Source organism: Coffea arabica, chromosome 8e (genome assembly GCF_036785885.1).
Source record: "Coffea arabica cultivar ET-39 chromosome 8e, Coffea Arabica ET-39 HiFi, whole genome shotgun sequence".
Classification (NCBI taxonomy): domain Eukaryota; kingdom Viridiplantae; phylum Streptophyta; class Magnoliopsida; order Gentianales; family Rubiaceae; genus Coffea; species Coffea arabica.
In genome coordinates, this window is record NC_092324.1 from 49,399,540 (window position 1) to 49,540,734 (window position 141,195).

Below are 141,195 nucleotides of genomic sequence, written 5' to 3' on the forward strand. Positions count from 1 at the left end.
AACCCTGAGTCTTAGTTCTCTCCAAACTCTCGACTATCACGTTCTCTCTGCGGGCATCCTGCCTCAGCTAAGTAAGATTTCCCAAGATCTTTCGGTATAATACATTTCTCCTCCACCAACTCCTATTCACGAATCTCCCTTGGCCATATTCCTCTTGAGTTCCATTATACTTCCATAACACTTGTGCGTTTGCAGGTCTGCAGACCGCTGGTACCCATACCAACTTACCGGGCCTTCTGTAGAGATACTTCCACGATTGCTTTGTTCCGGTAATCTCATACTGCTACTCCAAGTTCTTCTTTATCAGCATCTTTTCAGTCTTTCTTTTTGTTCTTACCTAAAGTTATACACTGCACCAGGGGTCCTTATTCTTACCGACTCGCTGTATCGGAACCCATTTGCGGCCACCTTTAGCAACTGTCTCAGTTTCCATACCCAGGTATTTCCATGATTGCTTTGATCGGGTACCTTATTTTCTTGATCCAAGTTCTTCATTTCTTTAATGATTTTCTCAAGTTTATATTGCTTGGGACCTTCAATTCATTTTGCTCAACTTGGGTCCTGCAAAAAGGATTGTTTTTCTTCTTCTTACATCTTATGTTGCTCTTCAAATTTGTTCGGTCATTCTACTGTTTCATCAAGTTTGTCTCAAACTACTGCTCCTCCCCGTTTGTATTCTAGCGGTTTTTCATTACTCTCCGGCTTTAACTCTAGATTGGACTGGTGGTCTGTCCGATTCGCGGTTCAACCGATGGAACCGGTCGATTCGATCCGATTCTGAAAACATTGTTTTGAGCTAGGACGGTGAGTGCATGATAACGGCGGTGTTTGGCTCCCCCACCCCTCCTTCCCTTCTTCATTTTTTTAATGATTTCTCAAATTTGTATTGATTGGGAGCTTCAATTCATTTGGTTCAACTTGGGGACTGCAAAAAGAATTGTTTTTCTTCTTCTTACATGTTATGTTGCTCTTCAAATTTGTTCGGTCATTCTACTCCAAGTTCTTCTTTATCAGCATCTTTTCAGTCTTTCTTTTTGCTCTTACCTAAAGTTACACATTGCACCAGGGATTCTCGTTCTTACCGACTCGCTGTATTGGAACCTATTTGCGGACAACCTTAGCAACTGTCTCAGTTTCCATACCCAGGTATTTCCATGATTGCTTTGATCGGGTACCTTATTTTCTCGATCCAAGTTCTTCATTTCTTTAATGATTTTCTCAAGTTTATATTGCTTGGGACCTTCAATTCATTTTGTTAACCTTGAGGCCTGCAAAAAGGATTGCTTTTCTTCTTCTTACCTTTTATTTTGCGCTTAAATGATCTTCTGTCCTTCAATCATTTCATCAAGTTTCTCTCAAGAGTACTGCTTCCTGCTGGTTGGTTTCCAGGAAACCATTTTTGATCTAAAACTAATCAAACACTGCCTCAAAATCTCTAAATATTCCTCCCCATATTTCTCGATCACCTTGAATCATTACGCATTCAATTTAATCAAGATCTTCTTATGTATCAAGACATAATTTAGACCGCAGGAGTAAGTGGCTCTACTGACTTGATCTCATTATCTGTTCTTTGCTCAACGGAGGGAAGACCAGTCGGCTGAGGCGTAAAAATAGTTGATGACTGAGCCTAACATAGTATAGTATCAAAGAGAGTAGGATAACAATGGCCTGAAATTTCCGTGTATCTGGGATTTTCCTGATATTTCCATGTCTTTGGAATTTCCTGAAACACAAAACTTTTGTTATCCTTATTCTTCGGCTTATACGTCAATTTTTGCTTATACGTTAATCAGTATATTTTCTACTCTTTTTTTTTTTCTTGCTCCCTTAAGTCACACACTGTCAGTGGCTCTTTATTCGGACCCTCAAATACAGTTGTCATCGTTTTGCATTATGAGGTCCTTAGCTCCTGAAATATTTCTGCAATTATGTGGTCATTTTGTATAGAAAGAAAGCTAAAAAAGGCCCTAGTTTTGATGCCCTGGGTGAAATTCGGTTTGGGTGTCATGTCAATGAATCTTAAACTTTCAATTTTGCTGTAGGATGGTTTCTCATAAAAGGCCAAAGGAGGGTCCTCGGAGTTCTGTTGTTCTTCAATATCGAAAAGCCGTACCCTATGAGGGCAGAACAATATTCAAGGCAAAAAAGATACATATCAGTAGGTTCAGAAAATATGTAAAGCTGGAGCTGTATCTAATCAAAAAATGTGGTGGGGGGCACCGCAAATATCCCGGTGGCGCCGACTACCCAGTCATAACCTACACCAAATATCAGGAAGATCACAATGAGCGTCAGCTGAGGACCGAACCATGGAGGAGGTTTGCTGCATCCGTCTCTTACATACTCATCAAAAGAGAAAAGTGTTGAAGGACTTGCTGATTTCTATGTCTCAAGGCTTCCAATTTTGGCACTGAGATCATAGAAACACTGTTTTGATTTGTGTTCATTATTACAAGTGATCGTGTGGAACTCTTTTGTCAAATTCTGAATTTGATCTCAGTTGCTGAGGACTTGTCCTTTCTCTTTTCGTTGGTTTGAAAATCCATGGATATGATAATCTTATTTTTATAAATTTTTTTTGTTTTTTGTGTTTTGGTATGATCTTATTCATATTTTGACCACCTTTTGAAGCCCAAGGCATGGACTAAGCAGTTGTAGGGTCGGAAAAGGCAAATCTTGTAGTTGTGTTGGAGACTAGAAACAAGCATGGATGATGATGAAGAAAATGATAGTGATGAGAAAAAGGCTAAGCTCGCTGCCTAGGAGTAGTAACTAATACCCAATCAATGTGCTTAACGGGATATCCATTGCTTATATTAACCTAATATCATTGTTTAAGTACTTAAGTATATCTAAGTCTAACTAGGCATTTTAGACCTCTGGCCTCGCTTAATCAAAACTCAAATCATATTCATCGTTTTATTACTGTCGAATTCTTACCAAACACTACTGCTTCTGGTCCATGGTGGTCACGATCGAACACGTCTCATTAATTTTTTTTTTTCTTTTTCTGTTCGGTGGTCCCTTTAAAGTTCAAGTAGGCCAAGTCAACCGAGAGAACTTCCTCTGACAGTATTTCATGGTTATACTATTTGAATAGCATACGGTCTGGAAGGCAATAACCTATCTGTTGGACTTCAAACGCAAAATTATGATAGTAAAAGATAAGACTTTGTATGCAAACTTTCTTGCTGGTTTCAATAAAATCTCTTATCATTTTGCTCAAATAGCCCCCCCCAAAAAAAAAGTTTATACATTTGATGGGTCAAATGATAGACTGCATGTCGTTTGTTGAAAAAAAAAAAAAAATGATAGACTGCATGTGATTACAAAAAAATCTTGCGGTGTGAATTGTAGAAGTGGTGGACTAGATTTAATCACAAGAATTGCGGCTGTACTGTGGTATCCAATCTGAAGTACAAGCAAAAACATCTGGATCAGAAGCAACACGTGGATGGCAATGTTTGCTTGATATTATTTTGTTATCAACCATCGAAATTCCTCGTCCCGTATGCACGTACAATCTTGACTTTTTAAATGCCAAGTTATACGCGCACTCGGGCCCTCGTGTATGCATTTTCCATTTAAAGTTTTGTTTTTGTGGGGGGTATTGATTAAACAGTCCTTGTAGTTCTGTATCATTCCATTGTGTAAAATCAGTAACTACAATTTCAGGTGGGATAATATCATATAGCGCTAGCATAGCAATTTAGCCTCCCCCCCCCCCCCGGCGGCCACAAAAAAGCACTATAATCTTAGGGTCAATTCCATTACTTACACCTTAAGATTAATATATCCGTGCAACAACAAAGTCCACAGAAAATATTTAAGTAACACAGATAAGTAAAGGGAAAAGAACAAAAAAGAGATCCTTGTTCTCTCGTGTACGAAAATGGTACCCTTTGTAAATGCATCATGAAAGATACGCGCTTTTCGTTCTTCTTAATCCTTCCAATGAAACATCTTTTTTTTTTTTGTTTATCTTTTTCAGTGTAAGTGGTATCACTCGTATCCGAAACTTTTCACTTATGCTTACTTCTCTTAATCACTGAGTTGTATAAGATAGTAAAAAACTCCTCCACCTCCACTTCCTCTTCCAACGATGAAGCTACAGTCATTTCACCTCAGTCACTTCATCCTCCACATCTTTTCTCCTCTTCTTCCTCCTCTCCCCACCACAACCGTGATCAGCTGCCCTCTTCCTTTTCTTCTTGTCTTACATTATTACTGATTTTTTACGAGAGCTCTCGAGAAAATTATTACTTATAGTTTCTCTCTGGATGAATAGACTGTGGAATATTTGCCTTAGTCTGTAGCTTTAATGCTGGAAAAATGAAGAGCGAGCGCGTAACTTTTGTCTGGTGTAACAGTGATGATAGGTGATGGCGAATTTCAACCGTTCGATTGGGGGACCGTTGAATGATGTCATGATAAATTGATAGTGCGGTCAGGATTGAATTGGGAATCCGCATATCACGATTTAATTTTGTAAAGCAGTCGCCACGCGCTTTTTCTTGCTTAACACTCACGTTTTCTAACAGTATTGGAAACTTCTGGATTTACATTTTGGTCCCTCGGAATTCTCAGTTATTCCATTTGGATCGTTCACTTCTTTTCCCATCCCTCCCTCGAAACATTAATCTAACAATATTCATTTATTTCCAAGTCAAAATGTAAGCCACTAGTTCCAGAAGAAAAGAACCGTGGGAGACTCGTCCTCGCCTTCTAGCTCTGACTCTTTGGCCTTTAGATTGTGGACGTATTTAAATTGTTTCTCGTTTAAGGTAGCGGTGACAATATATTAGTAATTAGAATCACAGATTTGGAAAGTGAATTTCGTTTGGTTATTCTGTTTGGCCTCATTAGATACTTAAATTTGACCTAACCAATCATGTATAAATACATATTAATAATTATTACTCTTCTTTGCATTTATACACTTTTCTTAATTAATCTCACACCTAAATTTCTCCCAACCTAAAATGTACATATACATGCCAAAATTATTGCACCTCCTTTATATTTATACACTCACTTTCTCTAATTAATCTTACCTTTCTACAAATCTAATACCTGGAATATATTTTAACAAAAGTGCTCAATGAATATCCACAAACTTCTAGATTATTTTTACATTATTATTAAATCTGATATTAGTGCTTGGGAGTTACGTAGTCTTGTACTATGAATATCTTCGCTCATACCTTCGAAACCAGGCGGTTGCCAGGGGAAGACTTCAGAAGAAGTCCAAGGGTGGGCTTAGGACTTCTTTTTAGTCGTCACTCCGGCATCCGCATTCTGTATAACTCCACCGGGGGGGAGGACTTAAAAGCCCAGCCTTGGACTTAAATGTCCATTTTTTGGACTGTTTTTACGTCTTCACTGGGTAACCGCTTTCTTCGTAACACCACGGAAGGAGGACTTCGTTTTAGCAATGGCATTCCGCCACAGGTGGGTAAAAGACTTCGTAACAATTCCTCCGTCGAGTATAAGACCATTTATACACCCGGAAATTTCCTCGGTTGCTTTTAAGTCTAAGGCTGGGTGTAAGACTACACGTAACATTTAGACACCAAAAGATTTCCTCCGTGGCAGAACTTCGGATTGAGAATTCTTTTTTGTTTTTCTTTTGTGACAAATATTGGAGTCTGGAGATCTATAACCAGTAGACCAATTCGATTTCCAAATGTTAGAAGCCCACTACCGGTCCAAACAACAAACCCACATGATTCTGCCGCTAAGCTTGCATTTCTTGAATTGATCCTGGTCTCTACAAAACACAAGAGCAACTGCCTTTGGAAAATCCATGTGCCACCCACCCCTACTGGGTTACTTTTTTTTTTTTTTTTTGGAGATGATAATTATTGTATAATTTATTTATCCTAAATTACAGGGAAAAGGAAGTCTAAAGAAGTTTTGTGTTAGAGGTTAGTAGGTACACAGACTTTACTAAACCAAGAGAGTATTTTGGCATAACTTTTAGATTTTTTTTTGCTGTAAGTGAGATTAGAACTTCCACCTACAGCTCAAGCAGGGTTTTAAGACCCACATTGGTGCCCCTGCAGGGTTACTTGCGAGCCCTAATATTTACTCTTCCTATTTCTGGTGGAAACAAACTTAAAGTCATTAATTTGTCTCATAGGTTCACTAAATTTCATAAATTTGTCTTCTGTATACAGAATTTTTCCTCTCATAATTAATGTCGGGTCTGAGGCAGATTTAGTCCATCAGAGTCTGCAACTCTTCCCACATCTTTGAAGGCCTAGCGTGAAGGCAAAATCTTATCAAGGTAAACGTCCATCTACATGGCAGACAAAATCTTGACGTGAAATATTTCGACTCAAATCAAACGTCTTGACAATTGAACTAAACGTCAGCTAGAGAAGAGCTACAATTATGATTAAGCGGACGGCTGGGTGTCAATGAGTACGATTGGACTTCCACAACCTTTTCTCTCATTATTGGACTTCAGATTTTCACCCCTGGGCTCTGCCAAATGGCACTACTGATTACTCTCAAGGTTTTGGAGTTTATCACTTGCTGCCACTTGTAACGTCTGTCCCCTGTCCATTATTGGGCTACTGATTAATGGACTTCAGCCTCGAGCGCGAAGTACCTAGTCAGCTTCCCTGTTCCTGAATTGGGAAATAGGTTCCCAAAAGATGTTGGCCTATATGTTTTCCACCAGAAGAGAAACACAAACACTAGGCAGGCCCAATAGCATCAATTCCTCAACTGACTCAGCGCTACAACAGTCGATGTCCATAGCAATGCGCCTTGTTAAGTTCCTTTTGGACTAATTCGAAATTGGTCCATGCATCTGTTGCTGGGATAAAAAGGGAAAAAAAAAATTACTTTATTCAATTTTCTTTTTTTTTTTCTCGACAGATAGTAACGTTCATCTTCCTTGTCACGTATAAAATCAAATTTTACCAAAGGTAGGACTAATAGTGAAATTTGTGATAGTATCAAATGTAATCGTCGTAAACAGATAAGAGTGGTAGTCGTTAGTTAGTTTAATTAGTATCGCGGGTTTGGCTTCCGCCAACCTTGAAGAGAGCCGCTTACTCTAAGCTCTATTTTTCTATATCAATAAATAATTTAAAGAAAAAAAAAAAGGAGGAGTAGAGGTTTCATACCCTATACCCTAATTAATACATGAGCAGTATACTTGAGGTTAAGGTAGAGTTTCAGATAAAGTCATGATTTTAGCCTACTGAAATAAATAAGGTGGTAGAGTTTTGGACAAAAAAAATAAATAAATAAGGTGGTATACACATGCTTTGGCATCTTCATACTTAAAACTGACGCTGGCTGAAATATGTGCTTAAGTCAAAATTCAACAAAATTAATTTGTACCAAACCCACTTTTGCTTTTACTCTCCTAAGAAATTAGAAATACAGTAAAAGCAAGAATAGAAATCACAGCTCATTGAAATGGTCCCACAAAGTCTGGTTTTCTTCCTTGCGTGAGTGCGAATTGTGACTATCCGTGACACAGCAAATAGTGAAGTGGAGTGAAGCAACTTACGCTGGTCCAGTTTGGATTTGGAGGGGTCAAGACTTAAGACCCCAAGAGAAAGTAGCATGCCGTGATTGACCAAGTGGTATACTTAGTTGTGGGACTCATGTGAATGGTTAAATTTAATTTGTCTCTAATTACATTTTTACTCTTATGTTAAAAAAAATTATTAAGAAAAGAAAAAAGGGTTATGCTACGCGTACAATGTATGCACTCGGGTTGGAAAAAATGCTGAGTTCAGCAAAAGTTAACTACTCTACAAGACTACAAGATTCAAGACAGAGCATGCAATATGCATACAAAACCAATTCTTTTGGAAGGCGTTGGCATGCAACAATTTTACCTTATCGAAACAAGCCACCGAAACCATGCAATTAATAATACAAATTGTGAAAAACTACTTTCGTTCTCTGAGCTTACGGCAGGCATGAATTGATTGATAGCAGTTTAGAGAATAATAAAGATATGTCAATGTGATGACAATAAAGTATGCAAATTCTAATATGGAAAAGGTGATGCAGACTTTGGTTTAGTAGTAAGTTTTGTGGTATCGTGGACAACAAGATTCAAATAGGAAAGGTTTAGTCGGTAAACTTGTGGCGTGGGTGAGTGGAGCACAGTAGAAAAGTTTAATGGGCTGTCGCTTCCACCCACTTACTTCAGTTGGTACACCAATAGGAACCAGAGGAAATAGAGAATTATTTTCTCAGTTTATACTACTAATGAGTTTTGCGGGATGAGAACTTGGTCAATATTATTCTAGCTAGGTTTACGGTAAATTGAAATGTTGAAACTAATTGCAATGTTCACTTGTTAATGTAAGATATTTTATTTTCCTTTTTTTTTGTCCCTTCTAGTCTAGTTGTTTTACAGGTTTTAAGTTCTTTAAAACTAATGCTCCATCAAAGTGCGAGCATTTTCCTCTTTTTGGTTGGAGTCAAATTTTCTTTCTTTTTACCAAAGTAAAGGGGTCACACTGAAAATTTTCGTGAACTGATCGTAATTTCCAGTTGCTTCACAGTTTTAGATCAAATATTCGTTCCAATTTTGATGTCTTCAAATTGGTAATTTTGAATATTCGTTCCACTTTTAATGTCATAGGAATAAGCACGAGATGACCAGAATAGGACATTTTGCAGAAGCATATCGTATGAACTAAACGTTTGATACTTATGTTTCATTGATTGCTTCTTCTTTTTTTTTTTAAAAAAAAAATAATAATAATAAGGAAGGGTGAAAATTAAAAAGCAAGGAGTGAGATTGAGAATTTGAACACAGGATTTATTAAATTAAGGCATCCTTTACTACTAATCCTTTTTTTTTTTTTTTTTGACAAATCCTTGACTACTAATTGGTTACCTTAACTTTTGATGATAAAAGTAAAAGGACATTAAAGGTCGGTGGAACCGAGGAAGGTGTTAGTTGTACTACTGCAAGATCATGGAAAGCAAAGCAATTAATAATAGTAGTAGTGCTACTACTACTACTACAAGATCATTGAAAGCAATTAATAGTAGTAGTAGTAGACATCTTCTTCGACTTGTTCTACTTGAAAATGACGAAAATGACTGTCTACCATGATAATGACCCATTCTTACTTGCATTCAACATTTTAATACTTTTTGCTGAATTCAACATTTTTACAATTGCAGTACAAATATTGTACGCGTAGCATAAACTCCTTTTCTTTTCTTCTTAATAAATTTTTTTAACATATATAGGACTGAATATGTAATTGGAGATAAATTAAATTTAACCATTCACACGAGACCTACAACTGTGTCTTAGGGTCTTTTAACTCTTAATCCCTTCTTCAAATTGGATCAGCGTAACTTGCGTCACGCTGCCCAAAGCCAGGGAATATGATGTCAATGAGCTGTGATTTCTATTCTTGCTTTTACCAAAACATAAGGTTTAGCATTATTCATTTCTTTCTGAGGAGAGAAAAAGCAAAAGTGAGTTTGGTACGAATTAATTTTGTAGAATTCTCGCTTATGTTTCAGCGTCAGCGTCAGTTTTCAACATAAGTAGATAACGTCCCAACAGAATTCAGCCAAAACTTTCGTCGTCCTCTCACGTGCCCGGCATGTGGATTAGAAGCATTCAGTCCTTCGCGCCTTGCGCGTTAGCTTCTCACCTGGCCTCGCTGCCAGTATCCCATGTGCTTCTGCTGCGTTCTCTCTTCCCGCTGCCTTCTCTCTGCAGCTGCTCTCTCTCTCTTACTTCTGTCTTCGTCGTCCTCGCGTGACCTTTAGTTCTCGTTTGTTTAGCGCCTTGCACTGGCTTCTCCTCTCTTCTCGTTGTCGTTCTCTCTATTTCTCTTTTCCTCTTCCTCTAGGGTTAGATACATTCTCAGACTTTGTTTCCTCCTCCGCCGCCGCATCGTCTCCCTCTCCTCTCCTCTTCTATATCGGCTCGTTCTCTACCGTTTCTTCTTCTGTTTTCTTATTTTTTAGTTTTCCCGTCTTTTTCTTTTTTCGTCTTTGCATCCGTTCACTCCTCCTCCTCCTTCTCCACCGCCACACCGTCTCCTTCTCCTTATCCGTTCTTTCTATTTCTCTTCTCTCCTCTAGGGTTAGATACAACTTCAGAGTCTGTCTCTGTATTTCTTGTCTCCTCCTCCGCCGGCACACCGTCTCCGTGTCCTCTTCTATCGACTTCTTCTCTACCCAACATCAGAGATCTATTTTGCTCCACCAGCCCTAGGATTCCCCCCCCTTCGCCTTCCTCCGCTTTTTTCAACCGTTTTTTCTTCTGTTTTTTCCCTTTTTTTTCCTTTTTCCGCTTTTTCATCCGTTCACTCCTCCTCCTCCTCCACCGCTACACCGGCTCTCTCTCCTTTATCGGCTCCTTCTATTCTACGCCCAGGATTATGGGTTTCCCTTCTCCCACCAGTCCTGGGATTTCTCTTTTGCCTCCCTCCTGTTCAGGTTCATTCTCGCCGGATCCCGTCTCAGCCATTGGGAGCACTTTGAAATCCGCTGCAAGCTCGTCGCTATCCTCGGCATCTCTTACTGCATTATTTTGAAGTATTTGCTTCTGTGAAACGTTGAAGAAAAAATTAAAAATATGTTGACTACAACTCGATTTCAAATTATATGTAATTGGATTTTTTTATTTGTTATTTGTAATATATTAAAAATTAATTGCTTCCTGATTATTTTGTCATGCCTTGAGTAGATTGAGGCAATTTTCAGCAACAACAAGATGTACAATACAGAGATGATTGTTGTGATGGCGAGTCGAAGTTCAAATTACTGCTTGTAAGATTTTTCTCCAAATATATTTTTTTATCTGGTTTTCTTTTAATTTGCAGAATTAGGTAACATTTTCCCAACGTATATCTACAAGCTCATTACTCATTTCTTTTTTCTTTCTCTAATTTCTGTCATCATAAGAAAAGGATTATTATAACAATGACTGACAAACCGTCCTTGCTTAGAGGAAACAGAGAAATGAAACAGTTAAAGCAAAAAAAAAGAAAGAGAAAAGGTTGAAAAAATTATACACTTTTTTATTCTATGCTGACTTATGATGTACTTCCTGCGCCTAAGTGTACCAACCTGAGACTAAGTGTATCAACATGAATTGATATAGTTGATGAACATGTTCTGTTATTCAATCAAAGCAGCTTTTAAATGTGATTGGATATACCTTTCCAGCAAAATGAAGTTCTTTCATGTCAAGAATTGAATGAGATTGAAACAGGTAGACCTTGATAATTGTCTACTACATGAGGGTTTATATGTGTAGGTATGTTTTTGAATGTCATCCGAAACCTGGAGGTGGAAGGGACATTGTCTACTTCGTGAATTAAATTGGATTTCATCTTATTTAAGTGTTGCATATATATTTATCCACAACAAAGAGATTATTGTTTACCAGTTATTTATTGGAAGTTGGCAACTTTGGCCTTTATGTGTTTTTCAGGTTTTGTTAAGAAGGAAAATCAATGCCAAGAATCATTACTGGTGGACCTATCTTTTCTTGATTTATTATATGTTGAATGATTGAGTTGGATCTATTACAATTATCTATTGATTGAATACCTTTAGCTTTTTGCCAGGATCTGTGTCAAAACTGATTTTAATTTGTAGCTATGGTACATTTGCTACTTGAGGTTGTGATGGTTATGTCTATGTGTGGGATGGAAGCAATTAAAAAAGCTATATCAGTTATATTTCCTTAACTGAATTTGAAATGTCTTCCGCTCCATGATGACAATGTTCACTCTTGTTCAATGTACAGTGCTTAAAATGCCTAATAAGCATCGCAGTCTTGTCATTCAACAGAGAAACCATAGATAGTGTGTACAGACTATGAATTCATTCGTTATTTATATCCTGTAAATTTCTTTTTTCAGAGAAAAAAAATTTAATTAAATTTTTCAAAAAAGATTAATGGTCCCTCTATCCACTTTGATAACAAAATTAATTAATTTTTCCTAAATTGTTGGGTTGCAATCACTTGTTTGTGCCAAGTTCTAAATAATTATATAGAGTGTGTACAGACTAGGAATTCATTGGCTAAGCAGTAGGAATTCACTGGCTAAATTTATACTCTATGATTTACATTGTAGGTTCAACAAGCCTTTGCAGACTTGGAGAGGTGATTTTCCATTTGAAAAGATTGTCTATCCTTAGTTCTAGCTTTATTTTATTATTGCTAACTGTTAACTAAAATTTTCTTTTGATTTTTTTTGGGTTTCCAATGGCTTCCTTGAAGATCTGTAATTTTCCTTCATTCTTGGCTATTATTCCTTTCCTTGCATGCTGCTTATTAATTTTTTTCTGTGCTGCCTTTGAACTTTAGATGGTATAAAAATTGTTGAAAGGTTTTCTTTTGAGGAATGTTTGTTTGGCTAAATAATATATTGTTGCTGGGAATTGACCAGAACTATCAAATGAATCTCTTTTTAACATTTTCTTCTAAAAATTTTCTTGATGAGAGCTAAAAAGTTTGTCAGTTCGAAACTAACTGATCTTTCAGCAAAGTTGTTGTTTTAGTATGCACGATTAGGATTGATCATTAGATATTAGCAAAAGTAACTTATTTGATGCAGTATTGATAGGTCAAATCCTTGCATGTGTTATTATATGTAAAACATCTAACAATGGAAGCATATTTGTTTTGCTGCCTAAGATATACGGTCATGTTGACATCTTGCATAGCACGTATTCAGGTTGAGTTACTGGGTCAAATGAATGTTTAAGTTTCACAGTTTGAGGTACCTCCTCTTATATGCTCTGTGTGACGCCCCGAAAATTAGGGTTTTCATTATGGATCTTTTTGTTGGACGAGTGGAGGAGCGCAGCTTTTAAACTTGGAAAAGAAGAAAAAATTTTTGGAAATGTGAAGGGGACCAAATCCGGCCGGAAATTCGGCCAGTTTCTGGCCGGATAGCTGGCCGGATTGCCCAGCCGTTTTGAAAAAAAATTTGATCAGCCACTGCCTTGAATCCGGCCAAGAATCCGGCCGGAAATCCGGCCAGATTCCGGCCGGATTCTGACGTGGCACAGCCGGTCAGAAGCTTTGACCAGCTGTTTGCTCCCTTTTTATTCCACTTTTACAACCAAAATATCTCATTTTCTTCCCTGGTTCTTCCGTGAGCTTTGAGAGGAAGAACCTCTTCAATTTTCTAGTTTCAATTTCTACCAAAATCTTGCGATTTCACCGATGGTTTTGGAAGATATTTCACACAAGGGCTCACTAGGGTGGTTTAAAGCTTTTGATGGCTTGCTTTTGGATGGGAAGCTCTAAGTGGATAGTTTTCTTGAATTTGAGGTAAGTGAGATAAACAAGTTTCCTTTGGTTCTAATATTGGTTAATTTAGGGTTTGTGATGTTTAATTGTGTTGTATTGTGGAGTATTATATGGGTTGAAAGAATTTATGGTGAATTTTTGATTTATTGGGCATTTTTCTGAATTTATATGAAGGCCATGATTTGTGTTGGATTGATGGATTGTTATGGTGTTAAATGGACTCTTGATACGTTAATTGCGGTTGATTGCGGAAAATTTCCGCTTATGGTATGAATTTCCGGTTCTAGGGTTTCAATTGGGGGTTTTTCTAATAGTTGGCTTTAAGCTTCTAATTAGTTTTGATTAAAGGGTTTTGTGGCCCTAATTAAGTGTAGTTACTAGTCTATAAATTGTATGTGACAATGGGATTGAATTGAGATAAATTTGGTATTGAATGGTAGGTTGGAAATGTGTAAAATTAAGGGGTAATGCTGTCCCATTTTTGAAGGGTATTTGATTGATTTGAATTGATTGATCTTGATTCATATTATGGAAATTCTTGTGATTTGGAAGTTGGAATGACGAAACTCCATGTTAGTGATATTTCCGGATTTTATTCAAGTGGTTTCACCTTTGATTTGCCATGTATAGGCGTAGTAGAAATTATTTAATGCTAAGATGGGATTACTAGCTCTTAATTACAAGTGGTGATGGTTATTGCAAGGATTGGTTTTATGGTATTATTTCTGCCTCATGTGATAAGTAGTGGTTAATGATAGATTGATGTTTTGTTAGTGTGATAAATAAAGTGTGGTATGCTCGTTTGGGTGCCAAAAGAATTTCAGCTAGAAGACATGAATTCCAGCTTAGGGGTAGTACTCTGCCCTGTTTTTACATCGTACATTTGACCATGTTAGAGACTGAATCAACTTTTGCTCAAAACATGAAACTTGTAGATATATGAGTTGACTACTCGCCTGCAAAATTTCAGATTGATTGGAGTACTGTGGCTTGTGAATTGACCGAAATACCCATGACTGCCCCGTAACCCCTGTTTTATGACAGTTTTCGTTCTTTCTCCTAGATTTCGATATTTGACCCTGAAATTGTACATTTTGACTTTGGAAGTCTTCATAAGAAATGTTGGCATATGTCTTAGCTGCGTAACTCCATAAGATTTGTTTCGATCGGATAAGTGTAGCTTTACTTATGATTAAAATGCCAAAAGGTGGCAGGACTTTGTTAAGTTTAGAATTCCTTTTCTTTGACATGCTATTTGTAATTTAGGGCTCCGACTTGAGCAAGTCAATGATGTATGCTGGAAAAGGTTTGTGTGCCGTGGTTGGTGAGTGAACCTCAACTATTTCTCCAAAAGTTATTTTTGCAATAATTCTTGCATTGATTACATGATGGCATCTCATTGTGTATGTGTGTGTGCCATAACATTTTGGCTCCAATGAGTTCGTGGGAACATCTTGTGCTTAAAACCAATGTCTCCGCTACTGTTTATGCATTTTTGGAGCACGATGGCTCCTTGTTCCTGTTTATTTGATTACTTGCTCTAAGGGAGCGTTGGATATTTAAGTACAAGGATTTTCACTGGCTCTAAGAGCATTATACGCACATCTGATCGTTACTTCATAATAGCATCTAAATACATTATTGTTAAGTTATTTGATTACCCGTTTTACTGTTCATTCGCTAAGCTTCTAGCTCACCCCCAAATATTTTCTTCTCCCCACAGGAATCAAGACAAAGGAAGTGTTTGTATTGCGTTACCTGTATGACCAGATGGCATGTAACTCGTATAGTTTAGATTTGGATTCTTTTGTGTAATTGTTGGGTTAGGGTGACTGTTTGAAATTGGAATGGATGGATTATCTCATGTATGGATTGAATTTGGATTTTCTTTTGTGTAATCATTCATATTGGGATTGTATGGAACGTTTAGAATTGCTTGGATGTGTAATAGTCTAGATTTGGACTTCCTCTTGTATAATCATTGGGTTCATGGATCAGAGTGGCGCAGTGGAAGCGTGGACGCTTCACTTTTGATATGTAAATGTTGGAATACTTGATTTAGATTTGAGATTTTATCTTGTATTTGTTTGAGGACTATAGTGATCGACTGAGTCCCGGCGAGAGCTGGGCAGGCGGCCCATTGACCCCTCTGGTTCGCCTTAGGGGAAAATGGGGTCGTTACAATTGGTATCAGAGCTTAGGCTTTAGATCTCTGTAGCGTATCCTAGAGTGAAAGATTAGGATGCCTGACTGTGAATATTATGTGAACGAGGATCTATCGTATCCTAGGGGTTAAAGAAATTGATTATTTGGGATTTTTTTTTTTACTTGGGATTTATATGGAAGGAAAATATGGGATGAGAGAATTGTAGTGAAAGATTAGACGAATTTGGATTATCCGTATACTTCGAAGTGTGGAAAGAGTTGAGGTACTTGTTAGTACGGGCTATGGAGGATAAGAGACCGAGATTCGATATTCAAACTCCCTGTATGATGATTTTGAACCAAGATAAAAAGGTCCCAAAGAAATAAAATGTATTGTTCCGCCCACATACCTTTTAAAGGAATTATGCTTTGGATTTGTAAAGAAAAACTAGGATGTACTAGTTTTATTTACAAGCGATGATTGGAAATAAGATATATATGCTTTAAGTATGTATCATTTGCCGATTATAGTAAAAATGTGAATTTTACTTGAATAACTGATGAGTTGTTGAATTTTGTGTATGGTGGGTGGATACGGTTAAAATTTTATCAACTAAGTTTTCTCCTTGATTGTATACCGGCATATTCTCGCACTTGAATTTGTCTATGCTTGCCATGAAAAACAAATATATCTTGAGTTTTCAAAAGAATGGCGAGCTATTGTAATTATAATGAAAATCTTGACCTTGATAAGTTTCGGGCTATTTATATACTTTACTTATGGTTTAAAATTCTTGACTTTCAAGAAGGGTAAACCTATCTTTAAGTGTACGGATTGAGGAAACTTTGAGATATAGAGTAATTGCATTCAAGAGCACGAAGTTAGTGTGAAGTGACTTGGTTGTTATTTGACACGTAAGTTAGACAGCTGTACTTGTTTCTTGGGTTTGAATTTGGACCTTGAGACTTTACTATAGAACCTCAGATTGGTTATTCTTGAAGATGATGGTATTTTGCTAGTCGCTTGTTTATTCCAGATTTTGAACTTTGAACTTCGAAAGGATAACCTTTGGTTTCAACTGGTGTTATGGATTGATTGGATATCGTAAGGGTAGGTGATTTGATTGAAATTAGCAATAATTGGACCCTTTGGTTTAACTATAGCTTAGGAAGGGTGGTGCACATCGTGAGACTTTTGTATCTTGCTTACATATGCTTTTATCTTTCGTGATACTTAATTGCCTATATGCAATATGTAACGCATTGGCTTTAATTTTGTGACTTTTAGCTCGTGCTATAACTTTTGATACTTGTAAAGAATCATGTCCTGATTCAAATAAATTTTTATACCTTGTATATGTCTTGTCCTGTGTATATGTCTTGTATAATTTTTAGCTCGTGCTTAAATATGCCTTGTCCTTTGAGTATATACTTCTATTATGGAAAACGGGATCGTGACCGAAGGCTTAGACAACCCTGTGCTAGTGAGACAAAGTGAATAGGTCCCTAGTACTGAAAATGAATCGAGAGTAAACCCGAAGATCAGATCTACCAGTGTATTAAGGATTAACCTAGTCGGAAACTTGGTGAGATTTTCTTGTGCGCACCATATATGATGATTGGTTCTGTGACCATAATTCAATTTTAGGAAGTTTGAACTCTCCAGTAGTATTTTGTTGGTTTGGTGAGAAATCTGTAACTGCCTGAGACCGATTAGATTGAGCTTACGTGCAACTTGAACCTGTTTAGGCTAAGGTGCCTTACGTATCCGTATTTGTGCTCGTACTCCCTGAACCTGCAATATTTGATCCTGCTTTTGAACTTTTCGTACTCGTGCACTATGAACTTGAAGTAATTGGCTCTGCTTTTGAACTTATTTGGTTGAACTCTGCTTTGACCCTACTCTTGAACTTATTCGTGCTCATGTGATTGTAGACCGGCTACTACTCTTCTGTAGCGGTTGAACTGAACCTCTCTGGTGGGGCATTGCCTGTTGTGTTGTCCAGCACCGCCATTCTTCTGGCGAGGCATGCCTGTTGTGTTGTCCAGCACCACCAGGGATGGAATTTTGACTGAGGCTCTCTGGCGAAGTTTAGCCGTTGTGCTAACTTGTTGTGTTGTCCAGCACCGCCAGGGACAAATACTTGAACTGAGGTTCTCTGGTGAAGTTTAGCCGTTGTGCTAGCTTGTTGTGTTGTCCAGCACCACCAGGGCCAACTTACTGAACTGAAATTCTTTGGTGAAGCGTAGCCGTTATGCTAGCTTGTTGTGTTGTCCAGCACCACCAGGAATGAATTTTCGATCTAAAGCTTTGCTATATCCTGAATTTCTTCCAAATATCTGGGACTTTACGTCCGGCATCAAGCCTTTTACCTGTTTTATCTGGATACGCGATTAACTCCCTACTGGACCGTGACTATTTGATAAGTTGGATTGGCGTGAGATTGTACTTGAATTTGATAAGTGATTATTTGATAAGCCATGCTTTACTGGATCATGAAAAGACGATAAGTGAGATTAGAATGAGTCCTAGTATTTGACTGACCTTGGGGAAAAACTAAGGGGACCGGATGAATACAAGTTGGATTAGATTGAATTCTAATGCTTGATTGGTTTCTGCGCGATATCTTGATCGGATGTATATGAGTTGAAATGTCGAGGACGACATTCTTTTAAGGAGGGGAGATTGTGACGCCCCGAAAATTAGGGTTTTCATTTTATGGATCTTTTTGTTGGACGAGTGGAGGAGCGCAGCTTTTAAACTTGGAAAAGAAGAAAAAATTTTTGGAAATGTGAAGGGGACCAAATCCGGCCGGATTGCCCAGCCGTTTTGAAAAAAAATTTGATCAGCCACTGCCTTGAATCCGGCCAAGAATCCGGCCGGAAATCCGGCCAGATTCCGGCCTGATTCTGACGTGGCACAGCCGGTCAGAAGCTTTGACCGGCTGTTTGCTCCCTTTTTATTCCACTTTTACAACCAAAATATCTCATTTTCTTCCCTGGTTCTTCCGTGAGCTTTGAGAGGAAGAACCTCTTCAATTTTCTAGTTTCAATTTCTACCAAAATCTTGTGATTTCACCGATGGTTTTGGAAGATATTTCACACAAGGGCTCACTAGGGTGGTTTAAAGCTTTTGATGGTTTGCTTTTGGATGGGAAGTTCTAAGTGGATAGTTTTCTTGAATTTGAGGTAAGTGAGATAAACAAGTTTCCTTTGGTTCTAATATTGGTTAATTTAGGGTTTGTGATGTTTAATTGTGTTGTATTGTGGAGTATTATATGGGTTGAAAGAATTTATGGTGAATTTTTGATTTATTGGGCATTTTTCTGAATTTATATGAAGGCCATGATTTGTGTTGGATTGATGGATTGTTATGGTGTTAAATGGACTCTTGATACGTTAATTGCGGTTGATTGCGGAAAATTTCCGCTTATGGTATGAATTTCCGGTTCTAGGGTTTCAATTGGGGGTTTTTCTAATAGTTGGCTTTAAGCTTCTAATTAGTTTTGATTAAAGGGTTTTGTGGCCCTAATTAAGTGTAGTTACTAGTCTATAAATTGTATGTGACAATGGGATTGAATTGAGATAAATTTGGTATTGAATGGTAGGTTGGAAATGTGTAAAATTAAGGGGTAATGCTGTCCCATTTTTGAAGGGTATTTGATTGATTTGAATTGATTGATCTTGATTCATATTATGGAAATTCTTGTGATTTGGAAGTTGGAATGACGAAACTCCATGTTAGTGATATTTCCGGATTTTATTCAAGTGGTTTCACCTTTGATTTGCCATGTATAGGCGTAGTAGAAATTATTTAATGCTAAGATGGGATTACTAGCTCTTAATTACAAGTGGTGATGGTTATTGCAAGGATTGGTTTTATGGTATTATTTCTGCCTCATGTGATAAGTAGTGGTTAATGATAGATTGATGTTTTGTTAGTGTGATAAATAAAGTGTGGTATGCTCGTTTGGGTGCCAAAAGAATTTCAGCTAGAAGACATGAATTCCAGCTTAGGGGTAGTACTCTGCCCTATTTTTACATCGTACATTTGACCATGTTAGAGACTGAATCAACTTTTGCTCAAAACATGAAACTTGTAGATATATGAGTTGACTACTCGCCTGCAAAATTTCAGATTGATTGGAGTACTGTGGCTTGTGAATTGACCGAAATACCCATGACTGCCCCGTAACCCCTGTTTTATGACAGTTTTCGTTCTTTCTCCTAGATTTCGATATTTGACCCTGAAATTGTACATTTTGACTTTGGAAGTCTCCATAAGAAATGTTGGCATATGTCTTAGCTGCGTAACTCCATAAGATTTGTTTCGATCGGATAAGTGTAGCTTTACTTATGATTAAAATGCCAAAAGGTGGCAGGACTTTGTTAAGTTTAGAATTCCTTTTCTTTGACATGCTATTTGTAATTTAGGGCTCCGACTTGAGCAAGTCAATGATGTATGCTGGAAAAGGTTTGTGTGCCGTGGTTGGTGAGTGAACCTCAACTATTTCTCCAAAAGTTATTTTTGCAATAATTCTTGCATTGATTACATGATGGCATCTCATTGTGTATGTGTGTGTGCCATAACATTTTGGCTCCAATGAGTTCGTGGGAAAATCTTGTGCTTAAAACCAATGTCTCCGCTACTGTTTATGCATTTTTGGAGCACGATGGCTCCTTGTTCCTGTTTATTTGATTACTTGCTCTAAGGGAGCGTTGGATATATTTAAGTACAAGGATTTTCACTGGCTCTAAGAGCATTATACGCACATCTGATCGTTACTTCATAATAGCTTCTAAATACATTATTGTTAAGTTATTTGATTACCCGTTTTACTGTTCATTCGCTGAGCTTCTAGCTCACCCCCAAATGTTTTCTTCTCCCCACAGGAATCAAGACAAAGGAAGTGTTTGTATTGTGTTACCTGTATGACCAGATGGCATGTAACTCGTATAGTTTAGATTTGGATTCTTTTGTGTAATTGTTGGTTTAGGGTGACTGTTTGAAATTGGAATGGATGGATTATCTCATGTATGGATTGAATTTGGATTTTATTTTGTGTAATCATTCATATTGGGATTGTATGGAACGTTTAGAATTGCTTGGATGTGTAATAGTCTAGATTTGGACTTCCTCTTGTATAATCATTGGGTTCATGGATCAGAGTGGCGCAGTGGAAGCGTGGACGCTTCGCTTTTGATATGTAAATGTTGGAATACTTGATTTAGATTTGAGATTTTATCTTGTATTTGTTTGAGGACTATAGTGATCGACTGAGTCCCGGCGAGAGCTGGGCAGGCGGCCCGTTGACCCCTCTGGTTCGCCTTAGGGGAAAATGGGGTCGTTACACTCTGACCCAAGGGCTAATCATGATATTTTATCTGTTTACCTGCAGGGGCCGTGGATATCTTGTTCCAGATGATGTCTACAAGGTTATAGTACTGTTTACTATGATTGTTAGGTGTAAGTTTCACAATACAATTGGATAAATGTTTGAGTTCTGGTGATATTCTTTTATTTACTCATGAGGTGATCTAAACTGCACCCCCCCCCAAAAGTTAATTAAGATGGAGATTGAGCAAACTTCATGTATGTTACCTTCTATTTTATATACAATCTCCAGTTTCTCTTAGAATGGTGAAGATTTATATGCATATGGCAAACCTGTTACCTTTGAAGTACTCTGATGCTCAACTGATTTGTGTTTTTTAATGATCTGAACAGTGTGTGTTTCGATGATTTGACACTCAACCGATTTGTGTCTTAATGATCTCACACTTTGACACTCAACTGATTTGACATATTATCTAAATCTCCAGTTTCTGAACACTTATCATGATCTGTGTTTTAATGATCTGAGGGTTCGGAGCCAACTTGCATTTGATGTGCTCTGACTAATTTTTACCTAGAGTTTACTTGTGCTTTATGGGCTCTGCCTAATTTTTCCCTTTTCAATTGTAATTTGTAGAGTTTTGATCAGAAGAGGAGTGGAAGATTCAGACTGGATGGCTTCATATCACTCTGTATATTTGTACAGTCTGCGCGGTAGGTGGAATCTTAATTTCTTATACGGTGTATTTTGATTGACCAGTTAGAGTTATTAGCTTCATGAAAATGTCAGAAAAGTACCTTGCTGAAGGTATTAAAAAATGTTGTGCTCATAAATCATTTATCATTGATGTAGTCAATTGCTTGTAAATCCCTTGCTTACTTTAAGCTGTGAGGGCTGGATCCCGAAATTTGTATCTGTTTGTGAACTGCTTTAGAGACCATTAGACTATGAATCTAGGCTGTTTTTCTTTCTTATTTCTGATTATTTGATTGTCTAAACCAGCAAAACCTATCCATTCACTATATACAGTGTGTACATACTAGGAATTCATTGGTTATTTCTTTTTGTTTTAGGTTTTGACAAATGCTATTTTATATCCTGTAAATGATGTTCTTCTATGTTTGGTTCTTTCTGCAAGATGTTACTTTTACTTCGGTGTGTTGTGTACCAAGGCATCTTCATAAGTTACTTGAGTAAGGGCTGTTTTAAATGATTACACTTATTCTTCTTGAATGATTTTGAATGCTTTTGACTGAATAAATAATGTGTACAGACTAGGAATTCATTGGTTATTTGTGCTTATGCATTTTATGATTATGTTTCTGATTTTTTGCTGCAGAATGCTGAACTGAGTGCTCATGTGGCTAAGCGGTAAAAAGGAAGGAATCTGCTGTCCTGTGTTAGGCATGTATGTCGTTGGATTATGAGTGCAGTTTCGTTGGATGTTTTTTAGTTAATGTGTATTATGTAATTGTAGTTGTTGGAGGACTCAAGCACAGAAATTATGTAATAGCTAGGTTGTTACTATTGTTTATCGCTTCAAGCTTTGATAATGGACTTATCAAGCTTTAATAATGAATGTACTTCGGTTACCTCAGTTTGATGTTAAGCTTTGATAGTAGATGTTTGAACGGAATGTACTTATTAGCCTTTGATGTTTAGCAATAAAGTTGATGCTAACTTTGGTTACAAAGAAACACGTTGCTGCTTTTTATCCATTTTGTCTACAGGCCTGAATAGCATTTTGGATGGTGCATTTTTTTATCCAGTGTGATGGTTGCAATCTTAAGCATTTCAATAAACCATCAAAGCAGAAAAATTAGCTCTTCAGGCTTTTTTGATGGGTGTAATATTCCTATGTAACTAGGCTTTTGCCTCCAACTGAACCTCCCTCCCCCCCTCTCAAACAACAAAAAAAGAAAAAGAACCAAAAATAAAGTGAGAAACGAAGGAAGCAGGGAACCACTTGATTAATGCTCCTTATGTTGATAAATAATTTGTAAAACTCGTTTTCTATCATTTCATTATTCTGATCTTATTTGTTGATAAGATGATATTTTGCATAGAGGTTTGCTTGTCATTTAATCTTAGTAGTTGCAATTTCTCGTCTAAACACCTTGTTGCTCGATAAAAATCTCCGAAAAGAACAAAATATAAATTATTTCCCTTGTTCTGATTATTTCTTTTCTTAACATTAGTCCTCAAAATATTTTTATTAATAAAAGTATCATAAATTGGTACCATAATAACACAGGCATAACCTTTTATACAGTGACTATGTTACATTAGAAGATATTGAGTATGCTAGGGTAGTGGCGCAGTCATGATCAAATACATAAAAATACAATAATTTGAGAAATATAAATTTAAGCTTAAAACTTACAAGCCAATAACTAGCATTCAAATACTTTTAATAATAGGCCTAAATAAAATACAAAAAATGTTAGGACTTAAGAAATACTGCAATTCTATACCACCTATTCATGCCACTCAAAATCAAAATGGAAGCTAACAAAATGTATGATAAAAAAAAGAAAAATATTTGATGGAATGACAATATTAAAATTAATTTATAATTTTTTAAAGTCTGTTATTATTTACCTCTCACTACTAAATAAGAATAATTGATAACAAAATTAATAGTTTAGATGTAATAGACATAGAAAAAAATTGAAAGAAAAATAAAAATTCTTAATTTGGAAAATTATTAAAGAGTCATGCCTTGAAAACAAACTACAGAGATTTAAATGTTGGTCTGTTAATTATAATCATAAACAAGAGGAACTTCTGGGGTGCTCTTTCTTTCCTTACTCTGTATTATATACTACATTGGCTCCATTTTTTTCATCAGAAATGGTTTTCTGAAAAATGCAAGTTGCCAGTTGCCATTCACCAAAGGCTTTGTGAGAAACATCCAAGAAATATCAACAAAACTTCATACTTGTAAAATACCTATACTAAAAAATATATTTTTCTACATAAATTATTATTTTGATTAGTTCAAAACTGGGCAGGGCATTTTATATTTCTATCGCGCAAAGCGCGTTCATGCCTCCTAGTAAGTATGAAGATGCCAACGTGAAGACAAAATCTTACCCAGGTGACTCTTGGCCAATGATGGTAAGTGCAGAAGTAGCCTGAATCAAACAAAGGAAGGGACGTGCATTTAAGTCAAAGCGCAAGTGTCTGAATGTCGAGGTACACAAGTTCGAAAGGCAATTAGAATATAAAAGTCCGCTTTATCACTTTTAGCGTTCTAAGGGGGACGAACGTCACTGAAATCATGCAATTAATAATACAAATTGTGAAAAACTACCATGGCATGACCATGAATTGATAGCTAGTTAGAGAATAAAGATACGTCAATGTGTGAAAACAATGTTAATACGTCAACCTTTTTTTTTTCCTTTGAAAAGTCTTTTCCTCCCTTTCTTCCTTTTTGTCTATATAAGCACCAGGTCTGATCTCCTAACTTCAAGCAATTCAATATCTCTGTACTCTCTCCCTCAACCCAGTAAGTTCCCAATATCTTTTCGTACAATACATTTCTGATTTCTCCGCCATCAATCCTTATTCCTAACTTCAATTTTTCTCGTGCATTTGCAGGTTTTCGTACTCCGTTGCTGAATTCACTTCCACGCTTGCTTTGTCCAGGTTTTCGTACTCCGTTGCTTGATTCTTGTGGAATATTTCCGCTCCGCTGTTTCTTTTGCTGTTTATTACCTTTGATTCTTTTGTAGCAGTCTCACGTCCACGCAAAGTGGTTCATCTTAAGGTGGGGCCCTTGATCTTTATTACCCAAGAAATCAAACTAAGAATTAAAATCCCATCTTTTTTTCACCATATAATGCGATTTTGATAATCAAAATGCCACCACGTTAGCACTTGTCTCACAGAAAATTTTGTTTCGTCCAAAACCCCAAGAATGAGAATTCATAAATTTTCCCGAGTCCTAGCGTTTGGATCGTTCACTTTTGGCTGTAGATCGACTTTCTTGATCAAAGCAATAAGGATTTCGTAAAGTGATACAGCCAAAATTTAACGTGGTGGACAATTGAATTATTGGGAGAATATCTGTCTCACATGAAATGTTTATATGCAAGTAATATTTGGCCTAGCTCAAAAGAAATTTAGCGAAGAGGAGATAAAAAAATAAATAAAAGTCTATCAGGCTCCAAAAGAACTGGGGCTCATTTTACTGACTTGTCTTCTTTGCATTGAAACATCTCCTCTCTTAAATTGTTTCTGTTTTGACTTTTAAGGTGGTGGGTCGTGAAACCACATGAAATTTCGTGTATTTATCTTGTTACATATGGCCTAATTAGATGTTTCATGCTAGTATCACTGAGTAGAATTTTATGTAGGCTTATGTACGAAGTCATTTTATGTAGGCTTATGTTTCATCGATTTGAACAAATCTCCTCAAAATGGTTTCCTTCATGGCAGTAGTTAGCTAGCTATAGTAAGATACAAAATGGGTATGGTACGAGATATCCTACGCATGCATATTGTACGAAAGTTTTTTTCAAGAATATGAGTAAAAGTTCGGTGTAAAGATACGTGTTTGGCCAAATTACGCATATTAATTTGTACGTGAATAGTACAAATATATTTGGAAATTATGAAACTAAAAGTACTGTTAAATTTATATATTTTTTCAAAGATTATGCTACATTTATATCAATGATAACTCTTATCCTTGTGTATAAGACGTTAAATTTATTAAAATTGTTACTTGTATCTGTACAAAATTTATGGAATTATGTCACATGCCGTTGTTACTTTGTATGTAACTAGGAAGATAATCATTGTCCTTACTCTAAACTAAAATTTTTTTAAAAAATTAATGTATAATTTGTGAAGTATAATAAATAAAAAATTTATTACGTTTTTTATATAGTTAACTGAAAAGTATAAATCATTTTTCAGAATTTTTTTAAAATATATGAAATATAAAATTTTTTTCAATTGTATGCATGAATGGGTGTTCTATTGAGAATAATCCGAGTATTTAGGACATCAAACCCAATTTTGAGGTAAAATATATATATATTTTTTCTTTAACCAGCGGTGCGAATTCAACTTCCAAATGTTTAAAGCCCTCTTTCCAGTCATCCCCGGACCAAACAGTAAGCCCATAACTCCGCATCTGCGCTTGTAGCTTTTTCAATGATCATCACAAAGCCCAATAGTCACAGACCCTGGTCGTTTCTGATAATTCCATGCTCACCCTCACCAGCCCGGTTAACTTGCAAATTTCCAAACCCAGCAAGGAAAAACTCTTTGTTGCCAAGGGCCCAATAATGAGACCCAAACCATTGGCATTGATTGATTACGAAATTTCTTCCAAGATTTTTTTTTTTTTTGATACGAGGTGGTGTTCTCATGTTATGTTTTCCGGTGGAGATTTGTAGTTCTCAGCCACTTCCCCGTTTTGCAGAGAAAATTGCTGAATGCTTTAGCTAGTCAGCCTATTTCCAATTTGACCTTCATTAGCTGCAAATGGCTGCAGTTGCACGTCACGCAACAATCGACTTAGTTACAGCTTTTTGTTTTCAATTCTATCAGCCCCCACCAACCCACTTTACCTTGATGCAAGTTAAAGCTTCATTGCAATTTCTTGTTAATGCCCCTACATGAATCTTAACAGGAAAACAGGATAGTTAACTTCAGGGCAGTTGACTATTTTCATCATCATAGATGGAAATTAATTTGCAGCCAAAGCTATAGCAGGCTTTGCAGCTCCTGGTTTCAATGCTCCAATTAGAGGATCACAAGCCACAGTTTTGCAGCGCCTGTACTCAAAATCTTGCTCGAAACTATAATGAAATATTCTTGTCGTCGACAGATCACAGAAGCATAATCTACCACAAGCCCAATTTCCCAAATATGGCTTTCAGTTGCAGAGTTGTCCTCTGCTCTTCAAAGTTTTCTCCTCGAGCAAACCGCTGATTGCCTTAAAAATTCTGCTAAACATGCATCCAAGAGTGCCTACCAAAAACCAGCTACAAGAATGCAAAACAAGCATTAAGGCAATTGTCTCACATAAGCTGATCTTCTTGTTTAAACATCATTCAAAGGTCTCAAATTTTTACAATCAATAATGCAAAGCAGGATGCTACAAATTTTACCACTTCAGGGTTGATCTCGCTCTTCTGCTATAATCAAAGCAATAAACTTTATAGCAGAGGGACACCAATGTAGTCGAAATTCTTGACCTCCAAATGTTGCTGTGAACTGTGTCGAGGATGCATCTGAGTGGGGATGTTCATAACAATCACCATTTCTACGGTTCTACCATATTTATCAACTAGTTTTTTATCCATCAGTGGAAATCCGTATGCAAATTCTTTTTCTTCCTTTTTAATAATTACTAATACAAAGCTTCTGTAATCATGTACACCCATTGGCAAATACATAACAAAGAAAGAGGCGAGAAAAAGCACCACAACTACAAGGAGCTAATAAAATTACACCAGGAATGAAGCTATTTCCTCTAGTCTGGACTTGATCCTCTGCAAGGTGCCTTCAATAGCAATATCAAACGCATCCTTCTTGCTCCTCAAACCGAGTGAGCTCTCATGCTTTCTATACATAACTCTTGGCATCATATCCAAAACCTTTTCTCTCATTCTCCTAACTTCAGCTCTTGGTATACTCATCAGCACATCCAAAACGCTCAACCCTTTATATACTACCTCTTCCTTTGGTATAAAAACAGAGAACTCCTCATATTTCTCCTCAGGCAAATGCCATTGGTACTGCTTTTTGGAAGACAAATCCTCAAAAAACACAGGTATACAACCAGCAAGAATCCCATCAAAAGTTGACCTCCTAGTTGGTGTATCACCTGGAGGCTGCAAACAAAAAGTAGCCTGCAACATTGGCTTCATAACCCTCAACGGATCATGCTCACAGACCCCATTTGAACAATCGACAAAATCACATAATTTAGTGTACCTTGTACCATTCACACTCATGCCAGTACTATTTTCACATTCAAGCCTAATACTCCTCCTAACATTGGGATTTGCCGAAATTCCACCCCCACCAGCAAACAACATTAAACTAGTTCTCCTAGTCCTCCTCAACCTGTTAACCCAAGACTCAAAAAATGCCAAATTTGGAGGATGAAATGAAGTGGGGTACGGAATTGCCCTTTCTTGCCAAGGGTATGCCCTGGCCTCAAAAGTCAATACTGTGACATTATAAAATTCAGGCAATTCAAGAAATGATGTACCAAAAATTGGTGGATCAGCAGATAGAGGTTGGATAAGGTCCCATGCTGGCCTAGCCATGACCAAAAAATGGTCGTGACCGAAGTTTTTATTCCATATGTTTGGTGAATCTTGATGTACTAGGTACTGATACAAATCTAGGCCATGTAGAAAGCTGGAATTGACCTCTGGACCATAAAGGTATTTCAGGCTATCAATGCCTCCATAGTATGGGAGGTAGATGGCATTGGCTTGATTTGGATCAGAGGTAAGACAAGGGTACTCTAACATGCGACGGTGGAAAATGAGTTCAAGCATGAAAGGATCTGTTCTGTACCAGCTGTGGGAGCTGTTGTGAGTTTTTTGGCCTAAGCCATGGTTGGAGAGGTAAGGGCAGAAGTTGTCGAAAAGAGGGTATTCGGAGCAGTTTTTTAAGAGGTCAACATTAAATTGGGGTGGGAGGTGGCGGATGTGGATCCATTTGTCGGTGCAGTCTGATTCAGGATCTGTGTCTTGGGATTGAGAGATGGTGGTGGAGCTTAGGAGGAAGAGGAGGAGAATGAGGGAAAAAGTAGGAAGAGGAGGTGGTGGTGGCGGCATGGTTGGCTGGGGTGGTTATGGGAAGAGAGGGGTGGCGGAGAAAGAAAGTGGGGAGAGGGATAAGTAAGAAAGATTGGATCTTTGGCTCCATGGGATTTTGACCAGGGAGGACACAGTTGTGGTTACGTGTCCTTTTGTGAAGGCGGGCAAAGTTTTTGGTTTGTTCTCTTTCTCAGACTGTTTGTTTACAGGCTGACGCAGGAAACTAGAAATGAGATTTTGACTTTTTCTCTCTGTTCTTGATGGCCATCTTTAACACTCTTTAAGTCATGGATTCATCATTATCAAAAAAAAAAAAGTCATGGATTCAGAGGAGGAGGAGTGTTTGGGGAGGACGCGAAGCAGGAATGCTATTCGGTTTCAAGATGAAATGAAACAACCGCCTGAGCCAGAAAAGGTATACGTTTTTGAAGTTAATTTGAGTTTAAATTTGAATGACATCTGTCTATCAACTACTCTCAAACTAGATAAATATCTGAATTTTAGCCAATATTCAATGCTAGAAATAAGCAATAGGCATTTTACATGATTACGTGCAATTTTTGGGGCGCTTGCACAGAGTTTAATTTTTTTTTTTTTTTTTTTTTTTTTGTCGACGAAGTGGGTGTCCGGATCAATTCCGTAATGGCGGCCCGACTAATCCCACTCCGGCCCAGCCCGACGCCCCAATCAGACCTAGCACGTTAGATGCACAGCGGAACTGATGTTGCTGCGGAGGTTCGACCCCAGGACCTGACGATCCCGATGAAGAGGCGCCAACCACCAGCCCATTCAACGTGGGGGCGTTTAATTTTTTTGTTCTTTGGGGTACTTTTCGACTAATTGAATCTCATTACTCTTTAACTTGTTATCAATGCTACAAGATTACAAGAATCTATAATAATGAAAGTAGTGCAAATAAATAATAATTCAAACTAACGCACAATTGGTGAAAATTGCACCTCAATATTACAGTACTATAAATTAATTCACGTAAAATGGGAGAAGAAAGACTTTGTGCTAATAAGAGAATAAACCAAAAAGATAAAATGGTCTGAAGTGGTAGGCAATAACTAATAAGATGATGAGTTCTACTTTGGCATATGTTGCTTTCATGCCAGAAGAAGAAAGCATTTAATAGGAACAATGCAACTATCTCTCAGAAAATGGGAAAGTGGCAACCAACAACCAGAAAAGGAACGTCGGTGGAGGTAGGATGAGAGTAATACTACTCCTAGCATTTGGACTGCTCTGGCGATCAACTAGCAAGGTGGGCTTGATCAAAGTGCTTCACATGGGCTGGGTTAGATTTACATAAAACAGGGTCAATGATATCCCACTCAAATGAATAAAATTTCAGTATTTTGGCGGCTAATTTCATATCCAGAACTGACATACTGCAAGCCTATATATACATATATATATATATATATATATATATGAGAAGTGTAAATTGCCCTTGTTGCCTTCTTCATTGCTCATCTAAAGAAAAACATCCCAAGAATCAAGAATCATGTCCAGGAAAACTCTTCCACTGGAGCCAGGATTTAACAATATGTTGAAGGCCACCGGTATATTTCAATTTTCATCTCTACTATTATTCCTTTCCCCAGTTTTCCAAAAATCCAATCACTAATTTCGTTCGTTTTCTTCCTTGCAATTCAACCAAAAAAAAATGGCAGCTCTGTTTGGAAGCAAGAAGGCATCATCATCAACACCAAGGCCGTTCAAGAACTACTACAATCAATGGTTCAACACCCTCAAGAACTCCCTCCTCCCTCATCTCCGCCGTGCGATGCTCTCAGCCTCCTCCCCTACTCTCCTCGCCACCCACGTAGACGCCATGCACCACCACTTCCAAGCCTACTATGAAGAGCTTGATCTCTGCTGTTCATCTTCCATCAACACCCTTCCCGAGCTCCTTTTCCCAGAATGGCGTAACTCCCTCGAGAAGCCCTTCCTCTGGCTCGGTGATCTCCACCCTTATCTCTTCACGAACCTCCTCAGATCATTTCTCGATGATGAAGAAACAGAAAGAGGAGTAGGAAGAGGGAGTGAAGAAGATGACGACAAAACTGTGGTGGATCTTCCCCTGTTTCGGGAGTTTCTTGGTCATGATGATCATCAGCTGCAGCCATGCAGCGGTTTGATGCCATGGGACGGTCCATCCAAGAGTATTTCGATGAGGGTTGATCAGATTGAATGCGGGCTGAGGCTAATGGTGCCGCCTCTGGTGGTGCGTGCAAGAAACGCGCAATCAGCGTTCGTCGAGAGAGTGGGATTTGAATGGAGGAAATATGAAGGGAGGAAGGAGGATGTGGAGATGGCGGTCGGAGAGGCTATGATGGCGGCGATGGAGGAGTTGGTTAACGTTTTCTTGGATGCTAATAGGCTGAGGAAAAGTGTTCTTGCTGATATCCTGAATGCTACCAATGTTTATCAGGCGGCTCAGTTTTTTGAAGGATTAGCCCGATTTCTTGTTGGGTTTCATGATCAGCAATTGCTTCGGGAATTTGAGAAACACAAGGTGGCAATGAATTAAGGAATTCATTCGATTCCGATGTCCTTCTTGAAGCAAAAAAACAATGATGTGATGGGCTGCCTGAGTTTCTTGCATAATTTGGACGGTCTTTCAGGGTCCTCTGTTTGTTTGCATAATTTGCGTTTCTGGGAATGGCATTGTTTCGTCAAATTGGGAATTTGGTTTACAGTTCTTCGAGGGAAAGGTTGGAAGTTGTTGTAATCTTAATTAGACAATCTAGAATTTTATTCTGCACCCAAAAAAAAAAAAGAAAAATTACAGAATGTTGATCTCAGAGTCTGTACTTCTGGCCATATTGATGAATTCAATTTCCTTTAACGTGATTTGTTCATTGATAACCGTACTGATTTCTAGCGTAATTTGATGCAAATGTTTCCATAGGTCTACTGACTGGCCCTATTCATTTCAATCCAGGTCTGCTTGTATTGGTTTTGATACAAGCGTTGAGTTTCCGTGTCTACAAGATGGATTGGTTTCATCAGGTTGATTTTGTTAATTGCAATCCTCAAATGGAATGGAAAGGGCGACAATTTGTTGTTATCTGCATATTCGAGTCTCAATTTCATTCTTAAGGTTGCACTTGTACGGGTGACCATTTTGATGGTTTTTAGTTTCCTTCTGTCCTGAATGATAATATAAACTGGTCTCCGCTAAAAGATGTCCTTTCATTTTCTTCTTTCTTCTTCTGCCTGAGGAAAATGTTAGGAGAGCCTTTATAGTTCTGCCCCATAAATTTTAGGGTTAATTCCACTTTGTCCCCCCAAACTTTGGACGATTACCCACTTAAGTCCCTAAACTTCAAAATGGGACACTTAAGTTCCTAAACTTATAAATACCTCCCACTTAAGGAAAATTATTAACAAATCCTGAATGCCGTTGGTAGTCGAAGTGTCCCATTTTATAAGGGTTTAGGGATTTAAGTGTCCCATTTTATAAGTTCAGGGACTTAAGTGGGAGGTATTTATAAGTTTAGGGACTTAAGTGTCCCATTTTGAAGTTTAGGGACTTAAGTGGATAATCGTCCAAAGTTTGGGGGGATAAAGTGGAATTAACCCTAAATTTTAGGAGCTTATGGTAATGGCTATCTCTTATGGTGCCAATCAGCCAATGGTAAGTGAAGCTATCCATGAAGTCATTGAGGCCTCTGTCTGTGGAAATCTTTTCCGTCAACTTGCATTGGACTTAGACCAAAACTTGCAATATACTAACCCTTCAATCCTACCCCAAAACTTTAAATCCGTCAATGCTGCTAGCCCAAGCCTTTTGAATCCTTTATTGCTTGCACGAGATGACTCTGTCTGACTCACGCACGATGGAGCTCCTTTCTTCTTTATTAGCTTTTGGATAGCAAGCCCAATCCAACTAACATTAGAATAACGCCCTTTTGTCAACGGGCTGTCTTCGTTAATATTTGAGTGGCCATACTTATCTGAATCTACGACAACGAATAGGAAGAAAAAGGGAACCATTTCAATTTTTGACACAGAAACAGCGGATTTCGCATTTCAAGATTAATTGCAGCATGCCTTTTCTTTTCTTTCTATTTTCCTCCTGGCTAGATAGAAAAGTTTGATCTAGATAGTTTCTGGGACTAAGGTTTACTTTAGCCACAATGTCACAGGGAAAAAAAATCTGGGAAATTGATCAAGTTGCGGAACTATGGCTATAGAACAAGTAAAGATTCTTTCGTAAAATGAGCTCTCTGTCGCATAGGGCTTGTCCAGTGTGTCTTATCCCTCCGTATGGTTGGCGGGCTATTGCATGAAACGGGGTTTATCCAGTGCACACTTTCGGGTAGCGACTGCAAAATTCCCTGGTCAACAAATTAAAAAAAAAAAAAAAAAGAGCTGTCTGGAAGTTTCTGCATTTCTGAATTAAGTCCCAAACTTGATGGCATCACTTCTGTCAATTTCAAGTTGTAGACACGAATTAATTTGGAGAAGCTAATCAGATAGACCAGCATATGGTCTTATAATACTAACCTTCTATTGTTTTGCATGGGGACAAATGAGGAACTTGTACAATTGTTGCATGGAAACACAGCCACGAACATGCAAATGCAAGTTGCAAGAGGAAGAGACACAAAGTCCAGGTCCAGATCATTAAGTTCAGAAAAACACTAATAAACTCTTATATAGATTTAATCCCACTTGTTGTGGCTATGTCAGTGACAATTTTCTATGCATTTAACAGTAGTCCAGGTATGAGTAAAGATCAGATTACGAGGGATTACACTAATGGCAAATATTTGGAGTTTTGTCATGAACCTTATCCAAAACTGTCATAAATGGAAAACATCAGAGGAATATCTGAGAAATTATACTTTACTAACTCCCAGATTCTCTCTAGCTATAAGATTAAGTAGCATCTTTAGCTGCTTTACTCTACCGGCTGGCGGAGGTCAAACAGCTTCAAGAAACAACTCTAAAACAGCCATTATACTCTTAATTGTAGGAAAATTGGATGATTAATGCGTCTGTTATGTTTGCCAAATCTACGATATAAATGAAACTCTACTCTCCCTATTCCCTCCGGAGTAAGTAGATCAGAAGGAATGGAAAGCACGGTGTTAGTATAGGAAAAGACAAGATTGGTGAGTGACGTATTCATTGGGTAAATTTAACAGTTGATGGCGGGGTGCCTTTGTTACATCACCTGGTATGAGTATTAGAAAGAGGAAGAGAGAATGATTAGCATGATTAGCAGTTCATTTGAATAAGAGAACGAAAGCAAGGACATTACAGTAGATCATACAAACACAGTAAAATTACTAGTCCCCTTAATTTGTACCAAGATAAGATGATACTCAAATTTAAAGGGCTTATAGCCTTTTTTTTATTTTTTTTTTCAAAAGCTTATAACCTTATATTATCCTCAACTTCTCCATGAATATCCTGTTACCCTCAAAAATCAATCTCAACTGAGACAAAGAACCTAATCCGTCCCACACCTCTTCTTTCATTTTTTTTTTCTTTTGTCTTATGATCCAAGTAAACGTACACACGAAGTATAGAGCAGAAAATTAAAGCAACTTGGATCAATGAGTTCTAGTCATGAGATGCACGTTTAGGGTTTTAATATCGATTTAATGAAGTTCATGGTTTGAAAACAAGCAACAAAAGGCTGTCATTTTATTGCTTTTTGAGTTGCTTTTGCCTGCAAGCAAAGGCATCCACAAATTGTGATTTTTCATCGCCCATGATTTTATATGAAAAGGGACCTGTGGGACTTTTCTATGGCTCCTAAAGTATGCATGGAACTTTTCAAACTAATATTAGTATAACTTTACCTAAACAAGAAATATAGTGGAACATCAAGTTAGGCAACACAAGCGCACCGGTAGCGTGTCCACCTCATTCATGCCAAAAAACTAACTTTGCTTTGTAATTATTGACTCAGTAGTGACACTAGCTACTGTCCTGAAGCTTTTGGTGTTTTCCATGTCAGTATGATTTTGATAGCATTAACTTGAGGGTTCTTGAGATTTTGAGCAAGAAGATAGGGAAGTTAAGAGTTGCAGATTTAAAAAAAAAAATAACCCTTGAATTAATTCTATTATTGCAACTTGCAAACATAAACTATCAGAACTGTGTAAAACTGCAACAGCGTCAGCTGAATGATCCCTCATCCTTTGGTCCTACAAATATTGCAACTTGCAAAATAAATGTCAGGATTGAACGAGATACTAATCCGGAATACTTGCATAAGAATCTCTTCAGGTGATGAGAAGATTTAAAATCAGGACTGCTTCCTGCATTCCGTATTCCATTGATGTCTGCATCTCTGAAATAGATTATATAATTTGGCCGATCTTAGATGTGCTATTACAGGACTAGGTGACACTACGGTTAGGAAATCTTCTTCCCCTCTGACAAATAGTCTTATTGATAGGTGCTGCAAATCTTCTTCCCCTCTGACAAATAGTCTTATTGATAGGTGCTGCAAATCTTCTTCCCCTCTGACTTTCACATTTCATCCCAGTAGCAAATTGTCCACGTTCCTCGAATTCTTTTGCCTCTTCGAGGTGTTCATGCAAGTAATTAAGTCATAGGATTAGAATAAAATTTACTGATCGACACATGATTATCATTAGCTAGGTTACATAATCTTACTGGAGAATCTGCTTAGTGAACCCTATTTAGGACAAGTACCAGGTAATTAAGTCTCCACCAGATGGACCTTTACATTAGCTGACGGCTTATCACAGTGATTGTAAGGAATCTCTATGATAATATATTAACCAAGGTGTTATATATATTGGAATCCCTAGATCCATGCAGACTGATGCAGTTGAATGTGGTATTATTAATCGGAACCTTTTAAAGCTGATTATCATACATAGCTTTGAGCTGTGAGTGTAAGGACTTATATTGGACCAGCTCTGCGAGGTGACTAATTAACAACTATTATTCCCGTCATTTTCTCCCCTCCATCTTCATGATCATGAACCAAGAACATGTTACACGAGAGCTTTATTTAAATCCTTACCCCATTTTTAGTCACATGAGCGTTGGACAAGTAGCAAGGTGGCCGACAACTGCATAACAAAAGAAATAGCTAGCATCAAGAGTTTATTAGAAAACCTCCGTCAAATCCAAGCTATAAACAACATGTCGGCTTTCGACATCTTAAATTTTTTTGGAGCAATACTAAGTGGTGGTTTTCATTAGTTGATCACCACAAGTTGAAAAAGAAAATTTCAGTTCCTTTGGGACAGGAAAGAGACTTTATAAAGGAACACGTAGTTTGATTTTCGGGTCGTGGCCCTGAACCACTTTAAAGTCCTTGTGGTTCAGGTAATTGGATGTCCTCAAGCTTAAAGTTAAACAATTGCTGGACCACCATCAACATGGTCCTCTTTCTTAAATAATGTTATTCAACCACATTAGGTTATTTTTCCCAAAAAACCCAAAAAAAAACAAAAAGCTAAATTCTTGGTTCTGAAAAGAAAGACAAAAGGGTGCAAATCATGCATCTACTGTTGAAGATTACTTGTCTGAAGGAGTATCTAACTGATTACAATCTCTTCACGGAAGTTCTGTCTATATTAATGCTTGATGTCCTAACTTCTGCCCAGAAAGCAATATATATATATATATATATATATATATATTAATTCATGATTGTATGCTGCTACTTACAATTCTCAACTGATTAAGTGTATTAAGACCCATGTTACACTTGCTAATGCAACACTTCACAATTCTCATCTATGTCTATATCGAATGCAAATGGTGAACTGCAGTGAATGGGTGAATTTGTCAATACATTTGTTTGAATTTGACTTTTTTAATATTGATTGTTAGTTTTAACAGAAAAATTAATGGCGATGCTTTAATCCAAATTATGAGAAAGCTAATATATAGACTTTTAAATTATAGGAGATTATGTGGTAAAGCACTAAATCACAGGAGGGTAAAAAAATAATTTATCCTATATATTAATAATAATAATAATAATATAAAAGTGTGTTAAATGTTTCTTGCTTTTTAGATCTACCTATATTGCCTTTAATTAAAATATGATCTACATATATTACCCCTTACTTAAACTATTAGCCATCCTATCACAGCACTAAAACTAATAGTACGATGGTATAGGTTTACTAATGTCCTATTAAAATAGCAATACTGAGCTTAACTGTAATCCTCACAACTAACACTAATCTCCTATTGACACATTACAATATTAGTTCTCACAAATAACGATCCTCATATAGAAGTGCTTTCATATATTCAACAAAAAAAAAATACAAAATAAAATGTGAGCCTTATTAATTGTTAAACCATGATGAATTTCTTTTCACTGGCTGCCAACCACAAAGTGTTTGTGTCCTTCCTTTGCCTCCTTACCAGGGACGTGAGCCTTTTAAGTGCACCCTTGATCTAATTCACTTGGAAGATTGGTCAATTTTTCTATACAAATCAAACGTTGACTGTTAATTAAAACCATTGATCTCAAATGATTAATCTAAACGTCGGACAGATTAAGTGTCAGACTTCGCTCGTGTGGCATTGGATCTGACTCTTACCTAGTGACATATTTGGCAAGCTTTCACTGTCTGCAACTTGTGTGCCTGACTGGAATTAACATCCAAGGAAAAACTTGACTGCTCTCATATATAATAGATCCACGAAAAAGGAATTTTCAACTCTCATATTAATTTATGTTGACTTGAAAAAGTAATTAACCCATTGTTGCAGCTGTAGCCTATTTGGTCCGTCAGAAGCTTCATCAACCCACACTTTCCGGACTTGACACAAATGTGTGGCGAATCAAAGCAAAAGTCCAAATACCAGAATTGCTGGGCACCGCCCAATCTATTAGTTGGTTCAAGAGTTTCAAGGCCATCAGAGCTGATAGCTGCTTCTTCTCGAAGTTCAACAAAAGATGAATAATACCAAGTATAGCTTTCTCGTTAAGAAATGACATTTTGCTTGTAAGAACTTCCTAATGAGATCATGGCTGATGCCTGGGAGTTGTTGGTTGGTTCACTAGATTCTAACTCTAGTCCAGTTTCGTGGATGTCTACTTTTCCCCTTCAAATTCCTGGCATCAACACATGCTGCTAAGGGGCTTTAACTACTTGGAAACTTCTAAATCTTCAAGTCATCGTGGGATTAGCGAGTCTTTGCATTTCTTTTAACAGGTCATTATGCATGGAATCCGTCAGTTATAAATAAATAAACTTGGTAAAATTAACTGATCAATTACGCAAACGGACCAGTCAATGTTTCACAAAGAAAATCTAACATCAGACTACATTTTACTAATCATTTCATTGTCATGAAAAGAACTTTAGCAATACATTACAAGAATTTCTCTCAATAAAGTCGAAGTCGAAATTTCTAAGGCATTTCGAGGTTTGTCCGCATTGAAGGATACATAAAAGCACAGTTAATCAACGGCATATCTGTCACTCCATGTATATGTACGAGTTATGTTACTATCAAACTCAATCGTTGGGATTTTAGAGTTATGCTCGAGGGATCTGACCCTACTGAAAGGATTCATCGTTTGACAAGTCTATATTGCATGACAACGTACAAATAAATTCGATATTTGAATATTACAAATTAGTACCAAGATTCGAGTTGAATTTCTTATGCTCATTCTTAATTAGCTCAAGTAGTTGAAATGCCATTGTCCTTTGAATTTTACTCGAATTTGTAATTGCTCCTCAAATTTTTTATTATCATTTTATACGTGTTGCTTTGTCATCTATGATTATGTCTAAGGGCCTGTTTGATAACATAAAAAAGTGCTGAATCTGAATTGTCTCAGACATTCAGATGTTTTGAGTGTTTGATAAATGAAAATCTATTTGCTGAACTTGTTAAGCAGTGCTGAAAGTGTGTGTATTTTTTTCAGCACAAGAATCCTAACTGAATGCTTAATTCTGATAAGAATCAATAGAATTACTTCAACTACCTTATCTTATCTACCAAATCTACTCTTGTTTGTTAATTATGTTCAAAATTCTTATCTAATTAAACAACCTAATATTCTCTATCTAACGATTTTTAGTTTCTCTTTTCTCCCTTGTTAATGACTTTCACATCTTCTCCATACTCCTCATATAATATATTTCATCTTTTATATTAATTTGATTTGAAAATAAATATTGTCATTTTCATACCTAACAAATTTAAACTAATTAAATCATAGATTCTATTTCTTTTTTGAATGAAAGGATATAAGGACAAAATTGTCAAATTAAACTTATTAAGCATTCAGCTATAAATATTTATCAAACAGTATAAATAGGTTTAGCATTAAAATTCAGACATTCATATATTTTTTTCAGTGCTTAAAATTCAGCAAATTAATTGTTTCAATATTCAGATTTTAGAATTCAGATTCAGTTTTATCAAACGGAACCTAAGTCCTAATCAAGAATCATACATATATCACTTCCCTCAAAAAAAAAAAAAAAAAAAAACGGAGAGAATGTTACAGTGCTAGCATGAATTGTGAGATTACAGTTCATACACTAATTCGATATTTCTTGTGTGAAGCTTCACTAACTGTTAGACCTTGAATTCAAATGGTTTCACCTGTTGCTACTACGTTTCTATTTGAATGACTGGCCCAAGGCTTGGTCATTGAATTATAGACATGATGAATTCAACAATTTCGTGTTTTCCAAGTGACGGAACATTCAACTCAGTAAATTCTTTTGTTCGAAGCAATGGTAATTAATAAAGTCAAATTATGATTTGCAAAAGCCAAAATGATTTTGGTCCTTTTTTAGTAATTTAAAAAAAAAAGTTGCATTTATGATGGCTTTGGAAGTCGACTTGAGCTATACAAATGGCGGGGGTTGGATCTCTCGACCAAACAAGTTCATTACTATCGTCGTCTATTTCACTCATACATTAAGGGGAAAAGGAGAAGCCCAATTGGGCTATGTAATCAGATAGGAGGTTAGAACTTTTAATTTAAATTGTTTGAAGAGTGGGACTGCAAATAAATTGAATGAAACTGTGTGAAGAGTAGGCTGCAAATGTGGAAAAAAGGCAACTCATACATTATGTGGGAAGGAGGAGTTCGATTACACTGCGTGTGCGAAGAGCATGTGGATGTCAATAAATTGAATCGAGTCGAATTTTAATTTAATTAATTCGAATTCAACTCGATTTTACGACTCATAAAAGCTCCTAGTTCCCACGATCAATACGAATGTGAAGTGTACGCGCAAAATAAATAAAAAGATTCTTGGAATCTTGATAATCACGAGAAGGATACTAATCATGTTCGTGCTTTGACGGAAATCACTTGTGAACTCTTTACCTCGAACTCCGACATTTTCTGCGCGTTCTGCGGACTCGGACGTTTTCCTGACGCGGCTGCCAGAAGTCAAGACTTGGCGGTTACAGTCGCCACCACGTCATCTCCGAGTCAGGACTCACTCGTCCTGTGTACTTTACCCGGTCCCACAACAGCAGTTAGTCCACATCCTAAGTGTGGCCACGTCAGTAAGTCAACGTCGTCGTTTAGACATGATTGGCAATTTGGCAAACATTTTGGCGGGCCCGTAAAATTATTAGCTCCGTCTTTGTCTCTCACGGTCGTGACAGCGAAACCTCGTGGATCCGAGGTGGCAACACTGCCCATGCGTACTCTTTTTTTTTTTTTACTGACGGAGTGGATATTCGGGTCAATCCTTACGGGACCCGACTAATCCCACTCCGACCCGGAGAGGAGGCCCCACTCCATTCGAGCACGGTGACAAGAGGGCTCGAACCCTAGTTGCCCAGGTAAATCCACCATACCCTGAAGAGGGGGGAGCGGACCGCTCGAGCTAACCCTTGAAAGCCCATGTGTACTCGTAGACATGAAGAATGCATGCTATATTTCGTACACCTGTACTTCTATTCACTTGGAAATTAACTAGTACTACTATCTTAGCGAGAATATTTCACATTTATTAAAGTGTAAATTACCTTTTTATCTCCGATGATTTGGTGCTTCATCATATAATCACCTATAGTGTATAAACCTATATATACTTCCCTCATGATTTAAATTAAAGTTTCGTCTTAATTTTTCTATTAAAACTAACAGTCAATGATAAAATGTCAAAGTAAAATTAATAAATTCACCGTTTCACTACTTTTTTTTCCTATTTTTATTTTTTATTTTCTTTCTTTCTTTTTTTCGGAAGGAAAGAGATGATTTTGAAAGCCAATACTTTGGCTTACAAATTCTTAATTTTCTCCAAATAAAAAGAGATGGAAGGAAATAAAAAATAAATAGATAAGAAATAAAAAAGATGGAAGGGAAATATAACACAAATAAATAAGAAACAAAAAATACCTAATCTTTTTTTTACTACAAATATCATTATAGGTTGTTCAAACAAATCTTTAATGGTATTTTTTGTTTCTTATTTATCTATTTTTATTTCAATTTCTTCTTTTTAATGTTTGGAGAGAAAAAAAGAAGTAATGAAAGGGTAAATTTGTCAATTATTAGTTTGACTTGAACTTTTTACTATAGACCATTAGTTTTAACAAAAAACTAAATACGCCACTTTATACCAAATCATAAGGGAGTTATATACAGATTTTTAACCCATAGCGGGGTTATGTGATAAAACATCAAATAACATGAGGGTAAAAGGTAATTTACCCTTTATTAAAGAATCTATTTAATAAGTGTCCATTAAATACTCGTAAAGATGTAGTTCAATTGTTCATATTTTAAAAATATAAAATTAAATAAGAAAAGTTTATAATTGCAAGGGAAGGTAATAATTAGGTGTGTATATGGTAAATTATGTGTGATTTAGGTGTTATAACAACTAACAAGAGTCTATTAGGCACTTGTTAGAAAAACTTTTTAAAATTAAAACCTTAGAAAAACCCTTTTAAGTTAAAACCTCAAGAGTTGTTCAAGTAATCATCAGCCACCAAAAGATGGCATTTTATTGTGGTAAGACTAGAAGTTTGATTTTAACCGTCATAAAAAATCTAGGTAACATACGCAAAGCAAGTTACTAATTCATTTCCACGAGTCTTACGGACTGGTTTGTGAAGATTCCCTAATAGTTCAAATGGCTGGAAAAAGTTCAATCAATTACAGAATAATTCAATCAACTTTTAAGAAAAGAAAAAAATCACTTGAAGGAGATTTGCCTGTGTCATGTTTTATGTTCATCCAAATTAGGTTCTGTTGGTTTTTCATGTGAAAATGAAACATGTTATTTTCTTGCCACATCTATGCTAACGGAAAATGATAAAATAATCGTATTTTTTTTCCATGGTTTGTTTTCTTGTCATCTCAATTATGCAAGTCTGCTAAATAATACGACAATTTGTTCATAATTGAACCCGAAATAGTCGCTGGCCTCAATCTTGATGGCAGTATACTGTTCTTACTTCCATTATTGATCAAGGTACCCATCTATATGGATCAACAATTTTCAAGCATTATTGACAACTTGTAGTTTGCCCATTAAAACTTACACAGCGTAAGAATTTAGAATGCAAGTGTGTGGATTTAGGCTTTTTTTTACTTGAAATAAATGCTTGCAGTCAATTACTACACCCAAATGCTTTTCCATGAAAGTAGTTTTTTTTTTTTTTTTAAATCAAGAACAAGAATATCATAAGTGCAGTTATGACTCCCAGCCTTTTCTTCATCAAATCAGCTTCCTCCAAGCTGTTCAAATAAATCAGAATCAGCAACTAAAAGCTTTTACACCTTTTGGGTCATAAAATTCAGAATTAATATCAAACTGACAAATTGGACACGGTGCAAATAGTCATTCTTGAATTGGCTGTGGGAAAACATTTTGGTGAAATCAATTTGAAATGTGTATGCAAATTCCGTGAGCATGATAAAAGCGTGTTTTCAATTGACCCTACGTTTTTCTTTCCCTCACAAGATTTAAAGCATTCTTAGATGCCAAATCTCAAAGGCTTTAGGGTTTTCTATCTTCTCTTATAAACATTTTCTTCATGATTTCCATGAGAAAACAAAGAAACTTTATTTCCATTGTATGCTCCACAGTTCTCTCGTATATGCTCTAGCAATTATTATGTTCGACGCCACATGCAAATCGTGTCAATAATTGATCGTACTTATGCAATATGGAAAAGAGAAACGATAAAGAAAAGGAACATTAATCTTCAACTTGCAGGGACAAGTCAAATCAAAGAAACAAATTAAGCAAACAGGAAAAGAAATAGTGTGAAGAAAATGAAGACATAAATTGATGGAAACTGAAAAGCATCTCAGTTAAGAACTTATTTAGTATTAGCTGAATGTTTGGTTGGCAAACCTTTTCTTTTGTACAGCAGATCAAATATGAAGCAAAAACAACGTCTACCAACCAAGTCATATTTCAAACCAAAAGGAAAACGACATTAACTAATAGGGGTTTATATCTACATGTCTGACTTAATTGCAAAACCTTAGCTCTAGCTGTTAGTTGATATGAACTGCAAATGCAGTACTAATTGCTTATTTGCGGTCCACTTTAGCTTAATATGCACAGTACTATTTCTTAAGGCTTAGATTCTCAAAGTTAGATCTTGGTAATTTATTCATGACTAAAGTTGTAACTGGTCAAATTCTTATTAATTAAACATCTGTTTTTGCATTTAGTTATTCACTCACCCTAATCGTGTACGTTATCTAAACTTATGTAATTGGTTTACAGAATTCTAGTTCATCACATCTATGTTTTTGCATACGTCTTTTCTTTTTTTTTTTTAATCTATTGTTACCGTTCTATATCTACTCCTACTCGTAATTTAGCCTATACTAAAGGGGTGATCCGACGAGGTCATGGGAAATCGACGGGAACTGAACCACTATCGATCTAAGCAAAACCACACTAAGTGACAACTTTTTGATGCAAGACAAGATTTGAACCCTTGACCTCCAATCTCACAATAAATGTAGTGGCCAACTCCTACAAAGGAAGTTGGTTTTTTGCACACGTCTATTCATCAATCCCTTTTTGACTTCTGCTGGCTAGATGATTAATAATTTTACTCAATATTTCATTAAATAATATCTTATATAACACGGGTTTCTCTTACGGTGTATTTAACAAGATGATTAACTTTTGGACTTTCACATGCACCTCTCCTCATTCCACATTGTTCAAGCTAGCGTTCCCTTTAGTTAGTCAAAAGCGAAATGGTGAAGAAGTTAAAAAAAAATCTGAAACCGTCCTGTTTTTGGTGTTATTTAGCAGTGGTCCATACCCTGATATGCAGGAAGATGTAAAATGTCTTGGCAGGCGCCATTTGAAACTTCTCTCGATCGTTTCCCATTTTATACCAAATTATTCTTGTAACTACCACCGCCTTCTTCTTCTTCTTACATATTTGTTTACCCAATGGGAACCTTAATTTAGCCAACGGCGGTTTGACTGGTTCCACCAACCACTGAACTTTCTTCCATTCACATGGCTAGGCTATAAGTTCTAGTTTTTTTCACCTAACATAACATGTTCCTGGCCCCTGGGAATATACCATAACATGGTCCTAGCCCCTAGGAAAAAACTCTGAACTGAAGTGAAGGCCATTCCGATACTAAGATCATCTTCCCGCGGCCCCTTTTTCTTTTGTCCGATAGAGTATAGTATTACTATTCAGTATTCACAATAATGGGATGAATACAATTAAATTACGAACAATTGAGCAATACATAAGTAGCTCACATAATAACACCACGCAAATGATGGGAACAATAAATTACATATATGTTTACAACTCATACAAGAAACCCTAGCACACATAATGGAAGAAAACCTCATATGGTACGTAATTTGAACTCCTAACATTGGCAGGAGTGCACAAAGGTGACTCTTGGCCAACTAGGCTAACTAGCTAGTTTCTTAACTGCTCTTCATTCCCCAGCTTTTTAGAAGGAAAAAAGAAATACCACGCATTCTTTTTGTTCCTTCAAACAAGAAAAGAAGAAAGAAAGAGTTTCAATTGATTGATTTGGTAACAAAAACCCATGCAACTTTGCCACTGCAACCCTCAACTCAACAAAAGCTTTTCTTCTATTGGTCTGTAGGTGCGGGTTAGTTAGTAGACCTTGTACGCGATTATCATAATATATAAGAAGATTCATACGTGATTCCCTAAAAAGAAACCGCCCATGTTTTCCTTTTTATGGCCTAGTTACCTTTCTTCGGAGACCTGACCCCCCCAGTAGTATTAGATTATGTGCGAGTATCATTCATCAATGGCAGTCTTTAAGTCTTTAATTAATCTACCCTTTCGGTGGAAAAAAGTATTAAAGCTCGTACGAGTTTCTTTTTTTTTTACTTTTATAAAAAAATTTATTATAACGATGTGATATACGTGAAATAAAAATATAATTCAGAAATGTATTTATCAAAAATGTAAAATTTTTTTGAGAAAAAATGATTGTCCAAACAAGATCGACACTTGGAAGGAAACAAGGCATCACCTCGGTCACGTGATTGGCACACGTGAATCAAGAGAGCTATTGTAGAAAAAGTAAAAGAATCACTGATTTTACGTGACAGCCCTTACCCGAAAAACACCCAAAAGAAGGAAAAGAAAAATTTTTTAAAAAATGCAGGACTATGCCTGGGTCATCACTTTCACACGTGTCAAATGAAGAAGGTGATTGCCACGTGAGATGTCTAGGGTACATGTGAAGAGTGCCACGTCATCCAGATGAGTGGGCCACAACACTTATGAATACTCTACGCCTATGGATAGACGTATACGCTTTCACAAATCCGTAACCGACGAATCTACTCTTCCTTCTTTAATTGTATATCATACGTATATCAACCAAAAAAAAAATTATTTTTACCTCAATTTGATCTTGTTTGTCAACGTTTTCTTTCACATCAATACCCTGAGTAGATCAAGTAATTGCAAATACAAAATATTCACACAACCAACGACCTTTTACTTTTCTGCTCTTTTACTGGTTGTAGATGTGAAAGCTTTGAAAAATTGGGCAAGAGATATTAACGGACAACTGTAAAATAATTGGGAATGAAAATGAAGCTCACTCGCATCCTCGTATGACGTTACTATTGCACTCAATAGTCATCTAATATAAAAACAACTGAATATGCGGGCAGCCGTCCCAAACAATTTGCGGTCCGGATTCAATTATTAGTACACATTTTAAAAGTATACGATTGAGATCACGACACGTAATTTTGACATAACTGACATGTATAACTTTACATGAATAGTAACGGTTACAACATAACGAATGCATATAATTTTACATGAATAATAGCTAATTATAATGTAACTGCTACAAACGTATACACTTTATATGAATAGTAGCTAATTATGATGTAACCGTTACAAAACTGTACAAATGATTTGTGATGAATTATAACATGTTCAAAAAGTGTTACACAATTTACAAACGGTTGTAATCAAAGTAAAAAAAGATTGAAGAATGAGACCCCGAGAGATTAAAAAAACCAAATTTCCTCCCACAAAACAAAGAAAGAAAAACCACAAAAAAGAATACCCTTGTTTTCTGCTATTATTCTCTAGTAGTGAATAATTTTGATTACCTACAAATAATTAGAGATGAAACACGATAATAACGAACCATTCTAATAATTAGAATTGCTCTTCTAAACAGAATAATTTGCTATAAGTAAGCATTCTGCTTGAATTCCTCACTTCCATTAGAAGATAGATTTACAAAATTCTCACTTCTTTGTTGAGCTTGACATCCTATGGGAGTAAGTACTGGAGCTATTGCTTCATAATTTAATTTTTCCTTCAATTTGTAAGACTTGTTAATTCAACCTAAATGTTTCACGCAAATTTGTAAGCACTTGAAGATTTTCAAGGGATCTAAATGTATCGTTTGAATAATAAGAATCATGTAGTATTAGGGAAAAATGTTAAATTTAATTTAACTAAAATTTTTAGTTATAGATATTCGACAAATTAGTTGATGACACAAAATGTACTTGAGATTGTTTGTTATCTTTCCCTCTTTTGTTAGAATTACGAATTGAGATTAAAGTCATTATACTATCAACTTTTTCTAAGAATCAAATAAAGCCCCTACTGTCTTCTTTGGTCTTATACTCTCATTTTCCTATCCAATAATTAAAAAAAGATAGAAAAAGTAAAAGAAAAGAAGAACCTCACAACATTGTCCTGCTTGCAAAATACGGCAAAAAGTAAATTTTAATTCAACGGTGTGTGAAAAGTGAATGAGTTTTTTAGTTCAAGGGGTGTGAGTAATTAGGGGAAGAAAGGAAGGTGAAATTGGTCAAGGAGAGAGGAAGTGGGGAAAGGAGGGACCGTGTGTTTTGTTTCCTGAATCAACAACCGGAGCAGAAGATTACCTTGTTTGGCACGTCTTTTTGAGTTTTCTTGGGGGCCATCAAACGCTATAAATACCCCAGCCTTTCCGCTTCCATTTTCCTTCCTCTTTCTCTCCTTCTCTCTCAATATCTATCTCCCTACCTCTCCCTCTCTCTCCTCTTCTCTTATTTTCTGTTACACAATTCACGACTCTCCCTTCTTCTACCCCTAGGGTTTTGCTTGTCCCTCTACCTGCCTGCCTGCCCTTTTATTCAAGGTACTACATTCATTTCCCTCCTCTCCTGTTACTTTTTTTTTTTCCAACAAAAGTTGGACTTTTTTTTTAAAATTTTTTGTGATCATTTTGAATCAAACCCATATTTCACATCCTGGTGGCTCCCTCTTCTTGCTAATTTCCAATAAAGATTTCAACTTTGTTGGACCCTCTTTGAACAGGTAAAGGATAAAACTTTTTGCTTCATCTTTTCTTTCTCTCTTTCATTATCATTTTTTTTTATAATGAAAGCATGATTGTATTTTTGGTTACATGAGATAATGCTGTTTGATCAAGCCCAAAAATTTCAGCTTTCTTGGGTTTTCCCCATTTTCTTGGTCATGTTTATTATTCTCACGACAATGACAAATGCAAAGTTGCAAACTTTTTGGCTTTTTCTTGCTGGGATTGTTTTCAAAAACCTTAATTTTCTACGAGATTGGTATGAGAAGTTTCCTGGGTGGCATACTTTTATGAGTCATAGGTCTCTGAGTTTCAAGAAATGCCTATATGGACGTGCGGATTAGTGTTTGATACTTTATGGTTTTGTCGTGCGTTTATATTGATGGTGACAGCACATTTGTTTAGTTGATGCCTGTTGTTTGTATCGTAGATATGATATTTTGTCGGTTGCTCTATGATGTTGAAAATTGATTATTTGTCTAAGAGTTATCTGTGGTGAAACAGAAACAATTTTTAACGTCTTTTGCTGTTATAATCCAGCTGCTTCTTTATCTAGTTATTAAGCCTAATAATAGCATTCAGATTTCATATTTAACCGTCTCTTAAGAGGGTTCAAACGGTGCTTGGAAGTTTATTAGCCCAATATCGTTTTCATGTAGCACTGCATTTGATGAATTGGGAAAGCTTTTCCTGCTTTGTCGGATACCAGTAAATCGTGTTATATTGTTTTAAACTTAGTGGATAGATTAGAATTGCACATGGTCTGTTTTGTACCATTTATATTGATTTTTTTTTTAAATTAAAAAAAAATGGACAACTTTCTTTGCACCCAAAAAAAAAAGGACCATGGTTTTGCCCAGAGTCCTTCCTGTTATCAGGATTTGTCTGGTCTAAGTGATTTTTCATTTGAGAAATTTGATGTGAACAGTTGAGTGCTGTGTCGTTACAAATTAAACCAGTGACCAGTCTAACTATTCTTTTAGTCTCTTGACAAGAGCCTCCAAGTGGCTTCAAGCTTTAGGCCAATCTTACTGTCTACAATCTATGATTTCTTTCTCTCTCTCTCTCATGCGAGGATGGTGAGGTTGTAAGTTGTAGAGTCAGTTTTGATGGTTGAGTTGTCACATCCTTTGAGCTACAGGTGGCAATGCTCGAAATTATTGTGGGTTCTTAAGTTAAAAAAGGATCTTTTTTAACTTTTGTTTTTGAGGCACTGTATCAACATGTTTTAATTAGGATGTTGGATCTGCAAGAGAAATGCATTTACTTTCAAAGCAACGATGGAAAGTTGACTAAAATTTGGAAGAAAAGAAATGGTAGTAATATGTTTTATTGTTGGATCAGTGAGTATATTCATGAATAAGAAATTCTAGTTTGTGATTATTCGTAGGATGCTCACGCCGTTTTGGCAAAAGTACATGGTCCTTGTGTTTCTAAAAGTAGTCTATTCAAGATTGAATTTGGCAAGTGAAAAATAGTTTAAGTATACTCACCAACCCTGGATGAAAAGAACAGACAAATAGAAGGAGAAGGTTTTGTCCTGTAGTTTTGTAAAGTCAGTTGCAACTTTACATGTTTATTGCTTTTCTTTATCTGGAGGATTAACAGTCTTCAACAAATTTTTCCTTTTTTTTTTCATTTAATGGAGAGGAAAGGGAGCAGTAGATAATGATATGGACTTTTTCCCAGAAGCAAAAGGATGAGCGCAGACTTTAAAAACAAGCATATGAAGATGTTTGAATCGCCCATGAATAGTTTGAATTGTGACCATGTCTGTAAAAGATTGTTTATTAGAGTTTATTTTTCCAGGGTGATAGGTAAAAATGATTGATTGAATTTTAAAAAGAGTTACTACCAGTTAATAAATTGTCCAGTTTCATCACCTTAAAGATTGTCAAAATGGGACTTTTTTTTGGGACTTCATTGGGTTTGATGTGAAATTAAGGCAAAACATCTCTTCTGATGGTTTATCTTCCTTTATGTTTCCAACAGTGCAACTTTTTCTTTCTTGTCTTGTTGTGTTTGTTTTGAGGTGAAAGATTATCTTCTCTATGGCTGTTTCTAAATGAAGCTCTAACTTTAAAAAAAATGGCATATACATCGGTATAATGGTTAATCACTTCTGCCCTTTTCTTTCTCCAGTTTTTTGTCTTTTCTTTTCTTAAGTTTTTTTGGGGCCCCGGGTGGTGGGGGGGGGGGGGAAATGGTTGAGGGTGAATGAAGTATAACTTGATGGTTGTGGTTGAATATTATATATTTATGGCTGTCTCTGATGGTCACCTTCTTACTGCTGAGCATCTGTACTCAGATTTGAGCTGGTATATTTGTATATTAAATTTTTTGAGCTGCAACCACAAGCTGACTATATTCATGGTACTAATTAGTAGTAGAACATTTTTCCTTTCAGTTTACAATGGGCAGACTGATTTTCCTTCTTCCTCCTAGAAAATTCCTCATTGCTCCTTTTTGTTTGGTGAGTGTGTGTGTGATATGTTGTTTTAGTTTGGTGTTATTTCTGGAGAGAACTACCTGAAGAGCTTTGTGCTTCATCTTGCCTGATGGACTGTCGAATTATGTTTTTAGTCCGTTCACTTAGTTGCTTGAGACATGCTGGTGTTTGGACACTGGTTTTCCTGTTTGCATACTGGTACATCTTGTCACCTTCAACGCTTCTGTATAGTGCACATACAGTCCTTACCCTATTTTGTGATGATATTACATAAGAAAATTGTTATGTTCTCTGGCAGCAATTCAAACTTGTACTATCTTTTTCATATTTTTGGTAGTCCTTAAGATAGCAGTTGAATTTTATATTTTTTGGTTTCCAGTAGTTTTCACTCTGTCATGGTGCTGCCCTGCTTTGCTGTTTTTTGTATAAGTAATCACATGAATTGCTAGACTAAGCATATTGATCATGTTCCAGGTAAAGGAGGTCAATTTGTTGGTTTTCAACGCTAACAGCAATTTTGTATCTCAAAGTTGTGGATCAAAATGCTTTATTTCCGGATGTAAATGCATTTTAGCCCTGGAAATGAGGTATTATACTTCTTGGTATATGTTTCACTGGAATTAGCTTATAAGTTTGCAATTGTGGAACTGAATGCTTTAGCTTGCTCTTCTACTCTGATGTCTCCTCAGATTTCAGGAAGCCTGTGCTTGATGGACTGCTTACGCAGTAGCAGTGACAAGAAGACATTGAAGCGGTGGTTTTTCATTGATAAGAGAGTTGGATAAAAGGTTACTAATTTTGGTGGTTTAGGATAGTACACTTAATTTCTAGCTGCAAAACCTTGACAGTTTTCTGAATTGACGATGGACTTGAAGTCTTCAAAAGCTTCTCCTGTTCTTACTGATCCTGTTCCCATAGACAAGTCTAGATTGGGTATCCGAGGTGTCTTGCCTTATGCTCAATCAGGACCATCATTCTCAACTAGTGTGCTAGCCATCCCGAGAAGGAAGCCAGGAAAGCTTGATGATGTTCGTTCTAATGGTTGGCTAGATGCCATGAAATCTTCTTCACCCCCTCGGAAAAAGATTATGAAGGATGTTAATGTGGAGGTTGTTTTGGATGATGGTGATGCAGCTTATGATTCCTGGATGGTATGTTAGAGTAATACACAACAAACACATTGATTATCAGTGTATTGCTTACATCACCATACTTATCTTTGCCTTTTCTTTTGTAGAGCAAGTATCCATCAGCGCTCAAGTCCTTTGGAAAAATTATGAATTCTGCAAAGAATAGGAGGATAGTCATATTTTTAGATTATGATGGAACCCTTTCTCCAATTGTGGATGACCCTGATCGTGCTTTTATGTCTGCTGATGTAAGTAACCATTTTACCAATCTTTGAAGGTTGATAGTGCCCTTCATGCATCTCTTTCCATGTTGTGATGGTGACAACCTCATATGTTTCAGATGCGTTCAGCTGTTAAAAGTGTTGCAACGTATTTCCCTACAGCCATTATCAGTGGAAGAAGCCGTGACAAGGTAGGTAGAGGAATTGCTAGTTCCTCTTTAATTGAAGTCTAGCTTCTCTCTCTCTCTCTCTGTTTCTTTTCTTTTTTTATTTGTTTTTTTTTTTTTTGAGGGGGTGGGGGGAGGGGATTGAGGGGCGGTTCTTTTTCTGTTATTTGATTTGGCTATTTTACACATATGCCTGTGGACTGATTGATACCTTTCTTGTCTTCCACCTAATTTCCAGGTTTATGAATTGGTAGGACTAACAGAACTTTATTATGCTGGTAGTCATGGCATGGACATCATGCTCCCAGACAGAGATACAGAGCCCACTAACCACTCTGGTTGTATTAAATCGACTGACCTGCTGGTACTAAGCAAAAGCCTTCTAAACGTCCCAAGCAATCCCATTTCTGGTTCAGTATAAATGTTTGTCATATCTTTTGACCAAACATTTTCAATTTGTTTCAGGACAAGGAGGTTAATCTCTTCCAGCCTGCAAGTGAATTTCTACCCATGATTGATGAGGTGCATAATTGTTTGCCACTCACACATGTTCATTGCACAGTGTACTTGGTTTATTATGATGGTCAAGTAATTCTTTGATCTTTCTTTTTCCAGGTTTTTAGAACCCTTGTCGAGAATACTAAAGATATTAAAGGTGCAAAAGTTGAGAACCACAAGTTCTGCACCTCTGTACATTACCGCAACGTAGATGAGAAGGTTAGTGTTCCAAACTAGCTGCTTGTTTGATCAAGTACTCTCTAAGCGCATCTTCCTGATTGCCTTAAAAGTATTTTCTTGCATTTTGGTTCCAGAGTTGGCCTATCATTGCACAACGGGTGCATGATATCCTCAACAGTTACCCTAGATTACGACTAACTCATGGACGGAAGGTATGGTAGCTACAATTTATTACTTCAAAGGTGGCAAGTATGCCATGTTTCTTTATAGTTGGCAAATGTGATTTTTAATCTCAGAATTTCTATTTTATTCTCATGCTCAAGGTTTTAGAGGTTCGTCCAGTGATTGACTGGGATAAAGGGAAAGCAGTTGAGTTTCTTCTTGAATCTTTGGGTTAGTAGCTCCATCCTGATAGATTTGAGGCCTTCTCATGTCAGCAATTTTGAGTATTCCTTACCTGTTTTCTGAACCAAACATTTTGCAGGGCTTAGTAATAGTCCTGATGTGCTTTCCATCTATATTGGGGATGATAGAACGGATGAAGATGCTTTCAAGGTAAATGCAACATTAATCCTATAATCGCTAACTCAATTAGTTTTTGTGCTCTTGAAAACTATAGTGATCAATTTGACCGCCTGAACTCGTCTAAGCAACTAATTGCCTGCTGTAGGCTTTGCGATCTGAAAGCCGAGGATATGGAATCATAGTATCTGCAGTTCCTAAAGAAACCAACGCTTTCTTTTCACTCAGGGATCCTTCAGAGGTTTGGATTTGGTTTTATCCTGTAATTTCTAATTTCAGTCTCATTATTAGAAATCCAAATCCAGAAACTTAGCTTTGCAAGTCGTGCAGGTGAAAAAGTTCCTCGAGGCTCTTGTGAGAATGAAGGAACAGGGTGATCTATAAATAAAGATCTACATTAGAATGGATTCATGAAGTAGGTTATTCAAAGTCTCTGTCAAGCATCTTAAGAGAAGCTACAGGAACAAGGATTTTATTTAGGTTCTCAGTAATCATTATTTGAATCATTGATTGTCTTGGAATTTTGCCATGCATCCTGTAAAGCTTGAAGTTTTTCCTATTTCGATATTGGTTCTGTTCAGAAACAAAGGGACCATGCCCCTCCTCCAAAGAGTTATTTCTGTTTTGTTTCTTTGGTTGTGAAATCTTATCCTGTTGATTAGAGTGGAAACTTACGCGGATGTTCGGAATCAATACCTAAAGATTTTGTTATTCTTTTCTTAGCTCTCTGTGGCATGTCAATGTGAACTCTCAATCTCTGTTCTGCTCATTTTCTTGTGGACATTTCTCCCCCTTGGTGCAATGCCACACAGTTTCTGGTTGCCCTACATTAGCCTATCTATGGGAGTTTAGGACATCAAAGAGAAGAATTAGCCCTGGTTTGAACTCGAAATGTACAAATGCAATTTTAAGAAACACTCGGTATGTAAGATAAAAAAAAGTAATTGATAAATATGTTTAGAAAATATTTCAAAAACTTTCCAAGAAAATGCGCAATTCAAACGGGGCCTAAAACTTTTTTTTTCCTTCAATTTTTTGCTTAGTATGATGAGTGGACTTAATTTTTTTTTCTTCAAGTTAGTTTGCCCCACTCTCATTCCCCCTAAATTTTGATTATATTCCCTCTAATTTCACAATTGTCCCCCCAAAATTGTTGAAATCTTTTCTAATTGTTCTCTCCATTTTCACAGTAGCGAAACTTAAACTAAAATATATTATATGATGCTTTCTATTAAATGTAAATTGTTTTTGTTGTAAATAAATGCATTTATTAATATTTAACATTTCTTACATATCCATTTCATATGAATTACAAGTCAATCAAACATCTATATGATAATTCGATTGTGTACAAATTATTTGTCAATTGTATATGTTAATAAGAATATACATCCTGTATTCTTATGCATAATTTTGTATCATTGGATGAGTTAAAAACTAATGAATCTCAAGTTGCAGGTTTACTATAACAAATATTTAGTTATTCCAAAAATCTACAAATCGACACCATATAATTCTAAACTAATATTATTGCACCCCTTAAATAAAAATCCTGAGTCCACCATTGGCTATACTAACACATGGTTTATCTTTTTCCAAGAAGTTTGTAAAAATAAGAAAAATTTGGTCTTGCTTTTTTTCTTCCTCAATCGAATGTCCGAAAAACTTTTTATATGCTTATTTCTTTTCCTTTATATTCAACTAAATCAAGATGGTTTCTTCTACTTTCCTTTCTTTCTGAATAAACATCCTTTTCTTCTCCTCCCTCCTCCTTCCCCCTCATTTCCTTCATTCCAAATGGTAGATACTAGTACACTAGAAAGAAAGAAAAGGAAAAATGAAAACATCCATTACACCATAAAATAGCAGCTCTATTTGAGAGCCTTGTTTTTTGCTTAGTTTTTAATAGACAAGTTTTTTTAACAATTTTTTGTCTATAGTAAACCTTTTAAAAATATCCTAAGATTTTTAAAATACACACTCAAAATATTCAAAAATACACAAAGTTTTTTCTTTGTTTCCCTTCTCATTCTTCTTCCTCTTCCTCCTTCTCCGCCTTAATCTATCGTCACCAGCTAGCACGTCGTTGATGCTGTCGACGACTTCTCATTTTTTGTTCCTTTCTCTCTCTCTCCTCCCTTCTTCCCTTACTACCCTCTCCCTCTCTCTTGCTGGTTGCGCAACTAGAGTCATGACTAGTTGGTTGCATGATTGGATTTGGCCAAATGGGGAAGAGACAACAGGGAAAGGGATGGTGGGGGAAGAGAGGGAGGAGGAGGAGCGGGAGAAGAAAGAAGTTAAAGAGAGGGAGGAAAGAAAAGGGAAGAGAAGGAGAGAAGAAGGAAGGGAAGAGAGGGAGGAGGGAAGGAAAAAAATGTAGAGAAGGAGGTGACGGCACTAGTTGTGACACTGGCAAAGAAGGGAGTGGAGCGACGAGAGGGAGGAAGGAGGGAAAAAGAAGAAGAGAAAAAAAAAGTGAGAAAAAAAAAAAGAAAGCATTTAAGCATTCTTTAGATATCCAAATACACAAAATTTTTTCTATAAATTTTATCATAAACTACAGTAAAGTTCTATAAAGACTCGCAAAAAAAATTCATCATTCAAACGGACATAACACTTCAAAAAAGTGACAGGAATGCTAATTACAAATATCTTCAGTTCATATGTGGCAATCCCAAATCTTATTTTAGCTCTATCCAATTCCAATTCATATTAAAACCAACTTGCCTTAGTCAAGTTCGCTGTCAAAATAGATTTAAAATCCTCTCTGGGCTCTAGTCTACTTCCACTCATACTTGCCAGCACTGCCAGATTACAAAACCCAGTAACAGATGTACTTTTCACTTGAAAATTTGTACCCTTCTTCTGGCAATATCATCATTTTCTAAAAGCTCTCCTCGAATGACGTCATCGCCCTTTCTACATATATAAACCCCACACTCCTCCTGATCCACTCTACGCACAGCTCCCTCCCTCTCTCTCTCTCTCACACACACACACCCTCTTGCTGCGTGAAAATGTCGACAGCGGCAGCGTCAGTAGCTTCCTTGTATTCTCCGCTCGCCTCCTTCTCATCTCTCCAGGTCTGCATTTACCTTCCTTTTCCAATTCAATTTCTTGAATTTTGTTCACTGTATAGTTATAAACCAATGATCTAATCGATGACAATTTATCAAAAATTGAACAGGATAATAAATTGAAATTCGCAGTGCAATCTGTAAAACCACCTCTAATATTCAAGCCGAGTCGATCTTTTGCTCTAATCCGAGCTTCCACCGGTTTTTCATCTTCTCTTGACACGGGTATAATATGAAGTTTTATTTATTTATCTTTATTTTTAATTTATTTTTTTTTTGAGAAATGACATTTTTCTTTTTTTGTAATCATGATTAATATATGGAGATAATGCGATTAGGTTTGAGCACTGAATTGGATGCTGTGACAAGTTACAGTGAGATTGTTCCTGATACTGTAATTTTCGATGATTTCGAAAGGTTTTGATTCCCCCACCCATTTTCCTTTGTTTATTCTGCTGTACCCTGATTGTTTTGTTGTTGATTGAAAACTTTCAGCTGGAAATGAATCATAGAAGTTTCAAAAAGAAGTTTTTATACCTTTTGCAGGTTCCCTCCAACAGCTGCTACTGTTAGCTCGTCTCTAATCTTAGGTATCTGCAGCCTTCCTGATACCAAATTCAGGGTAATAATTCCTATCTATCGATCATAATCAAGCCTTCTGCTGAATATTTTAGTTTTATAGATGCTTATATATAGATTACATGCACGTTCATACAAATTCTGTTTATGGCAAGGAAATAGGATTCTCAAAGTATAAGAAGAAAATATAAAAGCTTCTCTTAGCTATCTAGTATCTTCCAAAAGAAAAAGGTAAAATGACCTTATATCTCTGAAGATACGGCTAATATGTGTCTATTGGTGTTTGTTTAGTTACAAGATTGACTTAATTTCTTTGCTGCAGCAAATGGTAAGGACATAGTTTACTTCTTAAATGAAGATGTTAAGGCGGTTCTGAATTGATAAACTTATAGTTGGTAGTCTATCAAATTAAGTAATTTAGGATTGTGCTAGAACTTGCAATTGTTGGTTGCTTTGCATTGTTCTCTTCTTACTAACATAACATTTGTTTATCTATTTAGCCGCCTTATATTTCTGTAACTTTTTTGGTGTAGAGCGCTGTGGATACTGCTTTGGCAGACTCGGAGTGTTATGGATTAGAGAACTCAGATCTTCGGATGTCTTGTTTCGTTAACAAGGTTGGTTCTTTTATCATCATGTCTATGTGGTTCCTATGATTGGTTGATTTGAATTCTTCTAACAATTACACGTCGGAATTGCAGGCTTTGGTAAATGTAGGTAGCGATCTTGCAAAGTTAGTGCCTGGTCGAGTTTCTACAGAAGTTGATGCTCGTCTTGCATATGACACTCATGGCATTGTTCGTAAGGTGAAATCTCTTAAACTTCCTTCATTTTTTCCCCTTCTTTTACGTAAAACATTCTTTAAAATTACTTACAGTTCTTTGGGAAGTTGAATGTTGCATTATGGTCTGTCTCTGCAACTTTGTCCTGTCTTTTTCACTTGCATACTTTGAGATTCACTTGAATTGTACCATACATCGGTCATTTTATATCCTTCTACTATTTAATTAAGTGTAATCTGAAACTTCTAAGATGGATCTGAGGTACGAATTTGCAATTGTCTTATAAATTTGAACTTGACTTAAATAATATACTTTTGTTGCCTCTGCCTGTTCTTATTTGTTTATACAGTGTGAAAATCTGGGTAGTTCTATATGACTGGAACAACATGTAGGAGTTTAACTTTATAGAATTGTGACCCTAGTTGGACTAGAGGTGCCTGGAAAAGTTCTCTTGCCATCTCCATGACTCAAAGTTATGCTTTGTAGTCTGAGCTGAGAACCACTTGCATGCTGTGTTGTGTTTGAAAAGAGATGCTGCCTTGCAGCTGTTGGATCCATCCATAGTTTCTCACCATCAGCAGCAAATCGTTGTTGATATCATTAATGTTTTTGTCATAGGTGATTACCTTAGCAGAGCTGTTTTTAACTAAGCTCATAGTTGCTGCACCAAGTACGATCCATATACTCTGGCAATTCCCCTTAACTTAAAGGCTGTTGTCCATCTTTCAAATGGAGTTGGCCTACTTCTCTTATTGAAAGTGGCAGAGTTAAACAATTTCATATAATATAATGAATAGTTCCAAGAAGTGATAACCCATTATGCTGACAAAAATCTTTTCTCTGGCATGAGTTCAGGTGCATGAGCTTTTAAAAATGTATGATGATTTTCAAGTCCCTCCAGAGCGGTTGTTATTCAAAATCCCTTCTACTTGGCAGGTAAATGGGAAGGACAGAGTGTGGACATTAGTTACAGATAGTTCATCTGTTTTGGGCTTTCATCCTGTTTGACTTTATGCTTGATTTCATTTTCCCTAATTTTTATCTCCTAGGGGATTGAGGCTTCAAGCCTGCTAGAATCTGAGGGTATACAGACACATTTGACATTTGTTTACAGGTATGAGATGGCAACTTCTTTTCTTCAAAAATACCACTATGTGCAATTATTTATGTATTTCTGTCAAATGGCAACAATAGTAGATTTTCCCAGATGATTGCACTCTTTGGTAGTTTTGACTAGGTTATTGGCTGAATTATGTTATTATATGTCCTTATTGTTATCATGCTTTTACTTTCAGAATAGTTCTCTTGGCTGCTGTTCGTTTATCTCTCTTGTGCTGTGAATTTCTGTCTGTGCTTTCACCAAAAAATAAAAATTTTCATCTACATGGACAAAATAACACTTCTGCACTTCAAAGATGTGAACTTTGCATTTTGTTGCTTCTTATGATCCAAAATTCAGCTACATTATCATTGCAGATGTAGCTTTCACCTTGCAGCTACTAGGATCCAGTTCTTTCTTTGAACATTCAATGTGCTTCTACTATATTTCTGCATCTTTCAGTGATGTTCAATTCTCATGTTATGTGTGTTCTTGGATGATTGATAAACTTGTATGCTTAAATTATACAATTGCAGAAGCAAATACGCAAGAAAATGCTAAGTTCGCATACTTAAGCTAAATGTACAGTATTTACTGACCTTTAGTATGTTGTTTTCTTCTCAATACAGTAGCATTGTCATATGATTTGAAATGACTGTTTGCACATAAATTATGGTAATGGGTGCAGCAAAACCTTCTACGTGCACAGGAGATGACACCACATATTCAACTTGCATAACATAGCATCATTCTTTCTAAGTTTCCCAATTATGAATTTGCAACCCTATTCAACCATACATAACTAGATTCTCAATCTTGCCAAAGAAAATCTGTATAAGTTGCAAGAGGATTGCTCTAAAGTCTCACTCTTGGATTGATATAATGTGCATGTCAATATTGTCTTATAATCTAGTATGAAATTCTCCTTTCCTAATCACAATATAAAATTTTGTGTGATGAACTTCTTGTTTGATATTATTTGTGCTTTAAAATAGCTCTGAGAGAATTTTATTGGCCTGCTTATACCCAATGTCTTCTGGCTTTATCTAGTCCCATGGCTGATGAACTGTATGCCTTCCTAATCATGTTTGATTTATTGGCTTTCTCTTATTCTTCTGTCACTTTTTCTCTCATTAATCACTTAGTCATGCATTTCAGCTTTTGTCAAGCAGCAGCTGCAGCCCAAGCTGGTGCATCTGTTATTCAGATATTTGTTGGTCGCCTTAGGGTAATTACTTTCCTCCTGCATTATCATTGTATGAAAATTTCTACACGCAGTAGTAACAAGCTTTACGTTTGCAGGACTGGGCTCGGAACCATAGTGGTGACCCTGAAGTAGAAAGTGCACTTAGAAGAGGAGAAGATCCTGGTTTGGCTTTGGTTAGTTTTAATTGATGGTTATTTTCGCTGGTAGACTTGTCAAAAACAAAGAAGTGTTCTGGGTATGAGTACTTTCTTTTTTACAACTGTTTGCCCTTCCATTAGAAAGGGAGAAAATAAACTTCCTGCAGATGAACATGTCTTCTGAAGTGTCAACCCGACTCGACTACAAAATGTCGAGTATACTTCTAAAATAGTTACAGCTGTTTTAAATTTTTTTCTGGTAAATTTGAACTTTCAAAGAAATGAAGTTATGTTTGGACAATCTGAACCCTTACCCTTTCTGAACTATGAAAAGTTTTAGTTATAGTATATTAACACTGGAGTGCTTTTCACATTTGAGCTTATGTACATCTTTTGTGATTATAGGTGACAAAGGCTTATAATTACATTCACAAAAATGGTTATAAGTCAAAATTGATGGCAGCAGCAATTCGAAACAAACAGGATGTTTTCAACCTTTTAGGGTAAATATGAATCTGTTTACATTTGGGCTGTGGAGCTTCTTTACAAGGCTGATCCAATTTTTAGTTCTCTGGAGCTCAAGTTCTCTTTTCCACATTTTCCAGGGTTGATTATGTTATCACCCCCTTGAAGATATTGCAATCTCTGAAGGATTCAGTGACCCCTCCTGATGAGAAATACTCTCTTGTACGAAGGCTTTCCCCACAATCTGCTGCCGCCTACAATTTTAGCCAGGAGGAGGTATATTTTTAATGCATCATCTGTTATTTCTTGCTTAGTGATTCAATAGAGAGTAGAATTCCATGATAGCCAATTGGTTAACTTCTGATTAATATTACAAAGAAGACAAGGTAAATTATAACAACTCACGTAGTAGGGAGCTCGCTGGTAAATCAGCTAGCTCCATGGCATGGGATATGCTCGCATCAGCCAAAGAAGGTTTCTTGTTTGTAATACTAAGGTAACAATATTAGGACAGTGTAGCAAGAATTTATCTGAAAGGTTTCATGTCATACCTTTTTTTAGTACACTTACAAAAGAAGCTTATCTTCTGAAGTGATTTTTTTCACATGAAATCCACAGAACTTGCTATAAATTTTTCAACAAATTTCCAAAGAAATTCTTCCTTCCGTTTATCTTTCTCAATCAAGTCCCTCCAGCTTACCTGCAACTTAATTATTATATGTTCATTACGTATACTGGGTGAAATAGCAACTTTCATGGATATCTTGTATCGATTTCCAGCTAGTAAAGTGGGACCAGAATGGCTTCGCCTTGGCAATGGGGCCTGCTGCTGTGGGGCTTCTCACTGCTGGAATGAACGGCTATGTTAATCAAGCAAAGCGGGTTGAAGAATTGTTCGGGAAGATCTGGCCTCCTCCCAATGTCTGAATTGGGGTTACAACAAAACCTGTCCTTTGCTTCATATGATGAAAACCACATGCCAAAATTTAGCATAGCTCCTTCCGTTTTCTTGTTCTTTCTGCTTTTCTACTTTAGCATAATGCTGTAATTGAGGACGGACATCTTAGGCTCGGCTCGGGCTTTTTTATTTTTTTCCAATTTAATTTTGGTTTTTCTTGCTTTGCCTGAGCTCCAGTTTTATTATGAACTCTCAGCATTTGCGTCTTCTACGGCCAAGAATAATGACTTCGTAGTCAGCCGTGTCTTGTGTCTTGTGTACCCATCTGACGCTGATGAATATGCCTGAATTACAAGGAGCTGACAATAGTCGGAATTGGTGTCTAACTTGCTTTTGCCCCTTTGGTACTTTTCAACAGGATTAGGTACTTGTGAGTTATGTGATACTGATGATTGACAACAAAAAAGCAGCTAATATAGTTCTTCATTCTGCACTCATTGTCTGTGGCTTGATGGCCAGCTTCAAGACTAGTCATTGAAATATGATGTGCCTCTAGCTACTTCAGCGAAACTACGGGCAACCGTCCGTCCTGATGCCAAAATTCTCAGATGCGCCTATGGTGGCCTACTCTTAAGAATCTTCTAACGAGCATCATCAACCAAAACACCCAACATGAACGCGGACAGATCAAATCGGTCAGTTGCAAAGCCCCTCAAATTGCATTTTCACTGCGAGTACAGTTGCGCAATAGCTGCCATCTGGGCCGAACAAACAATGAATTTTCCTTTGTGAGCACCAACAAGAATTTAGAGTTGCAAGAAGATACAGTGTCACAAGCACAAGGTTTTTAGAATATTCAGCAAAACTCCAAGGTATAATCTTAGGAATAATGTTCTCTTTTAGGGAAATTCCATAGACTATCAATGCCAAAAATGTTCTGCACGACCGGATTTAGTTGTCCTCTAGTTTGAATACTACTAACATTTGCCAGACTTGATATTTCATTACTATTTGTTTAATTAATACAAAATGAGTTACGCTGAATTGTACATCATAAGTTTTCTTTTTCTTTTTTTTTTTAACAACGCAAATGTAATTTATGACTCAAAAAATCGACTTATGTTACTTCTCTTAAGAAGGAGAACTTGTATTAGAATCTCAAAAACCGAGGACGCTGATCCGATTTGATAGATAATGGCATGTGGGAGACGTGTGAAACAATCACATTATTGGTCAAATAATTGAGGATTTGTCTGTGTTTTTTCCATATGGTTTTCGTCTTAAATCACTACACTAATATGATAAGACAAATGGACCAGCAGACAAATTAAGATTCGTCTAGCTGACTAATACTGGGAGAAAAATGAATCTGATTTCCCGGCTGCATGTGGCCGAGCACATGCTCTTCCAGCATTTTGCCATCCCATCCCATCCCATGATGGACGTCCAATTTTCTACCAATTTTCAAGCCGAAGAAGAAGAATTAGAATCACTTGATTCATGTACCTGGGATTTAATACAAAGTTCCTGTGGTATTAGTTTCTGGTTTCTACCCAAATGCAGTCCTGATTTACTTAAATTTACTGTAGCATACGGGTGAGTCTAATTATAGTTGTGGAATTTTAGGATTCTTAAGGTCTAATTATATTTTTTAATGTTTTTTGGAATTTGAGATTTAATTAAGTTGCATGTTTTTTGCCTGCATGAAGATTTTGCCTACATATCTTTGATTACACTACCCTACTTAATTTCCAATCTTGCATGGGGATCTATCCCAACACGCAGGGAAATTTTGGTCTAATACATCTAGTTTTATGATAATAATTGAGGCTATAGCCACCTTTAAATGCAGGTTTGTCTAATGATTTTTTTTCTTTGTTGTTTGGGGGGGGGGGGGGGGGGGAGGGGGGGTTCTCATATGTTGGTTTTTTGTGAAGGAAAGATGAATCAATGATAATAAAAAAAAAGTCTAAAATGCAAGGAAGTTGATATGTGAGTGTATATTTAAAAGGTAATACAAACCAGACTAATTAGAAAGTCGAGAAGGTGAACAACACCGTGCTGTCACCACGTCACCATCTACTAGGACAAATCTACTCCAAAAATTATGCTTAATAGACATGAAAATCAAAATATTATAGCAGGACCAACACAAACGTCACTTCAAGATTTCATTTCCTTTCCTATTTTAACTCCACAGTTCCTTATACCAAAATAGGCAGAAAAATCCCATTGCGATTAGTATGCACTCCCCTTGTCCCCTAAATTAAACTCTTGAACAATTAAATTCTTACCAAATTGCCTCCCATGGAAACAAAAATGGAAAGCAACATTGCTAAAGCAATTATTCGTCTGCAGAACGTATTTTACTCACATGCTACGATTACGCTCATTCAATCAACTCCATATATGTTTTGATTTCCTTAAGAATCATTATGCATTTTTATTCATCTTTTCTCTCTCTAATTGAGTATTGTTTGTTAGGGACTTAGGGTCTTTCACTCTTCCCCTTATTATTCTCATCTCTCTCTCTCTCTCACACACACACACATGCACATATTAATTGATTTATTACTTTATAATTAAATAATGTAGTTTTGCCATAATCTTTTCTTGTATTTTTTTTATTCTATGTGCTCTTGCTTTTTTATTCTATTCGGAAACTTTATTTATTTATTTATTTGCAAATATAACTTGATTTAATTCCAACAAATTTCACTTTAAAATGATTGCTATTATGATGTTATTATAACTCAATACTTTAGTATAAAATATTTTTGATATGCAACATATATTTTCCCTTTGAATTCTACTTATTTATCATGCTTTTAAGTAGTTAATATTATTAAAAACTTTACCATCTTTTCCTCTTTTATACTCATCATATAAGTCTTGACTTTGATCGAGTATTCATAGTATCATATAAGCCTTGGTTTCTATCAAGTATTTATATTCTCTAACAATTAGATGAAAGTAAGTTTAAATTACATCACGTTGTATATTCCATGAATGTTGAAGGGAAAGTAAGACTATTTTCTAAGATCATTTTCATTTTAAACTATTATTTATTTTGAATTAAATTATATTTTGTTTGAAAAAAGAATCTTTGAGTAAAATTATAAAAATAAATAAAAATATAAGAGAACATAGAACTAGTATATGAGAAATTATTAAAGCCAAATCTGAAATATTTACTATTAAAGCCGAAACCAATTTAATAAATTGTGAAAATAATTGATGAATTAAGAGATAGAGATAGAGAAAAAGGAAAGTAAATGAGTAGGAAAAAATATTAATTAGAGAGAGAAAATAATACTCAATGGATCTAAAATTTTTTTATATATAATTATATATATATAAAGTTGATTGATTGAAAGTAATCTTGACATTGAGGAAAATTTGCTGTGGCAATCCTGCCAGCCCAAAAACAACACCCTCTTTTGTGTCCTCTTCCTCTTATTTCCAGCCATGCGGGAACGGGAAAACCAGCAAACCTTAACAACATGTGCCCCTTGTACAAACTCAACAATCATAAATTCCGCTGAACTCCAAATCTGACACACAAGCCACATCTGTCAAACTCATGAACGTATATTATTATTTGCTTTTCCTATATCCACAACGCTTCTCTTATATATGTATTTCACCCTTTCTTACGTGAATTCTGATGAGGTCATGTAACATTCTGAACAAGAGAGAAGAATGGCATCTTCCGGTTGGCATGAACCATCAAATCCCGCCCCATCCCCTTATGCTCCGCTGTTAGGTGATGACGATCAGAGGTCGGGAGCAAAGGCGAAATGCCGACGGCCCACGAAATTCATTCTCTTACTAGTAGCTGGGCTGTTGGCCGTTGGTCTTTTGGTGGCATTGGTGGATAGAGATGGATATGCAAAAAAAATGTCATCATCCATGCCTAATGATGAGGCGACATCTACCTCATCAGGGCTGCAGTCAACGCCGCGGCCGCCGGAGAAGGTTAGGCCGGCGGTAGCCCGTGGGGTGGCGGAAGGAGTGTCGGCCAAGTCAAATGGTCCATTCTTGTTTGCTGGGGAAGGGACTCCATTTTCATGGACTAATCAAATGCTTGCTTGGCAAAGAACTGCATTCCATTTTCAGCCGAGGATGAATTGGATGAATGGTAACAAATTCAGTTGTTGTTTGTTATAGTATTGATTAAAGATGTGCCTTTTTTATATACATATATTTTTGTTTATCTTTTGGGTGAGATTGGATTGCGGATTCATCAATGCAAATTGCTCGTAATTAATATATTTTCTGGATAATGTTTCCATCCATTTCTCTAGTTGGATTGAGCTTCCTTGTTTACGTTCAAATTTGATTATCTCTAATTCTTTTTCTTCCCCTTTTATCTCCTCCTTTGTTCTCTTTCCGGATGTTTGGCTGGCATTGCCTGGACTGGGGGAATCTTTACTTCTACAGATCCTAATGGTAAGCACAACAGTCAATAACCATGCCTGTTCTAAGTTCTAAGTTCTAACACCACCACCCTTTCTTTGAGATTTTTTTTTTTTTTTTGTCGTTTTAGCTGTTGGAAATGAGTTGAGAAATACAGACCGATAAATTGATTTGAAACGCAACGCGTAAAAGTGTTCCTGTTTGGTTTAAATAATCTGATTTCAGTGTGATAGTTCCATGTATTAAGAAATTTTATCATTCCCACAGAAAGCTAGTCGTTCTATGGATCTTCTCTCGATTAAGAAGCCACTAGATAAGTTTAAAGTATCCTACTACATCTACTCTTCTAAATTTTAATCTAGATATCTTGATTTTCTTGTGGTTTTTGTATTGAATTTGGATATAGAAATGGGATAACATGTAAAACTAGAAAAACTTTCTTCGTGGATGCTTTCTGTTAATACAATCTAGTCAAGTCCTTAATTCCCGGAAATATTGAAGATGGTCATTTTAAAGGAGGTAGACATTATAGGAAGCAACTAACACCACATAATTGATTTTGTGTATTCTCATCTGCCTTCTTTGAAGTGCTTTTAGCAATCTTTTATGTTCTCAGCCCTTTTTTACTTTCCAGATTTGATTTTTTTAAAGCTTAGAAAAAAAAAAAAAAAAAAAGAGAGAGATAGAGATAACAAAAAGAGATATGGATTTGGATCCTGATTTTGAACCTTTATAGAAGAGTAAATTTTATATACAATGTATAAGAAAGATTATCTTTCACGAAGTTTCGAGTAAGGCTGCAAACGAGCCAAGCCGAGTTGAGCTTTGAGCTAATCGAGCCGAGCCTCGACTAAATTTTACCAAGCTCGAGCTCGAGCTCGAGCTCGACGAGCCGGCAAATTTCGAGCTCGAGCTCGAGTTCGAGCTCGAAAAAAAATAAAAAATAATTATTTTATTTTAAAAAAAATAAATAAAATAATATTTTTTTCTTAATAAATAATAAAATATTAAGGATATATACGTAATTTTACTATAAAAATAAAAAATAAAAAAAATATATATAATATACGTAATTTTATTATTAAATAAAAAAAAATATATATATATATGCCCAAGCTCGCGAGCCGGCTCGCGAGCTAACGAGCTTAATATTCTGAGCTCGAGCTCGAGCTCGAGTTTGACTCGAGCCGGTTCGAGCTCGATTAATAACGAGCTCGACTCGAGCTTGACTCGAGCCGCTCGCGAGCAGCTCGATTCGTTTGCAGCCCTAGTTTCGAGCCAACTAAGAATAGGGTAAATTGGTAGATAAACCTAAATTCAGTGCAGACATTTGATCTTACTTTTTGTTTTTTAAATACAGAGATAAAGTTCAGGTTATCCAAAATTCATATCAATACACCTTAAAATTAAATCATCCGGGAGTTATTTGAATAACTCTTCGGTGATAATAATGTATTGCAGCCCTATATCCACTAAAAGTTCAAATGGGTGATTACTAAGGAATAAAAACATTAGGATGTAAATTGACCATATTCCAAAAAAATCTTTCTTGCATCATCAACTTTATCTAGAGCTTATCTTTTATCCTTTTTTTTCCCTATTTATTTCTAAGGATTAAGTTTTTATCTGCTGTCCGTGTAATGGATTTTTTTTTTTCTAAACCTAAACAACTTGTTCATGACTTTGAAAAAAAGGAGAACAAATATCATCAAGCTTTTCTCCCCAAGAAAAAAAATGTGGTATACCATTAAAGACCATTGAGAATTTTTACTTTCTTTAGATTCATCTAAAATCTTACTCCCATTTCATAGGTCCATTATTGTACAAGGGATGGTACCATTTGTTCTATCAGTACAACCCAGATGGTGCAGTGTGGGGCAACATTGTGTGGGGCCACGCAGTGTCAACGGACCTGATTCACTGGCGCCATCTGCCAATAGCCATGGTGGCCGATCAATGGTACGATCAAAATGGCGTATGGACCGGGTCTGCAACCATCCTTCCGGACGGTCAACTTGTCATGCTGTACACCGGCTCGACCAACGCAACTGTGCAGGTGCAAAATCTTGCGTACCCTGCCGACCCATCTGATCCTCTCCTCATCGAGTGGGTCAAGTACCCCGGAAACCCGGTTCTCGTCCCACCACCCGGAATCCATTTTAAGGATTTCCGTGACCCCACAACAGCTTGGTACACCTCAGAGGGCAAGTGGCGAATTACCATTGGTTCAAAAGTGAACAAGACTGGAATTTCACTTGTCTATGACACGGTGGATTTCAAATCCTATGAGCTCCTGGATGGGGTCCTCCATGGAGTCCCGGGTACGGGCATGTGGGAATGTGTGGATTTTTACCCGGTTTCAAGAACGGATGAAAATGGGCTGGACACATCCGACGATGGTTCAGCTGTGAAACACGTCGTGAAGGCTAGCTTGGATGATGACAGAAATGATTACTACGCATTAGGCACATATGATGGAGTTCGTGGGAAATGGATTCCTGATGATCCCACGTTAGATGTTGGCATTGGATTAAGATATGATTATGGTAATTTCTATGCATCTAAAACGTTTTATGATCAAGAAAAGAGGAGAAGAGTGCTTTGGGGATGGATTACTGAGACTGATAGCGAAGCTGCTGACATTGCTAAAGGCTGGGCATCCCTTCAGGTGTGTGTGTGCATTCTTTGTTTGGTCAAGGCACTATTTGGAAGGAAAAAAACAGATTAAATTTCTTAACAAGTGAACTGATTAAATTTCTTTTGGTACAATCAATCAACCAACCAATCTTGAGTAAGTTCTCATCGAGACGAGCTCAGAGTGGGATTTCAAAAGCTAATGATTTTGCGGCTCTAAATTTGAAATTCATGCAGTCATTAGGAGATGTAAATGGAGCTGAATAAAAACATTTTGGTAGAATTTTATTCATGATGGTGTGCTGTATACGTTGAACAGGCCATTCCAAGGACAGTATTGTATGATAAGAAAACTGGTACAAACCTGCTGCAATGGCCAGTGGAGGAGGTTGAGAAGTTGAGACTAAATGGCAAGAGTTTCGACGGTGTGGAGGTTAAACCAGGTTCAGTGATACCACTTGATGTGGGCTCTGCAGCACAGGTTAGTAGCAGTACTTGACTTTCTTGGAACTTGTTATTGATACTTCCGACAGGGACATGATTTTGCTGACACAGACCATTTTCTATGTCGTTGGTTTTTGTAGTTGGATGTTGTTGCTGAGTTTGAGATCGATAAAGAGGCTAAGGAGATGGTTAACGGAACCGATGCAGAGTATGTTTGCAGCACAAGCGGCGGTGCTGCTGAGAGGGGCGCATTGGGTCCGTTTGGTTTGTTAGTTCTCGCAGATAATGATCAGTCTGAGCAGACTCCTGTTTACTTCTACATTGCCAAGGGAACAGATGGAAATTTCAAGACATTCTTCTGTTCTGATCTTTCAAGGTTTTCTTTTTTTTTTTCCTTTCATTTTGCCCTGTTTGATCCAATTTTCCATGTCAAGAATTGCACTGTTAGTGAAAATTGGATTGCATTTTTGACTCGTTCAATGAACAATGTTTAAGGTCATCTAAAGCAACCGATGTCAGGAAGGGCGTCTACTGCAGCACCGTCCCGGTCTTGGAAGGAGAAAAACTATCTATGAGGATATTGGTAAGTTATATTATCCTGTCAAGCTTGGCCAGTCCAAACGATGAAGAATGTTTGCTTCAGTGGGCCAAACAAGCCCGATATATCCATTTAATAGTTGTAATATGGATGATGGGCTTTTGATGATGCAGGTTGATCACTCAATTGTGGAGAGCTTTGGGCAAGGTGGAAGGACATGTATTACATCACGGGTATATCCAACAAATTCTGTGTATGAAAATGCGCAGCTTTTCTTGTTCAATAATGCCACCGATGCCAAGGTTAAGGCCTCGATCAGGGCGTGGCACATGAACTCCGCAAACATATATCCCTCCAATGACAGCATGAACAAATTCAACTTTGTTGTTCTTAAAAGTTGTTCCGCCATCTTCATTGTAGCCATATTGTATGGTTTCTTTTTTTAATTTTAAGCTATGTTTTATTTTCTAGATGGCCGTTAAATCCCACTTTCTTGATTATTCCCACTTGCACACAATTTTGTCCTGCTTCTTCTGAACATGAAATCTCCCAGTTGTTAATCATTATTATAAAAGCAACAGCTCAGATGAGCTTTTTCTGACAAAATGAATGGCAAAAATATTTACTTGTACATAGTCAATGTGTATAAGAACGGCAAAATTGTGCATGTTCTGTTTCTTAAAAAGGAAGTAACGCACTAAATTACATTGATACGTACAATTACTCTTGTGGTACTTTTTATTTTTTCTTTTACTTTCTTGAGAGGATCAACAGATGGGAAACCCACCTATCTCCTTGATAATCTGAACCCAAACCCCATCAATCAATGGTAAAGCATCTTAGTAACTAACCTTCAATTCATTGTCTAGTGCAACTGTTTAATTGTTGAAACCAAGATTAAAGTTGAAAAGATACATTTATGCCTAGCCCTATCATCATAGTTACAAGTCACAACATCTACTTATCTTCAAAAAAGTATCTTGAATAAAGTAATTTAGGCAGTTTAATATACTAATCAAAAGGTTGCGTTTATTTAAGAAGTTGTTTTAGAAAGTTTTCTTGCAAAGATGGGAAGGATGATCATTGGGCCAAAGCTTTTGTCTACAAAAGAATCCTTGTGTAATCCATGATTCCAAGCAAACACTGAAGTGCTTCACAATACAAACCTTTTTTTTTTTATGAGTTAATTGAGAAGAAAAAGGGAAAAAAAACTATGAGTACGTATCCCACTCATTTTCATTTTGTGTGGCTTTTATCCTTTGATGGCCAAGAACAAACAAACAATTATAACTAGCACACAAGCCATCATTGTGGGATATACGGTCCGGCCACATTCGAGGTTATTACTCATCATTAGTCATGATGAAGGTGAATCATTTCCTCTATGGCTCCCAAGTCATTACTAGGTCAGAATGTAGGAATCATAAACTAGGACTTGTTTGGCCAGTAATTTTCTAAAGAAAAATTGTTACATTTTGTAAAATATATTTTTTAATCACCTTTTTACCTCACATATATCAAATTGCTACAGGAAAAAGCAATCCAAACAAGGCCTTTTGAATCGAAAAATTTCTCTGTGACCAAATGAAGAGAAAAAGAAATAAAGAAAAGAAGAAGAACATTATTGTCTGGTTAAACCTTAATATCACGGCAACACTGAAAGTCTAACACCCACCCTTAATTTTGCTCTTCAGCTACCGGCTTGTACATGTTAGGAACTATATTTTGATTATAGTAATTGTGTTTGTTACACTGTGATTAGATCCAAATTAGAAGAAGGAAAGCAATCGACTAATCAAGCATGCATGTGGATTTTGACATATAATCTGATAGCGTCTTTACTCGATACTAAACCAAATGCCGTAAAAGAGATTCCCAAAAAAAAAAAGGAAAATTGTACTAATTAATGTACGATTTTGGAAGTGATTGGTGATTCAATGAGTTGGCATTGCGTGGCTTATGATCTTTGGCTTGGCCTTGGATCAACGTTGATGTTTATGAATTTGGTTTTGAAGATTGTCACGTGTTTTGATGGAAATTGATCAACAACAGGCTTCTCTTAAATGTATGTTACATCATTTGAGATTTTATGAACACAAGAAAAACTAAAAATATCATACCAGCAGCGGCCAGCCCAGAATCTTGTTTGATTCTTCCAAGAAACCTCTTTGGTTGAGTACGTGTTGGTTTCACATTTCACAACACATTATTCAGCAACCGCCTATAATTTGGACGGTGTGCTACTTTGATGGATTATTCATTTTATACTTTTTTCATCACTTTGTCTCTTTCATTCAAAAATATAAGTAATAAATTGATTGAGTCCATAAAAATAGCCACTAAATCATGTGCGAGTAGGGATGGCAATGGGGGCGAGTGCCCGCGGGGGGCTCTCGGGGCGGGGGTTGGGGCTGGGGATGGGGCGGGGGCGGGGGGGAATTTTTTCCCCCCGTTTAGAAACGGGGCGGGGGGTGAGGGAGTATACTCCCGCCCCATCCCCCGCCCCGCCACCCGCAAAAATAAAATTATGTATATAATTATATATAATATGTAATTTAATTAGTTATAAACTTATGATAATGATATTATTAGTTAGATGTATTATATAATATATATTAGTGTATGTAATATAATTAATATTATCAATTATACGAATGATTAGACATGTCTACTAATAGAATTTATTAATTAGTTATACTAAATTTACTAATACATTTATACTAAATTTCTAATTACACTTAATAGAATAACACTTTTTTTCTCAAAAAAAAAGCACAAACACAATAATGAATTAGTGATTGTATTTGTACCAAAAGTGAAAACTTAACTATTTTAGTTGTATTTATTTCATCATATTGGATTGTATTCAAATAATTTTTGTTTGATTGTTTTTATGAGTTTCAATTATAAAATTAAAATGAATAATAACTTGATGATGTGTTGATATTTTAGTACTTGATTATTTATTAAAATTTAACTATAATAAAATTTTATTAACCCAATGGGAAAATTTTTATTAACCCCGCGGGTGGAAGCGGGGCGGGGCGGGGGGAGTGGGAGGCGGGGGACGGGGCGGGGGGCGGGGGGCGGGGGGAGTTTGTAGGTAGCGGGGCGGGGGATGGGGGAGGGGTCCCCCGCCCCGTTGCCATCCCTATGTGTGAGTTTTAAGCATTCAACAATTTTGCTTTTGGCAAAAAAAAAAAAAGGTACTGCAAGGTCTGTGTGTGTTTGGAATCCTAATATCTTGCTTGAATTGCAATTTTTTTCTAAAAAATTTATTATATTTTTCTTGAACACATTTTTCGATTGTCCTTTTTTTGTAACATATATCAAATTACTATAGTATATTTTCATACAAAAGTTCCAGAAAGTAACAATTCAAACAGGCTCTAATTTTTTGTAAAAATTATTTTACTTGCACCATTTAAAAAACGTATTTTAACTGTCATTTTACATTCTCAATCATTTTTTTTAATTTTACACTATCATACATGTCAAATCACAAAAAATATTTCAATGTTTATGTGAAATTTTATTTTTTATATAATCTTCTATCCATGGAGAAGATGGAACGTAAAAACAAGGTAGCTCATTAATTCATTAACAATAATAATAACAAAATTTGAATTGAAAATATCAAATCACACCATATCACTTAAGTTCATACTAGCCAGTTGAAGAAATCATTGGGTGCAATGCGATGCTGCCATTATCAAATGATATCAATCATTTGGGTCTGAATTTTAATACTTGCAAATTAGACTTAGTATAGGCCAATATGATTTCTTACCTGCATACGAGTATATTTAATTTCTTACCTTCTGGTGCCCAAGAAATTATTAACATCATTGAAAGACAATAACAGCAGTTTGTACTCTCTTTTTTTTTTTTTTTTTTTGTCTGCAACGATAGATGTCCTATAAGCTAAACTAGCCTAATATAGGGGAAAGGGGGCAAGGGGAGATGGCCAACTAAAACCAGTCACATATTGTGGCAAATTTGAGAGAGGCAGGGGTTGAATCCCTGACCTCCAGCACCACCAAAGATGGTGATGACCACTGGATCAAATGGCAGTGGCAATAACAGCAGTTTGTACTCATTGGCTTGAAAAGTAAATGCATCAAGTTGATGGTTTAACAGTCATTAACCGGTAATTACTACCTAACTAAAACCAAAAGATAGATCGTAACTTGTTTGGACGGGAGATTATTTGCCCAAATTTATTTGCTTATAATTTTCAATACACCTTTTTATCTTTCCAATTATCTTTTTATCTCACATACATCATATCACAAAAAATGGTACAGTAATTATTCCAAATAATCTCCCATCCAAACAGCAATTCATTTGCCGATGGTAACTTTCGAGGCATCGGCAGAGGTCAAATCTGTTGAAACTGTCTCAGAAAAATCACAGATGCCGTTGACTTTGACCGCCAATGATACGCAGGTGACCAAAGCCATAGGCAGTTAAAGACCACGTTAGACTAAACCGCAGGTAATCACTAGTATTAGTAATTAACTACTGAGTTTTATAATCATATTAAAGAATTTTGCAGAAGAGACAAAACCCATATTTGATTGTTTAGTTAATTTGATGGGGTTGCCGGATTGGGTTTTCCCGGTACCGCTGGAGAAAACAGAAAACATCATCGTCAAAGTCGAGCAAAGCCAACTATTCCAGCCAGGGAGCCCATTAATGGCGGATCCACCCGTGTGGGCCCCACACGGCCCAGATGACTGGCAATCATGTGGACCTCTCAGAAAGATTGTTTTATTTATTTATGGAGAGAGAAACTTGTGGTGGGGTAGCCCCCATGGTATCCATCTGCTCCGGTGCTCCCTCCCCCTCCTCCTCGGATGTCTTTTGCCTTCTCATCATTTCTTCTTTTTCTTTGCTTTTTGCTTATTCCATTTTGTGGTGCGTTTTGGCGTTTCAGATTCTTTACTTCTATATGTTGGATGTACAAATCGCAAAGTCTGTTGCTTTTGAATGTCGATTCAAATTGTCGAAACCTCAAAAATTCAAACTATTCGTCTTTTGCATTTTTTTTTTATTTTGAAGGGGTGCGTAAGATTTAAGATAGGTTCAACTTTGTAAATGTAATTCTTGGATCTTTATTTTATTTAAAGTTTTGGATTAATCTTTTTATAGTAACATTTTTGTATAGGTTAACAGTTTAAATATATAATGCAGTGTATACGTTAGTCAATATAACTAAGATTAATTTTTAAGTTTTACATATTGCGAAGTAACTATTATTAAAGGCTTTCTACCCTTGAATAAAAGCTTTATAATCAGCGGAGTAGGTTGGGTTGGGTCAAATAGTAAAATGAAAGAGGTTGTAAGTAGCAGATTTTGAAACTTCAAATGTCATGCAAATTGAATTGGTTTACTGATCAACTTGCAAGCCGGTTTCTAATTGGCTGATTATTTTTAGTTGATTACTTGATTTGGGCTTTAATGGTGCTTAAATTAAGTCTGGCTCAATATACGTACTAGGTAAGAGTTTTTGGGGTGTTTTCTTGGTGCGCTATTCGTTCCTGTAAAGCCAACGAGTGTGAATCATTTTCGAAGCTGTCGGTGTTAGATGTCTAATTGTTTTCATGAAAGAAAAAAGTGGAATAGTCTACTGTTTATGTTTATTTCCTTGTGAATAATTCTTGCTTTTGGATCTTGGATTCAACAAAAAGTTGGAAGATCAAATCGATCAAGTCAACGTACACGAAATTTTTCTACGTCCAATGTTGCAAGATCAAAAGAAAAGATCTAGTACACATCTCACAATAGATTCACTCCTTGTCTTTGACATCTGAGCATATGCAACAACTTTTTTTCCTTGTTTTGTTTTGTCAATCATAGGTGGGCAAGATATGATATTTTAAATAATAATGCCTTCAGCCATTGTTTTAATTTTGTGCTATGGGAGATGACCTGGTCTGAAGTACTAGTTAATCATTTGTGCCAAGAAAGAATAAAAATAAGAATAAGAAAAATCCTATACCAAACATGTATGACTTAAACGACAGAAAAAAAAAATTAAAGGATGATCTCTTAATTTTAATTTTAGAAATTCTCATATCTGTATTTGTCGATTAAGAATGTCGTTGCAGTCTTTTTTGTAAGTAAATTATGAAAAAAAAATTGCACAACTTGATTAATAGTTTAAAAGTAACTTGTAGCTATATAGATTGGCTCCAGGGTGTATAAATATCAAAATATTGAATTATGAATTTCTTCCATATTATTCTCCTTGAAAATTATTTGTGAAACTTTTTTAAAAATAATTCTATAACATTTTTTGGAATGTGATATATATATATATATATATATATGAGATAAAAAAAAGTTAAAAAAAGTGTTTAATGTCTCTAATTTTTTTAGATTCAAATTAAACAAGAAGCAGATAATCATGCCTTAATATTGCCCAGCACAAAAAGAGCGTGTTATTAAATTTAATATATTTGAATATATAACTTGTTACTTATTTTTTGGAATAAATTTTGTCTAAAAAATTCAGTTTCACTTAATTAATTTTGACATTCTATTTTTTGTTATCAAATGCGTCTGAACATATTAATATATGAATCTATTAAGTTTAAGTGTTAAATTGGTTATATTATCAAATAGGACCTCGAGTTTGTCTAATATTTTATTGCTACATTTTACTTCTGAAATTTACAAAATCCATAGAGAATTCTGAAAGTTGATATATCACATTTTAGTCTAGAACCTTCTTAAGTTTTTTTTTTTTTTGCACAAAAACAAAAGAAAAAGGAAAAAAGAAGAAGAAGAAGAAGAAGAACGCCCCCTATCGATCAATAATTCCTCTTTCTTTACTTTGTTTTACTTATTTGTTTTCTTTTCTTCCCTTGCGGTGACAGCGATGAAAGAACAAGCGTGTGTAGAGCAAATTCACGTCCAAATCTGAACTGGTCAATGGCTGGCACAGTGCATTTTCTGTGCGCTCTTTCTCTCTGTTTCAATATTCACTTTCTCTCTCACTCACGCGCCTCAGCCCTTCTCTTCCTCTCCCTCGCATGCATGATAATTAATCCCATGGGCCGATTTGGGCCCGACATACCCCACTCTCTATCCGCCAACCAACCACCCAGCCCCACACAAGACGAAATTGGCAAAATTGTTAGCTTCAATTACATCACATAATATACGAGTTTATTGCCAAAATAACACTCTTGCTAAAAAATATTCCCAATATAATTTACTTTCAAAATTTATTTCCATAATGATATTATTTTTTGCAGTTGTTTGGATGTTATTGTTGCCATCTAGTTATCCTGATTGCCATGCAGGATAACAAGAAAGGAAAGTTCAAATCTAATTTATAGTATCCAACATGAACTAAAAATTTAAATTTTTTAATTATAGAGGTACAAGAAGATTGCATAACTTTTGTAATTTCTTTATAATTATTTAAAATAAATTCTACCATTATTGACCTTGCTATTATTGGTCTTTGATTTTTTAAAAGTGTATCAAACCTATTGCATATATTTTTTCAAAAAATAAATTTTAAAAATACAAAAGTTGCAACAAAAATTGAAAGTAATTAAAAAACTTCAAGGCTATCATATTTGTTTATGTTATCATTCCTACTCCTTAAAAAGACAAGAGAATAATTTTCATTTGCCTTGAGATTATCAACTCAAAAAGCATATTTTTTAGATGTTGTTAATATAAATATTGACTTCTTAGAATTACGTTTGACAAGGGAAAAATAATAAAACAAAAAAATGCGGGAAGATTTAGAAAGAAAATTGGAGAAGATATTAGATGGGAAAGAGAAATGGAATGTGCTTTTATCTCCATCCTGACACATATGCAGCTTAAGTGACAAAAAAAGGATTATAAAGGTAATAAATTTTAAAATTATATTACTTTGGATATATGTTTTGGAAGAAGAGTTATTTTGGCAATAAACTCCATAATATACCACATAATATATGTTTTGAGCAAAGAAAAAAAATACACCACATAGTGTACATTTTATTTTAGGAATTATTGTTTTTCTTTTTCAGTAGTCAAAGGTACTAATTCTGTTTGTATTTACTAAATGTTATAGAAAATACAACAATCTATATAAGTGTACATCGATTATGATAAGAAATATAATAACCAGATATAAACGCATTATATCATAGCTGCGCATGCCCTGCATCCATAAACTATCAATTATAAATTAAAGGATTTATCTAGCATGTGATTGGTTGCGCTGTATCCATTAATTATCAATCATAAATCAAAATATTTAATTAGCATGTGACCGATTAATTATAATAGGAACTTGGTATTAGTTATCGTGTAAGTATATAGATTAAATCTAAATTGTAAAAATACTACTGTCTTTTGATGTAGTTGGTGATGGTCGAATCTCCAAATTTATCATTGAATGTTGTTTGAAACAATTTTTCTTTTTGATAAATACTAAGGATTATTTCATTGATCTTAAAGAATCATTTTATACTTTTTTAACTCGTACGAAATGTTATGCATTTTCAGATACCATGCAATTGTTCAAATACTTAAAATGGATTTATACTAATCAAGACGCAGAAAATAAATTTTCCATATGATTTACAAAATTGTATTGAGACTTGAGAGTCGGCTTCAATGATTGATCTTTCCGAGCAATATGAACCGTGGATAAAACCTCGATCGCCAAGGTGAGTTTCGAGTACTGTGTCACAGGCGACAAAACCCCAAAGGAAGAAAAAGGAGAGAAAAAAGAGAGCCGTTTTGGGTCTCTTTATGACATTTTAACTTATGTGATATCTACTCGCTCCGGAGGCGGAGAACGCTACACTCGAACCCAAAAACGCCCACCAGCCTCACTACTCACTAGTCACTACAGTCTCTTTCTTTCTCCATCTTCTTCCCCTTCTCTTGTCCCTCTGGTAATGTAAACCCCATAAAGCAAACAAATTTTCAGCTATTTTCCCTTTTCAGAGAGTACAACACTCACACCAAAAGGTGAATTCATGGCTTCTTCCAGCTTTCCTGCCTTTTCTTTTATCTGCATTACTACTTGGCTTCTGGTGGGCTTCTGCTCTGCTGAGGATCCCTTTGCTAACTTTGATTTTGTAGTCTCTTACATTACTGCTTCTCCTCTTGGTGTCCCTCAGCAGGTAATGTCTTTTTCTAGATCTCTTTTTCCGTTTCTTTGTAGGCCTTCTCTGTGTATGCTGCATTGTATTGTCCTGATGCTGTAAGCTCGTCAAGCTTGCATGTGTTCAATTTTGTGCCTTTTTTCAGCTTCAAATTTGTGGGTTTGCTTTATATTTTTGTTGGCAATTATGGTCCGGCTTCAGTTTGTTTTCAAATTTTGAATCGTTATGTTCAGATCTAAATAATAACGTGATAAAGATTAAAACTTGGAGCTGGTCTAATTCATTCCTTATTTAAAGCTGAGAACTTTGAAGGTCTTGAACTGCATTGCTGTCGCTTGCAGGTTATTGCTGTGAATGGCAAGTTTCCAGGGCCTACCATTAACGTTACTACTAACGACAATGTTGTTGTCAATGTGAAGAACAAGTTAGATGAAGATCTTCTTATGCATTGGTATGATATTTACTGTTGGTTTTATTTGAATTTTGTATTTTGAGATGTTCCTAAAGATTTCGGATATTGGGGTGGGTGTGTTGACAGGTCTGGTATATTTATGAGGAAGAGCTCATGGCAAGATGGGGTGCTTGGGACTAATTGTCCCATACCTCCAAAGTGGAACTGGACTTACCAGTTTCAGGTTAAGGACCAGATTGGTAGCTTCTTTTACTTCCCTTCCATAAACTTTCAGAGAGCCTCTGGTGGCTTTGGAAGCTTTATCATCAATAACAGGGAAATTATTCCAATTCCTTTTGATACGCCTCATGGTGATATTACAATTGTGATCGGTGATTGGTACATTCGAAACCACACGGTAAGTTTTTTTTTTTAAAATAAAATATCATGTATTTGAGCAATGACTGATATGTAGCTTTTAAAATTACCTTTTTTATGGTTTCTTTTGTACTTGGTTGCAGGCTCTAAGGAGAGATCTTAATTCTGGAAAAGATCTTGGGATTCCTGATGGCGTATTGATTAATGGAAAAGGACCTTATAGATACAATGATTCTCTCGTCCCTGATGGCATTGACTATGAAAAAATTGAAGTCCATCCAGGTTGGTAATGGAACATCTCATTCCTTGTTCTTGGGCTTTAGTGCTATAGTATGAAAAATGTTAATGTCAGATCTGCTTCATATCCTATACATCAAGTGATTCATTTGATTTAACCCTGTTTCGAAACAAGATGCTGCCTGTTGGCAGTTCAATCCACAAGACAGTAGATTTTGTCAGCTTTTCACGGGATAGGACCCGGAATGTTTACTGTTGTTTGTCTTTGTATTTAGTTATTTATATGTTTGACCTGAATTAATTCTGCATTTTTTTGGTTTTGATTCAGAAAATGACATGCAGTGTGTTGGTGTTCTGTATCAGATTGTTGTATATAGTATTGCATGAAGGTTTTTCTGTTGTTTCCACTATGCCCCCGTCTCCATGAGTGGAAACTCTTCCTCCCTCCCACTTTCTCTTGTTATTGGTTGATGGGTGTGCTTTTCATGAGTCTCTGTTAAGTTGCATCCTTGACTATAAATCATAAGATGCACAAGTCAATGAGTGTACATAAACTTTGCTGCTCTAATTCCTCCTTTTTGTCAATCATCCAAATTGTGCAGGAAAAACCTATAGAATTCGTGTAAGCAATGTTGGAATATCAACTAGTTTGAACTTCAGAATTCAAAATCATAACCTACTTCTAGCTGAAACAGAGGGATCATATACAGTGCAGCAGAATTATTCTAGCTTAGACATTCATGTTGGACAATCATACTCTTTTTTAGTAGCCATGGATCAGAATGCAAGTAGCGATTACTACATAGTCGCAAGTGCGAGGATGGTGAATGAATCACAATGGCAAAAAGTCACAGGTGTTGGAATCCTGCACTATACAAATTCGAAAGGAAAGGCATCTGGTCCTCTTCCAGACCCACCGCAAGATCAGTTTGACAAAACCTTCTCGATGAACCAGGCTAGATCTATCAGGTTTGTCTCTCCTTCAAACGCCCAATAGTATATTGCAAAGTGTTCCCCTATGTTCACATTATTGAATAACCAAGTTCTTTGAATCTTTTCTTCTGTAATATGTGATGTTATTTATGAACTCTGGTGTTTAGACTATTTAGAGAATATGGACAAGTCATGGTAATACCAGGATTATTAGGAAATGCCAGTGCTTATGGTGCTTATGAGATGATTGCAGTTAATTTATAATTCATAAATTGTTCCTCTGGATCAGAATTTGCTTGTTTGAACAAAGGATGCTGCTCGGAAGTTTCATAAATAGATGTAGCAACATTAAAATTAGATACCTATATTTAGGAATGTTTAGATACACTTAGCTAGTTTTGCATCTTCCAAGTTTACTTAAAATCTACACAGCATGTGATTAGCTTCTTTAACTCATCTAGAAGAATATGTTGTGGTTAAATCTTGCAGGTGGAATGTGACTGCTAGTGGTGCTCGCCCGAACCCTCAAGGTTCCTTCAGATATGGTTCAATTAATGTGACCGAAGTATATGTACTAAAAAATAAACCACCAGTAACTGTAAACGGCAAACAACGAGCAACACTCAGTGGGGTTTCATTTGTTAATCCTGCGACTCCCATCAGGCTTGCTGACCAATATAAAGTAAAGGGTGTCTACAAACTTGATTTTCCAACCAGGCCACTCACAGGATCCCCTAGGATGGAAACTTCAATTATCAATGGCACTTATAGGGGGTTTATGGAGGTGATACTGCAGAACAATGATACCAAGATGCATACATATCACATGAGTGGCTATAACTTTTTTGTGGTTGGGTAGGATCCTGCCTTGTTGCTGTTGCCCTTGATGATATAAACTTGAGCTTGTTTTTGCTCATCTTCATCTGAATGCTCTTTTCAATCAATTGTAGAATGGATTTTGGTGAGTGGACTGAGAATAGCAGAGGAACATACAACAAGTGGGATGGCATTGCTCGCGTTACAACTCAGGTGCGTGTTGAAGACTGTTGGGTTTAGTTTGTTAAATTTCTCAACGCGAACTTAATGTTATCATTCTGGAGTTCCTTGAATTGGTAAATCATCTACTAAATGTTATGCTTGTTTTAATCAAACCACTTATTTCAGGATTCTCTTATCCTGCTTAGATAACCTCCAAGTTATTCACATCTACAATGTCCCTAATAGTGAGATATTCCCTGTATTGTAATGCAGGTGTCAAGAGAAAGTGACTGATCCAATTAAGATTCACATTTGGCTCCTGCCAATTGTATTTATTAGTCTATGCTGCAATAATGATGCAACTTCCTATTCCTCAGATTTCTCTGTTACTGTCATCTAAATCAAAGTTTTACTTCAATAGTACTCTTTCACGCATGATGTACTGCATATCTGCAATTTCCTGTATACAAAGTTAAGATCTTCCATAAACTGTATGGACTACTCCCAATTTTCAGTTCTCAGCCAAACAAACAGAAAAAAGAAAAAAAAAAAAGAAAGTTAATGAATGCTCTGGACAAATAATTACTGGTTAGAGTAAGGTTTACTTGCTCAGAATTGATTTGCTATGACTATGCATCTAAAATGGTGTTGTCTGTTTAGTTTTTGACTATCAGCCTATTGTGTTTTTGTTGTTCAGGTGTTCCCTGGGGCTTGGACAGCTGTTCTGGTCTCCCTTGATAATGTTGGAGTTTGGAACCTTAGAACAGAGAACCTTGACTCATGGTATCTTGGCCAAGAGACATATGTCCGAGTTGTTAATCCAGAGGCAACGAACAAAACAGAGTTGCCTATCCCAGATAATGCTCTGTTTTGTGGTGCTCTAGGCAAATTGCAAAAGTATGTTAATTTTCTCTCTTTGACATCTTCTGTTGTTCACTTCTTATAGACTAATTCTAACGTGTACCTTATCATCTTCAGGCCACAAGATATATCTTTGGCTACATCGATCATGGTCAATCGGTCAGAGCTATGTTTTACTCTGCTGCTAATGATTTCAATGTTAATCACCATATTCCAATAGAAGTGGTTATTTCTGCTGCATGCGGGAGCCTGGCTTTGCTTAGTGAGGTTTGTGTTGTCAGATTAGGTGTGTAATTGTAGTTTTGTTTATATGAAATTTCATATTTTGACATGTAATTTCTTTGCTTTCCGGTTGTATTAAATGCTCCCGGGATCCTTGTTAATTTATTGGAATTATCATTCTTTTAATATTTGTGATTTATGCAATGTTTACAGTTAATCAAGTTGTAATACAATCTAACAGTCATCGTTTAATCAGCACGAAAGGACTAATATTTCTTTTGTGGAGTTCATTTACATTGTTTACTTAAACGTGAAAAGAACTTAGTTGTTGTTCTCCTATAAATAGCTTGTTCAATTTGGCTTTCGCCTGCACAATATGCATATATTTAATCCTCTCTTTGCTGGGGTACTCTCAAGAATCAGGTTTTCTTGAGACTTGACCTTTATGTTCAGGGATTTGTTCAATATATATTGCAATAGCTGCTGCTTGTGGTTTATCACTACTTGGTTGGTCCCATATTCCAGAGTTTCAAGCACAAGATCAATCCTGACAGTGTAGGACCATTTAAGGAAACCGTGGATTTACAGGTCATGAAGTCCATTGGCTGAGGATGCCAGCCTGGCTGGTGCCTGGTTCTTCTGCTGTCTGATTCTAAATGCACCAGTACCAGTACTAGCATTTTCCTCATTTGGGACCATTTTCCTTCAATTCAGCTAGGATGCCTAACCTCCTCACGCCCCGTCCATGCTGGTTTTCGGTAGGCTTAGACCTTGTACACTTGTTTTGTGGATGATGGCACTCAAAACTTGACGCTTTATTTAAGTGTGCACACTCAATTGAAGCTAGCTGCTATCATGTATAATGCCTTTTGGGACACTGGAAGTCATGCCCCAAAGAAAGCTTGAGGGTGGACCAAAGAAAACCAACAGCCAAAGGTGGTCTACGTGCTATGGCTCTCATCTTATCGTTTTGCGCCTCTGGTATCTTTTTTTATTTCGTTCAATTTTTTTTTCTAGTAGAGAAGGAGACCTCAAAATTCCGAGATTTCAATCAAGTGGCGTGTGGTAATGGTTACATAAATAGTTGCATAAATCAGATATATTTGTAGGAAAAGGTTTTAGTTTCCACTGTACTTTTTGTAAGCTATGGTGGTAGGCTGACTGCTCCTAATTCATTAGTTATGACTCAAATCAAATATTTTATGACGCTAAAATTTGCCATGATCATGCCCATGGGAATGAGCTACGGTGGTCATTCCTTTTTGCTCTTTTAATCATGAAAAAAGAGTTAGGAGAAACCAAAGGAGTAGTAAAAATTCTAGATTATAGTTCTCATGATTGGTGGATTAATTTGTGAGGTTGCTTTATCTAGGGATGACTACTTTCATGTGGATGGATACAAGAAAAGATGCACGATTTCTCAACTGGCCGCTGGAAAAGGGCCAAATTTGGCAGGATATATGGTTGGGATGTTGTATTACCATCAGATATCGTTTTACGCGGATGGCATACTTCCTTGCGTCTGCCAGGGGTACCCATTATAATACTGTAAAGGCAGCCGGAGATAGGAATGCATTTGAACCAGGCGTCAATGACAACCTTATTAAGTCAGACCCCCTGAAAACTCACCACTATGTAGTAATAAAGGGAAGATGACCTGCTCAAAACTCACTAATATGTAGTAACGAAGGGAAAATGACCTGTTTCGCCTCTTACATTTCATAAAAATATTCTTTTTATTATTCACTTTTAAAATGAAGTAAATTCATACTTGATATTTAAAAACTGAAACTATTACATCAGTGAAGTCAATTTTTAATCTGAATCCAACCACCCAACAACCCGATTACAAATTTCGAGAATATAATTGGTAGATTACTTGGTTAACTTAATTTGATATTCACGTGAAATTTAATGAATCCAAAAGGAAAAAATAAAAAATTATAACATAAAAAAGAAGGATTAATCTTTCGTACATTTTTATTGAATACACCAATGGATCTAGATACTTGCCATATTATTTCAATTTAAATTTAAACACCAAACTTTGTATGTGTGGTATACATTTTGATTCGCAAGTGTATATACTAACGATGGAGGAAAAGATTTACCCAAAAAAAAACCTTACTATTCCAAGACAAAGAATGACTTTTTATGTTATAATTTTTTATCTTTTTCCTTTTTTGGTTCAATAAATGTCATGTGGATGTGATGGAATTGGTTGAGTGATTTATCAATTTTATCCCTGAAATTTATTACTAGGTTATTGGACGGTTTGATTCAGATTAAAAGTCGAGTTCAGAGATGTAATAACTTCAATTTTCAAATGTTAGGGAAGAATTTGTTTCGTTTTAAAAGTAAGGGATGAATATAATATTTTTTGTGAAATGTGACGGATGAAACAGGTCATCTTTCCTAAATTTTAAATGAGTGACTCAATTAAACCCATTTAATTAGCTGGTTTAACTAGATTGACTTGTATTATCCATTCATACCTATCTAAAGATATTTTCACATTCAAATGCAACTTTTTCTGGGCGTCAGGTGTATAAATTTGAATTTGTAACCAATCCAATAATTATTTCTTACTAGACATGTTCTCTGTTATTCTCTTTTTCCTTTGTTTTCTTATCTTATTTTCCTCCTCCTAAAATTGAGGTAGACTCTTCAATGGTTGTGTTAATACTTGCAACCCAACATTTTCAATACTTGTGATATGACATTATTTGCAACTTATCATAATCACCATTTTGTGTTATGTAAAATATTGGTTGGTTTTTTAAATCCTTTTTATTTATTTGGGTATAAATATTTATTGGTTAACTTGGTATGTCTTTAATTTTTTATCATAATAAAATGTCAGTATTTTTTGTCAAAAATCCAAAAATAAAAGGTAAGCAAAATTGAAATAGGTCATAAATGGGTAATTGGAATATCCATTTAAGACCATACCTAAGTCATAAGAAGATAATTAGGTATACCCATATCTATTTAAAATCATACCTATATATGGCATGCCTATTTTGATCTATTTATTAAATGAATACAAATAAGTTGATTCAATTATGTCCATTATTCTACTATGAACTGTCTATAGATAAATTCGAACCCAAGACTTTGACACTCTGCCGACCACTCCAATAAACATAACAGCAAAATTGTCACAATTGATATGGAATACAACTATTCCTTAACGCGCTGATGTCATGCCTGGTTTTCAACAAAAGGTATTTTAGTTTTCCTTTTGGATAAGCTCTTTAACCTCAGCCCTCATTCACTAACAAAAAGGAAGTCCTTATTGTTTAAACATCTCTCAATTATGTTAATCTCTGTAAGTTAAAATTTAACTTTAGAGCATAACTTTTAACGCTGTTTCTTGCTGGTGAACAATAAAAATCAATGAACCAAAGAGGGAAAGTAAAAAGATGCGAAAGAACGACACATGAGGTGCTTTTTCCCAATTGCTGTCACCAGTGCTACGTACACAGACTCTCCTTTTAACGAGGACCTGCGTGCCAACTTTTGACAGGTGGGATTAATTAAGGTTGCTCAGGTTGTTCCTGTTTCATGTGCAAAAACATTAGGAAGCAACTTTTTATAAATATTTTCTTTTCAAATTGAAAATAAACCTGGAATCAAGTCTTTCCCATAGAGTTTGAGAGGTTTTGCGGGTCTATACTTCTAGTTCTAATTCTTCATATTATGTACAATGGAAAATACTGCATCTTATTTTTGCTATAAATTTACTTTGCCCCTAATTATATGTAATCAATAGTTCAAATTGTCATGTGACGTTATAATATCATCGAAGTTGGAACCTTAATTATAAAACTCAGAGAATATGTCATTTGGATCTACATTTCCTTGCATTGGCAAGAATTTTGGTGAATACCTATTTCTTAAATTGGTTACGGCTACTGCTTATTGCTTATACGGCGGCGCATCAAAGTGCATAATCGAGGCAAACTCATATCCTATCAGGGTACGACAATCATTTACTCCACCGACGTAAATAGCACAAGTTGGTTCAATTGACAGAGTCGAATCACTTTTCAATAATGGTCAATCAAACTCAACGAAATCTCTTCATACAAAAAAGAAAAAGAAAAAGGGACAATTATTTACTCTGTATGTCATCTAAAGTAATTAATATAGATAAAAATTCACATTATGTAATTGAGAAATTGGACTAGAACAGTGAATTTGGTCTAACTTTTATAATTTGAATGTCAACCATTATCAATTAACGTTTGAATGGCAACTTGAGAAACATAATGCTAAGAGATAGGTAAGTAATGAGCGAACTTTAGATTTTGTGCCTGGAACACAAGTCCACCTTAACTTGGAGCAACACTTACTAGCTAATTAGGAACTTTTCCCTTTCAACTTTCAAACCATTCTCTTTTTCCATTTCTCCTTATACATATGGCATAAGTCTTCTTTTACAGTTTACACACACACATATATAAAGCAAAAAGTAAATTATATGTTAACCTAATGCACCCCATATGAACTGCAGGTCACTTTCTAATAGTTAGCTTGAATAATGTTGCTATTTTCAATCAACTTTGTAATAAATCAATTTCTTTACGGTACGTAGAAGTACTCTATTGGTTTGGACACCATGTTTCATGTGTTGGACCACTCCCATTCAAGATAAGCAAAAAGAGAGAAGGACGGGGAGGGCAAAATGTATATTAGCTGGACATTGGATTAAGATGTTCAAGTACCCAAAATTGGTTACTTTCAAGCGTAAAAAGATGAAATTTCTTGATTTCTTGCAAGCGTAACCTCATTTAGGCTACAAAGACGTAGAAGCTTACTGTGCATACGGTAGAGGGTAGGAATTGGATGCCCATTTCGGTTTCTAGGTCATCTTGAAAATTTCAGTTCTTAAATCATGAGAAGTTCCGTCTTCTATTGAGTCTTATTATGTACTTCCTTCCTTACGTGCAATATGGAGTTTACTTATTTCCACGATTATCTATGGTTAACTTTTAACTGATATTCATACATTCTCGGAGTTGGAGTTAGAGTTAGGCTGGAATAGATTGAATACATGGTTCACAGGTTAGGGCTGCTTTCAAAATTAAATAAGCACTTGTATCAAACATTTACTCGACCAAACTCCATTTTTTCCTCCCCCACAGATACAGGCTTGAATTGAACAAAATTTTTTTAAAAAATAAATAAATTAATAACCCCGTTGCCAGGGATCGAACCCTGGTCGTTCGCATTAATTGAACGATATAATTGATTAAGTTGCAATGAAGTTCATAGTCCAAGTATATAATCTATCTGTTCATTTTATTCTTCTGAGCCGGTAATTAATTTGTTGTTTGTCCAGACGGAGGATTTCAACAAAATACTAATAAACAAGGAAAACTATTATCCAGCTAGCTATTGATTATTTGCTGGTGTGCAACCCAAACATCCTTTTCGAAGGTGTCTACATAAATCTTACTTGACGAAGCTCTCAATCAATTTATTGCACTTATGTGTATTTCACACCTATTGAATTTTTACATTCAACTTACGCAGCATGTCATTCTTAACAATTTACAGGTGTGGCTCTTCAGATTAGTCTATTTACGAACAAGCTTTCCAGAGATGTTCCAACTTCCGGGTCAAGCAAACAAAATATCCAGTTTTATCACTTTGCTTAGCCAATTGTCTTGACTATTAAATCTTTCACTCGCTCCTGCGATCGGACATTTTATGATGGCCTAAAATGCAACTACTGGTTCTACCTGAAATACATCATCAACCTATATTTGTGTAAATCCCATTCACCCTTTTCTCTTAAAAAGAAAAACCCACAAAATAAAACAAAGAGGAGAGACAGAAACAAATATGCAATGATCTTTGTAGTTGTGCAACAATACGAACCCAATAGACGAATTAGCAGTTTACTTTAGCACCAACATGAAGAGTGATAAAAGTCCTTAAAGCAAAAGGTCACTGCAATAATGTTTAAAGAAGCACGATTTCCTACTAACACTTGGCCTACTACATGCTAGCTTGCAGACATATCAACACATTAGTGGAGATCAACGGCAGACAAGTTAAATAGAAACCAAAAGGTTAGACTTGAGTAGTTATCTGGACCTCAATATCTTCTCTACCACTCAAGAGATCCATAACATATCCATGCCATAGCTAGAAGTTTCTGCACAAGAGCCCTGAAAAAGATAGTGCCAAAAGCATAATGTGCTTCGCTTCCTGCTTCTTAATTAGTACGGGGAAACGCCAATGTTAGCTGCGGCAAAGAATTCATCCTTCATTAGGACATCATCTGTCTCCTTAAAAAAATGGCCGGTTGAGAAAGTGAAAGGATGAATGCATTTGAAAATTAATGTGGCATTGTAAAAAGAGCATTAATATTCAACAAAAGATGATGCTTTACCTGTTGGCGCACATTGGTTTTCTAGACAGTTTGATCAGGCATGAGACCAAATTGAATATGAGGAAAGTGAGCCCACTGTGGGAGAAAAGAAACAAATATAAGGACAATGGAAAAGTTAGTAAGCCTAAACGCATCCCCACTTGCAATGTACCCTCCACCCAAAACCCCCTAAAAAAGAAAAAAAGAAAAGAAAAGAAAGAGAACCCTAGTTAAAACTTTTGTCTGCAAAGAAAGAAGGAGAAAAAGAGAAGCTGAAGTTGTCTAGACAGATGGTAGTACATTTTTTGCAGCTGCGCTGAAAGCCTCCCTATGGCTAATATCAGGATTTGTTGCCTTAATGCGTTGGATCTCCTCCCTGTAAGTGTAAAGCAAGCACATCATGACCAATCACACACCAGATGATCAGAAAGAGAGAGAGAGGGTCCTTGGGGAGATTTTTTTTTTTTTCTTTTTCAGATTTGTGATGATAACTCACTTGATGAATCGGTTGTAAGCAGAAGGGATTCTCTGTCTCCTCTCTGGAGCTGAGAAGTCATTTAATTGTGCAACAATGTCAGTATGTGTGTGACTATTTCACCATAATGTATGATTTCACTCCTGCGTCTTCACTATTTCTTTATCTCTATGGATATTCTACCACACGTGTTTTAGGAGGAAGAAAAAAGAATCTCCTAATCAAGTTAATTCTTTTGACAAATCAACTAAACTGTTATTTAGCTGTTGTATATATACTTGGGTAGCAAAAGCAACTCTTAGTGTAAATCCTGAGAATTCTTTGAGTAACAAAGAGGAAAAAAAAAAGAAAAGAAAAAAAGGTGCATTTAACTTCAACCTAAAGGCTGTAAACATTTAAGGAAATTGATCTCACAATCCACTCGAACATAAATTTTACTCTCTAGTCTCCATCAGCTAACTGAGTGCAATTTGCAGTCAAACATGAGAATCTCTTGGAATACCTGAATAAGTGCATGGAATAGTCAAGGACAGTGGACAGCGTTCCTCATATTTAACCAAGTTTTCATCTTATAAAGCTTTCCTCACTCTCCAATGTGTCCAAGCGCCAAGGCATTTTAACCCACCCCCAACAGCATACACACATTTTTACACAAAAAATAGGTATGCACTTTTACATTAAATGAAAAAAGAGTGGAAGAAAATGTTTCTCACGTCTGTTCATAACCGGTGGCCTAGGAAGGTCACTGAATCCCGTCTGAGGAGGTAGAGTGAAGTCACTTGCTGTAGTCTGATTCATCAGAAAGTTGGGAGTCGGGCTTGAGATTTGATCCTGCTATGCATTCATTTCATTAAAATTTTTACCCAACAACAGCACACCACAAATTCCAAGGGGCAAGCACATTTTCAAACATACAATTCTCCAGCTGATTTACCAGAAAGTTAGGGGAAGGAGAGAAGAATGTATGGCCAAAGTGATTATGGAGCTGGTTAGCTGAAGGCAAGAGCAACCCTCTCATGTTCACTGGCAAAAGATTAGTGCAATGGCCGCAGCGGACCGTGACAGTTTGGAACAAACTTGTACATGGAACACTCACCTAATAATAAAAGCACCAAAAAAATTAACAAAACACAAGTTGTAGCAAAGTCAGGGAAGAAGGAAAAAAAAAACTTAATATTACTGATCAAGGAAGTGATGTAGTCAGAAACCCTAAAATTTTCCTTACTGATGGATCAATGGAAAAGGATGGATTGATTAAACTATCAAAAAGGGGAGAAGAAATGCCAGTAGTGAAACAGTATACCGCGAGGACGGTGTCGCATATGTTGCAATGGACATAGCACAGCTGCTCGGAAGAAGCGAGGTGGTCCAATGACAAAGTAGTTGTAGTGGAACTAGTAGAAGAGGAGGACATGGTTGAGAGAGATCACTTTAGCTCTCTATCTTTTAAAATTTATTGGATTGGCTACTGCTGGGGAATTGATTGATTGATTGATGGCTTTGACAGATTAACAACCTCTTCTTGGATCTGCCTCTTTTTTTTTTTTTTTTTCTTTAATCACTGTGTTATGAAACAATGGAGCAAGCACAATAGAAGAAGAAAGAAGCGAAGGAGAGAGACAAAGAAAGACTGTATACTAAGAAAAGAGAGAGAAGTCTCTATTTGATGCAGTGGAGAATCTATATATCCAATCTAGAGACGTATGAGTAATAGTAGTTTGTGATGCTAGTGCGGCCAAAGTGAAAAACCTTTAGTCATCTTTCTCTTCTCTTTCTTGTTTTTGGTCGGTAATGCAATCAAAAAACGCATGTATGCGAATAGCGAAATGCAACTCAGCCCACAAACCCTCGTATGGTAGGATGTGCATAGTAGAATGTGCATAAAAAAACCAAGGGTGAAGAGACTTGGTATTAACTTTAACAGATTGAATTAGCCTAAAAAAGTTATAAATATTAAGCCAACAATGGATAAGATGAGCAAATAATCATCTAGAGATGAACTTACAGAATGTAGTATTAATATACAAACACAATTTGTAAAAGTAACAAATTAATCACTACTTTTTTTTTGTTAAAAAAATGTTTGAATAATTTCAACTCTAATCACCACTACAAGTCAAATCATATTTTAAAATCATAGGTTATATAGCATTACATTGACAACAAGATTCAAACAATCTAACATAATCTCACATTGACAATAAGATTTAAACACACATGTTTTTTAATAAAAAAAAGTGATTCGCTCTTATCAATTAAACTAACGTTTATTGGCAAATTAACCACTATTGATAACTGATGTATCCAGGCATCAGCCCGGGTCGATTCATAGAAGATACATGTGCAATGTAATGCAATCATACATGCATAATTCTGTAATAATTTTGAGAACAAGAAAAGAACATGTGTGGTTGGCATTCCCGATGTGTGTGTGTGTGTGTGTGTGTGTGGGTGTTGTGGGGAAGATAGATGGAGACAATGAAGCGCAGGCGGCAGATGTGGGAGAGAGGAGCCGGAAAGGGACGTTTGCATGGGAGGTATAGCTTTCACTTCCGCACCTGTTGTTTTCAAAGTTAAGATGGGGTGTTCAGATCAGTGATTTAGCTAGCTTTGCAGTTTTGCATAGATGGCTGGATAGATAGATAGAATGCCCTTTTATTTATCTTGCTTTTTGCTACCTAATAAAGAATAGATCAGTAAAGAGTAAAGACTCTCGCTTGTGCCCCCCGGACAAACAAGCCAATGTTTTCTCAATTATGAAATTGTCTTGGTCATCATCCTCCGTGCCCGACTGCGCCTCCTTAGGGTTCCTTTTCTTCAATGAGCAGAGTATCTAGTATATGCTCTCGTGTACTTACCCTTCGTGATTATTAAATTATGAGATATATCTCAGGGGCAGGCATAAAATATTTTTTCTCCAATGATTTGACTACTCATTCCTTCTGTCCTTGCATAGATGCAGGTACGAATTTATGAGTCAGTAAAACCATTTTAACCTTACCTTGTTTGTCCTTTACTAAGTTCTATTGCAGCATTTTGTATGCTTTTTTAGCTAATTTTGCTGGATGATCATGGCTAGATCCATGATCCTGCTCCACATAGATCATGGATAACTGGGATCTTCCTAGTTAGTATGCCCATCTGCAAACCCTAACGCTCTTTTTTTCATCTAGTGTGTTTGTATTGAATTTTCTCTGTAAAGGTTTGACGCTCTTAAAGTTGCTCATTAGATCAATGACAAATGAAACTCTTATGTTGCTGAAAATATTCTGTTCATCTATGAGGAAATAAATTTGATTTGCTAAAGTCTATTTGGTTGTGCATCTTTCTACCACAAATCCCTCAGCTTTTCAAAAAAGTTCATTTTGTGGTAGCAGAACTTTTACATTTGTCTATTTATGTAGTCTCTGACATATTCTATTAGGTTTTAAAGATTGATGAAAATCCTTAAATATTTTCAAGGTGTTATTTGAATCATTAACTTCTATACGATAGCCATTCTGTTGTCTATGCCCTTATCATACATAATAATAACTCAGTCTGGTTGGAATCCGTATGAAGGATATCAATTTGGCGTCACAATTTGATCTTTTAAACTAATTGTTATTTAAGGGCAAAAAACTCAAGTTTGCAAACCAAGAGTTTCTTAGATCTGCACCTAATTTTTTTTTTTAAGAAAGATTCTTTGACAGAAAAAATCCAATGACTTCTGCCTATTTAGCCCTTTTACATGCAATGGATAGAGCTAGACTGTCAAGGACCTGCTCCTCATTTATATGCCGACTCAATTTGATCCTTATGGTCTTCAAAAGTATTATATTTTACGCCGAAAAAAGAAATGTTCGATGAAGGACAGTCTAGAAAACGTACGTGGTGATTAGATCCATGGTATCAAATGTGAAAGGAGACTGCCCGCTGTTTAAAGTGCAGAATTGATTTGATGTACAAAATTTCCTGGCTTTCAGATAAAACAGTGACATTCTTTGGAAAAATAAAGCTTAAGATCTTAAAAGGCTTCAATGCATCTTGAACACTATGCAAGCGGACCACCTTTCACAATTATGAGAAACAAATTCAACAGTGTGTCTCCAAAACCAAACTCAATTGGCAGGAAAAATAGTCAGATATTAATGAAATCCTTGATTCAATTCTCAAACTCTTCCTTTATGGCTTCTCTCTTATAAAGTTTGGACGGGAGTCTCTCTTCAATAAATAAATACACATACACACGCACACACCCACACCCACAATGTGCAAGTTGTTGACCTCATCCTCTCTCTCACACATATATCTAGCACTGGAGGTTGTTCAGCCATATCTTTAAGCAAGCAAAGGAGAAAAGTAAAATACACAGACAAGAATTTGGGCGAGAGGAGTTCATGCTAATTTTTATTTTCCTTTTACAGTTAACTCCTTGGTTGAGCTAAATTACCATACATTTTTTCTCCGTCTCCTTAATTCTTACTGACAGTTCTGTTTTCTTGATCTTCGTATCATTTCTTCCCCTCTCTTTGTTACAAATAGAGTTTGACAGATGATCTTGGCCTAGCTTCCTTCTGTATATTGTCTTAAATTGTGTTTAAAATTGGAGAAAGCTGATGGCGTGATATATATCCTATGATGGTTGAGGCAGAAAGGTGGAAAAAGATTTTGAAGCACGTATAATATTTCGAAGACCAACTTTATTGGCTAACCATGCGTTTTGAATGATGTCAAAGCTCAGGAGGTAAATTGTAATGCATTTATAAATATAAGTTGCTTGTTAACCATGTTCTTTGAACTTTATCTTGAGTAAAAACTACTTAATTTGACTCTTATACTGTCCTAATAGGTGAAAAGCTCAATTGAAGAGAAAATGAACTAAAAACGTGGCGCGAAGATGCAATGAAAGTAGAAAAAGTCAAGAAAAAAGGGATTAACAGGATTGATATATTTTAGTATTTTGGCAATAACTTGAGTTACACAAATTAGATTGAGATGATTCTTAATTCAATTTGAAGCTAAGAGAATTATATACAAATCTTATGAAGACATTAAAATTTGGTTCTCACGTTTTCACAGTCAAAAGTCCAAATTACTGAAGTATAGTTGCCCTGCAATGGTCTTACAACCAAGTCTCAGTATTTTAGACATATTTCAGTGTCCAGACCTCCAAATGACTTGATTCTTGTGGTGTTGGAAAACTTATTCAAAGAGCTACAACTTTTTTATTTTGAGTAAGAACTGATTCGGCCTCATTGATTGTGCTTTTGGGCTTTAATGATACATGTGTGAATCCGTACCGATCCGCGAACGGATCCATGACCGGCACTAGACATCTCAAACAATTTTGCGCCGAACATCTCTAAATTCTTTTGCGCTTTGAGCTTGGCCAATGATCGGTGCTGGATATTGGGCTGGTCTTCATCAAAAAAATGGGGGAAAATGCAAATTTTCAACTCCAATAAAGCCTATTTCTACCCTATTTAGGATACATCTTCAAGAAACTCTAAATAGGGGTTGTTTAGGTTGTTTTTGGGGGAAAAAATATTAGTCTAGCCTAGTTTTAATATCTTTTCATAGTTTATTCTTAAGAGATCAAGATTCAACGGAGGCGAATCAAGGAGCGCACAAGGAGAAGATTGGAGCAAGCAATTGAGAAGTCGTCTTACTCTTTTCCTTATTTTTGTAGCAACTCTTTGAATTCATGGTTATAATTTCGAAATGATATTGAACTAAATTGTTTCTAGGGTTAGGGTTTTTACGAAGGAATTTGATTAATTTTTCTAGTTTAATTTCTTGCCTTTTTCTATGATTTTATGTATCTTGATTTAATTATATGTTTATACTTGGCCACTATAGACACGCTTTTAAGGTTTGTATTGAAGTGAAAAAGGAGATACAACCATGCACTAAATAGATAAACATACTTAACTTAATCACGAGAATAGGTTAGGATTTGTATGACGCACTGATATCACCAAAGTTTTTAAGGGGTTTAGTTGAATATTTGTGATCTCGAAACAGACATAGGATTTAATTAGGCACACTTTAGATATATCGAGAGATAATTTAAATTACAATTGTGTGATGCATTTATGGTTTATTAAAAAATTAACTAGATCATTGATTCAAATTCTGGATTAAAATGTGAAACCCTAGACTCGCGTCTGTTGTTTTCTTACCACTGCTCTATTTGTATTGATTATTATTTTATTGCTTAATTAGAAGATACAACATTTTGAATTTAAATTTTGTTATTTTGTTAGAATAATTAGAATAGAAAATTAATTGGTCCCTATGGATTTGACCCTGGAATACTTCAGGTTAATTATTACTATGATCGGCCCTGTGTACTTGTAGGAATTCATTGATCACTCCGAGTGACTGCAATTCAGGCAATTAATGGTCATTCAAGTGCCAAGTTGAAGGCACCAATCCCTTAGGTTCTCATCATCGTTGTCACAACGCTGCTTAGACATACCTATATTTGTGCATTTATATTAAAATTTGTTCCATAAAACCAACCTAAATGGGGAAATATTCCAAATGTTTATAAGTACATTTGAAACCAGCACAAAGCCAAACTCGTATTAGTCATGACTCGTAAAAGTGCAAAAGGACATAATTAACAAAATGCTTAACTCCTGGCGCCAAATTGCATATTCTTGATTTGATTGTAGCGTACGACAAATGACTTTGCAAGTCTTTAGTGCCTGAATTTCGTTGGATCGTGACCCCACTGTTTCATTTTTGCAATGCATGCCATTTCTTGTGGCAACATGTCGGGCATCGACCCCTTAGCTCGTACAGTATTGGGAAAATGTTGAATCTAAGAAGCCTGCCTGCCTGCTAAGTGCTAAGGACCCTATTGTTTGCTGTAAACTGGGCCTGAGAAGTGAGAGGGGAAGTGAAAAATCTCCTTATATTTGTGCTTATGCAGGGTGTCCATATGCGTAGGCTGGGCACATTTGTGTACGTCCATGCGCGTGACTGACAGACTGAGTGAAAGGGAGACAAGAGGACTGCCGGGCGGATTAGGAACTGCGAGCTGGATACAATATTGTAATTGTAAAAGATCAACGGTGGTTGTGCGTAAATAGCTAATGATCGAACAGTGGAAGAAATGCATGGCTTTTACTCTAGAACTGTGATTTATCAGTTGGAGTTTAACTTGAGTGAAGATGGTGGGTCAATAGCAAAACAGTACCATGACTTCTGCAACCAAAGCCACATGACCGCGCAACCATCACCAAGGCGTGCTTGAGCTACATTTTTTCCCCCTCCCTTTGAGAAAGTTCTTATCTGTATAATAATTGGCAATTTGTCAATACACATAAGTATCCCACCTACAAGACTGGTGCAATATCGTAAAACCAATCATTTGTTGCATTGGTACCCAATCTTGAAGAAGTAGTTATCCACTAAAGTCACTTCAGATACCATTCTTTTAGACCATGATAAATCAATTCTTATAGTTCGTTATTGTTCGAGATGAACTTAAATCCTGTTCATATAATGCATGAATAGAGTTTGAATATTAAGTATTTGATTTGATTTGACTCGTTAAAAACTTTACTTCAGACACCTTTCTTTTTAGACAATAATGGTAAATAGATCCTTTTGGATTTAAGTTCTCAGGGATCAAGATTCAAGGAAATCATACTCAAGTCCAAGATAATGGAGTAACTATTGGAAATATATCTTTGGCTAATTTTGAATATGATACCACATCGATTAATTAAGGGAATGTTATACTTTAAATGGAGGTAAAATCATTTGTTTTGATTGATATATTCACCCCTTGAAGACAAGGTAAGAGGTTTCTCTAAACCTCTACTCAACATACAAGGTTACTAAGTACAAGAGATTATTACATTTGAAACTCTAAGATGTACATGCAATTTCTTTCTCCCAATTTTAACAAGTGAAGAAGTTCCTTTTCACACACAGAAACATTAAAAGCTCTCCCCATTATTAGTAGTGAAAATCAGAAACTACCCATTCAACCAACATAACCAAAATCAATAAATAGTTGAGAACATTGGGTATGCGGGGATGACCTCTTATGCTCTGTAAAGGTTAAAAGATTGAAAATAAATAAATAAATAAATAAATGTTCAAAGAGGAACAAGATTCACGTAGGGGATGGTCGGGTTGAAATTGGTGATAAATTGAAAAAAACTGTAAAAAGAAGTTTTTGATTTTAAAATCTCTCGTATAAAAAACAAATCTTAGTATCCGCCACAAATGGCCCATGGACCTGCGGAACGTAATTTGTGAGGACCTCTCTGTGCAACCTTTAACTCTTGAGTAACTGGCCCAAGATCATTTTTTGCTTGAGCAATCGCAATCCGTGGTCATATATCGTCTCGTACGGCCCATGTACAATTTGATTTGGGCTCAAGTGTTTTAGGTTTGTCCGCTTTTCTTTCCAGGTGAACCTATGGGAAATACACAGCCCAAAAAAAAAAAAAAAAAAAATCCGTGGCGAAATGCCAACCAATTGTCCTCTCAAAATTATATGGTCGAAGTCTCGAAGATAAAGAAAAAAAAAAAAAAGAAAAATGAAGAAAGCAAAACATCCACGTAAGATTTAGAACCATTCAAAGTTCCAAATACTCTCAAATCTTAATGCCCCACCTCTTTTCTTCCATGTCATGAATATTTCGCACTCTCAATTTCGTTTGTAAATCCACAAACAGAAAAATAATAATTCCCTGAAAATGGCACTCTCTTCAAGCTCTTTGCTTCCAATGAAATCATTTACCATCCCTTCACCTTCTTGTGCTTACAGATGCTTCTTTCCTCAGCAATCTGCTCTCAGGCCCTTGAAGGTAATCTGTCAACTTGACCAACAAGGAAAAAATGCCACAGGTTTGTAATATTTCGGTTACCCTTTTCTGTTGATTCACTAAATTAATTAAGTGCATATAGTAATAAAGACTGATAGAATTTCATTCCAGCACAAGACTTGGGTTCATTTTTACCAACACCGTTGATGGTGCAGAACCTAAGTGGAGAAAGCTGGTTTCAACTGCACTGGCTGCGGCTGCTGTTGTGACATTTAGCACCAACCTGTCTGCCTTGGCTGATCTCAACAAATACGAGGCAGAAACTCGTGGCGAGTTTGGGATTGGTTCAGCTGCTCAATTTGGCTCTGCAGACCTCAAGTCAGTTCCTTTTAACATATTCTGATTTTACTTGACAAGTGATGCTTGAAATTGATTTACGAATTCTGGGATTGTTCTGGTTTGCAGAAAAGCGGTCCATGTAAACGAGAACTTCAGGTAACTACTTTATTCATCATGGAACTTGAATTTAGGCTACAAATAAAAAGATGCAAGTCTTGTATGTTGATCTTCTGATAACTGTGTAGTTATCAGAACTGTTAAGCTATGTCATCCCTAATAGTAGGCAAGCTTTCTGATGCTTAAATTGTTATATTGTCTGAGACAGAAGAGCCAATTTCACAGCTGCTGACATGAGGGAATCAAATTTTAGTGGTTCAACTTTCAATGGTGCGTACCTCGAGAAGGCTGTTGCATACAAGGCAAATTTCACAGGTACATGTCCAGACCTTGACCTTGTTTAGAGAATGCCCAATACACACATTCACATAGGCAAATGCCGAACCAGGTTCAGTGTCTAACAATAATCTTATATCTGCGAGATGTGATGCGCCTTAATAAAATAAGAGAAACCTTAAAAGGATTACACAGAGTACCCAACTCGTATATACATAAAGATGTATGCCTAATACATTGTAGCACCCATGCTTCTTCATCAAATGCGACACACCTTCAGAGAATCCTTTTAAGTGATATAGATGGAACTAATCCAATCATACTACCTAATCCGAATTAAAGCATTTTCTTTGTTTTTTTAGAACCTTTTCTTCTTGGTGATTTCCAAGGACATCTACTTGCAGCCATCAGTGCCTGCACAATAATCCTATTCTCCACACCTTCTGAGCCTGAACGCTGTCCTTGACATAATCTGGTGCCTGAACCTTGTCCTCGTGCATCCTCGCTAGGGCCAATCACTTCAGTGATTTCATGTTCTTGAATCCCCGGACTTGTTGGTGCAGCCATAAATCCTAGCACAAAAACCCTATGCTTCCCTTCTTCTGAGCCAATCATCTCAGTAATTTCAAGTTTGTGAATCCCTGATTGACTGTACCTTGATTCTAGAGGTTCCTCCTGATCAGAATCAAATGCAAAATGTGAAACCTGCCTGTCAAGTTTCCCATGACCTGTCAGGGGCGGTGGACAAATTTCAAACGGTTCTTCCTCATCCTCTGAAACACAAGCAACATTGAACTGCCTATCTCCTCCATTTATCCGTTTGAATGCATCTGGAAATTCACGAACAACAGAAACTTTGCGTCTTTTTGGCAACATCGCGGAACACAGCACCAAATTAGTTTGCTTGTCCTTCGGCTCAAGAACAGCTCCATCAACCAGCATAGCTTTCTCTTTCAACCACTGCAATTCTGAGTCTTCAAATTGACCAATAAAACAAGCCTCAAGCCCATCTCCAAATTTTGATTTGGTCTCTTCTGAACGTTCATTTTGGCTGATGATCCTACCATGTTCAAACTCTAGCTCACTTATTGGGATCACGGATTCTAAATTCAACTGTAGAGCTTCTTCCTTATCAGGGAAGGCCTGTGGTTGCTCACCATCAAATTCCAAATCATGAGATAAGAGGCCAAGTTTTATATTAGATTCTGCAACCAACACCTGAGGTTCCTTCTTATCAGGAGAAACCAATGGTGCCTCCTGCCCAAATCCCAAACTACAAGACAGCTGATCGCGTCCTATCTCAGCTCCACTTCTAAAAAGCTCAATGATATTCTCTAACGGTTCAATATTATCCTCTAAATCCGAGGCAGTATCCTTCTTCTGATTTTCACTCCCAGTGGTTTTCTTTGGAAAATCCTTTTCTCCTTTCAGTTGCAAGAAGGCATCAGGAAAATCCCGAACTACCGATACTCTACGCCTTTTAGGTAAAGGATTAGGACTTATCACTGATTCACTCGTCTTGATCATTCGATGATCATAATCTACTCCTTCTACCTTAACATTTTCATTAAACAGCCCATCTGCAACCTTTACTGAGTTTGTAGCATTACAGGTTTCTTGCTCAGATTTATGATCAATCTCCGTACCCAATTGGCAAAACTCCAGCGGAAAATCACGTTTGCAAGACAATTTTCTTTTCTTGAACTTGGGAGATAAAACACAAGAGGATGGAGAAAATTCAATCTTTTGTGAACCATCATCCTTAACTGATGGAACCAATTCCAAATCCTCCATATTCTTGTTGAAAGATCAATGCTTAACGTATTATCAATACCAGTTAGAGGGTTGGTATCAGATTGTAGAGTTGTTAATGAGGGTTCCAAGAATAGGAAGATTGGAATGCAAAAGAACTGTAGGGAAATAAAACAACTGTTTAAATGATGATGAAATTAAAGGGCTATTTTGCAATTCTGACCTGTATTTGGTGGAGAAGGGTTTCGCCTGATGAAATTAATGTCTGGGTGTTCTGAAGTTTGAGATTTCGAGAAATCATGGAATAAGGCGGTGGTGCGGCGAAGGAGGGAACAGGGTTCAAGTAGCGGAGGAGGATTGGGGCTTCGGGGCAAAAGAAGAAAACTGAAAATGATCCATTTTGGCATTTTGGGCCTAACGAAAAAAGGTGGCTTTTCGATTATGAAAATTGCATTGAGTCCATCCATCAATCAATGCATTTTGGGCCAAGGAAAAGATGTAGTGTAAAATAGGACAATTGTCGGGAGAGGAACAATGGAGGAATGATTTGTTTTTCCTTTTTTCTCTACACGTAAGTGGAACAATTTCTTCAATAGTTGATACTTAAAGTTGATAAAAAAAAAAAGAGTGATTAAGCCAGCCGTGATCAGCTTCTATGATGGAAGATCATAAGTTAATAAAATTATTCTGTCATCGAAGAAAATATATTATATTAAAACATTCTTTGACAATGGAATGGATGACCATTGATTCGTTAGTTTATGGTCCAATTCCAATATGAAATTTAAGTGGCTAATTATCTGTATTTATTTGTTCATCCATTACAACTGTTATAAATGGTGAGATTAACATTTTTTTCTAATTTTTACTTAAAAAAAATGTTTTGTCTAACTTTATTTATTTTTTTCACAAAATAATGTCACAATAATGTTCTTTGTTCTTTTTCAACAATAATCGTAATTTGAAGGAAAACTTTGTGGCTCCTTATTATATGACAATCGGGAAGAATGCTGATATACGCAATATTATGCGCTTTATTAAATGAAAACAATTGTGGCAAATTGGACCTTGAAATGAAAATGTTGCATCCATTAAGCCCCTCAATATGGAAATCTTTATTTTTTGGTCCCTCTAATGTGAGAGTTTGCTGCTGTGTTGCTCCTCCTATTTAGAAATGAATTAAAAACAATTTCAGGAATTAGAGTACATTGGATGTGTACAAAAGACTAGCAAAATTGAGAAAACCAAAGGGCTCAATTTTCATGTACAACTGAGATTAATTTGAGCTAATCCTACTTAGCTTAAGTGGAAAGATTTTTTGGTAATCACTCGCGTGCACAATATGTCTATAATTTTGAACATGACACTTTATGAATAATGCCTTGATTGTATACTTGCTTCAAATTTTGGAACAAAATTTTCATTACTCCGGGTTTTCTCTGTTCATTTAACAGGTGCAGATTTAAGTGACACCTTGATGGATCGAATGGTAAGCCCATCAGTATTTCTTAAGCTCCATAGCCATTTCAATGAAAAGACTCAAGTCTTCATTGTATTAATTTCCATTTCAATATGACATTAATATGCTTTCAAGTTTTGAGGTGCTGATTATCCCTGCAGGTTCTTAATGAGGCAAATTTCACCAATGCAATCCTGGCTAGATCAGTTCTCACCCGCAGTGATCTTGGGGGTGCTACTATTGAGGGTGCTGACTTTAGTGATGCAGTGATAGACCTTCCCCAAAAACAGGTATTCTTGATGTTCTCTTGATCATCTGTTAAGTGTCGGAAACCCCTGAACTCATTCCCAGGATTAGTTCGTTATATAAGTTTCATTCTGCAAAAGCTTTGAATGAGGGAAAACTTCTTAATAGAACAGCGTAGCAAAGTTTCACTGAGTCCTGCAATCTACATTTATGATCAATTGAAAAGTTAAAATGGTAAAATTTCTATGTCAAGATTGAGCCCAGAAACTGTATACTTGCTGGTCATTCTTGAAGCCTACCAGCTGGGGACAGTCTACATTTTTTATACGTTTGCCAAATTAGAACTGCCTGTCTGCCTGCTGTTTCATGACATTTTGTGCTTGTTCGTCAACAGACCCTCAATTTCTGAGAGCAATCTGTCAGAATAAATTATTTATATGAAATTATGGAAATAAGATGTGCGAATTCTTCCGTTAGCTTAGTTAAATATACTCATTATTCGTATTTACAAGCTGGAAACCTAAAAAAGAATCTGTTAAGGGGGATACAGTTGCTTTTGTGAAATATCTCAGTCTTTCTAGTTGTGGAATTTAGGCATGTATACTGTTTTTGGCTTGATTTCTCCTTGTGTTTTTCTCTATGCTCGTATGCTATCTTTCTTTGTAACATCTAATTTTATTTACGTTGATTTGGAGGCTCTTTGCAAATATGCAAGTGGCACAAATCCTATAACAGGGATAAGTACCAGAAAAAGTCTAGGTTGTGGAAACAGTCGAAGAAACGCCTACGGTTCCCCTTCTTCACCTCTCCTTAGTGCTCCGCCAAAGAAATTGCTTGACCGTGATGGATATTGTGATCCAACCACCGGCCTTTGTGATGCAAATTAATTAGTCACTCAGAACAAATTTTTGCTGATTCTTGAGCTTATCAAGAATCAACTTTGCCTGAGCATCACTACCCCCCAAGTTTGATGACATTCTAGACACCTCAAAGATTTCACAAGCAGACTTGATACCTTATTGCTAACGTGTTTATGTTTCTTGTGATGAGTTTATTGACTTATTTACTCGTAGTTGGCATTATAATGAGAAACAGCTAGCAATTTTGAGAAGATAAGCATGTGTGAAATATGCATGGCCTTGCAATTGATCAGACATTCTGTAAGTTGCAGGCATAATTATCTCCAAAGCACACTCTTTTGTCATTTCTTATCAGAGTACTGCATGCATCAGAACTTCTTTGAGAATATGCTCAAATTTTCCTTCTCCCAACTCTCATACTTGGACCAAGGAAAAATTCAGAGATTAATTACTCTCAAAACAATAAAATGCATGCATAAATGTAGGACTCATCAATCTGAACACTAATATTTCCATTGGCCTATCGATTCGTAGTTTAGAGCTTTAGATCACTTCAGGTTCATGAGACGAGTTTTGTTTCAATAATATCAATAACAGATGAACATCAGAATATCATGGTATTGAACTAGCTTAACAAGTCGTGGAAGTTACTTTAACATTCATGTTTTACCGTCGAACATGGAGACCAGAACATCAGAAGCATTTACTAGACAAGCTAAACCGTGATAAAAAAAAAAATTCATTGACTTGGGCTGATCAAAGTTTTTTGGTTTTTTTTTTAAGCAATGGGCTGATCATTAAAGTTGAAGAAAGCACTCATCACACAATTGGCGATGTTCAACTAAGAGTCTAAAACAAGCTTTGTAGTTTCTTCATAAGATTGTCCTGTATTGTGTCATTATTGTTTGAGCGTGATCATGCAAATGCTTTTACCTGAGTAGTTGTCACAGCATATTTGCTCTTGCTTTCTTTTGCTTAATTCCAGCGAACAAGAGGTGAAGTCTAAATTGAAAACAAGCGTTGTTAACCAGCCTCCGATGGGTACTTGCTTAACACTCGATAAAAAAAAAAAAGGACATAATAAGTGGATGGATTTAAATAAAAATAACTATAATTCACTTTAGCTTGGTCTTAAAACTGTATAGTAATTGTTCTGCAGATTTTCTGCTTGCGTATGTATTATAAGACATGGTTTCATTTCATCTGAAAACCCTAACCTTTCTGCTGTGCTTTCTTCTCCCGCTTCAGTATGAGATTAATTGCACCAAAGCAGATTGGGGAACTTCCATGTGGAAAATCCCACCATATCTTTTTGCCCAACTTCTGAAGTTCCATTTAACAGTACTCTACCAAACCAAATCATGAAAAATCCTTTTATGTTCATTTAAATTGATCCATAAAAGTATCAGACAATATAGCTGTCACAACATTCCTAGTTCAAATGGCTCGGTACCATGGTTGTACTTTCTTGATGTGGTAGTCATCAATTTGCCATCTCTAGAGTACTGCAAAGCATTATGGTTAAGAAATGTGGTCCCAATCATTTGGAGTTTGATGAATTTGTGAGCTTTGAAAGGCTTAATTATGCCACAGGGCATCAATTGAAGTAATCATTAGGCCTGCAATCCTAATCCTTTTCATATTCCTCCTTATCCCCACCTCAAGGGCTCCTCCTGATTTTTAGTGCTAGAAAACATTGAACGGAAGATAATAACTGTTTCATTCACCTGCATAAATGTGCAAAATGTATTGGCAACCCAAATAAAAAAAAATAAAAAATTGTACTCGTAGGGAATGGATATCAAGTGTTTAGCTTGAGGTTAATTCATTAACAAAAGGCAGCTTCTTCATGTAATATCTTCTAGTGCATCTCCTGGAAGGTTTATGACAATTTCAATTTGCACCTCTTTTGTTTCATAAATTACATCTACATCTCCTAGTTTGTGGTAGTTTGTGGTTTCATGTAGCAAAGGTTGTGAAGGTCAAAATATTTCAAGTAATTAACAACCCGCTTGGACTTCCCCTCTCCATTAGTACTGTTTGATCTTTAGAATATTAAACAAAGGACACTAGCTCACAGGCTCTCGTCAATTGGTGTAGAATAGAAATTTTAAGAAACATTAAGAAAATTTAACAGAATCTAAAAACAAGCAAGAATTAACAACACACCTAGAGAGTTGTTATACACATTATGAAAGAAAAGTGTAAGTGATCATAGCAAAAATTCCATTTGTAACCGCACTTGCAAAATATCAAATCAATTGTGCCCGACTCAATTCAACACCATTACTGTAGAGCTTATTAATTTGTAGAGCTTATTAATTTATGTCACTGCCAAGGGAGGTAAACGTAATTAAACTTGAAGGGAACCTTGATTTTTAAAGTTATCCATTTTTGTTGGTAGCATTAAACGTTTGTAGCTGTCTTTGGAGGTGATATTATTGACACTTCCAAATTACCCTCTCACAGTACTCTTGGACGGTATTTTATTCAATGCGTAAATTAAATTGTAAGAGACAAATTTGAGAGTGTGAATACTACTTCCGGTCTTACTATCGATGTGGCATGTGTTTCTTTGCTATTTTGTTGGACAGCCTTGTTTGGATTGCTATCTCTTACCGTAAAATTTTTAGATTTTTATGAAAAGATTTCTTTTCATATTTTTAATCATTTTTTATGTTACATATATATCATATTTTATAAAATGTGTTCTAGTAATATTTTTTTAAAAAATTTTTCGAAGAATTCAATCCAATCGGGCTCCAAGTCTTGCACATAGTTAGAAGGGATAAGCAAGAAGCATATGATGTGTCAACCTGCAAGTCAAGGCTCGTAGCTAGCCATAGCTCTAATGATTAAAGAATTCAATCAAATTGCTTCGTCTTTACTTGTTGAATTCTCATAGATAAAGTGTGCACCAGCAATTCCCCAACACAGAAACTGCTGTCCCCGTTGTGGACTCCTCTCAAGAGTTTCCCATCAGCCATTGTGCCCTCTTTTCTTGTCAAGTCTATTTCCACAATTATCATCGCTTTTGTGTCAAAACTTTTTTACTGCTCATAAAACATATCCACTTTACTACCAGTTTAGTCGTATTTCCTAACAACATAAAAGAAAAAAGAGGATACTCCAACCATATACGGACAAGTATATACTGGATGACATTGTAATGGACTGAATATATAGGGACTCTAGGATAGGACAAACACTATAATAATTTCTGGAGTATTTCTGAATGAAATTGAAGGAAAAAAAAGAAAGTTTAAGGCGAATAAATTACAACATTTCCTACTTAGCAATTCTTCCATCTGTAGGAAAACTGAGCAGGCATTTGAATGTACTTACTCAGGATGCAAACTCATCTGGAGAAGGCATAATTTGATTTCTTTTAATTAAATGCAATTGGACTGTAGCATGAATATATTATCTTTCATTAGTTTGAATAATATTCTTCATTGAGTATGCTGTGTAGTTATACGTCTGTACAAATCAACTAGAGTTTACAATCAAAGAGAAAGTTATTAGATCAATTTGTCTAGGGTAGTGAATATATATTAGATTGTTTGTTGAAAAATATATTGCACTTCTTTTGATTCTGGATTTTGTTCTACTGTTTATTCCATACAACTAGTATCTCATTTGTACCATTTGTATCCCATGCCATGCACTTACTTATTATCAATTCGTTTGAGTATGCTTCATTCTTTTTGAACGAAATCCACAATTGGGCAACGCAAAACAGATTACAACTGAAAAATTACTGTGCCAATTACTAACATGCATATAGTTAAAACAAACTCACGTATAAATTCTATACTTGAATTAAGAATCTCTTGACCATTAAACCAAAATTATTTGGCATTTCCTCAAATTAAGTTCTCAAAAGTGTTGCAAATTGTATAAAAATTAATGACAAGCAGTACCAGCTTTAGTATGAAGGTGTATTTAACTTATTAAATTGACTTGGCTAGCTTCATCATGAACTCGTAGAGTACCATTTTTTGAACTCATGCACTGGCATTCCCTTGAATCATATGGTGATTCTTGAACTTCATTGACAATTTTTTTTTTTTTAAATGAAATTGGACAGTGCGGCCAAAATAGACATCGGCCTGTACCAAAATTTGAAGGTCAGTAAGTATAAAGATTTTGCAGCAACTATGGGCCATGGAATTCTGCCTTTCAATGTTAAGAAAACTGAATGAGGAAAATTTTTTTTCACGGAACTAGAAGCATAAGGTACAAATCCACGCACAATTACAAGAGAAAAAAGTCAATATAATACTGGATACTAAAAGTGACATTTTTTTGCTTAGAGCTGTATCATATCACCTTTTAACTTTCCAACTCTAATTTGTAGTTGTTTTGTCATGACTAAACCGTAGTTTCATTAGCAGATGATTGAGGAATTTTATTTGAATTTTGAGCCAAAGCCTCATCGGTATTCTTTTTTCGACTTTAGAGCAAAAAATCTCGTTGGTTAATCACGAGGATATGACAAAGTAAAAATACTTACCAAGAAAGCATAAACTAGTTTGTCTCTCTCTCTTCTTCTTTTTCATCTAATGTGCGTGAAATAGGTTAGCTAAAAGGGCAATTTATGCATAGTTGAAATTAAGAGTAGTCATTACCTATGAAGAGAAGTCATCTTTCGCCTAAACCACTGAGTCGTGACTCAGTGACCACTAAAGATGGTGGATTATAAGTTGGGAGTTCGAATCTATCTATCTTGAAAAAAATTCAAAGAGTACCATTTTGATCTAATCAGGTCGATCTTTTACCTGACTAGAAGAAAGGAAGCACTGGAACTTTATTTTTAAAGATTGAGTTAAGCATTATAGACTGAGGTAAGACATATTATAAGTACCTTTCATTCTGCATACTCGAGAGACGACGACCATTAATATTTCAGAGTATAGGAATATGAAAGTACATATATTATACGCACTACAAAAGACAGTCTTCGTACACAGAGAGGTACACCTTTTTTTTTTTTTGGGTTCTAATCCACGAATCCCTATCCTTAACGTGAGGAATTGAGGGCCAGCAAAGGTCTGGTATCTGGGGAGTAAAAAGGCAGACAAATGATACATGCCCACATGGAATTTTATTATAATATAGTCAATCACAATTCAAAGGCACTTGCAATTTCTTGGCCTGCAGACAATGTGTTTAGTAACCCTAATAATATGGCCACACATTTCACATGCAATGCATCAGTGCGCATGGCTTGACTTGCTTCCTCCTGAAATTTGCAGAAATCTTAGTGACACCATTACTTATCATTCTTTAAAGCTAATCAAGAGACTGCACAAGTAAAATATTCAACACTTCGGGGAAAAAAATTCCAAATGGACAAATGTTCCACAACTGTTAAAAGTGAGAGCTAAATGAGTTAAACTAAGAAGTGAAGAGAAACTAATGCCTTCCTCACATATAGCCTATACGGGATATTGCATGAACAATCTATTAAGAATAGCCATTCAACTTAATTAATTCCCTCAATGGTTTTTTCTACCATAACCCCACTGGCCCTCGATCTTGCCCTAGCAAGCCAGCGCTCAACATGAGAGAGAGAGAGAGAGAGAGAATTATGAGCCCATGAAAGCACGCTCACTTATTGTGTCTGCTGTGAAATTGGCATTGCTTGAAAGGTACTTTCAAGCATGAATTCAAGCCAAGTAAAAATGATGTTACAGGTCAAACAAGAAAGATAATTCTTGTTTCTCACTTTCATTGCATAATAATGAACAAAACAACTACAAGTCTCTTTTTCCAAGTATTAAAAGCCAACTCGATCAAATTTTGTCTACCTTAGTTAGTTCCCTGATTCTTGACCTTACAGAATCTCCAACTCTTTCCTTTCAAACTCAAAACACCACGAGAGACTACTTTTCGGGTAGTTTAGGCCTCGTTAAAAAAAATTTCTTCAGCAGGAAAGTAAATACTTCGTTCTTTTCTTCCTGTCTCTTGTGGTGTTCAAACTATTTTTCCTTCCCAAGTGCTCAGATTTTACCAATAAGGCCATGGCTTCCCTTGCAGCGCTAATATACCATATCAACTTCCAAAGTTTTAGCAGATAGATAGTCTGGTCATGTTTATTTATACCCAGTGAATAAGAATGTCTCATCACAATTATTACTCCATATTTGTGAACTTCATCCATCGAACAAGTATTTGACAAGTTTTGAGAGACCGTACAAACATCCAAATTGACAGTCTTCTGGCATGAAACATTTAGGCGATCAAGGGGGTTTTGGGGCTGTGTTCATCCGGATGGTACAAAACGCATGCATTTCTACTTGTCTAGCAAGTTATTCTTCGCCAGATTCCACAATCAAATTTCATTGCTAGAACTTTTGTTTGGTGATAGTAACATAAAAGAAATGGCTTTTGTACAGGAGTTACACCGGCTAAAGTTGCAAACTTGTATGCACAATCTCTTGTTAGAACAGTATTTTCCGAAATTGTTTGGTCCTTGAGGAGGTATGCCCTCTAGTAAAATCCACGAGCCATGTAATAGAAGTTCCTAGTAAAGCATCGACATGTGGATCATTCTTCTGTCTGCATGGAAATTGGTTGTCCACATGCATTTTTAAGAGTTTATTGTCAAAACAGGATAATAAGCCTTAAGAATAGCACTCTTGAAGCATGTCGTGGAGAAAAATTACAGGTAATTCGAAAACCTTTTGCTTTTGCTCTAGTAGTTTGAAGTCATCTGCTTGTATAAACCGGGGGAAATAATACCATGCCTTCTGCATTCTCTAGTTAATAGTAGCCCATTATTGGATTTTCTTATTCATAGAAAGAAACTACGCGAAATTCAAAGATGCACACCTTCTTCTGCCTAGTACCTCAGTATTTCGACTCATGATAACCCCAAGGAAAAGGATGAAAAAAAATAAAAGAAGAAAACCTGCATCATTTTGTTTTTAGACTGTGTCGCAACTTGCTTGTGCTGCATGCTGTGATTGAGTTGTTCGTTTTTTCTATATATTTTTCAGTAATTTCAATTCATGAACATCTCAATAAAGAGAGAATAATATGATAAAACGTTAGAAAATATACAAAAGAAGGAATGATGCCATTGAGTATCTGTAATTAAGATTCCATTTTTGGACAGAGAAAAACCCAAAATAAACTTCAAAAGTTGCAAAAAGCAACCATTTAAGTGCTTGTTGAACCTCAATAAAAGGAAACATATTCAACAATCCCACAGTAGTAGTGTCACCAGCACTTATAGCTTACAAACCATATACGCATCCATATATACTTATTAGTAGGTGTCTCTCATGAACCTATATATGCCTCTGAACATTAGTACATTGTGTACAAGCAACCAAATAGCTACTTAGTAGTACTTAGCAATTTATTATGTACAGAAACTGTTGTCACATTTCTTTCTTCTATTTGTAGTACCTTCCTATGACTGATTAGTACTATATGTAATTGTAGTTAAATTAACATATTCTTACTTCCAAAGATCACTTGAGGACTCGGGGCGGATACACAGCCAAATTCTGGTGACGTCATTTCTTGTTGCTTTGATTCATCATTCACTAGCATGCTCATGTGTTCTGCCACTTGAAGTGAAGAAGGTCCATCAGAATAGGCAGTCTGCTTTGCTGCATCTTCATGACTTAGCTGAGATGCGACAAACTTGTCGAGAACTCGCCAATCAGTCACTTGTTCAACACCTTGATCAGTGTTGTTAATGTAAACTATTTGGGGTTGGTGGCTTTGTTGCAGATGTGGTGCTTCATGTGCAAGGGTTGAAGACTGTAAAATGCTTCCACTGCTCCTATCAAAACCGTATGGTACCATTAAACTGCAGCTTACATTGGTGATCGACTGTGGAACTCTAGGGCTCTCAAGTTGAGGAAGCTGGAGGAATACATCCTGGGGGATGTTGTTTTGCAGTTCAAACTCTTGCTTGCAGGAATACTGAGGATTGTATGATGAATATGAATGAGGTATCCGCCTTGGAGAGTCAAATTCGGGCATGAAAGAAACTTGATCATCGTACCAACATAGTGACTCGAGGTCTCCTTCCTTCCGTACAGTTGGCAATCTCTTCTTGAACACCCTACACACAACCCATCCTTCTTCCTGGTTCAATCAGAAACATCTTGTATTAGGCTTAAAGTCTTTTTTGGTCTCAAAATAGATTAAGCACAGGTCGTCCTTTGATAAAATAAAGAACAAACTGATGCGATGCATTTGTTATTTCCATTTTCATGACGGCAAAGAAGGCTACAGGTATAATATATAGGACATGTAAATGGTACGAGAATATTCCTGAAGTAGGTTTAAAGAAGGAATTGAGAATTAGATCATAAAACATCAGCACATAAAGAAGCGGCTAAATTTAAAACTATTCTCCTGAACTTTGTTTTCAAATAACATGCAGACCAGATAAATGCCATCATCTGGGTCAACAGGTTTAACCCCAGAATTTAGTATCTAAGTATTTCCGGGAGAAAAAAAAAGAAAGAAAAAACAGTTGATGCATGGAATCGAGAGAGCTGAAATTTTATTTCGGAAAAGGTTTTGTTCATCAAGATATACACATCTTTTTTTGAAGAGATAATTGTTAATTAAGGGCATGGAGGAAATTGCCATGCAGAAGAAATGGAATGCTGATGTATGATATATTCTTTTATAGTTTTTGCAAGTTAAGCAGGCATCTCGGATGTATTAGTCTAAATTTAATACTTGCCTGAGGAGTCCCATTCTCATTGGTTTCTAGTCTGTATTCATGCATTATCCAGTCTGATTTTTGTCCATTTGGGGCTCGACCTTTATAAAATACCAAGGTCTTTCTCATGCCAATTAAACTATGCTTAGAGTAAATAGCTTTGTCTCTTCCTGTAGCTTTCCAGAATCCTGCTTTTGTAGCTCTATTAGTGCGTGTTCCAGTTGGATACTTCTTATCCTTATGACTAAAGAAATACCACTCATTCTGCTCCTCTGTACTTATCTTGCAAAGTTCTGTTCAAATAAAAATTTCAGGACAATGAGTGAGGGTTTTCTCCTGAATTTAGAAAATCATCATCAAAATTGATAAATAAATGCTACCTTGAAGATCCCATGGTTCGATTCTGTAAAGATCAACATCCTTAATTACATCTAGATCAATTCTTTTTGAAGCAATCTTCTTCCGTAGATAGTAGTCAACTAATTCTTCATCTGTAGGATGGAATCTAAAACCTGGAGGAACGTGTGAAAAAGTATTCATGTTCTTTCAAGTGCAGAGGAAGACCTGCATTGGACAAGGAGAAGGTATTAGCCGTGGCAACACCAACATTAGCATAGAGAAATGTAAAAAGAAAAAGGGAGGCATCTTACTTTGCCATCTCTCAATTGATAACTAAGCTATGAAATGTGTTACCAAGGTTAATGCAAGTATGCAACTTGGCAAAAAGCTTCTACTACCTATGACAATTATATGTTCACTTGCAATGTTATTCAAAAAATGAAGATGACTTAACGCAAAAAATCTCCAAGGCTGGGAAGTAAGAATCCGTTTACCACCGAAAACACAAAAATTTTCCTTCATTCATTGTTCAAGTTTCTGCACTTTTATATGTTTCATATACTGGATACCAGAAATAAGTTTAAGAAATGTGATTGATGCATAAAATATGGAACTATTAGAAATGAACATTCATTCCAAGTTAGCTAACTTCTCCAAAAAATAAAAAGAAAAATACTAGTCAGATTGGAGGGAGTTGGAGTACTTTTGTCTGAATGGACATCATCTACACCAAATCATAAGCGATCAAAGAGTGCGTAGAGTGAAAAGAAACAGATGAATGATCACATTCACACTTCAAATGGAGAAACTGTTTGCCAGTAGTCTCAAATGGGATAAAAGGACGATATTAGACAAAGTTTTGATCAACAAGGAGGTAGCAACTCTTAGAGAAATATTTTCTGAAGCCTAAAGCCTTTTCTACAATAGAAGGAGAACGTGAGATTATAGTTGTTTGCTTGAAATTAGCATTGTGCAAAAAGAGGAGGTACAGACACAACTGTCTTCATAGAAAAAAGGAGGCGCCAAAAATTCCACCAAAACTATACTTTAAGTAAAAGGTTGTCTGTTATCCTTTTATCCACGATGTAAAACTATATAGGAAATTGAGAAGGAGAAGTATCGAATTTACACAAGCAGAAACCAAGGAAAAATTAGAGGAAGAAGGGAACATATATATGGTTGAAGAGAAACTTTAGAAAGAAATCTCTCTTAATTTTCTAATTATTATGAATAGCTCTTTGCAGTCGAAACAAGAGTAACACTAAATTTACAGTGACATTGGTAAAAAAATCTTAAAAGGCTCCGAATGGACTTGTACTGGCTAGCAAAGGAGACTAACAGTCATTGCTGAGCACAGAACATGAGTACCAGTTAGGAGTGTACAGACAATCGCAAAATTTTTGGAATACTTTTGCTAAGAATGAAAACCACGAAAACTTTGTAAAAATCATAAAAACTTTTAACTGGGATGGTGAAAAGAGTGAGCATGGAATCCATTTGTACTTGGAAAAGGAATTTAAGAGGCAAAATACAACAAGTATTACGGACAAAGATGAGCAAGAAGAAGTTGCATATATTGAAGTACATTAATAAGCCCTATTTTAGTGGGAAAAGAAAAATTATGTGTATTTCTAATTTGCAAGTTAAAATTAGTTTCTATTAACAAAGGCCTGAGAAAACAATGCTTTAGTTTATATGATTATGCGCCCTAAAAACATATGATTATGTGCCCTAAAAACATAAAAGCTCCTGGTTCTTCCTGTGCAAGCCACCAAGTAATGAAAGCTTGGATAAATCTGGCAAACAGAAGCATGTCTAGAAGCTAAACTGTATTAAGGCCTTAATCCCAATCAAATTAAAGGTTTTGACGGTTAAGAAATGGATCAAAATCTGGATTAATTCTTATCTCTTTAATATATATATATATATATATATATATATATATATATATATATATATATATATATATATATATATATATTTGAAAAAATCAGATTGATTCAAAAAATCATGTGGCAAAATTAATTATTTAAAATCAAGTTATCAAAATACAGGCTCAACAAACCATATATGACCAAGAACTTCAAATGACCAGCATGTACTGCATATGTGATTTCTGGAGGAAGAAGACAAGAAACTCCAAGGCGAAAATGTGAGCTTGATTATAGTTATTGGTGCTTGGAGGATGTAGGTACGAGTACTCGAGTTTGCTTTTCCTTGAGGCTTGAAACCTGAACGAAAACTGGCATAGAAAAGGCGTTTGCTCCACTCATAAAGTGAAACTAGCTAGGAATAATGCGTAATCAAAAATTTTTATTGCCTTTACTTTTTAAGAAGACACAGATGATGCATACATAGGCATAACAGGCAGTAAATGAAAAAGAATGATTTATCATCAAGAATTTTCAATTATCCTCCAAGGATCTGTTGTTACTCATAGCATCATGCATCCTTATGTCCACTATTTGAGACTAAAGTTTAGTTTTTTTTAACCTTCCTACATAGATTATCAACTAAATCGAAGGATAACAAAGAAAAAGATGGTAACAATAACAGCACAAATTAACAACAAAAAACAAGCATGAAAAGCCTCGATCAACATATGAAACCGTCTAATCGACATACTTGGAGAAAAGCCATCCTTGAAGACTAAAAGCTTTAGCTACAATTCTTTTTTTTTTTTTTCCTTTTAGGTTAGCTACAAGAGTTGGGGAAAGCAAAAACTTCAACAAGGATGAAAGAAAGATGGCATTCATGGCTTTTGAAACCAAGGCAGCCAAAAAATCTAATAAGAACCAAGATTGTCATCAGAAGAAGGTTGAAGAGTTGTGAGGATAAGAAGACAACCTCGAGAATCCTTTAAAAGTACTGAAAAATTCTTCGGAAAATGTTTCTTAATTGAATCCAAACTTCTTGCCAACCAATCAGTGAAGTGAAAGCATTTAAAATTCTTTTTCTGGGAAGTGCTCGTCACTCTCTTGCAACTTTTGAGCCCACTGAAGCAGACAGAAAAAGAAAAGCCTAGAAAGAATGTTTGATACAAAAGGGTTTTCCTCGGGAATTGAAGTATGCTCAAATTCTGGTTGTACACCTGACAAACTTTGTCTTCTTGTTGTCAAGAATGATCAGATCCCAAAGAAAAAGAAGAGAGAAAAGTTAGAAGGAAGAAAGAATATGGTAATCAACCAAGAAAAAAAGAAGCAAATTTGAAATCAAGCAAACAAAATGGGCTTGTTGTCCATTTTATGCTACGCTATACCTCTTCAAGAACCCTCTTCAACTGCCCTTTCTCTCTCTCTCTCTTTCTACCTCTCTCAGCTTGTGCACGTATTTATATGTTTCTCACACTAGGGATGCATTCTTTTTGAGCATATTGCTATGAGCTTGATTGCTGGAAAAGCTTTAATGCGGGAAAAAAGGGAGGCGGAGAAAATGGTGGCGATTGATTACTCCACCACCTCCCACCAGCAACTGATAGAGACCAAAACACACAAGCTATTAGCTTTGTCAGCTACAAAATACTACAACTGATCGATGAGGTTGGCTTAGGGGACACACAGACGGTGGTGAAAGAGCGTCAGAATCTGACGGCATGCTTCATTAGGTCTTCTTAAAGCCCTCCCCACAAACACACCCACCCGACCAAAGACTAACTCATGCTTTTACTTTTGTTTTAAAAAAAAATAATAATCTTCTTCTAGTAATTTTTTTTCCAACAATAAGTTTTTTTTTTTGGGAGGTGGGAGGGGGGTGGGGTTGGAGGTGGTGAAGTTAAGGTAGCTTCATGTATAGATTAGAGTCTCATAAGTTGAGTTTTGTTCCATTCAAATTAGTTAGTATAACTATTATAACTTTTAATGTAAACTCATATAATATAAATGTAAATTTGAATGTGTTAATGCATACAACTAAATTGATAATTACATCAAAACTATACAAATTTACACCATATATAATAAAAATTATACGAATTGATTTGAATTAGACGGAACTCAATTTACGAGACTCTGATAATGTGTAACGATGAATACCCGTGAGAAAACTCCATTTACTGCCTAAGAACGTATGCAAAAAATTTTCGTGTAGTGTTTTCAATTATCATTTTTGTTTTTTGGCTTCTATTTCTCTTTCAAGGGTACAATTTTCCGACTCCCGAAAAACAATGGGAACCTCCTTTAAGCACGCTCTATGCACAATGAGTTGATATTTCCATAAAGTCTATGCCAAACAAAATATTTTTAAGAAACAAAAGAGACTGTACATTTCTTGATGCAAGAAACTGTGTTGTGTACAATAAAACACTCCGCACTGTAACATCCCAATCATTTTAGAGTTTTACCCGCATGCTGCGAAAATCAAAACAAGGTCTAAGGCTGCCCCTTGTGGTAATCCAAGGCGGAAAAAAAAAATATATATATATATATATATATATATCTACTGAAGTTAAAAATGCAATTTCATAAACTTATAAGGGGTTCCATGTGGTTCGACCACGCCAACCTGTATAAAAAACAACAACATCACGAAGAAAGGTCAGAAACTAAAAGCTGATTGGTCTACACCCTCTTCCACAACAGCTACCTTTTTGCGAGTTAAACAAGTATTAATTTAGCAAAGACAAGGGTACTCAAAGTACATTTCATAGAGAATCAAAAACTAAAATTGGTGTGGAAGAAGCTTTCCTAGGTTTTGGAGAGGGATTTTTTAGATAATAAATTATATGTTGAAGCCCCGACCGGCAACCGTAGGCAGACTCAGGTTGGTTGGTCTGCAATTTTTTACAATTTCCCTTTCACTAGTTGTAGGCCCCACAGACCGACCCAATCGACTACGACGGAGACCTCTCTCCAAATACGCTCACCTTTATAAATGATCAAGAAAATCAATTAAAAAATATTTTTGGAAACAAAAATTAAAAAGGAAATTGAAAAGGGCAAAACTAGCTTCTACCTCGGCTCGGCTTAGCCGTTATGATATATATATATATTTTTTTTAAAAAAAAGGCAGGTCGAGTGTGAGCCTAAGCTTGACTTGAACCCCGTTGAGATGTTGGACTGCGGGGCCCAATCAACGGAATGATGTGAGCTTCCGTCTCTGTTCTCGGGCCTTCGTTGGACGTGGCGGCTAACGGCCCGGCGTGGGCTAACTCTTTGATCATTGAGTTCACAAGCAGGCCGGTTTGTGCGAGGTGGGCCCCACGGGGTTATCCTTCCCCAATTCGGCTATTTTTTTTTTAATTACGGGCCCACCTTCCGAGTTGGGGTACTTGAGCTGAATGCCACGTATGCAATTTATTATAATACGTGAAATTAAGTGCTTGTGCGTGCCGGCAGGTTAATCCATCCCAGCACTTTTGCTCAATTGGAGGAAAAAGTGCACAAGAATTACTTAGTTTATATATAATAATTATTCTCATTCTTGATTGCTTTTTATAGTATTTACAAGTAATTCAGAAGTGAAGCTAAAGTTACAGACGCTAATATTACGTGGGTGGGCAGCTCGAGTCGATGCCGATCGAAGTTCTAGAATCCCAACACTGCATGGCATTTTTTGCCAATGATTCTTGGAATTGTAAATTATGAAACATTATTTGGTCCAACAACAAGGTGGAGATTGTTGGAGTTCACTTTCTGGTAGGAGTGACAGTACAGTAATGTGTTTGGGAGAATAATTATTTTGTGAAACCTTTATTAATCATTTGTATAATTTTCATCATTAGCGGATACGGTCATGTCATATTTATTTCGCACCATGAAATGAAATACAATGCATGCTACTTACTTAGTGTATTTATTCTATACCCCTTTTGGATGTGTGACAAATATATAGGAAGCTTTTTCGTTGCCCCTGATAGTAGTGTTCATTTCCCTATTGATTATATTATTGATTGAGCAAAGAGAAGGGATCGATCATTCATTTCATGATATTTTGTATTTCTTGATTATCACTGTCTAGGTCATGACTATTTATATATATACATATAACTTGTAATATGCATAACAAAATTATATGTGCTCTCATAATAGAGACGTTCCATAAGTTAATGCAGGTGGCAAAATCTCAGCAGCCAAAAAAAGAAGGGACCAAATATACGTGTTAGAAGAAGAGGACGCAGATGCTGGATGAATTTTGGCCCGCTCGAAGCAGAAGGGTGTTAGAACTAGAAACAGTACACCCTCACAAAAGAAAAAGTGAATGAGATCAAGTGCCATATGGTCTTATCCTTCATGGCAAGCGCAACAGCAAGATGGATTTTCTGAGCAATCCTGATATAAACAGGCGAAATAGGGAAGCAGAGGTGCCTAATTGATAAAAAACGGTGCAATGTCGTCTATGGTAGAAGAGAGGATGGAAAATCTCAAAACCCGTTCCTCAGGTCAAGTTACAATCAAGGGATGATAATATCCAAGTGGCAGTAATACTTTCAAGTTGAGGCCAAAGGAAGCCAACTTTAATGATTGCTGACATAAAACCATTATTCGTCGGCTCTCCACGTTTTAGCAAGAGAAAGGGCAAACAATCTCGCCTTGAATAGCCCACTAGTCTTCTACTAGTGAAAGTGCGAGTGACTTTTGAATGTACTTCATTCCTTTCCCTTGCATGCTTCACGTTCACTCTCTTTGACATATGACAAACATAAAAGAGTTTTGCATTGTAAAGGAGAAGAATTACATTAAGTAAACGGGTCCACCGTGTCGATTTCCTATTGGTTCACCTACCAATTAGATCAAGAAAAATAAACTAAATTAAGCTTTTATGCTGCTAATTGCAACAGGAACCCTTACCTCATATGATGTAAAAAAAAAATGGACGAATTTCATAATCAAGCTTTAATTTAAGCTAATGGGGCATCATGAATCTAATTAATTAGTGTCACAGTCATTTTAGCATATCCTTATTAAAATTTTGAAAGTTTATTGTTAACTGTTAAAGTCACGAAACTTGATAGAAATGAGATCAAAGCAACATTAGAAATCGACCTTGTTTTAATTTTAAAGTCTATTTTTGCTATCATGTCAAATATATGGTACCATTTAAGAGCACACAATACTTTCATTTCTTTTTCTTGATCCTGGCCTTTCCAAGTGTATGTTGGTTACCTGCTAAAGGGTATGGAGTAAAGCTTAGGCAATCTCGATTATACAAGTAGGCCATACGTTTCATTGCGATTTTCATTTTGTATAGCCATTGAAGTTTTACATCAAGAAAGACGACTCCTCACCCTCTATATCTACTACTCCTATGTTGTACACCATACCAGTGCCTTAGATTCGGGGTAGTTCCAATGATCATAGCATGCCTGGGATTATATTTTTCCCTTCCCTTTCAATTTGACTAGTTAATTAAATTAAAATTGCTAAACCGAGTTTATTTTGATGTGTGGTAAAGTTAGAAATACAATTCATACACAGGGAATAAATTTGTTTGCAAAGTACTATTATTACCAATGTGGTTAAAGACTCAGCTGTTTCTGTTGTCTATTCTATTAGCACGTGATTCTTTGTTGTGAATGGCAAACATTTGCTTTCAACTAGACTTTCCTTGTCCTTGCTATGTTAGCAGGGGAGGAACGGAACGGAATTTGATATTCAAGAAGTGGGAGAGACAAAAAGGGAAATTTCAATCTTGAACTTCTACATTTTAGAGTCTAAACTTTAATCATTAGACCAAATTTTCGTTGGCTCTTACGATGAAACTTCATTCAATCTGTTAAATAAGTATTATTTAAGAACAAAATTTTAATCGTCTAATAAAAAATGAAAAGATATCAATTTCAAAAGGGCGAAATTATAATCTACTACAGAGAATGTAGCGTGAAGTTTTTTCTTTCAGAATGGATGCCATAGTTATAAATAGCATGTAGATTAACAATTTACGTAGAGAAGTACAAAACAGAGAAAGTTACAAACTGAAAAAGAGTGTGTTTGGACAAACAACATTTGAAGTAAAATAATTTATTTCATAAATTTCAATCATCTTTTTATCTTTCTAAATATCTTTGTATTTCACATATATCACATCACAAAAAGTGCTACGGTAATGAATGTTTCAAATGAATACTCTACTATATATCGCCTTGCAAATAAATTAATGACAAGTTGCTATAACGTACAAGCTTAAAGTTTTTGGGAAAGAGCGAGATAGAAATAAAAGGAAGACGAGTAATTATCAATAAAACGCCTCTTCTGCAATGAGAGTACAATTTATGCAGGACAAATTTCCATCGGCAACCCCTAACCATCATTGATCCTCAGCAAGAACAAAAAGAAGTAAAAGGTGGATGAAATTCATTGGGATTCTGAGTTCTTTCACTTGATCCATTGGACTAGTCAACTATGCCTCTCTATTTCCTGTGACACAAACACACATGCGCAAAACGGTGCCATCATGTAATGTGTGGTTTTCAACACCTAATGGGTCATGAGCGATGCAGTCTTATTGTTTTTAAACCCTTTTTTGGTTTGATTTTTATGTTGGGAATGGTGAAAGAAGGGAAAAGGGTAGCGAGGAATAATGTCATTAGGAAGAGATGGCATGATTGCTTTTTGGTTTATATGTCATCTTCAGAATTATACTACCAATTATGATAACAATTAGTACGCGATATTGAAAGGAAAACAAATAAAGGTGGTGTAGATTGAATCATTACTCTCACATTCAATTTTATCCGAGCAGCGTGGCGTCATTTGGAACAGTGGTCATCTAGTAAAGCTAAAATTATACGTGAAGATGCTTAGATTTGGAAAATGACAAGTAAATTGGACTCGTCTGAGAGAAACAAAAAGAAATATGCACAGAATAAAAGAGTCAACTGTTCCCATCAAAATGTATGGCCTACCCCGCCATCGATGCTTGCAATGTTCTTCTCTTCCGGTATTTGGTGCACTCGTATCCGCGTGGCAGTTCAGCTTTATATGATTATTACACATGATCCATCCTCAAAATGGTTAGTAATGTTTTCCTTTCTTTTTTTTTGTGTGTGAAGGAGACTAATCTTTTTCTTATCTGCCAGTAAGTTGTAATATCTTGGTCTCCTTGAATTGATATGCTTTCCAGCCAGTCAGATTCATTTAAACTTAACAACACGGATTCTATCAAAAAAACTGAGGAATTCCATGATCAAATGTACCATATACACCCTCGAATAAGGTAAACTTTGAATTTTTTGGTCTAAGTTATATGTGGCACGAACTATTATTTTGATACCAATCACATTCATGGTGAAGGAAACCGTGTGCAAATCTAAAGCTGAACCATTGATGGACCTACCTACTACTCGTGGCCAAGACCTCTCTCTTTCATATCCCTAAAAGCCAGAAGAACTTGTTGACTGGTATTTTGAATCCAAAACCTGAAAGCCGAATGAACATTCAAATGTGAACTGTGTTTCATGTAGCTCTCAAACCAAATCCAACATAATCAATGACTTGATCTTTGTGAGCTTGTCGCACAAAGCGGTCCCAGCGAATGGCTGTGGAAGGCAACGGGCCTTGAGCGTTGTGTGATGGGATCGATAGGCAACCTTTTCCTCAACCGTATACACACTTCTTTTTTCACGCAAAAAAGTTTGGCTACACTACTATTTATGAGATTTTTCTGTTGTGCGACCTAAGAGCGCAAAATAAGTACACCAAAAGAAGGAGTGGATCCATAGTAAAATTTTACTAATATTATCACCTACCTACTCTCGGAATTCAAGATGCTTTAGCCATGAAACTTTAGAATATTATAGACAAAAATTAAACATAGCCCCACCTGGCACAAGTAGAAGAATGCTGTCATCAATTGGTAGTATTAATGTTAAAAGCCACGGTCTCAAAGGACATCTTCTATGGTGAGAAAAACGAAATCGCCAATCCAAAAGGCAGCATAAACTGTTTCATGGATAACTAACTATAAGTTACAGTGATGGTTGTGGTAGGGGTGTGTTCGAGTTGAGTCCCTACTTGAGCTTGACTTGAAGTAAAATAACTAAGTCGAATTTAATTAAATTTAATCAATTCAAATCAAATTCAATCGAGCCTATTCGAACTCAATCAAGTTTAATTAAGCTCACGTAATAAAAATTAATATTTTACATATAATTTTGAATAAAGTATATTATTGACATTTTACGATAATAAATATAAAAAAAATTAAATTTTATATTATAAGAAACTCGATTAGACTCGTTGAATCTTCGAGTGCAAAATATTGAAACTCGAGCTCGACTTGTTGCTTTTATCGAGTAGCTCAAACTCGACTTCAATCTCGGTCAAAACGACCTTGAGCCAAGCTGCTGACCAAGTAGCTTGCGAGTTCGAGTCAAAGCTACTCGGTCCAGCATCACTCCTAGGTTGTTGTAGTACAATATATTACTATTGTAGTGCTGAATGCTGAGACAACGAACAATTGTAGAATGATAATTTTTCTATTGTGTAAAGTTAGCTTTGAAAGTATATCAAAATTTTTGGATTTAGGGTTCAAAGTTGCACTTATTATTATTACTTTTTTCTCTTAGCTTTTCCTCCTTGAATTGAACCCTTGTGATGGGGAACTTGTTACCCAATTGAGAAAGTACTCTTTAATCAGGGTTGTAAGGGAGCAGCTTTCAATGACATAATTGATAACAGCGTTTAATTATAGGTAAAATTCGTATAACCCGAAAAAGGATTTAAGTCACATTCAACATTTTAACTAACAAAGACTCGAGCATGTGAAACACAAAATGCACCCCAGCGAGGTTGGGCCTGTTCTGTAGATGGGCCCTTAATTTAGGCACACAGACCCCCATTTATGTTAGGCCTGTTCCATAGTTGGGCCTTTAACTTAGAGCTTAGACGCTTTCTTGATTGCTCAAATCGGCCACGCGCTATAGGCTTTTCATTATTCATTAAATTGTTTCCTAATCGCCAAGAACAATAGACCTCATTGTTTTGGGCCGTCCAGAGGCGAAACGTTTAAGACTTAGAATTGGGTAGGGGCCGCGCGAACGCAGGCCCCCGCTGCCACAAATTATGACGTAGGCTCTGCCACTTGGGCAGACCTTAGGCTGGCACCCCTCCCAAGTGCAATGGAGGTCACCAGACCTAGGCCATGGACCACGTTGATCGCCCATCGACCCCGTCCAGGTAAGTATGTTTTCCAATTCTCCCCCTTCCCTCTTTATAGTACTCAGTTGCCTATCCCTGCTGATCAACACGTCGATGTGGGAAGGAACCTCTTAAAACGCTACCAAAATAAGCAGCTGGCTGCAAAACTCTCCTCCCCTTCCCCCCTTGGATTGTTTACCTATTCTCGTTGTCTTTCCAGCCTATTCCCAGTTTTCATTAATCCTGCAACTACAGCTGTAGAGGAAATCATCAGATCAATGCATCATTTGCTGAAAATGGTTTGTAAAACATGAATTAATCCTGCGCATGGCTAGCAAATTTTGATACAAAGTATAGGTTAATCCTCAATTTTAGTACATTGGAAAATGGATTTTCTTTGTATTTGTGTGTTTGCACTTTCCTTTGTCATTTTCTTTTATCTTCTTTTTTTTTTTTTTTTGTTGGCTTTGGGAAGGAAAATTAAGATAAAAGTTCTGATAATTTTTCCTCATTGAAGTCACTTCTAAGTACTCTGTATATGTTCTCTTGCAACCCACTTTCTCTATGTCATCTTCATTAGATTCTCATAAGCTTCTCGGGGAAATTAATATAAACGTGCACGTAGTGTATGACTTGAGGAATATCCAATGGGCATCTATTCTTCCTTCTCAGAATTTTCTTCAGTGTAATGAAATTGCAATTTTAGTTGCTTGATTTGACTTGCCAAGATTCATTGGCAACGCAGCAGCATGGTTTCAGAATTCCAATTTTAGCTAAGATTCTATGCCACGAACGTGACTTGTAACATTTTCCACCCTTCAACATTCAGCTGATGATAAATGCCACGCCTAGCATTTTTTAACTTATGTATGACCAAGCTTCGAACGACAGGTAGTAACAATCAATATTACTGATTGGTTAAGTGCAGACATAATTAAAGTTCATGGTATTGTTGAAGTTGATTATACCAGCAAAACTGCTCGGTTGAATCTAGACAAACAAGCAGGGAGACCAACTTGTTTGCTTTTCAATTCACTAGATGTCGACAGAAATTTGATTCACTGCTAAAATTTCAACCCTGATGATGAAATATGAGCAGTAGATGGATAATGTTTCAGTCAAAAATGTGCCCAGAAGAAAAGGGACCAAATTTAGAGACAGCGCAAATAGAACTGTTAATTATTAAGATATTTTTGGCAGAAGTCTATTAGCAGGCAGCACCTAATGCGTCCTTCGATGCCGGATCCAAACTCTAAAACATAGAGAAATAGAATATTCTAAGATAGGGGAAATAAAAGATTATTTGATCATTCAGGATAATCTAGCGGTTTAGAGGTTCAACAAATTAAAATTTATCAACAATGATGGATGGTGAAAAAAAAAAAATTATGTAGTTTCTCAATAATTAATCTTTTTTTTTTTAATTTTGGTGGGAAATGATGGTTGATTCGTGTTTAGAATTTTAGGGATGTATGTAGATCCCAATAATGTGTAAAGCTATGTACAGTTTCAACAACAACTTCTTCTTGAAATTGAAATCCCTTAATAAATTTTACAACCATTGACGAACAGGCAAATTAGAATACTCCAGAGTCAGAATCACTTGCGTTCCTCAGACAAAGTTGCTTGCTGTCTTCTTTCTTTCATTTTTTGTTTTTATTTGAAGAATATTCTGGTGTGAAGTTGCTTGCATTCTTGCTTACAAGCTGAGTAAATTTCATGGAAACAACTGATATAGAATATTACTTGAAGAACAGAATACAGATCCACATCTGAGCAGACAATTGGAACACAGAGTAAATCTATTGCATGCACTCGTGCACTAATTTTAGTACCAGTAGGAGAATGACAGTTTCCTAGACACATAGATATGTGCGAAGCTGAGTCAGATATGAAGCTTTAAAGATCCCTGTGTGGTGCAGCCTAGACAAATTGGCAGAATCTGAGGAACACCAGCTGCCTTCTTTTGTGTGTGTGTGTGTGTGTGTGTGTACCTTACACTTCTTTAGACAATGACGCTGGAAAGACCGTTTCGTATGTACTTTCGGTCGCTGTAAAGCTCCTTAGTATTGCTTAACTTTTTTTTTTTCCAAGTTTCTTTTAATTCCTTTCAGAAATTGTTAAATTATTTGACTTGTTTAATTTTGATTAAGCACCGCAAGAAAAGCCTAGATTATAGGGACAGCGCAAATGTTCAGGATGCAAATTAATGACACCAAAAAGTGTGACATCAAATTTTTTTTCTTTTTTTTTGTATTTTTTGAGGGAAATAGTAACATGAGTACATGAGAATAGTTTGTGTTTTGGATAATGAAAACTGTCACGTTCTCTTGTCCATGTCTATCTTCGAGTGTGTTTGATAAAACTGGAATTTGAAAACTAAAATCTAAAGTTTGAATACATTAACTTACTCAATTATTAAGTATTAAATCTAATATATTTGATTTACTTATCACTTAATTTTGGGAGCAAATTTTACTTAGGAAATTCAGTGCCACTTAATTAATTCAGATGTTCAATTTTTTATTATCTAACAGTCTGAATATGTTAAGATCTGAATCCAATAAATTTAAATGTTGAATTAGATTATCAAACAGAGCCTGCGTCTTCTCAAAGTTCATTGTATAAGTACGGATCTCATTATCTGGTTCCGAGCAAAAGCTCCAGAAATTCTTCGAAATTGTTGAAATGGAAACCTAGAAACGAATTTAAAAGGCACAGACAAATAAGGAAGTAGAATTTTCATTCATTTGCAATTTGCATATAGATTGTATCTTGAACCTTAGCTAAGAGATTAATGTGTATTATTCAGGTTAACACTCGTGTTTCAAGGTATTAGCAATCATATTCAGGCTATACATACGCGTGCAATTTAACAGAAATCATCTCATCATAATAGAATTAATTGATAGTCTATAGTGACTTTAACAGAACCACTCTAATAAATTTCAGATTTAGATTTTATGGTTTAGTCCACCCAAAAGACTGAAATTTTGTACGTTGTAAATTCTTTTAAATCTAGAAGCTTGAATTTTAGCTAAACTAGCCGAGACAATGTGAACTTTTGGGACCGACAAGACTTCTGCGTTTAACCGAATTTATTTAGGATATTTCTACAATAGTGGCAATCTAGTAGGGTATTCTGTCAATTTCATCCACAACCAAAAAGGAGAGTTGGACCATTCCATTTCCGAACCAACTTGCTTAGACACGCCAAAAACATCTGCTTCAATATGTATTCCCAGCTGCTTGTTGGGGTTCAATGGCTTAGCAGTGTTTTTTTTTTTTTTTTTTTCTTTTCAATCTTTTGGTCATTTGCCACCTCAACAGTACATAGAAGTTTCATCGTATCTTAGGGGACAAACTCCATTTTGCGCATTTGAATTTGTATCACTTTTTTACTTTGCTCTCTAAATTTTAATTATGAACATTTTTTGCCTTGAACTTTCAAATTTATCCTATTTAAATCCAATCAATGACAATTTTAGCAAAATTAACGACATAGAGGACTCAAGAAATCAATGATGATGTACCAAAAGTAGTTAAAGTGCCAAGGTATCATAACAAAAATAAAATAATACATTGTCATCAGCTTACATCATTTTTTTATCTCATTACTTTTGTTAACAATATTAGTCATTGAGACTTTATAAATCAATGATAATATACTAAAAGTGGTCAAAAAAGCAAAGAGATAGCAGTTAGAACAAAATAGTACATTATCTTTAATTTGTACCACTCTTTATTTCATTAAATTTACGAATGTAGACATCAATTGACCTTAATTTGGATAAATTTGAAAGTTAAGGGTGCAAAGTGTTCAAAATTAAGAATTTAAGATGTAAAGTATCCAAAAAATGAAGTTTAGAGTGTATAATGAAAAAGTGATATAAGTTCGAGGGTGCAAAGTGAAATTAGTCCTATCTTAGCAAAAAAATGCACAATTGATTAGCTTTTTTTTTTTTTTTTACACATACATATATAAAACAAAGGCCATTATTCTTAATAAATTAGTTAAAATCGTCCAATACGATTTACTTCATAAATGGTTTGGATTGTAAATTATTTGAAATATTTTTATTGTAGCACTTTTTGTGATGTGATGTGATGTATGTGAGATAAAAAAGTAATTTGGAAGATAAAAAGGTGTGTTAGAAATTGTAATGATGATGTAAGTAAATAAATTTTGGTTAATAATTCTCTATCCAAACAAACCCATAGAATATCACCGGCTAGTTTAATTCTTTTTTCTTTTTGAGAGCTTTAAAGTTCAAATAGCACAGATTTCAAACAGTTCCCACAATTGGAAATTTCAAATTGCGAAAGTGAATCAAGAGAATATGCAAGTAACGGACAATTTGGTGACCAAAATTTCATGGAAAGGGAAGGCAAATACGCGTAACTTTCCCGCGAAGGTTCCTCCGTCTCACGTTTATCATTCATTTCCATAACCCATCATTGTTCAAATCCATTACGTTCCCAGATGGTCAAAATTCAACCTTTCCGCAAAATCAATTTCTGTTCTTTTTCTTGACCTAATTTCGGTTAGGTATTTGAGTTCTCATTTGACAAGTATGACACGGATTTCATGAAGGGACATTGTAAGGTTCCAAGTCCCCGGCTTCGCTTTGCCTCATCTTTATTGTGTAAATTCCAAAAAAGTTGCAAAACCGGAATCTAATGTGTTAAAACGAGATAAACATTTTGTGAATAGGGAACCACCTGTTTGGCTGATTGAGGCGCTTCATACTCTGCAGTAGGAGATGCGATCTTATGGTCCCAGGCTGTATCCTGAAGCCATGAAGTTTTTAGCAAGTTGAGTTTGATCTCAAAAGTTATATAGAGAAATTATTTTTGTCTGTTAAGCTCTTTTAACGAACGCGCTGCTTAGCCTTTTGATTTGCTAAATTATTTTTGTCTGTTTTCAAATACATTTTTATGACATTTCATTTTTACCCCTCCTCCTCCTCGTCCTCTATCTATCTCTCTCTAAATGTTAATGCAATTTTGTTATTAAAATTATCAAATTAAAGGAGGTATATGTAATATTTTAAATTTTAATAGAACTCAGTGAAATTGTCAGAAACCTCGGAGGAAGTTTCTGAAATCTGAAATTATCCCTATAAAAAAGGTCAACGATTATCTTCATCAATCACTCATGGCTGAACTTGAAACCTTGAACATGGCCCGCAATTCCGCAAACATATCCGTAGCTCCGTACTGGCACAATTATCTAATCCTCGCACGGGTCTTGTGTCTGCGTTACGTGGCACAGATCTGGTGCTGCACACCTACCATCAGAACTAAATAGGAGAGCACTCACTTTCTTTGTCTTTTTCTTCTATTATTAGTTGAATTCTAGTTAGTACTTTCCTTCGTACTCTTCTATTATCTCCGTATATGAAATTTTCTCAATGTCCGAGACAGAGACTCAAATTAAACGGGGGAACAAAAAAACAACAACCTATAAAATTTGCCGTATATATGGAGATGTGCCACAAAAATTTACCAGTACCACTATTTTATGCATCTTGTACTCGGAGCAATATATATATATATATATATATATATATATTTTGGAAAGGTACTTGAAGCAATATATATTGGAACATAAATGATAGTAAATCCTTTTATTCTAACATGATGTCATGTTGACTCCTGAGACACCATGCAGCCGCGGAGCAGCCTAGCGTCCATTTAGTCTATCTCGTGTTTCTGTATTAGTCTATCTCTCTCTCTCTCTCTCATTTCCGATTCAATAGTAGTATCTTTCTTCAGCTATTCTCTTCCTTTATATTGCCTTTGCCGACCACTTCCCTTATCGTCCCCCCGTCCCCTCTCTTCTAATTCTTCCAAATCCAAATTTGGCTCGACCTTCCAAACTGTTATGAAAGCTCTGACAAAGCACCGCTCACAAACAGAACCTTATTCTTCGAATCCCAACCATCTTTCATCAGTCTTTACACCATCATCAATTGCATCACTCCTGGAGTCTTCTTATCTTCATCTTACACTTTCTACAAAAGCCAAATAACCACAACGGACAACAACATTAGCATCCCAGAAGAAAGGAAGAAATAAGAAAAACATTTTAGTTATCCTCTTGAAAAAAAAAGGGTATTTTTCATGTATTGTTAATGGAGTGGAGAATTCTAATTCTCCATCCTTGACATTTTCTACGGCCAACCCATTTTAGAGCAGGATTTGAGGAGCAAACCCTTTTGATTTTCCAATTTTTTGTCAACTACAAGGATGCGAAAAAGTGGAGGACTCAGGCTCGGACGCAAAATGGGTCGGGTCTTTAAATGGTTCATTAATCGAAGAGCGCAGACGAGAGCCGCGTGCCCAAGGCTGGGGTCATCTAGGTGCACCGGAGGAGCCTTGTCAAAGCTCTATAACTGGGGCCGTTCGTTGAGGCTTGGAGCTAAAGGGCTATGCTTTGCGAAGCGGAAGCCGGGTTACATTCGGGTCGGGCAAGAACCGGTTGCGGAGTCGAAGAATTCAGTGAGTATACCCAAGGGGCATTTGGCTGTGTACGTGGGGGAAGATGATGATGAGACGTGCAGAGTTCTTGTGCCCGTGATTTATTTTAATCATCCTCTGTTTGCTGACTTGTTAAGGGAGGCTGAAAAGGTTCATGGGTTTGATCATCCTGGTGGAATACAAATTCCTTGTCAGAAATCTGAATTCGAAAGTGTTAAAATGAGAATTGCCGCTGCCGGTAGCGGTGGTGTAAACAGCCGTGGTGGGCGGAGCTGGAGACAGTTGCTGCTGAGTAGTCGGCATGAGAAATTGGACAACTGACGAGATAGTGATGTGGAGGGTGCCGTCCGCAATTCTCGTTTGGCTATTTTTCTTTGATCAATTTGGGGGCAAAAATATCAGGCGCCCTTCATGTTCTTTTTTTTTTGGAATTAATTTTCTTTTTTTCCCTGTTGCTATAGTCTTAGTTGATGTAATAGGCTATGGTAGATTTTTTCTTGTGCAAACATATTCTCCTTTGGGCCAATTATGAAAAGTAACCTTATTTTGAGTTTTATTTGCGCAGTTCTCCTCGTTTCAATTTACAATGCAAAATTTGATGCACTATGTTTGCATAGATACAGATTTTCGAGCAACTCTAAATTAGTCAATTACATGTTTTACAAATCATATTTTCATATATTTTATTTTTTTTACGGATACGATAAACCTATTCTATCTTATATTAGGGGGCGGACTTAAAGAAATCCAAGGGTAATTCGGAGGGGACTGAACCACCACCGGACCACACGAATACACTATGCATCCGCCTGAACTTTTAAAGCAAAACCACTTCATGTGATAATTGGTGGGAGGTAAGGGCCACCCGATCAAATTTTAATGCTTTGGTGGTGGCCGTACACCAGAGCAAAGGCAGGTGGTTTACAAATCATATTCTCATATAATCAGGGGGCTTTATGAACTAAGGTCTGACAAATTGAACCTAAGCGCAGTTCAAGTATCTCGGTTTCAATCCAAAACTAAACTATCAAAGCTTGAAGAGACGTTTGGCCATTAATATTACATTGATTGAAATGGCAAATGCAAAACATAGCAGCACTCTTTTTCAAATCTGTCTGTTTTCGATTGAAAACCTCTAACAGACAATATGTTTTAAGTAATTCCTTAAAAAAATATATACATGTTTTAATAGTGTCTATGTTTTTGCCTTTTAAATAAATAAATAAATAAAAATCTTTGAGTCGAGACCATATAGATTTCTACCGTCAAACATGTTAATGTTATGTGTGATGCCCTAAAATAAGAAAGAAAAAAGATTTTTGCCTAATAAAATCAGAACAAGGAAGTACATGACCTTGTTCTTGCTTGTTTTAAATTTTGCAAAATATGATCACGGGAAGTAATTATTGAGCATAATCGCAATCAAGAAAATTTACTAATTATGAATTTTGATTTTTTTTTTGTTTACTAACAAAATTTATAACCTGAATACAAAAGTGTTCAAGAATGTCAAAAAAATTAATTATCTAAAATCAAAATTTATAATCAACTAAAATAAGCAATTGAGAATAAGACCTACTGCATTTCCACCACCAACGAAGAAAAGGTTGTGGGGTAAAATCGTCTTTTAATTAAAGAACAATGACCGGTTACCCAAACTATAAATATCGGTTTTTAAATTATTGACAGGGTTTTACCCTTCGCTGGGTTTTAGCTGCATACACTTCTTAACGCCGTCGCTCCAACCGCCTTTATCATCCCTCTCCACCGCAGAGCCACCACCTGCGGCCTCCTCCGACCGAACAAGCAAGAAACCAATAAGCTCGAACTCGTTAAAGCTATCAAATGGAGGCCAAAGAAAATCCCTCGTAAGATGTTTCTTTTTGCATTTTATAGCATATGGTGCAGTTTGTTAGATTTTCTGTTTGTGGAGCCATGGTGCTATTATCTTTATAAGGGACTTCAAAGAAGCTAACTTGGGACTAAAATTTGACTCTTTTTAGCTGGAATAATTGGAACCCTTTTTTCTTTGTGGGGCTACTATATAGTTTTAATTGATTTTTTGCATTTTATTCCTTGTCTTTCCTCCTTGACTTTTACCTAGCTGCCTCTGCCGTCCATGGGTTTTTAGTGGAAATGCTAAAAAAGAATTCCTTTTTCGAAAATGCAGAATAAATGGGTTGATTAGGGGGCAAATTTGAATTGAACAGGAAAAATGGACCTTGTGGCCTTCATGAGATAGTAGATTAAAGGCATAAATTTTACGAATTGGGCAGCAAATTGTAGCTGAAAATAATTTTGAAGTTTCGATCAACATTGATTTAGCTTCAGACTTTCTGGTTGGTCTATTACTTGCTAAAGTTTGAATATTTAAGTTGTCTCCTATTGAGTTCCTAATTCTCTAATTGTTGCCAACTGAGCCTTTTTATGGTTATACAGTATTCAGGTGGACAATGAGGATACCAACAAGATTATAATGCCAGAAAAGGAAAAAAACAAGAATCAGAAGAAGCAAAAGAAAGATCAGGTATGTACAGCCAATGTACAGTACTTTTACTTCTTGTTCTGATGGAATATGCGTGAAGATTAATGGTTTTTATATCTCTAGGTGCCTGGAAAGCTTAGAGCTATATCAAATCCTAAATTAGGTAAGTCCCAGAAAAGAAAATTGAGGAGGCTTGAGGTGCGTGCATCTTTAATATTATGTCTGTTTGGTTCTTCAGGTTGGGTCCTAATTGTTTTGGAAGGGCTGAGGTAGTTGTTTTTCTGATGTGTAGGAGGAGAAGGAGAAGGCCTCTCTTTGGTCGCAAAGCATCGAGACCCTAGAGTGCGATCCCTTTCTCGTTTTTTTTTTACTTGTTCTAGTGTTGTTTCTGAGACAAACACCAACTAGTGCTTGAATATCAAAGTGAATGCTAGTATTTTTTGGTTCACAGGAAGTACAAAATAAGAGATGATGTCTATTCACTTATGTGGTCTTCACGAAACTTGGGCCAGGTTTATACAAATGTTCCCTAATTGGTGAATCAGGTTGATACTGGTTTATTAGCTAGCTTTGCTTCAAATTTCAGGTTGAAACTGTGCGTGAGAAACGCCAAAGGGAGGTGCAGTTTTCTAAAGCTGGTTTAGAATTGCCACATGCTGTTCAACCTTTCAAGAAGAGGACCATCAATGATTCTGCTTGTGAGATCGAGCATTGTTCTGATAGAATACAAGTTGCTTACAGCAATGAATCAGCTAAAGATAAAGAAGAAGCGCTAAATGCCATTTCTATCTCCTCACCATCATCTGAAGGACTAACTGTCAGAAATGAAGTTGGTACCTTTACTGGAGATGCTGAGGTTATGGTTAAGAAAGTACCCCATGACAATATCACGTTGGCATCTCCACAATCAGTGCAGAAGTGCCCATTCAAATGCAATTCTGATGATAAGGATATCAAAAAGTTAAAAGTATAGTTCTATTCCTATATATTAAAGTTTTTAAAGTTTAACTTCATCATAGATATGCAATGGTTAGGCTATAATTTAAGGCAAGGTAAATACTATCTATTGGCATTAATTCTTTGACAGGATAAGGTTGATGAAGATCCAGAAGTCAAATCTAAGAATAAGAGCATTTTAGCTAACTCACCTCCAGAAGGACCTATTACTGCCCTGGATGGAGTGGATGTGTTCAGGAGGAAAGAGGATGAAGCACAGAAAAATAGTCTTAACTGTTCCAGTTCCAGACCTTTTGCTAACTCTCCCCAAGAAAGGGCTTTGGTTGCCCCAATGGTGGTGCATGTATCTAGATCAAAGAATGTTGAGAACCAAAGAAAGAATCTTCCTATTGTCATGATGGAGCAGGAGATAATGGAAGCTATAAATGAGAATATGAGTGTCATAATTTGTGGTGAGACTGGTTGTGGCAAAACCACTCAAGTTCCGCAGGTAAGCCAGTTATTTTCTTGATACCACTGGTATATTTTGAGGATACGTGTGTTATGCTGGTTAGGTCTTTTCCGGAAGAAGTTCTCTTATCTCTTGCTTTTGGTATTTAGTTTCTCTATGAAGCTGGTTTTGGTTCGAAGCATTCTAATACTCAAGGTGGAATAATTGGTGTGACACAACCACGCCGAGTTGCAGTCCTTGCAACTGCAAAGCGAGTGGCATTTGAGCTTGGCCTTCGTCTGGGCAAGGAGGTTGGGTTTCAAGTCAGGCATGACAAAAGGGTTGGGGAGAATTGCTCCATTAAGTTTATGACTGATGGAATTTTACTTCGGGAAGTCCAGGTCTTTCTCAACTAATGCTCTTGCTCTTGCATGAAATTTTTTCCCCTTCAAATCATTTATACGACTTTTTCTTCTCTACTTTACACCTTCCATGCTAGGGTGACATCTCTAATTATGAAAATTTCCTGTATGTTGCAGAGTGATTTTTTACTGAAACGCTATTCTATCATTATACTAGATGAGGCTCATGAGAGAAGCTTGAACACTGATATACTCATAGGAATGCTTTCTCGTGTTATACGAGAGCGGCAGGTAATTAAAGTTATTTAGATTTATCATGCATTCATTTCCTTCCATCTTCCATCTGACCTGAGGCTATGAGAATGTTGTAAAGGTACTTGTGGTCTTTTTTTCTTTGCTTACGGGGGAGTTTGTAACTTTTTAATGTCAGAGAGAATTTGAGGAGCAGGAGAAGAAGGTTGTTTCAGGAGAATATATAAAGCCGGAAAATAGGATATACCCATTGAAATTAGTTTTGATGAGTGCTACTTTGCGGGTTGAGGACTTTGTTTCTGGCAAACGAATTTTTCATGTTCCTCCACCTGTAATAGAAGTCCCAACTAGACAATATCCAGTTACTATACACTTCTCCAAGAGAACTGAAGTCATAGATTATGTCGGCCAAGCGTATAAAAAGGTCTTGTCAATTCACAAGAGGCTGCCACCTGGTGGGATACTTGTATTTGTGACTGGGCAGAGGGAGGTGGAGTACCTTTGTCGGAAGTTGCGTAAAGCATCTAAGGAGATAGTTGATAAAGTTTCTAAAGTAAAAAATGATTCGACTTCAGTGTCTGGTGAGAATCCAGGAGAGTTAAATGACATGAAGGAGATAAATGAAGCATTCGAAGGTCATGACGATTCCGGACATGACATAACAGACCGTTTCAGTTCTTATGAGGAGGATCATGAGGATGTGTCTGATAATGAATCAGATTCGTCCCATGATTCGGAAGATGACAGTGATTTGGAATTCTCCAATCAAGATGAGAATTTGTTCAATCAGGAGTCTATGGAGTCTGACAGTCAGCTTGCAAATACTCTACAAAAGAATGGAAGCCTTGCTTCATTGAAGGCAGCCTTTGAAGCTTTGGCCGGAAAAAGAACTTTTGACCCTGACTTGGAGGGACAAAAGACGAGTTCGGTTGCACCACAAGGAGGTGTAGATGAATCTGGTTCCACAACAGGAAATACAGGGAAAATAACAAACGATCCTGTTGCTGGTCCAATATCTGTTCTGCCTCTTTATGCAATGCTTCCAGCATCTGCACAGCTTCGGGTATTTGAAGCAGTCAAGGAAGGTGAACGCCTGGTCGTTGTTGCCACTAACGTAGCTGAAACCTCTTTGACAATCCCAGGTATTAAGTATGTTGTTGACACTGGAAGAGAAAAAGTAAAGAAGTATAACTCTTCAAATGGCATGGAAGCATATGAAATACAGTGGATTAGTAAGGCTTCTGCTGCTCAGCGTGCTGGAAGAGCAGGAAGAACAGGGCCTGGGCACTGTTACCGCCTTTATTCTTCTGCTGTCTTTAGTAACATATTTCCTGACTTCTCATCTGCTGAAATCTCAAAGGTGCCTGTTGATGGGGTTGTCCTCCTTATGAAATCAATGCATATTGGCAAGGTAAATTTTGGTTCGAATTTGAGACTCAAGTCAAAAAATGGTTGGTTTGCAATTTGGGATATATTGTATTGTCATGACTTACATTTAGTTAAGGTTGGATCCATTGAGTTCAACAAGGCAATGTGGTAATGTGGAATTCCCCCTGTCAATCTGTGTGCTAACTTTAAATGACCTTTTTTAAAAAAATTTTTAACGGTTGAAGGGGAGAAGCTTACAAGGGAAAAGGGGGAATTTTGGAGGGGGGGGGGCTTGTGAGTCGAACCAGGGGTCTCACTATCACTTGATTAATGTTCCTACCAGCTAAGCTAGATCTTGAGGTCAACTTACCTTTTTCTTTATTGTGTCTATTGTCATCCTCTCTTTTATCTCCCCCTTCCCCAAAAATTTTTTCGCACCCTCTTGGCTCTTCCAATTGTAACCATTCTTGACCCATTGCTATTTAATGCTTTAACTCATGAGGGTCTCATTTTGTTCGGTACAATCATATTCAGTTTATGTCTTTCTAGCACCCTCATTTCTTTGGCACAATCATGTTCAGTTTTTGTCTTTCTAGCACCCTCGTTTTTACCGTCATTTAAATTTAGGTTGCAAACTTTCCTTTTCCAACTCCTCCGGAAGCCACGGCCGTAGCTGAAGCAGAGCGTTGCCTGAAGGTGCTTGAAGCTCTTGACAACAAAGGGCGGATGACTAGTATGGGGAAAGCAATGGCACGATTTCCTATGAGTCCTCGGCACTCCCGAATGCTCCTAACGGTAATTCAGATCATGCGAAATGTGAATGACTATGCCCGGGCAAATTTAGTTCTGGGTTATGCGGTTGCAGCTGCTGCTGCTTTGAGCCTATCAAACCCTTTCAGCATGCAATTTGGAGGAAACCACACTGATGGGGATGAATTTAAACAGGGTGAGAAGGCAGGCACTAGAGAAAATGGAAAAATTTTAGACAGGGAAGAAAAACAGCGGAAAAAGAAAATGAAAGAGGCTGCCAAGGATTCTCGTGCTAAGTTTTCTAACCCTACCAGTGATGTTTTGACCACAGCTTATGCTCTACAATGTTTCGAATTGTCAGCAAATCCAGTTGACTTTTGCTGTGATAATTTCTTGCACTTAAAGACGATGGAGGAAATGTCCAAGCTGAGGAAGCAGCTTCTTCACTTAGTATTTAGCTCAAATTCCTCAGATTTGCAGCATGATTTTGTCTGGATTCATGGGGGAGTAGATGATGTAGAAGGCGCTTGGAGGGTTTCTTCAGGGAAAAATCCTCTGTTTCTGAATGAAGAGGAAATTATAGGCCAAGCTATCTGTGCAGGTTGGGCTGATAGAGTTGCTAAACGGACTAGAAGTGCTTCAGGATTATCAGATGGAGATAGAAAAGTCAATGCCGTTCGCTATCAAGCTTGCATGGTAAAAGAAAGAGTTTTCCTCCACCGTTGGTCATCTGTTTCCAAGTCCGCACCTGAATTCTTGGTGTACAGTGAATTACTGCATACCAAGAGGCCATATATTCATGGGGCCACTTGTGTGAAATCAGAATGGCTTGTAAAATATGCTCATTCCTTGTGCAGTTTTTCTGCACCTCATTCAGATCCAAAACCATATTATGACCCTCAAACTGACCTAGTTTTCAATTGGGTCACTCCAATTTTCGGTCCTCATCTATGGCAGCTTCCACTTCACGGTTCACCCATCAAAGATGATATGGATCGGGTGGCTGTATTTGCCTTTTCTTTGCTTGACGGCCAAGTTTTGCCATGCCTAAAGTCTGTCCGGAAATTCATGGCTGCACCTCCAGCTAGCATATTGAGACCAGAGGCATCAGGTGTTAAACGAGTGGGAAATCTGTTGAGTAAATTAAAGAGCGGAAGAAGAGTAATTGACAGTCGTTCTATGTTAAGACAAGTGTGGAAAGATAAACGTATGGAATTGTTTTCAGAATTGCAGGATTGGTTCCAGGAAGGATTTCATGACCAATTTGAAGAGCTTTGGAAAGAAATGCAGCGTGAAGTTCTCTTAGATCCCAATGACCGCTTGAGAAAGTTAAAAAAAGCAAATAGGAGAGTATAGTCTCCTCTGACTTCTGATACTGAAGAGATTCCAATGAGGAGATGTTTATGATCTTTACATCTTCTGGATGAGCGGAGCATCTTATGCCTGCTGTTATATGATTTGCTACCATGCTAGATTGTTAAGAGGTAGTATTCTTACCTCTGATTGTCCTTGTTTATGAAGTTTAGTTCTTTGTCATAACAAAATATTACTTTTATTGAGCTGAAAGCTCGTGAATAATCACCAGGATTGCATAAGCTTGCAAGAATATGCTGGAAGACTCCCAAATCTTTTGATCTGGTTCAGTAAAAGGTGGCGAGATTGACACTCAGTCAGCTAAAGCGCTATGTTCTTCTTGCAGCCAATACAACCGCTGCTTAATTTGCACGAGATACAGAGACCATAACTACTGGCAATCTTTAGGGGATGGCATTCGCCAATACCCGTTGCTGTCCTCAACCGGGGAGTCATCAGGCTGCCCAAACAAAAGGACTGTCTTTGGTTGAGAGTGCATTCTGTCATGTCCAGTTACAGGGATTTTGTCTGATGACCAGATGTTGTTAGGAGGGAAATGAAATGTCGAACATCTCTTTGGTGTTATGAACAATAGAGATAATTATGATTTTCATTTGAATTAGACAAAGCAAGAAATTTGATTTTGAAGATTAAATTACAAAAGTCTTGAGATTTTAGTTCTTAAATTTCGAACTCTGAATGGTTTTCCAATTCTGGTCTGTACTGAACCGTTTTATCAAGCAGAATTGGATGTTCAACTGGGGTTCTCCAAAGCCAGCTATTTGCCTTTTATTGATACGTAGAAAGCCTTGGAATTCAGTGTTAAACCTCATATTTCTAAGTTCTCTATTCTGGTGGTCTTGAATTTTTTCTTTCCTATCAGGCTCTAGATGATGCTAATTTAACCAAATTACTGAGGTGTTCTCACTGAGTGCCGGCTTCAATATTTAGTGACAAGACCTTCCTCGAAAAGAAGTATTCCTGTTATGACTCTGTAAAGTTGCCAGCGATGCTCTTGCACCGGATATGGGGTAGGGACGGTCATCAGAAGGACCGTCCTTGAACAGTTCACGGCCAAGACTTGGCCAAAAAAAATTGTACGGTCCAAATTTTATCTTGTATCTCGATTTTAACATATGTGGGACCTACAAAATTTTGTTCTAAAGTTACACGTTATTAAAAGTAAGTTACATCATGTGCAAACAAAGTTACGCCGTGTACAAAATGCACATAATTGTCGTTCCTGCCGGTGGTCCGCTTGCACCAATGCCGGTTTAATCAGCTCATGCAGCATACTTCTGTGTTGATATGACTTTATCAGCCTACTAGGGACCCCTCCAATCGCAAAAGCTGATTAATATGAACTGCTGGTCGATGTGAACTATCTGCACTGGTGACCCCGTCATAGGAATGTAAGATTAGATCAACGATGATTATCTCATAACTGTTGACAAAAACTGCGCGTTATGTTCATGAAAGCTGCATGGTGGTCCTGTGGTTCTTATCTTTGACAAGATAAGCAGGAAAAATGTTTATTCGAATTTGCATATCCTATTGCAATCGAAATGGATCATTTTTTCTCTTGTAATTAGAGTTCTTATTGGAATTTTCGAGCTCTCCAAGGGATTCTGCGACACCATGCCACTTCGGAAATTAAAGGACACACTACTAAATTCAGGAGATTAAAGGGAGATTTTGATTATCTAAAGATAATATATAAGTGTTTTACGAGAGTATTGTATCGCCTATAAGCCTTTCTTTGATCAGGCATTAATATGGCGTTTTGCAGGATCCGACCTCCCCAAGTAATGACCCTTGCATGCAGACTTACAAGCTGCCTCCATGGCAGACACGGTGATTCTGCTGTTGCAAAGGTTTGCAAATGCCCGCATATGTTTCATCCCGTATTGGGTTAACGGACCACAGTGCGTCTCAAAAACTCGAACCTGGCAATCAAAATGCATAATTGAACACCAGATCCAAACAATATTTCATTGGGAGACACATTTGGAATTTTCTTACCATTGACTTCAGACATTCCCAGTCATCAACAACAGGCAGACCGGGTGCCCTGACATGAGTAAGAACTGAAGGACTCCTTTCCTGACCAAACAGAGAAGCTCCAATGATATCTACGCTCCCATCCAAATGTTTTCTGTAATTCTCCGTGTTGGTAATTTGCTCGAGGAGCTTAACCTTTTCTGCAGAGCCATCTTTCATTCTTTTGTACTGCGAACGAAGGACATTCTGCATATCAGAGCTAAGACAGATACTGGATCCAGTAATAGGAACATATCATATGCAAGCGGGTTGAATACACTCTTTCTAATTGTCAAAACGCTATGAAGTCCACAAGCATAGGTTATTAGGAGATTAATTGTCACGTTCAGTTATTTTATCATCGTAGGACTAGGCTGAGACTGCAAACGAGCCGAGTTGATTCGAATTTTGATCTAATTAAGTCGAGCCTTGACTTAGTTTTATCAAACTCAGAATTCGAACTCAAGTTTGACGAGCTGTCAATTTAAAACTTGAACTCGAACTCGAACTCGAAAAAATAAATAAAATAATATTTTTTTCTTAATAAATAATAAAATATTATGGATATATATGTAATTTTACGTATAATATTTTTAATTCGAGTTCAATTTGACCAACTCGAACTCGACTCAAACTCGATATTGATCGAGTTCGAGTTGAGTTTTGACTTGCGAGCAACTAGATTCGTTTGCAGACACAGAGAGTAGGAGTCCATTGTGCTATATGCCGGGTCTTCCTATGAGTCGACAAGACAACAAGCCGTGTTTGTTCTGAGGCTGATTGAATAGAGTTACACCATCTGCCAGCAAATATCGATTGTGGCTTGCAAGCATACGGTGGAAACAGAGAGAGAGAGAGAGAGAGAGTAGGAGCTCACCCGATTCCGCAGGAAGAACAAATCCGCACTTCTCTGCTCTACAACGGCCATGTGGACGGGGGAGTCTGTATCGTTTGGAGGGAAGCTTTTGGTGGCTGGATTGAACCCATGGTACAAGTACAGCTTCTCAGCATGCATTCTCGTGTTCCCATATTCCGTGACATGAGAACCACCAATATAGGTGTGGTTGTCGGAAGTCCTCTCCTTGACCTACAGAAAACTTTACAACTTGTCCTGTATTGGAGTGATAAAGGCAAGTATTTCGATCCAATTCTAAAGTTCAAATGCTTGCTCACCTTCTTGAACTGCCGTTTTATTGTCTCTTTTTTCAGGTTGTGAGACTCGCTGCATAAGAATTGACTATGATGAAATTCTGGTTGACCCTAGTCGAAGTGCAGAATGTAATGACAAAATTCGATTGATTAGGTCAATGTGGGTGTGGGTTACGAATTATACCTGTCCTCCATCCAGGAAACACTGTACAAATCCCCTAGGCATGGAAAAACTTCTGGCTCTCCCGTTGCCGTGTCAGGAAAAGAACAGTATGTAGCATAGCTATCTTCTCGTGCATTGGCAGCTGTGGTGGCATAAATTCTTAAATTTTGCGGCAATAGACCTTCAAAGATACTCCCACTTTCACATGCTTCAACATATATGACCTATATGACCATCGCTACCATCTTAAGGCCATCATATCCTTATCATAGGTACAGAGATAAGACGCAAAACTAATAAGATGGTGACAAGAATTTACCATTTCTTTGTAGGTTCCTGAGGAATGTTTCTTTTTCAATACCTCGTTGAAATCATTAGCATAAAGAGGATCACCACTGGGCATCTCTGGGACAGAAAGGGTCCATGAATCTCGAAGTCAATTTCAAAGAAAGCATGTAATCCATTCCTGTCTCAACATCCCAAATAGAACAAAGGTAAAGGATGGATTTCCAACTCACCAAGGACTCCTGCGCCTCCATGATCAGAGTAAAAGATGAATATTCTGTCTTCACTTGTACTGTTGACAACCTTCCCACTCCCACCAGTTAAAGCCGTCTTATTTCCAAGGAGCACAGCATAGAAATTCTGAGTATTTGCATGCTTCCCTGTATAGTCC

General features: G+C 36.4%; 13 protein-coding genes and 1 non-coding gene across 36 annotated transcripts in view; 9 read left to right on the top strand and 5 right to left on the bottom strand.

The window, feature by feature from the left end:
- Positions 1-9,603: 9,603 nt before the first annotated feature.
- LOC113703486 (uncharacterized) lies at positions 9,604-22,361 on the top strand. 10 transcript variants are annotated; one of them, XR_011820188.1, is made up of 6 exons: positions 9,699-10,788; positions 11,456-11,496; positions 12,105-12,133; positions 20,833-20,900; positions 21,406-21,482; positions 22,109-22,361. XR_011820188.1 is itself a non-coding variant. In XM_072062210.1 (5 exons), the coding sequence occupies exons 1-5, from the start codon at positions 11,291-11,293 to the stop codon at positions 22,114-22,116; spliced, it is 357 nt and encodes a 118-aa protein (XP_071918311.1). In that variant the 5' UTR covers positions 9,608-11,290; the 3' UTR covers positions 22,117-22,361. The 10 variants fall into 10 exon arrangements, 1 of the variants encoding a protein (XP_071918311.1); XR_011820187.1 differs by having other exon boundaries at positions 9,604-10,788; positions 12,105-20,900; XM_072062210.1 differs by having other exon boundaries at positions 9,608-11,496; positions 20,833-20,869.
- Positions 22,362-27,108: 4,747 nt separating this feature from the next.
- Positions 27,109-28,937, bottom strand: LOC140012970 (probable xyloglucan galactosyltransferase GT19). The gene has a single exon (XM_072061740.1). It carries the CDS (start codon positions 28,584-28,586, stop codon positions 27,240-27,242), a length of 1,347 nt encoding a protein of 448 aa, XP_071917841.1. The 5' UTR covers positions 28,587-28,937; the 3' UTR covers positions 27,109-27,239.
- A 1,075-nt stretch (positions 28,938-30,012) lies between these two features.
- LOC113704368 (protein INAPERTURATE POLLEN1) lies at positions 30,013-31,438 on the top strand. The gene is made up of 2 exons (XM_027226234.2): positions 30,013-30,136; positions 30,248-31,438. Exons 1-2 carry the CDS (start codon positions 30,079-30,081, stop codon positions 31,105-31,107), a joined length of 918 nt encoding a protein of 305 aa, XP_027082035.1. The 5' UTR covers positions 30,013-30,078; the 3' UTR covers positions 31,108-31,438.
- A 15,567-nt stretch (positions 31,439-47,005) lies between these two features.
- LOC113703079 (probable trehalose-phosphate phosphatase F) lies at positions 47,006-53,250 on the top strand. Of its 2 annotated transcripts, none has more exons than XM_027224304.2 (14): positions 47,006-47,181; positions 47,330-47,360; positions 50,285-50,397; positions 50,500-50,961; positions 51,048-51,188; positions 51,281-51,352; positions 51,567-51,692; positions 51,794-51,850; positions 51,944-52,045; positions 52,141-52,218; positions 52,330-52,399; positions 52,491-52,561; positions 52,677-52,769; positions 52,859-53,250. In XM_027224304.2, the coding sequence occupies exons 4-14, from the start codon at positions 50,674-50,676 to the stop codon at positions 52,910-52,912; spliced, it is 1,152 nt and encodes a 383-aa protein (XP_027080105.2). In that variant the 5' UTR covers positions 47,006-47,181; positions 47,330-47,360; positions 50,285-50,397; positions 50,500-50,673; the 3' UTR covers positions 52,913-53,250. The 2 variants fall into 2 exon arrangements, with proteins under 2 accessions (XP_027080105.2, XP_071918297.1); XM_072062196.1 differs by having other exon boundaries at positions 50,507-50,961.
- Positions 53,251-55,346: 2,096 nt separating this feature from the next.
- Positions 55,347-61,158, top strand: LOC140012979 (uncharacterized). Of its 2 annotated transcripts, XM_072061788.1 has the most exons (13): positions 55,347-55,611; positions 55,716-55,830; positions 55,944-56,022; positions 56,152-56,227; positions 56,718-56,801; positions 56,886-56,990; positions 57,822-57,902; positions 58,016-58,080; positions 59,224-59,293; positions 59,368-59,445; positions 59,815-59,912; positions 60,015-60,150; positions 60,655-61,158. In XM_072061788.1, exons 1-13 carry the CDS (start codon positions 55,546-55,548, stop codon positions 60,799-60,801), a joined length of 1,200 nt encoding a protein of 399 aa, XP_071917889.1. In that variant the 5' UTR covers positions 55,347-55,545; the 3' UTR covers positions 60,802-61,158. The 2 variants fall into 2 exon arrangements, with proteins under 2 accessions (XP_071917889.1, XP_071917890.1); XM_072061789.1 differs by lacking the exon at positions 55,347-55,611 and having other exon boundaries at positions 55,931-56,022; positions 60,655-60,995.
- Positions 61,159-64,147: 2,989 nt separating this feature from the next.
- On the top strand, positions 64,148-69,413 carry LOC140012505 (acid beta-fructofuranosidase 2, vacuolar-like). Of its 2 annotated transcripts, none has more exons than XM_072060605.1 (6): positions 64,148-64,913; positions 67,003-67,859; positions 68,145-68,306; positions 68,410-68,645; positions 68,765-68,852; positions 68,981-69,413. In XM_072060605.1, exons 1-6 carry the CDS (start codon positions 64,475-64,477, stop codon positions 69,251-69,253), a joined length of 2,055 nt encoding a protein of 684 aa, XP_071916706.1. In that variant the 5' UTR covers positions 64,148-64,474; the 3' UTR covers positions 69,254-69,413. The 2 variants fall into 2 exon arrangements, with proteins under 2 accessions (XP_071916706.1, XP_071916707.1); XM_072060606.1 differs by lacking the exon at positions 64,148-64,913 and adding an exon at positions 65,101-65,224.
- An 8,137-nt stretch (positions 69,414-77,550) lies between these two features.
- On the top strand, positions 77,551-82,225 carry LOC140013079 (monocopper oxidase-like protein SKU5). The gene is made up of 9 exons (XM_072062119.1): positions 77,551-77,953; positions 78,277-78,386; positions 78,474-78,744; positions 78,848-78,986; positions 79,544-79,910; positions 80,364-80,729; positions 80,825-80,903; positions 81,550-81,749; positions 81,831-82,225. Exons 1-9 carry the CDS (start codon positions 77,807-77,809, stop codon positions 81,931-81,933), a joined length of 1,782 nt encoding a protein of 593 aa, XP_071918220.1. The 5' UTR covers positions 77,551-77,806; the 3' UTR covers positions 81,934-82,225.
- Positions 82,226-87,828: 5,603 nt separating this feature from the next.
- On the bottom strand, positions 87,829-90,459 carry LOC140012481 (protein YABBY 4-like). 8 transcript variants are annotated; one of them, XM_072060562.1, is made up of 7 exons: positions 90,099-90,447; positions 89,730-89,891; positions 89,509-89,626; positions 88,817-88,865; positions 88,621-88,696; positions 88,342-88,416; positions 87,829-88,230 (listed from the first exon to the last, which is right to left on the bottom strand). In XM_072060562.1, the coding sequence occupies exons 1-6, from the start codon at positions 90,207-90,209 to the stop codon at positions 88,363-88,365; spliced, it is 570 nt and encodes a 189-aa protein (XP_071916663.1). In that variant the 5' UTR covers positions 90,210-90,447; the 3' UTR covers positions 87,829-88,230; positions 88,342-88,362. The 8 variants fall into 8 exon arrangements, with proteins under 8 accessions (XP_071916663.1, XP_071916664.1, XP_071916662.1 ...); XM_072060563.1 differs by having other exon boundaries at positions 87,829-88,234; XM_072060561.1 differs by having other exon boundaries at positions 87,829-88,237.
- A 6,950-nt stretch (positions 90,460-97,409) lies between these two features.
- On the top strand, positions 97,410-102,807 carry LOC113702695 (thylakoid lumenal protein TL20.3, chloroplastic). The gene is made up of 7 exons (XM_027223822.2): positions 97,410-97,651; positions 97,785-97,947; positions 98,035-98,064; positions 98,234-98,340; positions 101,508-101,542; positions 101,674-101,802; positions 102,454-102,807. The coding sequence occupies exons 1-7, from the start codon at positions 97,501-97,503 to the stop codon at positions 102,643-102,645; spliced, it is 807 nt and encodes a 268-aa protein (XP_027079623.1). The 5' UTR covers positions 97,410-97,500; the 3' UTR covers positions 102,646-102,807.
- A 6,874-nt stretch (positions 102,808-109,681) lies between these two features.
- LOC113703307 (NAC domain-containing protein 7) lies at positions 109,682-115,222 on the bottom strand. The gene is made up of 5 exons (XM_027224623.2): positions 114,915-115,222; positions 114,503-114,760; positions 111,697-111,880; positions 111,338-111,609; positions 109,682-110,727 (listed from the first exon to the last, which is right to left on the bottom strand). Exons 3-5 carry the CDS (start codon positions 111,854-111,856, stop codon positions 110,074-110,076), a joined length of 1,086 nt encoding a protein of 361 aa, XP_027080424.1. The 5' UTR covers positions 111,857-111,880; positions 114,503-114,760; positions 114,915-115,222; the 3' UTR covers positions 109,682-110,073.
- A 7,390-nt stretch (positions 115,223-122,612) lies between these two features.
- On the bottom strand, positions 122,613-122,774 carry LOC113705156 (U1 spliceosomal RNA). Its single transcript, XR_003451803.1, has one exon. It is a non-coding gene; the product is annotated as a U1 spliceosomal RNA (small nuclear RNA).
- A 6,205-nt stretch (positions 122,775-128,979) lies between these two features.
- Positions 128,980-129,531, top strand: LOC140012837 (auxin-responsive protein SAUR36-like). Its single transcript, XM_072061166.1, has one exon. It carries the CDS (start codon positions 128,980-128,982, stop codon positions 129,529-129,531), a length of 552 nt encoding a protein of 183 aa, XP_071917267.1.
- A 1,358-nt stretch (positions 129,532-130,889) lies between these two features.
- Positions 130,890-137,925, top strand: LOC140004126 (ATP-dependent RNA helicase DEAH13-like). Of its 4 annotated transcripts, none has more exons than XM_072061218.1 (12): positions 130,890-131,078; positions 131,650-131,737; positions 131,819-131,893; positions 131,988-132,037; positions 132,147-132,207; positions 132,282-132,662; positions 132,783-133,142; positions 133,253-133,483; positions 133,622-133,735; positions 133,875-135,107; positions 135,692-137,298; positions 137,382-137,925. In XM_072061218.1, exons 1-11 carry the CDS (start codon positions 131,056-131,058, stop codon positions 137,168-137,170), a joined length of 4,095 nt encoding a protein of 1,364 aa, XP_071917319.1. In that variant the 5' UTR covers positions 130,890-131,055; the 3' UTR covers positions 137,171-137,298; positions 137,382-137,925. The 4 variants fall into 4 exon arrangements, with proteins under 4 accessions (XP_071917319.1, XP_071917318.1, XP_071917320.1 ...); XM_072061217.1 differs by having other exon boundaries at positions 137,400-137,925; XM_072061219.1 differs by having other exon boundaries at positions 131,819-131,858; positions 137,400-137,925.
- Positions 137,926-138,614: 689 nt separating this feature from the next.
- Positions 138,615-141,195, bottom strand: part of LOC113704311 (legumain) — a 3,714-nt gene continuing 1,133 nt past the window's right edge. The window contains exons 3-9 of the mRNA XM_027226129.1: positions 141,038-141,194; positions 140,839-140,924; positions 140,541-140,743; positions 140,381-140,429; positions 140,085-140,294; positions 139,190-139,396; positions 138,615-139,113 (exon numbers count right to left, since the gene is read on the bottom strand). Coding sequence (XP_027081930.1) covers positions 138,931-139,113; positions 139,190-139,396; positions 140,085-140,294; positions 140,381-140,429; positions 140,541-140,743; positions 140,839-140,924; positions 141,038-141,194 — 1,095 coding nt within the window. The 3' untranslated portion in view covers positions 138,615-138,930. The remainder of the gene's footprint in view (positions 139,114-139,189; positions 139,397-140,084; positions 140,295-140,380; positions 140,430-140,540; positions 140,744-140,838; positions 140,925-141,037; position 141,195) is intronic.

Coding starts and splice junctions, on each gene's coding strand:
- LOC113703486 (XM_072062210.1), top strand. CDS start 11,291: ATGTCATCCGAAACCTGGAGGTGGAAGGGACATTGTCTACTTCGTGAA. Junction 11,497..12,104: donor AATGCCAAGAATCATTACTG/GTGGACCTATCT, acceptor TTTACATTGTAG/GTTCAACAAGCCTTTGCAGA. Junction 20,870..21,405: donor TTCCAGATGATGTCTACAAG/GTTATAGTACTG, acceptor TGTAATTTGTAG/AGTTTTGATCAGAAGAGGAG.
- LOC140012970 (XM_072061740.1), bottom strand. CDS start 28,586: ATGCCGCCACCACCACCTCCTCTTCCTACTTTTTCCCTCATTCTCCTC.
- LOC113704368 (XM_027226234.2), top strand. CDS start 30,079: ATGTCCAGGAAAACTCTTCCACTGGAGCCAGGATTTAACAATATGTTG. Junction 30,137..30,247: donor CAATATGTTGAAGGCCACCG/GTATATTTCAAT, acceptor AAAAAATGGCAG/CTCTGTTTGGAAGCAAGAAG.
- LOC113703079 (XM_027224304.2), top strand. CDS start 50,674: ATGGACTTGAAGTCTTCAAAAGCTTCTCCTGTTCTTACTGATCCTGTT. Junction 50,962..51,047: donor CAGCTTATGATTCCTGGATG/GTATGTTAGAGT, acceptor TTTCTTTTGTAG/AGCAAGTATCCATCAGCGCT. Junction 52,562..52,676: donor CGGATGAAGATGCTTTCAAG/GTAAATGCAACA, acceptor TGCCTGCTGTAG/GCTTTGCGATCTGAAAGCCG.
- LOC140012979 (XM_072061788.1), top strand. CDS start 55,546: ATGTCGACAGCGGCAGCGTCAGTAGCTTCCTTGTATTCTCCGCTCGCC. Junction 56,228..56,717: donor TTCCTGATACCAAATTCAGG/GTAATAATTCCT, acceptor TTTTTGGTGTAG/AGCGCTGTGGATACTGCTTT. Junction 57,903..58,015: donor AAATCCCTTCTACTTGGCAG/GTAAATGGGAAG, acceptor TTTATCTCCTAG/GGGATTGAGGCTTCAAGCCT.
- LOC140012505 (XM_072060605.1), top strand. CDS start 64,475: ATGGCATCTTCCGGTTGGCATGAACCATCAAATCCCGCCCCATCCCCT. Junction 64,914..67,002: donor GAGGATGAATTGGATGAATG/GTAACAAATTCA, acceptor CCCATTTCATAG/GTCCATTATTGTACAAGGGA. Junction 68,646..68,764: donor TTCTGTTCTGATCTTTCAAG/GTTTTCTTTTTT, acceptor ACAATGTTTAAG/GTCATCTAAAGCAACCGATG.
- LOC140013079 (XM_072062119.1), top strand. CDS start 77,807: ATGGCTTCTTCCAGCTTTCCTGCCTTTTCTTTTATCTGCATTACTACT. Junction 80,904..81,549: donor TTGCTCGCGTTACAACTCAG/GTGCGTGTTGAA, acceptor TTTGTTGTTCAG/GTGTTCCCTGGGGCTTGGAC. Junction 81,750..81,830: donor GCTCTAGGCAAATTGCAAAA/GTATGTTAATTT, acceptor TATCATCTTCAG/GCCACAAGATATATCTTTGG.
- LOC140012481 (XM_072060562.1), bottom strand. CDS start 90,209: ATGTCCTCCTCTTCTACTAGTTCCACTACAACTACTTTGTCATTGGAC. Junction 88,866..89,508: donor GCCACCGGTTATGAACAGAC/GTGAGAAACATT, acceptor ATGACTTCTCAG/CTCCAGAGAGGAGACAGAGA. Junction 88,417..88,620: donor TCAGCGCAGCTGCAAAAAAT/GTACTACCATCT, acceptor TTTCTCCCACAG/TGGGCTCACTTTCCTCATAT.
- LOC113702695 (XM_027223822.2), top strand. CDS start 97,501: ATGGCACTCTCTTCAAGCTCTTTGCTTCCAATGAAATCATTTACCATC. Junction 97,948..98,034: donor TTTGGCTCTGCAGACCTCAA/GTCAGTTCCTTT, acceptor TCTGGTTTGCAG/AAAAGCGGTCCATGTAAACG. Junction 101,803..102,453: donor TAGACCTTCCCCAAAAACAG/GTATTCTTGATG, acceptor GTTGATTTGGAG/GCTCTTTGCAAATATGCAAG.
- LOC113703307 (XM_027224623.2), bottom strand. CDS start 111,856: ATGAATACTTTTTCACACGTTCCTCCAGGTTTTAGATTCCATCCTACA. Junction 111,610..111,696: donor CGAACCATGGGATCTTCAAG/GTAGCATTTATT, acceptor TTATTTGAACAG/AACTTTGCAAGATAAGTACA. Junction 110,728..111,337: donor ATGAGAATGGGACTCCTCAG/GCAAGTATTAAA, acceptor TGATTGAACCAG/GAAGAAGGATGGGTTGTGTG.
- LOC140012837 (XM_072061166.1), top strand. CDS start 128,980: ATGCGAAAAAGTGGAGGACTCAGGCTCGGACGCAAAATGGGTCGGGTC.
- LOC140004126 (XM_072061218.1), top strand. CDS start 131,056: ATGGAGGCCAAAGAAAATCCCTC. Junction 131,894..131,987: donor GAAAATTGAGGAGGCTTGAG/GTGCGTGCATCT, acceptor TCTGATGTGTAG/GAGGAGAAGGAGAAGGCCTC. Junction 133,143..133,252: donor AAACCACTCAAGTTCCGCAG/GTAAGCCAGTTA, acceptor TTTGGTATTTAG/TTTCTCTATGAAGCTGGTTT.